This window comes from Trematomus bernacchii, unplaced genomic scaffold, assembly GCF_902827165.1.
Source record: "Trematomus bernacchii unplaced genomic scaffold, fTreBer1.1, whole genome shotgun sequence".
NCBI lineage: Eukaryota > Metazoa > Chordata > Actinopteri > Perciformes > Nototheniidae > Trematomus > Trematomus bernacchii.
In genome coordinates this window covers 13,178,701-13,300,599 of record NW_022987547.1, presented here as the reverse complement: position 1 = coordinate 13,300,599, position 121,899 = coordinate 13,178,701, and the positions used below count along the sequence as shown (strand labels likewise).

The 121,899-nt window shown below is 40.1% G+C and overlaps 5 protein-coding genes and 1 long non-coding RNA gene across 7 annotated transcripts in view; 2 read left to right on the top strand and 4 right to left on the bottom strand.

Annotated features, from left to right (window-relative positions):
* The first annotated feature begins 20,610 nt into the window (after positions 1-20,610).
* Positions 20,611-22,289, top strand: LOC117476647. Its single transcript, XR_004555278.1, has 2 exons — positions 20,611-21,301; positions 21,422-22,289. It is a non-coding gene; the product is annotated as an uncharacterized LOC117476647 (long non-coding RNA).
* Positions 22,290-23,965: 1,676 nt separating this feature from the next.
* erbin (erbb2 interacting protein) lies at positions 23,966-81,796 on the bottom strand. 2 transcript variants are annotated; one of them, XM_034123496.1, is made up of 27 exons: positions 81,166-81,796; positions 71,752-71,826; positions 50,524-50,718; positions 50,132-50,249; positions 48,447-48,525; positions 48,223-48,312; positions 47,215-47,271; positions 45,030-45,093; positions 44,582-44,656; positions 43,825-43,969; positions 42,933-43,005; positions 40,480-40,609; positions 40,217-40,332; positions 39,747-39,816; positions 37,845-37,944; positions 36,227-36,348; positions 34,777-34,950; positions 34,475-34,648; positions 33,371-33,488; positions 33,110-33,284; positions 30,039-31,542; positions 29,238-29,381; positions 27,858-27,911; positions 27,579-27,758; positions 27,049-27,141; positions 26,851-26,925; positions 23,966-26,741 (listed from the first exon to the last, which is right to left on the bottom strand). In XM_034123496.1, the coding sequence occupies exons 3-27, from the start codon at positions 50,707-50,709 to the stop codon at positions 26,634-26,636; spliced, it is 4,224 nt and encodes a 1,407-aa protein (XP_033979387.1). In that variant the 5' UTR covers positions 50,710-50,718; positions 71,752-71,826; positions 81,166-81,796; the 3' UTR covers positions 23,966-26,633. The 2 variants fall into 2 exon arrangements, with proteins under 2 accessions (XP_033979387.1, XP_033979388.1); XM_034123497.1 differs by lacking the exon at positions 29,238-29,381 and having other exon boundaries at positions 81,166-81,795.
* Positions 81,797-81,897: 101 nt separating this feature from the next.
* On the bottom strand, positions 81,898-89,338 carry nln (neurolysin (metallopeptidase M3 family)). Its single transcript, XM_034123498.1, has 13 exons — positions 89,154-89,338; positions 88,477-88,727; positions 87,762-87,910; positions 87,264-87,368; positions 86,699-86,801; positions 86,460-86,620; positions 85,564-85,699; positions 84,691-85,057; positions 84,104-84,305; positions 83,824-84,010; positions 83,602-83,730; positions 83,218-83,354; positions 81,898-83,142 (listed from the first exon to the last, which is right to left on the bottom strand). Exons 1-13 carry the CDS (start codon positions 89,192-89,194, stop codon positions 82,990-82,992), a joined length of 2,121 nt encoding a protein of 706 aa, XP_033979389.1. The 5' UTR covers positions 89,195-89,338; the 3' UTR covers positions 81,898-82,989.
* Positions 89,339-89,386: 48 nt separating this feature from the next.
* On the top strand, positions 89,387-95,623 carry sgtb (small glutamine-rich tetratricopeptide repeat (TPR)-containing, beta). Its single transcript, XM_034123499.1, has 12 exons — positions 89,387-89,438; positions 91,117-91,232; positions 91,570-91,673; positions 92,018-92,093; positions 92,500-92,599; positions 92,799-92,903; positions 93,006-93,144; positions 93,263-93,325; positions 93,735-93,772; positions 93,860-93,943; positions 94,651-94,771; positions 94,853-95,623. The coding sequence occupies exons 2-11, from the start codon at positions 91,133-91,135 to the stop codon at positions 94,760-94,762; spliced, it is 921 nt and encodes a 306-aa protein (XP_033979390.1). The 5' UTR covers positions 89,387-89,438; positions 91,117-91,132; the 3' UTR covers positions 94,763-94,771; positions 94,853-95,623.
* Positions 95,624-97,625: 2,002 nt separating this feature from the next.
* trappc13 (trafficking protein particle complex 13) lies at positions 97,626-106,956 on the bottom strand. The gene is made up of 13 exons (XM_034123487.1): positions 106,814-106,956; positions 106,178-106,246; positions 102,555-102,654; positions 102,378-102,462; positions 102,162-102,289; positions 101,994-102,066; positions 101,601-101,645; positions 101,157-101,174; positions 99,096-99,229; positions 98,804-99,002; positions 98,248-98,348; positions 98,022-98,169; positions 97,626-97,934 (listed from the first exon to the last, which is right to left on the bottom strand). Exons 1-13 carry the CDS (start codon positions 106,857-106,859, stop codon positions 97,827-97,829), a joined length of 1,254 nt encoding a protein of 417 aa, XP_033979378.1. The 5' UTR covers positions 106,860-106,956; the 3' UTR covers positions 97,626-97,826.
* Positions 106,957-116,193: 9,237 nt separating this feature from the next.
* Positions 116,194-121,899, bottom strand: part of tnfrsfa (tumor necrosis factor receptor superfamily, member a) — a 22,648-nt gene continuing 16,942 nt past the window's right edge. The window contains exons 5-10 of the mRNA XM_034123255.1: positions 121,675-121,808; positions 121,492-121,581; positions 121,357-121,403; positions 120,510-120,791; positions 119,110-119,146; positions 116,194-118,560 (exon numbers count right to left, since the gene is read on the bottom strand). Of these exons, the coding sequence (XP_033979146.1) occupies positions 118,259-118,560; positions 119,110-119,146; positions 120,510-120,791; positions 121,357-121,403; positions 121,492-121,581; positions 121,675-121,808 (892 nt within the window). The 3' untranslated portion in view covers positions 116,194-118,258. The remainder of the gene's footprint in view (positions 118,561-119,109; positions 119,147-120,509; positions 120,792-121,356; positions 121,404-121,491; positions 121,582-121,674; positions 121,809-121,899) is intronic.

The following is a 121,899-nucleotide window of genomic DNA, read 5'->3' as shown; positions in this document are numbered from 1 at the left end:
TAAAGGTGTGTTTTGCTCCGCTCACCGGTCCCTCACAGCGGGCAGAGCTGCAGGTGCTGATCTCTCTCTCGCGTCCGGTTATACTTCACTCGCGTTTATGTCCAAATCCATCAGATCTAGCTAGTTCTAGCTAATGATATGGCTGCTGCCCCTCCCTACACACAGATCACGCAGACTCAAACCTCGTCATCTTATGCCCAAATTCCAGCTGAGGGGGTCTTCTCTACAGCTGGCCTGAATGTGAATCGCCTCCGCACCCGCCTCTCCCCTGAGCATGTAGACATGCTCATATTCTTAAACAAGAATGAGTATTGAATAGCTGCATTCTGTGCATAGGCCCTGTTATAGGTTGTTGATCTCTGTTGTAATAGGGTTACGTTACCCTAACCCGTATGTTGTTCGTGTATGATCCTGAAAGCTGTAGGCCTATAGCTGTCAACTGTTCAAACTGTGATCACCAGTTCAATACATTTGACAAATTCGACTTGGTTTCTATACTTATTTGAACATGTATTTATTTATTTTTCAAAATTAAATTTTTCTTAGTAAATATTTTCCCACATTTTATTTTTTTTATAGGATATGTACATTTCGGTTAATCGGTTAACCGTTTCTTTGGGGGTCGAATATTCGAATATACATTTGCTTTCAAATTCCCATCCCTATTATGTCCACACATATGGAAAGAAGAAACAGATCTTCATATAACAAAGAAGTCATGCACTTATATGGCAAATCCTTCACAACCTTGAAAAAACATGAAAATAGTAATAAATTACATTTCTAAAAACACCAGTTTTTCATATAATGACCTGTGGTTTGCATATGTTGTTCATTAAGTTTCTTTCTAGACTTTTAACTATAAAGCAGTCTTGTTAAAGTCACAGGATAACACACATTATATTTTCTGCTTGCACACTTTGTCTTTCAGTCGGCTGTTTGTGCAGCCTGTATAAAAGCAACCCCAGGTACAAGAGAAAGTGTACACAACAGATGTACAGTTACTGCTTTAAAGTCACTGATGTTTGTTTGTTTGTAATTCACGTTTGCTTCTGTCTTGTTCTGCAGGCCATCAGCTCTTTGAACAAGTATCCATTGCCGCTTCAAAACGCCAAAGAGGCCAAAATCCTGCAGAGCTTTGGAGACGGCATCTGTAAAATACTGGATCAGAAACTGCAGCGATATCTCAGAGAGAACGGTGAGGAACAGAGGAGTGGGGGGGGTTCAGGATTACATTCATTCACTTACAATACAAGATCATTAAAGAAATACATTGATGCCTGCATTGTGAGAGGGGTGTAAATACAAGAGGGGGAAACTAGTGAAATTGGGAGCTATTTAAGAGTGGGAGTCTCAACAAATATGAAAAACATACATTAAAAAAACTACAAACAATACACCAAGAAAAGCCTGATGTAGAAAAATATAAGAACATATCAAAAAGCTAAAAGAGAATACATGGGTAGCTTTAAAAAAAAGTTATCTGCAGTACTAGGAGTTATACCCAAAGGCAAGGCTAGGAAACAAATACTCACTTACTTCAAGCTGCAATAAAATGTATCACACTTTTCCTGTAGGTCCAGACGCTCCGATCCACTCTCTCCCTGAAGGAGCGCCCCATGCTGGCCGACAGGACAACAACAGCCTGGATCCATCCAGAAAAGTGTGTGTGTGTGTGTGTGTGTGTGTGTGTGTGTGTGTGTGTGTGTGTGTGTGTGTGTGTGTGTGTTGGGCAAGTTACTTTTAAAAAGTAACTAGTTATAGTTACTGCTCTCAAAGAAGTAACTAGTTACTTTATTAGTTACTAAATTATAAAAGTAACTAGTAACAAGTTACTTTACTTTAAAAATAATAACAATACAAATACAAGTTTTTGTGTTGTTCTGTGGCACAGTAAGACTAGTTTTATAGCCCCATGTACATTAGTTAGGTGCTTCAGGAGATTGGCATTGCTGTTATTCGACGTGTACAATGCTTTCTGTCCTGCACACAGTTTACATTTGACCGTAATATTTTTTGCGTCCTTTATCCCCACAAATTGAAAATAGTGGTTATATATCCAAGTTGTAAATGCACTGCTGCTCTCGCTGATACTTGCATCTGCCATTGTGTGTGTGCTGGTGGTGGGCGTTGCCATGTATGTGTGTGTGTTAGCAAGTGTTTGTGTGTCTGTGTATTTTCCCCATAAGGCAAGACCCAACTCTGTTTCTGATTGGCTTACCCTGAAATGTTACCCCGCGTTAACCAATCATCACTCCTCTCTGGTCACTTTCACTTTTCCATGGTACTGTGAGAGGACATCGCCTGTAAGTTACATCCGCAGGGAGATTCGGTTCAGTAACGCAGTAACGCACCCATTTAAATCACAGTAACTATAACGGCGTTACTGAATGGGAATAGGTAACTAGTAACGTTATTAGTTACCGCAAAAGGTAGTTGCGTTACAGTAACGCGTTAGTTTGTAACGCGTTAGTCCCAACACTGGTGACTTGTCATTGAAAACCTCTTATTTGTGACTTCTTTTGTTTAACTTTCCTTGTAGAAGAATGCAGCCGGGGATCAAGGGAAAAACAAAGGAGGCGGAGGAGGGAGGAAGAAGAGGGAGTACATTCCCCAGAGACGGTCTGGAGGTTACGCTGTTCTGCTCACACTGTACAGAGTGTCTCAGGTACGCCTTCCTCCATCACATCTCCATAAAATACCTCCATGTTTTGCATCGTGGCTTCATGTGATGTCTCTCTCTCTCCAGATCCCAGGCAGCAAAGGCTACATGTTTAAGATGGAGCTCCAAGCAGAAGCTCAGCAACTCTGCGATAAGTCCTTCACTGTGGTAAGTGGAGTATTTGTTACAACACAACATAACAACGCTTCTGTTTTCTCATGTGTTGTTATAGCTAAAGACGGGCTAGCTGCCTTTAAACCCGCTTATTACACGGCTGATAACCAAATAAATTGAGGATTTGACACGACTAATGATTTTAAACATGATTTCATATATTTGAAAATGATCGTTTTGCTTTCGCTAAGATATAATCGTGTGTTTTATGGCGTAGCAACTTAACTTAAAATGACGACGGCACTAATCGAGATTTTCTGGTGCATAACTGTCAGTCTTTTACCTCCTTTATATACGTTTCTTTTGACCTTATTAAACACCAATATGTTGAAGTATTGGATTATTGCATGTGGGCTGTAACAGTTTAACACGGGAAGACGCTCTCAAATGACCACGAAGCATTATTATGACACAGAATAATGAACTCTTTAAAGCAGGGGTGTTAGAGCCACAATGAAGTCAAAGTTATTATTTAGATTCATAATTTGATAAATGAATTAATGATGGAAAATGATTTATATTGCCATGGTGAATATCTTTTGATGAAATGATTCATCATTTTAAATCGTAAATATGATCTGTTTCCTTGTACCTTCCGGTGTTTATTTAAAGGGGACCTATCATGCTAAATGCACTTTTGTACGTCTTTTATACATGAATATGTGTCCCCGGTGTTCCAGGGAACTCACCAAGTGTCAGAAAACACAACCCTCTCTATTTTCCTGCATACCCAAATCTCTAAAAAAGGGGCTGCAACGGATCTGATAAAAACTGATCCAGATTTGAACACTGTCCTGACGTCAGGACGGTGGCGCTACGGCTATTGGGCCAACTCCACCAATCAGGAGGAGACAGCCACGGCCATTGCCGTTCGAAAGCGCTGGAGACGCTGTAGTACATATGCCAGGCCAGTAGATGGTGCTGTTCTCACTGAATCTGCCCTAGAGCTAAAAAATGTCAAATTGAGCAAAATGAGGCATGGCTAAAATGCATGATCTGTTTGGTATTTTGAAAAAAAAAAAGTATAAATATGCCTTATATAGGTATGGTCCTACACTATATTATTCAAATATAGCATGATAGGTCCACTTTACGTGAGGCAATTGAAGACAGCCGCGGTGCTCTGAGACCTGATGAGACGGGGAGCGGAACAGTTTTTCGACCGCAAATTGTAAACCGAAATTAGTGTTGCAAATTGTACTGCAAAGTATAGTTTATATAAGAAAGTATATCGCCAAAATATTGATTTAGATTTGTTATTTTGAGACTATTTAAGTCAATACTTTTTTGTTAATAAATTACATTTTTTGACTGAAAACCTTCGGCTGCTTATTGCTTTGGATTGTGTGTCGTCAACCCCGCTCTATAGTGGCAAAAGGAAACCTTGGATGCCACTACAAGGGGTGTCAAATACAAAGTGGGCCAAAATTAAAAAATGGGTACTAGTCGAGGGCCGGACTGGTTCAATGTTTATTGCAAAACTTATTGAAATGAACTTATTGCACATATTAAACCTGGAACTAACAAAGCTTAAATTATTGCCTATAAAAACAACATTAAACATTAAATAATCAGTTGCATTCATTTCTTATGGCTCTATCTGCAGCTTTTCCGGAGTCATTTCTTATGATTACATTTTTCCACAGGCCAACAACAGCTTAAAAAAAACTATTTCCCTCAAAGAAAAAACAAACATGCCCTGTTGTCCAAGAAAAAAAGTGCAGAAGGAAACATCCATTGAAACTCAGTGTGCTGCTCTGTGATGCTATGCCAGATACTTGGCATCTCATCTTGGGTGCAAGTTCATCAATGTTTGGGCTCAGGCTCTGAGCTGAGGAAACCCTCAGGATTGAGTGAAGGCGTGCGTGCAATATACCGGCGGGCCAGATCTAATAGTAATTAGAAATTATCCTGCGGGCCGAAATTAAATCCACCACGGGCCTTGAGTTTGACACATGTGCTTTAATACCTAATATGAGTTGAATATGTGCAGTATGGTATTATATGCCAATACAAGATACACCAATAGACTTAAGTTATTACTTATTTTAGTTTTTATTGTTTTTCTCACCAAAAATCATTTGTAGAAGAAACTATCAGAAAAAAGTCAAGGAGTATGAAGATTATAAGGGTTAGGTTTAGGTTTAGAGTTAGGTTTAGGGTTAGGGTTAGGTTTTTGACATTTTTAAAGACAACATTTGACACTGCATGATTAAAGAGAAACAAACCAACATAGAAATTTAAATTAAATAAAAACATTTGTTTATTTATTTATGCTTTTGACGAATTAAGAAAATTGTACATCGCTATAAAACAAACGTAGCCCCCGGAGTTACCCCTGATGTCATGGTAACACATCTTACTAATGTTTTGTTTTTTTAATCGTACATTTTGGGAAAAACCCGGTGCTCCCGGAGAAAACCCGCAGATAAGTTAGTGGCTTTTATCTCCTGGCCTGCTGAGCTTGATTCTCCTGAACCGTTTTCATGTGTTCAAGGAAGTCATTGTCAACGGTGACGTTCTTCACATTCAAGCTGTTAATTCGGTCCTGATCGCCGTTTGGATTCTGAACCGCTGTGTTTTTGTCCCTCAGCGGCTTCACCTGGAAGGCTGATTCACTGACTTCCAGGTTGAGCAGTTGATGCTTAAAGTGTTTCTTACTATCAATCTCTTCGTTGGCATCATCCCGCTTCTTTTGCAGGAGGTCATTTTCCGCTTTCAAACCATCCAAGTGATCGAATGTCAGCAAATGAGAACGACCCTTCCTCAAAACACCAATCTCTAGGTTAAGATCCACGAGATCCTTCCCCATGGCGGCACTATCACACCTCAAGGTCTCGTTGGATGCCATCAAAGCCTGATACTTGATCATGAGATCATTTTCCTTGTGAACCTCATTGCTCACACCCTGGATCTTGTTCATTAAAGCCTCGTTCTTCCTCATAACGTCCTCTCTCTCAGCTTTCGCCTCCTTGTAAGAGTCCTCGAGCTTCATGAAAAGCAGATGCCTTTTCTTGAGCTGCAAAACTTCTTCTCGCAGGGAGACATGTTCGAGACTCATGGCGGCTTTTTCTGTCACCATTGCGTTGTAACTTTCCCTAATGGTGTCCTCATTCTGAAGTTCTTGACACAACTCGTGTTTCTTTTGTTGCAACAATTGATTTCGCTGGAGAATCAACTCTCTTTCTTCCTTCGCAATGTTGTATGACCCCTGAAGATCCTCTAAACCCAGAAGCCTCTTTGAAAGCTCAAAGATCTCTTCTTGCAAGTCTTCAGTTTGGCTCCTTTCCTCATATTTCAACTGGTTCATTTCGTCTATCTCAAACTGCACCGTGCTTTCATTTTCAAGCTCCCTGCAGAGATCCACTTCCTGCGGCAGAGCCTGGTTCTTCTGGAAAACCGTCTCTGTCTCTGCCTTAGACACTTGGAAACAATCCTGAAGTTGCTCTTTCCTTTGCTTGAGACACTCAAGTTCTTCCTCAAGGCCACCATTTACTCTGATGGTTTCCTCTGCGTCACTTCTCAATGCATCGAGCGTTTCCTCTGCAGCAGAATAGCTTTGGATCCATGAACGCACCTCTGTAATCAGTGCTTCGAGCTCTCTCTGTCCACATAGTGCAGCTTCATTCTCCTGAACCGTTTTCATGTGTTCAAGGAAGTCATTGTCAACGGTGACGTTCTTCACATTCAAGCTGTTAATTCGGTCCTGATCGCCGTTTGAATTCTGAACCGCTGTGTTTTTGTCCCTCAGCGGCTTCACCTGGAAGGCTGATTCACTGACTTCCAGGTTGAGCAGTTGATGCTTAAAGTGTTTCTTACTATCAATCTCTTCGTTGGCATCATCCCGATTCTTTTGCAGGAGGTCATTTTCCGCTTTCAAACCATCCAAGTGATCGAATGTCAGCAAATGAGAACGACCCTTCCTCAAAACACCAATCTCTAGGTTAAGATCCACGAGATCCTTCCCCATGGCGGCACTATCACACCTCAAGGTCTCGTTGGATGCCATCAAAGCCTGATACTTGATCATGAGATCATTTTCCTTGTGAACCTCATTGCTCACACCCTGGATCTTGTTCATTAAAGCCTCGTTCTTCATCATAACATCCTCTCTCTCAGCTTTCGCCTCCTTGTAAGAGTCCTCGAGCTTCATGAAAAGCAGATGCCTTTTCTTGAGCTGCAAAACTTCTTCTCGCAGGGAGACATGTTCGAGACTCATGGCGGCTTTTTCTGTCACCATTGCGTTGTAACTTTCCCTAATGGTGTCCTCATTCTGAAGTTCTTGACACAACTCGTGTTTCTTTTGTTGCAACAATTGATTTCGCTGGAGAATCAACTCTCTTTCTTCCTTCGCAATGTTGTATGACCCCTGAAGATCCTCTAAACCCAGAAGCCTCTTTGAAAGCTCAAAGATCTCTTCTTGCAAGTCTTCAGTTTGGCTCCTTTCCTCATATTTCAACTGGTTCATTTCGTCTATCTCAAACTGCACCGTGCTTTCATTTTCAAGCTCCCTGCAGTGATCCACTTCCTGCTGCAGAGCCTGGTTCTTCTGGAAAACCGTCTCTGTCTCTGCCTTAGACACTTGGAAACAATCCTGAAGTTGCTCTTTCCTTTGCTTGAGACACTCAAGTTCTTCCTCAAGGCCACCATTTACTCTGATGGTTTCCTCTGCGTCACTTCTCAATGCATCGAGCGTTTCCTCTGCAGCAGAATAGCTTTGGATCGATGAACGCACCTCTGTAATCTGTGCTTCGAGCTCTTTCTGTCCACATAGTGCAGCTTGATGCTTGGCTTTGATAGCATCGATGCAATCCAGCACATCTCGCTTGTCAAACATCTGTCCCTCGAGGGTCTGTCGTTCACGCTCCAATTCCTTGTTTGTCTGGATTAGTCCCTGGAACATCGCCTCTACGGTAACGTTATTTTCGATCTTCTCACTAAGAACCCTCCCTTCTTTTTCGAGGTAGGCACATTTGCGCCTCAAGACACGTTCCTCGGCCTTCAGAGCGTCAAACTGCTCCCCCAGCGCTGGAAAGCTGCTGAGCTGTCTTTGTATGGATTGCATTTCCACATGTACGGTCTTGAGATGTTCTTGAACTGCCCCAAGACTCCTTCTAACTCCAGCGTAGTCACCTCCCATTTCCACTTGTTCCTTATTGCAGGACATGTTTTTTTAAGATGATAATGATACACACACAGTAGCAACTGGTAATACCTAACTGTTTCTCACGGGGAAAAAACAGAATTTCATGGGGTGTTCTGCTAAGCCAAGATATGCTATGCCTTAAAACTCAAACTTGTCTCCTTGCAGGTTCAAATTTGGAACTATCGATGATGTCACAAAGCACATCACAGCATCATCATGACATCACTTGGAATTTCTGCACAATGCTCACATGTAGAGATGTGGCCATGGCAACAATGAAGATGCATTCTGGGTAACTTTGCCCAGGCATTCCATTTTTGAAAAACAACAACAAGATGGCTGACTCCTACTCTCTATTCTACTCAATATTAAGGGAGTTCTTTGTGGAAGATTATATAGTGAAAATGAACACACCGATGTTCTGAAACTAATATATAAAAAGGGACTTGTTTTGGGATGTCCTGTTAACAATAAACCATTATTATTACTCAAAATTTGTCGTCAAAAGCAGAGAAAATACTTCCTAATAATACTCTTTATTCAAAAAAAATTTGAGTCTGTAGGCATGAAATATTAATGTTTTTGGTACAAAATTAGCTTGAGCACAATTTTGTATTGGCCATTTATTGACTGATATGACGGCACAGGGTACCCTGATCAGAGCGTCCTGAATATTTGTATTTTAATTGAGTTAACTTTTATGTGTCTGTAGCCAGATCTGGGCAGTAAGTACACGGCCTGGTCTTCAGTGAGCACTCTGATCCAGAAGAACCTGGTGATGAAGACCCACAACCCTGCAAGGTACAGAGGACACACACACACACACACACACACACACACACACACACACACACACACACACACACACACACACACACACACACACACAACACACACACACACACACACACACACACACACACACACACACACACACACACACACACACACACACACACACACACACACACACACACACACACACACACACACACACACACACATCTCTAAAACCCAGGAATTGATAATTGACTTAAGACGTCACAAGGATGTTCCTAAGGAGTGAATCATACTCAATGACAAGGTTGAAATTGTCACATCATATAAATACTTGGGCACCATTTTCGACGACCACCGCACATTCGATGTGAATACTGAGTGTGTTGTGAAGCGGGGTCAATGCACCTTCTTCGCAAACTGAACTCTCTCTGTCAGGCCGGTCATTCTTTGTTTTTTTTACCAAAGCATTCATTGAGAGCCTTATTTGTTTTTCTTTTTTTCCATAGTGTAAGGAATAAAATCTATATTTATATGGCGTAACTTAAAATGAATACACTGTTCTTATTTTAAGCTGCTTTATTCTGAAAACCGGATGTTCACACACTCGACTTCCGGTTTTCGCGAGTAAATATCGTCAACTTCCGGTTAGCATTAGCATGTAGCTAATTTTGTGTTTCTGTGAATTTAAGGAGAAATGACACGTGGTGTTGCACACTAAACACACTGTCTTTAACCATCACTTATTGACGCTACAATACTATTATTAGGGAATGTTTAAATGACCAACATATTAGAAGATTGTAAAACTAACATCAGAAAACGACAGGACGTGCCTTGGACCCGCCCCCGTCAACGCTAAGCCAATAGGAGAAGCCTACAGATTATAAAATGAGAAGCCAGCTGGAAGCCGCTCTCTTTCCCAGCTGTCCATCAAGGATAACCAACCATTCTTGCAATTTCATTGTATCATCGTATCGTTGTTTTATTAAACGCTGTTAACTTGTAAATAAGCTTCCTGGAGTCCTTTCAGCTAATCCTGAGCTCAGAGCTCAAATACCCTACAATAGCCTTACACTGAAAGACAGGAACAGCCTGAACAACATTGTTAAAACCTGCTCTCAGGTCATCGGAGTGAAACAGAGAGACTTAAACTCCTTTTGCAACCAACAGATTATGCGGAAAGCAATTCAGAGTGTTTTGAAGTGGAAACGGGGGCTTCCCTTTCGTTTAAATGTAGTTCACTCTTCCTCCCTCTTCAGGTATTCTCTGACAGAAGAGGGTCTGGCTTTAGGGGAGCGCCTCAAGTCTTTAGAGGGAACTAAAGGTCCAGAAGGAGACAGAGAGGAGGCCAGGAGTGAAGGAAACAAGCAGGAGGAGGGAGAGGAGGGTGGCCCGGGGTTTGTGGACCTCACTGTTAGTGATGATGACGAAGAGGAGAAGGAAGAGGAGAGAATACAGTGAGTGTGCTTCAAAACTTCTGGGAAAAAAACGTATCATTATCTCAACATGTAACTATACTCTGAAATGCATTTAAGTCGCACCATTATTTTCCTTTTGTCATATGTTTGTGTTTGGACTGATAGACTAAGTGTTTAGAGACCATTTAAACATTCAAGATTCAAAATAACGTGGTCTTGGTTTTCACAATCTTAAGTCCCAGCCTCCTCCAACAATTTACGACATAAAAAGGAATAAATATAGTCCAAAAAGAAACAGAAACGTGCAAGTAAAATGCAAAAATAGGTCAACTATATACATAAATAAAAATACGGTGCTTTCTACTTTTATATACGACAATACGTGGACTTTACTTTGTGTGTTTTAGCTTGTAATGTTTCTGTAAAATACATGAACTCTCAACAATTGTAGATTTATTAGTAATATATATTTTAGACAGAAATATCTCCATTATGTTTTATGATTGCACTTGTATTGTTGAACTGTTTGTAAATACAATAAAAGGAATTGAACCGTCTTTTCCCAGACCTACAGAGAGGCCGATCTCCTCTGCCCAGCCGAGGGTTGTCGTTCCTGGGATGTTCTTTTCAGGAAAACCCCAAAATGTACCGTCAACGAGCAGAAACCCAAATTCATGGAGTCTCCTTCCCGGCTCCTACGAGATCATCATCCTCTGTGTGTGTGTGTGTGTGTGTGTGTGTGTGTGTGTGTGTGTGTGTGTGTGTGTGTGTGTGTGTGTGTGTGTGTGTGTGTGTGTGTGTGTGTGTGTGTGTGTGTGTGTGTGTGTGTGTGTGTGTGTGTGTGTGTGTGTGTGTGTGTGTGTGTGTGTGTGTGTGTGTGTGTGTGTGTGTGTGTGTGTGTGTGTGTGTGTGTGTGTGTGTGTGTGTGTGTGTGTGTGTGTGTGTGTGTGTGTGTGTGTGTGTGTGTGTGTGTGTGTGTGTGTGTGTGTGTGTGTGTGTGTGTGTGTGTGTGTGTGTGTGTTTCCTGAACTGTTGGTGTGTGTGTTTCCTGAACTGTTGGTGTGTTTGTGAAGCGGAAGCAGGATCTGGTCAAAGAGCTGCAGATGAACGGAGTGACGTTCGATGTGAGGAAGCTCAACGTGGGAGATTTCCTGTGGGTCGCTCGGGAAAAGGTCGCACCTATTCCAGGTAACACAACGTAAAAAACAAATCCACTTTTTCCTGTCTCTTCTACATCAACATGTGTCCCCTCTTCTTCACGTCTCTTCTACATCAACATGTGTCCCCTCTTCTTCATGTCTCTTCTACATCAACATGTGTCCCCTCTTCTTCACGTCTCTTCTACATCACCATGTGTCCCCTCTTCTTCACGTCTCTTCTACATCAACATGTGTCCCCTCTTCTTCACGTCTCTTCTACATCAACATGTGTCCCCTCTTCTTCACGTCTCTTCTACATCAACATGTGTCCCCTCTTCTTCACGTCTCTTCTACATCACCATGTGTCCCCTCTTCTTCACGTCTCTTCTACATCAACATGTGTCCCCTCTTCTTCACGTCTCTTCTACATCAACATGTGTCCCCTCTTCTTCACGTCTCTTCTACATCACCATGTGTCCCCTCTTCTTCATGTCTCTTCTACATCAACATGTGTCCCCTCTTCTTCATGTCTCTTCTACATCAACATGTGTCCCCTCTGTGTAAAGAGATTCTGAAAGTTTCAGGAACAAAGATTCTCTCTCTTTTTGTCCTGATCCATTTTTATAAAAACCTGTCTGAAAATGAGCTGATCAGATTTTGGCCACTTTATGATGTCATAACGATGTTTTGGCTTGTGTAACCATTAGCCAATCACCAACCAAGGTACCCCCCCCCCCCCCCCACCTTATCACCTGAATCTCCTCCTAGAGCACCATTGTGTTCTTTTTAACCAAATATCTCTCAGAGGGGCGTGGGGAGTGGCTCCTTATTTTCATCTAAAGTAACAGACAGAGAATCAGCACTTTTGAAACAGGGCTGAAACAGAGGGGATTATGGGATGCTGCAATGATCTGTTTGGTGTTTCAGCCAATCAATTTGTAAACATGTATTCATTGATTTTTTACATTTATCACATTACACAAACACAACCGAACATTAGACATATAGCAGATGACAAAATAATGCTAAAATAAAAAGTGTGCAGTTAGTAGAAATCAGTGTAAAGTACAGACCAAGAATATAATTACATTTGTTGACGTGGTCAAACCTCCTCTCAGGTACCAAAAAACGCTCCAAGGGGGCCTTCGTGTGGCACCTTAGCGCGCTGACAAGCCACGCACTCACCAGCCCAAGTCCTCACGTCCTTTTTCAGCCCCCGCCAGACGAACTTCGTGGCCACCATGCACACCGAAGGTTTCCCGCCGGGGTGTGACAAGCCGTGCACCGCCTCGAAAACGGAACGCCTCTAACTGGCGGGAACGACCGGACGCGGCAGGCCCGTGGAGACATCGCACAGGAGAGTAACGCCCGCGTCACCGAAAACCACGTCTTCCAGGCGCAGCCCCACGTCCTCACCTTTCAGGGCCTGGACGCTGGGGTCCGTGACCTGGTCCGCCGCCATGCGGGTATAGTCGAGGCCCAACTGGATGGCCCCGATGACGACTCTGGAGAGGCAATCTGCAACCAGGTTCGACTTGCCAGCCACGTGCTTAATGTCTGTGGTGAAGTCCGAGATGTAGGAAAGCTGCCTCTGTTGCCGAGCAGACCAAGGCTCCGCCACTTTAGACATGGCGAACGTGAGCGGCTTGTGGTCAACGAACGCCGTAAATTCACGGCCTTCCAGCAAAAAACGGAAGTGCCACACGGCCAGCCAGAGTCCAAGGAGCTCCCGGTCAAAAGCGCTGTACCTGCGTTCCCTGGGCATCAACTGACGGCTGAAAAAGGAGAGTGGCTGCCAAGCGCCTTCCACCCACTGCTCATGCACCGCACCGACGGCGTAGTCTGATGCGTCTGTGGTAATGGAGATGGGAGCCCGTGGATGACGGGTGTGCCAACAGGGCCGCCTGAGCCAGCGCGGTCTTGACCTCCTTAAAAGCCACCTCAGCTTCCGCCATCCAGTCGATCTCCTGGATGGGGCCCAGATGGCCTTACCCTTCAAAGCCTCATACAGCAGCCGCATAATGTGGGCGGTCCGGGCGATGAAACGGTGGTAGAAAGTCACCATCCCCAGGAACTCACGGAGCGACCGGGCCGTGTGCGGGCGAGGAAACGCCACAACAGCCTCAACCTTCGCCGGCAGGGGTGCAGCCCCGCCTTTGGTGACGCGGTGCCCGAGGAAGTCAATATCAAAAACCCCGAACAGGCACTTTGCAGGGTTGATTATCAGCCCGTGTTGGCTGAGCCTCGTGAAAAGGGCTCGGAGGTGGGTCAGGTGTTCCTCCACCGAAGTGCTGGCGATGAGTATGTCGTCCAGGTAGACGAACACAAACGGTAAGTCCCGCAGCACCGAATCCATCAGGCGCTGGAACATTTGAGTGGCATTCTTGAGCCCAAAAGGCATCCGCAGGAACTCGAACAACCCAAACGGCGTTATCACTGCCGTTTTGGGAATGTCCAGGGGATGCATGGGCACCTGGTGGTATCCACGCACCAGGTCCACCAGTAGAAAGACTTTTCAGTCTTGGAAATCTTGTGCTCACCCCAAAACGCAACCGTCTCGGTGATGGACGCTTTCAACGCCTTCTCCTGATGCGCTTCAACCGTCATTTCAGTCAAGGCGGTAGTGGAATAGGCCAACCCCCCACCATAGAACAGGGGCGTTCACACCAAGTTCTTTTCCCACAATAGTTCATGAGAACTCAGTTCATGAGAACTCTTTTAGTTCTGATAAACTAAAGCAGAGCGCGTTCACACCGCAATGAGTTCCTGGGGGTGGATTAGGCAAATGAAGCCGCTGACGTCACTTCTTCTTCTTCTGCTTTGGGTTTACTGGCAGGCCGCAAACCACTTCACGGCCTCCCAGCAGCTTCTACTGAAGCCTTCAGAGTAAATCGCCAGAACGCCGACACCTCCTCATCTCCACCGCTCCCATGTTTTCTTTTGTGTTGCCATAAGTTAGTCTCTCTGCGTTTCTGCGCTGGGCTAATGCTAATGCTAATAATGCTAATGCGAGGATAATAAAATGGCGGCTTCACAAAACTTTTTGGGAGTTTTACGGGGCGTGGTTTGCATTCCGCCCAGCCAATCAGACATAGGAACCTTTTTCTCCCACGAAAGTCCCTACTCTCTAGCAGGGACTGAAAAGGGGGTAAAAATTGTTCTGATGAACTAATTTAGTTCAGGGGGTTTTTTGGTGTGAACGCAAATATATCTGAGTTCTGATGAACTATTGTGGGAAAAGTACTCCGGTGTTAACGCGCCAAATAAGTAGGCTATAGGTCAAGGCTTTCATACTTAAATGTATTTTACGAGCCTTAATTGGCTGCATTCTACCTCTGTTTTGGCAGTAACAGGTTTCCTGTTTATTTTTTTATTTTCAATATTCCAATGTGTGTGTTAAATATAGTGGAGCTTCATTTGTTTTGTGAAGTATTTCCTACGAGGCCTTTTTTTGTATTTAGATTAGACCAGACTTTGTTTGGTAGCCTATGTTCTAGGCGTTGTTTGGCAAATAGCAGGGTCCGCCTGTATACGTTGCATTTAGTAGCAATCTTAAGCAATGTTTGGCCTACATGTTAATAGTGTTGGACTGAAAATGTCTGAGCCGTAAGCTATTCCTTGAGGCCTAATCCTTTTCGTATTTTTGATAAAGCTTCTTCTTTGTCCATTCAATACATTCAAACTTCTTGTGCTTGGAACTTGAATTAAATAAAAGAAACAAACAAAAAGAAAAATATATTGCACACCTTGTCATTTAATAATGTTATAGGTTTCATTATAGTGAGCTCTAGCTCTATTGTATTTAATATATATAGGCCTAGACTTATAAATATTTACAGTATCTCTACTATAATTGACCAGACTTTGATCCTTTGTCTGCTTTAAATAAGTTTATAAGTTGTTAGTAGCCTTAATGGCCTACACAGTTGTTACGCTATACCACATTGCCCTTCACTGGATGTATAATGAGCTGCACTAAACTACATTTTAGCATTTAAAATACCTAGCCATTCTTTTGCGGTTATTTTGGTGAAAGTAACTAAAAAGTAACTACAAAGTAATGTAACTCATTACATTTCAGAGACAGTAATATTGTAATGTAACTTATTACTTTAAAAAGACAGTAATAAGTATACGTAATATATTACATTTTGGAAGTAACTTGCCCAATACTGGTTAACTTAGTCTAAGTTATCTCAGTGGGTCTCAAACGGTTTGGTCACCATTTATGTAAACACATATTTCCATTTGAGCGGGGAGTGATTAGTAAAATATGCATGAATAAAACGAAAGAAAATGTTAACTAGGTGAAAAAAGGTAAGATAAACTTTTAAAGTCTTTGCTGGTGCCTCAAAGAGGAGCAGGGGGGAGAGGAGGAAGACAGGTGAGGCTGGTTCAGGAGCCCAGACACACTCGCAACTTTAAATGAACCGAAAATAAATAAACAAGTTTCAATGTTTTTTTAATATTGGATATGGTATGTTCTTGGTTATGGCCATGTTCTTATGATTTTATGATTATTTAAATGTATACAGTTCTGTTTCATATGGGTGTTTCCATAGATCTAGTCTCTTTATTTACCCCTCAAAGTGCACCAGATTGATGCATTTAACTTCAAAATTAAAAAAAATATCTTATCGGGGGGGCATGCCCCTGGACCCATCTAGAGGATATGAGGTCCACCCCCACTTAAAATATGTTGACATGGATAGGTTCCTAAATACATTTTACAAACATTTTTTTAAATAGTAACCCCTGTCCATATGTTTATTATTGGGTAGTACATTTAAACTATAGGGCTATCACTATAAATCAAGCAAAATGGCACAAAAAAAACTGGTAGTGGCCTGGCTGGGAGTATAATGTTTGAGTGCGTGCGTCCTGAAGTGTGGTTTATAGGTTTTTGACCTTGAAAGTTTGATCAACAATAACTGTCGATTTAAGAGGCACAGGATGATTGGCATAATACTATCATGTTTATTCTATTAACATTATATTTTTTAAATGTCAAAGTTATCATCAACGCCTGTATAACGAGACCTATTTCTCTACTTGTATCCTTGCATCAATCCTCAAACTAGGTAAATAAGTCTAGGTAGAACACATTTTTCGACAACTCCATGAGGATGAAAATGCTGTTTTTTTTAATTATTATTACAAAATAAAAGCTTGCCTTCTGCTGCTCAAATATCTTGCTTAAAAAGGTACACACCCTGTGGGTTTTTTACAATTTAATGAGAGTCAGGAAACATCCAAAAGGAAAAGAAAACACAGAAATGTTGCAGCAGTGAAGGTTGACAGTATGGGCAAATATTCATGATGCTGTCAGAAAGCTCAGGAAATCAGAAAAGCATGTGGACTAAACTCCTGCAGCTCTCTGGATCCCCACTGTCCATCACTGCACTCCGCATGACACGTCCCATCAGCTAAACGCAAAGCATGACAAGCAGCCATTCATGAATAACTTACTGCTGTTATATTCAAAGAAAATCAGTAATATCTTTAAAAACTACAAGTCCTTTTATATCAGCTGTGCACCGTTATGGTGTAAATATAACCTATCTACGAATTGGATCAAATATAAAAGTCAGCCGAATTAGTATTGATACTGCAAGGAGACGTATTGTGTGAAAAGAAATGTAAGATGTTGTTTAATTGCTGATATATTTATGATCCACGTCACGTTTTCAGTTTTGGCGGCAGTGCTTCCAGTTTGTCTAGAAGTCTTGTCATCAGGGCTCTATACATACAGAACTACGGCAGATATGTAATATTTAATGCAGCCGAACCGTGTATTACAATGCCGTTATGTGATGTATTTCAAAGAGAAAAGCAAGCACACTCGGAATAAAGTATTATTTTCTTTTTTTAAAAATGTTTTTCGGATTTCATATCGCATAAACACCATATCCCAACGTGCATTGCGGCTAAACACTCCAATCACCGAGTTTAAACCATAGACTGTGGGTGTTTCTCAATCACGAGTACGCTTGCTTGGTAGCACATGTCTGCCGAGCATCTTGCTTCAGAAGCGAGTCAAGAATACTTCCTGACATTCGGAAAACAAAGGGTGTTTCTCAATCGCGAGTACGCTTGCTTGGTAGCACATGTCTGCCGAGCATCTTGCTTCAGAAGCGAGTCAAGAATACTTCCTGGCATTCGGAAAACGAAGTGTGGAACACGCTAGCAAGTGTGCAGGTGTGCGTCATATGAGAGGCCCCGCCTTACATCTTCCTCCACAGATTTGGGGAAATTGGTCCGTGCGCAAAGCATTGTGGGGATTTTAAGACCGCGAAGTCTACTCATGTGCAGACTCGATATTTCTCCAAACGGAGTACGCCGGGCTCGGTAGATTTCCAAGTATACTGGAGATTGGAACAGTACTTCGGCGGCACTCGATGACGTAGTATGCTTGAAATAGTGGCTCTGCAGCAGCTTTACTCACGATTGAGAAACACCCAAAGAGTGGAACAGGCTAGCAAGTGTGCAGGTGTGCGTCATATGAGAGGCCCCGCCTCTACATCTTCCGCCACAGATTTGGGGAAATTGGTCCGTGCGCAAAGCATTGTGGGGATTTTAAGACCGCGGAGTCTACTCATGTGCAGCCTCGATATTTCTCCAAACGGAGTACGCCGGGCTCGGTAGATTTCCAAGTATGCTGGAGATTGGAACAGTACTTCGGCGGCACTCAATGATGCAGCATGCTTGAAATAGTGGCTCTGCAGCAGCTTTACTCGCGATTGAGAAACACCCCCAATATATGTAAGGGATAATGTGCAGCGACGCGGTCATTATACAACTGCATGCAGTTTGCTTTTCAGCCAAACTGTATACAGTTCAATCGACCGGACTTCTTTCTGCAGATTTGAGCGTCCTTAACAACGGTCATAAATCCTTGACAGCGGTCTGTCTGTTCTGGATTAACAACGTGTCACGTGTTCTGAATTGACCAATCAGAATCGAGTATTCAACTAAACCATGTAATAAGTAAGGGATAATGTGCAGCGACGCGGTCATTATGGGTAAAAGAACACCGACAGGCAGATCAGGAGCCCGACGCGAAGTGGAGGGATCTAGATCGGCATGAAGGTGTTCTTTTACCCATAATGACCAAGTCGCTGCACATTATCCCGCTTATTACATGGCCACATTCTCAACAAAGTAACGATATGACTCCCAATATTAATTGAAATGCTTTTATTGTTTTAGAAAATGTTTTTAATGATTAAAAACATAGTTGTAACTGATTTAAAATGACATTCATCCGCTACGAAAAATAGTCCGTTGTTGATGTTTGAACTAGGCTGTTGCAACGGCAGGAACTGCTTCGATAGCAACTAACTCTGTGCATGTTAGCATTTGAGCCTTAGCTGTAATTAACATTAACCTGAACGTTTCCATTAATAGTACAATGTGACATGGTGAATGGGAAATCTTTAGGGATATTGAGATCAACGTTTCTGTCCTCGATCCTCTCTCCTTGCGGGGGTTTCGCAGATGACACATCTGAAAACAATATTGCCACAGTTGTATCGCTACCGCTAATGTGTGTGTAAGGACAGACAACATGGAAAGGCACTGACCCGATGTGGTGCTCTTGTCTTGTCAGTTCAACTAAACCATGTAATAAAAAGGTTTAAACCATAGCTGAGGATCTTGGGTAATCAGTTCAGTGGCTGTGTATCTGTGTCAAGCCCCCAGGAAGTGCACCGGACTCAGATGAAAATATTCGTGCTGGCCAAACGGCGGTACTACACTTCCTTTTGGTTGCCAGGCCCGGAAACACTTTTTCCCATTGACTTACATGGGGAAAGAGTGGTCTGTAAATCGTTGGATAATTTTTTTTAAACTAAATAAACTACCCAGTATGAACACTTGTATAACCCTTATTAAAAACATTCGTTCCTCAAGTTGTAAAAATGTGCTAATAACGTTATTCTGTGAGTTATTTCCCTCTGCATTATGAACGCGCATCTAACCCACGGGACCACGCCGCCCGGCACGTTCATGTTACGTGTTCAGCACTACATGCGTTTATCTTTACCCATGGATGCACAATAAGAACGGACCCATATCGCCTTACTGCCAGCCCACGGAGCTGTAATAATGGATATATTGCACATGTTTGCTGTAATTCATCATTTGTAAAATATTATACTACATGGGCTGTATGATTAAATCTTGTACCGTAAATGTTGTATTAAATAAAGTTAATATTACCGACGTACACCCAACTATGCTTGGATATCACTAGATCCTGTTACAGCGTAATATAAAAGTACATAACGGTTGATGTGTAAATTAGCATAATTACTAGCTAACCGCTAGCTGCTAACTGCCGCCTCGTTAATATCAAATCTATCATAATAACAAACCATTACCATGCTGTCATGAACGTGCGGTGCTGTTACGTGTACGCAAATTGACGTGCTTGATGTGAACGAGCATTTTGGGGGGCATGGTTAAAGTTGCGCTCTCTCAAAAGTTGGGCCATTTTATCATCATGCGTGAATGAGCAACTCTCATAGGAATGAATGAGGCCCCGCCTCCCACGTGTTGCAGGCACGAAACACACTACCAATAGAAATACATTGCTTTTAAAATCGTTCTGTGTGACACGAAAAAAAGGGGAAAATCGTGTTGGTGAACACGAATCAATAGATTAAATGTCGTGACTATAATACGAAATGCCGTGAGACTGGGTTGCAATAATACACCGTTTAAGCCCGGATGCCCCCTCCCCCAGGGGCAGACATGCTAACGTTAATGCTACATTAGCATCGGCGATCTTTTCTACTTCATGCTATCTGCACAAATGGTTAACATTGAACATTAAAAAGATCAGGCAGTTCAGGGAGAATCGAAGGAAGGCAGGCAGGCAGGCAGCTTTGCATGACATTCTTCTGGACGTGTTTCATTGTGGTGATAGTGAGGGTGAGTCAATCCCTTTTTTGGCAAGACAGTAGTGACGGCCATCTTGGTGTTGGTGACGTGTGTTGTGCAAGACCAGAGATGTAGTTCATTGAGCGGTTTCACACAAAAAAAAGTGTTACTTCACAGTTTTACAGAATTATCTTTTAAATTGACAAACATTATATGTGTAATTCGTGGCACAATTCAAACGGGATCGAAAGATAATTTTTCTCTCGCCATTGACTTCAATACATTATTTTTCCGAAATAAGGTCCCATGGAGGTCCACACAGAACGATTTTAAAAGCAATGTAAATAATAACAAATTAGAAGGAAAAACAGATAAAAAAAATTACAGATTTCAGTATTCTGACACAGAACGATTTTAGAAGCAATGTATTTCTATTGGTAGTATGTTTCGTGCCTGCACCAAATAATAACAAATTAGAAGGAAAAAAAGATGACAAAAAATACAGATTTCCACTGACTATGGAGAAATATACCTCAAACAACCCCACTTCAAACAATCCTGTCCCTTTTAATTTGGCCAAAAAAGGTACAGTAACTATATACAATATATTTTATTTTTTAAATTCAATAATTCAGAGATAACTTGTGTTACTAACCATATTTGTCCTTACTTCACTCTTTTCTAACTCCACTAACTGAGCTGATGTTGTTCAGAGGACAAAAAAGACAAGTATGAGCTTCTGTCTGTAGAGAAAATCCTGGAATAGTCTATAGTATAAAAACACAGAAAGTATTATCATGTAACCTACCTACAAACTGTATGCAATATCTAATTGTTTATATAATATAACTTGTTCAGTAATTCACAGATAAACGCTGCTGTTCGATGTGGGCGAGAAGGTAGGATCTTCCTTCTGACGCGTGTCAGGTTCAAGTCTACAATGTCAAACTAGGAAACAAGTGTTATTGCATTGTTAATCTGTTTATTCAATCAGTATGCTCATCCATACTTTTTAAATAAATCAAATAAATGTTTTACTAACCTTACGTTTATCAGACTCCATCACCTGAGCCGCAGCTGTTCGCCACGGACAACAAACGTGAGTACGAGATTCTGACTCAAACTAAAAAGAAATCCACTGCATATACTTCTTCTGTTTCCTTCATGATATTATCACTAATTCAACTTTCTCTTTATAAATGTAATACTTGCTTTTCAGTTCAGAGAATGCTGCCACTCGCTGTGGACACCATGTAAGTAGTAGAAAAATAATGTTGTTGTGTGAACTGGTTCTCCATGTGATATCATTGATTCAAAATTGGAATATTATTTGTCTTACTCGCCATTTGATATCTTTCCTTCTCTTTTCTCCACCACCTGAGCTGCGATTCACTGTGGATAGAAACAGTAGAGTAGGATATAAAATAAGCAAATACAATATGTTTTATGTAAACTATCTGCATCCTGTAAGCTACACTCATCCATACACACATCGATATTCAGCCATTTTATTTTTACTAACCATTATGTATATTTCTCTCTGCTCTCCACCACCTGTTCCCTGCTGTTCACCGTGCACTTAAAGGTGAGCGTGAGCTTCAGACTGACATAAAGCACATGCAGGGTTACCTTGACGACTCAAGGGGATATGCTCCCAGCCGACCTTCAGGACAAGATGGAGATCAGACAGGGGTATCAATCAATGACATTTCCTGCAAGTCTTAATTTAGCTTTTTTTAACAATTCAAATTGTTGCTCATTGTATTGTACTCTTAACACGTCTTGTTCATTTCTCATCCAGAGACACAGTGTTCTGTCCAGGCTGACCTCTGCAAGAGAGCTGGAGAGATGATCCTCTGTGTTTCAGTCTATATAAGTACCGTAAGATTACAAAGAAAAGCATTAGACACTTAAAAAGTTAACATAACGCTGAAAAGGCAAACAATGTTTCTGGAAGTCTGGGTCTCCTGAGGGGGGATGCAGGCCAGATCAGAGCGCTCCACTGAGCACGCTGTGTCAGCATAATCTCTCACTGTCCCTGTTTTGTTGTTGACTTCAATAAAACACCCGGACCTGGTTTAAAGTCATCTTTCTGTTGTGAGATGTTTGTTTTTTAACTTCAGTGATGTTGGGATAATCTGAAGCATTTTAAAAAGTGTATTAACTGCAGGTGTCATACAATATAGTGGCTAAAATGCTGCTAAATCTGCTAAACACTGAGTCTTTGGAGTATTTGTAAAACCCAGAACAAATGTTTTTTAAAGCATATCCAGATTAAAGCTTTGACATACAGTATATCCTGAGAAACAGTCAAAGATCAGAGAGGTAAAATGATGAGAGAGAAGTCACACGGATACACACTATACTAAATTATCTCTACATTTTCCATCAACACAAATCTAAATCTACTATAAGAATCAATCAAGAGATGTAGAAATGTAGTTTACACATACCTACCAGTATAGTGAGGAAACGGCTCTGACAGGCTGTGGTATGTTGAGATATCACAGCAAAGGTTGTTGGCCTGACCCAAAGCTGTTCACAGTTTTGTGTAATATAACATTCATTAATTAATTATCCAGTACTTTTGGTTTAAACGAGAAACAAAAAGGATGCCTTCTGCACACATGCAATAAAGTGTATAGCCACCCGAGGATGTGAAGATGTTATGATCATTACAAAAAACATTGTAAGAATGAGAAATGTAGAAAATGCAGGGCTATTCTTGGATAACACAAGGCAGGAAACAGCTGAAAAACAAAGACAAAGTCTGACCACAGGGTGGCGCCAGAGGGACATGTGGTCACAAATTCATTTCAACAGTGTGTAGAGAAATACATTTCCTGCCTAAGGAGATCCATATTATGCCATCAGCATGCTGAGTGTTTGAAAGGGGTTCATCAGTGGAAGACTGACTAAACAAAGAAACAGGCAGGAAGACTGCAACACACACTTCCAATAACATCTGGACGTTTGTATTTTTAAAAATGAATCATGTTTGTAAAATGTTACCTTATTCGACACATCAGCAATCCTTACAGAGGTGGGAGAAGTACTCCGATCTTGTACTTAGGTAAAAGTAGAAGTACCAGAGTGTAGGAATACTTTGTTACAGTAAAAGTCCTGCAATCAAAATGTTACTCAACTAAAAGTACAAATGTATTCACATCAAAATATACTTAAAGTACCAAAAGTAAAAGTAGTCATTGTGCAGATTGGTCCATTTCAGAATAATATATATGATATGTTTTATAATGATTGATCATGAAAGTGTTCTCAAAGCTGGTAAAGGTGCAGCTAGTTTGAATGACTTTGTATACTGCAGGGTAGCTTGTGAATTTACTCCAGGTGGAACTAAAGTTAACACTTGATTATATTTCACATCATTAATCTAAATCTGTAAAGTAACTAAAGGTATTAAATACATGTAGTGGAGTCAAAGTACACCATTTGCCTCTGAATTGTAGTTGGGTAGAAATACAAAGTAACATAAGTATTTGAGTAAATCTACTTAGTTACTTCACTGAATCCTTCAGCTTTAGGTAAATGTTGCTGTCAACATTGACCTAAAGCTGAAGGATTCAGTGAAGTAACCAAGTAGCATATTGGAATTAAACTCGTTATATAGTGCTTTAGGTCCTAATTGAATCAGTGCACATCTCCTACAGTACATGATGCCTCACAGTCCCCCTGGTGTTTGCACTGTCCTTATGCAGTGTGGTATTCATTTACTGCAAAGGATGAAATGAAGACAGAAGAACCGTTGCTAAAGAGCATTCGTTTATTTTCCACAGGTTACTTCAGAAACAGGTAATTATGTACAAAATCTGGAATGTTGGATAAATGCATTTCAATCATCTCACTGTTTCCAGAGAAACCTTAGAAATACTAGCTATACATTAAAACCAGTGCCTCTGCATTGCAATTTATTGCTGGTTTTACAATCGCAAGTCACTAATGCCGTCATTAATTAATTTCTCAATTTTTTAAGATATTTACAATTTGATTAGTAAGGTCTAAAAACCAAAGAAGGCTGCTGAATAAATAAGAACGATACGGGAGCGTAAGAAACGAGCGACATGAATGAAGAAATGTTTTTATCTCCCTAGATTGTCTACCATGTCTCTATGTTTTTTTGCCATGAATATAAAGTGACCATTACCGCAGAAATCCCCTCAAAGTCAACAGAAATCACCAAGAAATTAATACAAATAATAAAAACAAATCATCTGTGTGAAATACTACGCTCTGTGAGACATTTAGGAAATCATTTCATTTTCATGTGGATAAAATGTACAAATTCTAGATTCAGTTAAAAAAAATTAAGGGTACAGCTTCACTTAGAACTACCTTTAAACATTTTGACTATTATATAAAAAGGTATATTTCATTTTGTGAACTACCAGTGTTTAAATTTGGTTCAACAGTGCCACAAGCATAAAATATAAATCTATTTAACTACACATGGGATCAGTAGAGGCCACAATCTACTGTAAACAAGTTATGGGAATGCCATGTGCATTAGGATAAAACATTACATATTGTACAAATAATTCAGTGGTCACAAATGTGTTGTTGGAATTGAAGGGGCCATTATTTAGTGACTTTTATCATTCCCATTTGTTGTGGAAACACGTCTCACTCGAGAGTTATTTACCAGTGAAAGAATATTAACGGAGATGTGCACAGAGAATATGAAGTGACATAATGCTGCTTTTACACATAACACATTTTCCTACATGTGACAAACATTAGGAATGATCTGAGATGCAGCTTTCACTCAATTCGATTTTTAAAGTGGATTATTTTTGCACAAATGAACGTGAGGAGCTATGGTAATCTAAGAGACAGTCAAACGCATTGGGCAAAGTGACACCATCTTTCACTTTTACACAACGCAGAGAAATCTTTTTTTAAGCACTGTTTATATTTCTTGTGCTATGTCATTAGAAAAAAAACATGTTTTCACAATATAAAAATTATGTAAAATCATTGGTGATTACTAAAGATTGTGTTTAAAAAAATGCTATCTCATGATCTTTTTGAAAATAAAGGCTTTAGTATTGCTTTGAAGCCATGATGCTGCAAATGCTGTGATTATGTGAGTATTGCTCGGGTTCTGGGGTCCTCCCCTGCTCAAACAGTTCCAGGTCTATGGCACTTGACAACTTGTTTCTCCCAGCTCTACTCTCTGTACAGCAAAGAAAACATATTGAGAAACGGTTCCGAAGTGATGAGTAAGAAGCGTGATTAAAACATCATTTCATAGACACAAAAGGCAAACTGTGGTCTTCTCCCATGTAGAAACTGACAGATGTTGAAACTCCGGCAAAATAAAACGTTCATCTCCCCAATGGCTGCCTGAAAGATGAAGCCCTTAGGAAATAAAAACACATGAGTGAAACGTTGACCTGTTCTTATTCAAATATCTTTCCAATATCCTGCACTCTCCCTGTCCACAAACTTGCTTTGGTTCACTAGCACAACCGCCACGTCTTTCTACGCTTAAAGGAAGAGTTCCAACATTTTGGGAAACACGTGCAGCTCTTTCTGGCGTACGGTCACTGCAAGTGCTTCAAACTTCTCTCAGAAAATGTCCCAAAATGTTGAACTTCAGCTTCAAACAAAAGCTTCTGACTATCTGAACAGATTAAGGCTGAGCTAACACCTCCCCTCTCCCATTTCCCCAATGTTTGAATTTCATTTTCCAGTCCTCTGAAATGATCGAATGCATTTCTTCAACACCCGAGAAGCTGTGATTCATTCATATTGCCAAGGATTGTCTTCCACACAGCGCAGGTAGTGGTGTGTTGGGATGGTGTGCAGAGCCGTGAGGATATTCCTGTGGAAGTGTCGCGTGTTCACAGGTTTATGGAAGCAGGGCTGGATCCTCTTCTCTTGGATCTTGCGAGAAGAGAAACGATATCTCTCCGAAAAACAAAATCAAATCACTTCCTCGATCTACATTCGTCTCCACAAGAAAAGCACGTAACATCGTCCTCCATAAAAGATCGCAGGGCAGACCAGATTTCAACATCTTAAATTAAAAGTAAAAAAAAAAAAAGGCGAGGGAGTGGTCAATTCATGTCAATCTGCAGAAATGAAACCTCATTCATGATCAAGGACTTGTGAGTTGTGGACAAAAAGAAGAACAACGAAAAGATGATCTGTACAGAGACCACAGTAATTATTTGCATCAGGTCACGTCTTCAGCTTCTTTTGTATAAAAATATATATACCACAGTGATGGCCTTTTGAGGACTCGTACTCGTTTCACTTTGATCCACTACATTCAGTGGTTTTCCCCGTAAATCAAGGCTCTGCTATAAATAGTCCCGACAGGTCAGTGTCCTCTGCGTACAAAAATATGAGAGTCAACATTAATGTCTCCGTTTGTCTCGTGTCCCTCAGCTTCAGAGGTCAGGTTCAGTCTATGCCTGCGCTTCTCTTACGATAATCATATCCACAGTGTTAGGAAAAGTCTTCAGGAGGGCCACTGCGTTCCCGTGATCGATATTCACAAAGCTGTAGCCGTTCGCCTGAAAGAGACAGCATTTTGGTTAACATGGAGAACATCTTGATAAAGCTTTAACTAATCGCCAAGAATGTAATGATATTTTTGTGATGTTTTGTCAGATGGCAAAATACCTGGAGGATTTTATCTCCAGGCTGAAGAATCTTAGATGCCGGCCCCTCAGGTTGAACCCTCGTCACAAATATACCCTTAAATCAGACCCACAAAGGATCATTGTTAATTATGCAAATCACACATCAGTTTCTTCTAAAATAACAAATCATTGAATAAATGGCATTCTTTGAGTATGGTATTATAACATTTTGACTTACATTGTCGTCTGGGCGAAAAGGATTTCCCCGACCTGCCACTCCTCCTGATATACTGAAACCAAGCTCTGGATTTTTCTCCACTTTCACACGAAACTGAAACCAACCCACATTAGTCATTTACTGTTAATTACACAATTGACCTACAGTATGCTTGAAAAACCACACAGGAGGTCTTTTTTAAATGACTTGACAGCTCTTTGTGAAACAAACTCTCGGAAATGAACATGAATATTTGATTCTTACTTACTTAAAACTCCCTTAAAATAATAGTTCAGCCTTTTAGCAAGAAAGTCAATATGCATTTCCTAAGTTCCTAAGAAGAAGTTGCATATCAGATCCACTAGAGTATTAATATTCTCTTCCAATGCTCTGCAAGAAAGTAATCAAACATCAGACTGCCTCAAACTGTGGAACTATTCTTTTAACCAAGCTTCAGCTCAGCCAATAAAGAAATCTAATAAAGAGTATCATAAAAATACAAAACACTTTTAACAGTTCAGTGTTTCAAGTAGTTCTACCCCATGCCTCACCTCTTGCTGCAGAGCGTCAGGCGGGATACGCGGCGGCCCCTGGGGCGGCCCCTGGGGAGGATGGGACACTTTGAGCATCAGGTAATCAATGAGCTGCTCTCTGGAGGGGTGACGGGCCATGGACCCCTGGCTCGCCTGAGGACGGACAGCGGGGCCCATCTGACCGTTCATCAAAGGCACCTAGGAAACAAAAACACATGAGGTTGGGATTGAGTTTTTAAATGAGCACATTTTACCACGTCTTGCTCTGCAGCCAAATGTCTGTGTGTGTGAACCTACTTTTCTGTGAGGGTCCATGGTGTAGCTCTGCTGTCCTTGGGGAAACACATCGTCCTGAAAGGGCAGACAGTGATGATTATTAACAGTGCCCAAACCCCACTGCACTGAAACTCATTTACAACAAGGATAACAGGCAGGACAGACGAGTACACACTGACACCAACACTTCTTATGTCTAGTGATGACATTAGGTCGTGAACGAAGGAGGTGAAAGGGACACAGCTAATTAACATTAGGAAAAATGAGATTAAATTGTGCACAGTCTGAGAAGCGTGTAATTCTAAATATTGGCTTACGGGGGAAAAGGAGAATCTTAAATGTTAAGTAAGGAGGGGGTTACACAATGCTCTTATCTTTAGATTGTGTCAGAGCCTCTTATTCTCCTCTACAGATTCTAATACCCACTTTCTAGTCACTCAAACACACACCTCTAACCACTTACCTTTTGCAAACACAGATTTCATCCCCACACACTATGTGAGAGGATGTGAAGTGAGTCTGAAGTGACATGGAGTTGAAGTGAAGATGAGGAATGAGCAGAATAGGGATATAAAGTGCAGTTAGAAGGAGAAGAAAATCACGGTTGTTTGAAGGATAACGCACACCATGATGATTATGATGTTAGAGCACCTGGCTGGCTTAAAAGGGGGTGTTTTGTACCATAAATAAAACAACATATCTCTTTATCAATTTAGACTCTAATTAAGGAAGAGCCTCTTTATAAATAAGATGCTAATGCTAAATTGCTAAAAAGCCTGCTTCAGTTTTGTTGCCAGGTACATTTAGAAACAAATACTGCTGTAAATGTGTCACTAGATTTACTCCAATGTTAACTCTTTGCAAAAACAAGAGACATACAAATCTTTCTAGATGACTTTAATGGATGTGGTCGACAACACATTTTGCCAAACAAAAGGAAAATATTTTAGATAATTACTTGAAAATCTTAAGCTCTGCAGCATCCTTCATCCATTCAGTGTGACTTCAGCAGATACATCTTTCTCTGATTCTATCATAAAGTATAGTTAAGCCTAGGAGTCAATTTGATGATGGTACAAAATATAAGTAGGCCCCTTTTAAACAAGTCAAACTGCACTACAGTAAAAGGAGACACACAACAAACCACCCATTTTACACTCAGAGGAGACAGTCACGTACTAGGAAGGGTCTGTGTTCATGAGAATCAGACGTTAGGAGAGACATTATACTTTCACTTAAAAAAAGGACAAGTGAAAGATTCTGAGGGTCAGTGATCACTTTTCAACACCCAGGAGAGAAGGAAACAGACATTACTCTTCTTCTAAAGGATGTGAAACTAGCAGGAAGCCCCGGCTGGTTACGAGCTGCAGGAAGGAGCTGACTTCAGGTCACAGTACTCACACAGAGGCCCAGCGCTCCGTAGGGCCCTCCGTCCCTGGCACTAAACACCAGAGACCCCTGGCTGGCATGCATATCCCTACAGCTGCCGTAGTGAGACCAGCTCAGCGGAGCGTTATTGGAATTATAGGAGCGAGACAGCGCGTTCTGAACAGAGGGACGACACGGGACAACCGGCAACACGGACATGTTAGCCGAGACCATGCATCCACCACACGAGTGATGACATAAAAGACACAACAAAAAGGTTTACAGCTTATGAAACACACACATGCAAGGAATCAGAAATATTGTGCACACGGCTGGGTTAGTAGGCTTTGGTAAACTCCAGACTCCATGTTAAAAGGTTCATCCCATTTAAATATCCACATATAGTTTTCGTTTCGTTTGCCCAGGTTTGAGACCCCAATAAAGGAATAGGTTCTGATAGCCAGTATATCTTGGATTTGTTTCAAGTTGGTATAATTCTCTTCTGCTCACCAACCCCTTATCAAATCTTTTATATCTCTTTTGCTTTTTTACTTTGAGATGCTTTCATTTCACCCCAAACCAACTACCTTTGAGCACCTGATAAAGCGCATGAAAATAAAATGGTTATGGTTATTATTATTATTTGGTTTCAAAACCAAATCCATGAAACGGTATCCTTGTTGGGCTTCCCCCTAAGGACAATTTTATTCGTGCTGTTGGAGTCATCATTGTAATCTACAGTCCATATGTTAACCTTTACAGAAACAAAACAACTATTCCCGTCTGAAATGTATTCACTGACATTTCACATACCACAGCAGTATTTTTTTTTACCTTTTCCATTTTCTTGTACTCGATGTGCCGCATCACCTGGTCTCTCCAGTCATTTGGCACCCTTCCCACCCCGACTCCCCCCGGCACCTGTGCTGGCCCGTCCAGCAGCGAGTGCTCTGACTTCACCCTGGCGGCGGGCCTCTTGCTGGGGCTGCTCTGCTGGTAGTTGAAGTCGCTGACGGACATGGTCCTCTCTGGAAGCTCGTGAGGCTGCGGCCGGGCGCAGGGAGGCCTGGAAGATCCCGGAGAGTCGATGCTGTAAGTGCGCGCTGAGAGGGGCCTCTGCATGGCTTGGCTCATCGCCAGCGGCCCCCTGGCGAGGGTGTGGATGTCCCGGTATGTCATATATTCCCCGTCAGGCACCTGTATGCGTCTGGGGTCGCCCATGGAGGCGGTGGAGGCGGTGCTGCTCTGCCTCTGCAGAGTGCTGCTTCTGCCCTGGCCTCCAGTAGAATAAGCCCACATGTCCCCGGAGGGTTTGGGAGCCCCCCTCTGCTGGGGCTGATGAGGGTAGGGAGGGGCTTGGTTACGGTTTGAGTAGTTGGTGTTGGCTAGTGAGTGTGGAGGAGGAGGGAGGTAGCCTTGCTGCTCAGGAGGTATGGGCGTCCTCGGGGCCCACAGACCCTCTTTAGGCAGGGCACTGCTTGAGTACTGGATGTTGTACTGAGGGGGGGGGAGGCCCATGGCCATGCTGGAAGACACGGGGTATCTGCTGGTGCTGGCAGGGGGCTTGGAGGAGGAAAGCAGGTCTGAGGAGGAGGCGGAGGAGCCGGGGTAGATCTGCAGAGTCTGGTCGTTGAGTAACTGACTGGCCGACTTGCTCCTGACGATGCTCTGGCCCTGAGGGGCCCCCGGTCCCGGGCCGGCCCCTGCCATCCTGGTCATGCCTGCTGTGTCATAGCACTCATCGCCCCCATCAAAGGAGAATAGCTTCAGTCCTCCTGATTCCATGTTGCTTACACTTTGACACTTCATCACCTGCGGGGGGTTGCACCTCTTCTCTGGAGACAGTTCCTCAGTGCTTCGAGAGAGAGACATGTCGCTGTTGGCGGTCGTTCCTGTCGAGGCCGAATGCACCGCAGACGTCTCCACTCTCATCGCTTCGCTTTTGTTCCCCAGACTGTTGATGCAGTCACTGACCTGCTGGTTTCCATTCAGGAAATGCTCCATGTTGTCATTGCTGAAGCCCTGCTTGCTGTCCTCTGGATTGACTGAACCATTCTTGGTTTGGTCCACATCGTCCAGCCGCACCATGTTGTCCGTTGGTAATTTGGACACGTTCATATTGATCTGGTCCCACTTGGTGTACGTTTCTCCCATGCCGTTGTTAATTCCCTTCTCGATGAAGGCCAGCCTGGCTTCCATGGACAGGTCATAGTCCCCCATTTTCTCTGGTGGGGTCTGTTGGATTTTCAGAAGGGCTTGAAGGGATGTTTCAGAGCCATTTCCATTATGGAGGAGAGGGGTGGTGTCTTTAGGCTGGTTCATGTTCTCATCATCATGCCTAAACCAAAGAAGTAGATACATCAGGTTATGTAATAACGTCATGAGGAATACTCTCGTCTGTACTGCTCTTCTGGGGTATCCCTTTCCTAAAGTGTGTTCTAAAGGTTTGTGTGCATGTAAATGGTAAATGGTCTGCAAAGGCTAAAATCCCACCAGAGGGAGTTTCCCGCCCCCCCCCCCTGCCTGAAACGCCTCCGTTGGACTCCTTTGTTTACTTCTGCGATACAGGGACATCACTACCCAACACTCTATTGGCTAGCTCTCCAACACATTGTACCTGATTGGCTAAGGGACGGGACATCTCTAAGCGGTTGACCAATCACAACAGAGCCGGCCAGCTAACCAATCAGAGCAGACTGGGCTCTGGTTTCAGACAGAGGGTGAAAAGAGGTGCTGCAGCACAGGCAGTATGAGACAAATAAAGAGCTTTTTGAACATTAAAGCATGGAGACATGTCCCAGTAGAGACACTACATACTGATATACACCTGAACATCAGCAGGAGAGGACTCTTTAAAGTAGAGACACTACATACTGATATACACCTGAACATCAGCAGGAGAGGACTCTTTAAAGTAGAGACACTACATATTGATATACACCTGAACATCAGCAGGAGAGGACTCTTTAAAGTAGAGACACTACATACTGATATACACCTGAACATCAGCAGGAGAGGACTCTTTAAAGTAGAGACACTACATACTGATATACACCTGAACATCAGCAGGAGAGGACTCTTTAAAGTATAGACACTACATACTGATATACACCTGAACATCAGCAGGAGAGGACTCTTTAAAGTAGAGACACTACATACTGATATACACCTGAACATCAGCAGGAGAGGACTCTTTAAAGTAGAGACACTACATACTGATATACACCTGAACATCAGCAGGAGAGGACTCTTTAAAGTAGAGACACTACATACTGATATACACCTGAACATGAGCAGGAGAGGACTCTTTAAAGTAGAGACACTATATACTGATATACACCTGAACATCAGCAGGAGAGGACTCTTTAAAGTAGAGACACTACATACTGATGTACACCTGAACATCAGCAGGAGAGGACTCTTTAAAGTAGAGACACTACATACTGATATACACCTGAACATCAGCAGGAGAGGACTCTTTAAAGTAGAGACACTACATACTGATATACACCTGAACATCAGCAGGAGAGGACTCTTTAAAGTAGAGACACTACATACTGATATACACCTGAACATCAGCAGGAGAGGACTCTTTAAAGTAGAGACACTACATACTGATATACACCTGAACATCAGCAGGAGAGGACTCTTTAAAGTAGAGACACTACATACTGATATACACCTGAACATCAGCAGGAGAGGACTCTTTAAAGTAGAGACACTACATACTGATATACACCTGAACATCAGCAGGAGAGAACTCTTTAAAGTAGAGACACAACATACTGATATACACCTGAACATCAGCAGGAGAGGACTCTTTAAAGTAGAGACACTTCATACTGATATACACCTGAACATCAGCAGGAGAGGACTCTTTAAAAGGTTTGTAGAATCATACAAACCTGCTTTTTGGCAGGAAGGGCATCTTTGCCTCTCTCTCGGGGGTGCACAGAGAGTTGTCCTGACTGCTGTCTGTGGTCAGAGACACTGAGTCCGACATGCGTGATGGAGATGAACAGTTGCTGTTGTTCTGGTTGCTGTTGGCAACTGTATCATCCAGCAAAGAGTCTGCGTCATCTGTTAATCAGAAATATTGCTGTTTGTATACTGTAAATGTAGTAACTGTCACTTTAAATACATATTTCAAATAAAAAAACACTTACCTTTTTTCTCCTTACTTAGAGTCACCACTTTAGGCTGGTTGATGGAGATCTCAATTAGAGGGGGTCTCATCTGAGCCACTTTCATCTCTGTCTCTTCATCAGAAAGCTCCTCAGAATCCTGAGTATAAAAACAATAATTTAAAAGTGTATAATGTGTAAGGTTTGGTACCGAATTCCAAAATTTAGATTCCTTCGGTATCGTTTAGAAATGTTAATTTCGGTTCTGCTTATTGATATGTAGGAAAATATAGGAAATGTATCTCGCTGCTTTCTGTACTGTTAGACGGGGGCGAGCGGGAAATGTAGCGAGCACAGTACCAGGGTTGGGAAGCAAAACTCGGTTCAGAGTAAGAACAAATAACAATTGTCTGGTACCGGGATAATAAGAGTTATGAGGACAGGAGGCCGAGCCCTTTTTCTCTTTCTACACACAGCTTCATCTTTATCAACCTATCTAATGGTCTTTCTCTCATACGTAATGAAGGTTATTAAGCATTTTAGCTCCTATGTTGTAATATTGACCGCCATTTCCTCTATGAAGTAAAGCAGCCTCCGTCTGTCTGTGTCCTCACATCCCCGAACTGTGAGACAGACTCGGAGAAGCAGAAGGAATCAGAATCAGATCAGAATATCTTTATTCGTCCCACATTGTTTATGCTGCATGGTATAGAAAGTACATTTTTGTAATGAAAATAGGATTTATAACTTTCCAAACAGTGAAGCAGTTGGGCAGCTGTAACATATGTATTGCAGTACATGTTGGACACTGACTGTGGTTGGACTCTGTGTCACACAGGCAGGTTGCAGTGTAACAGCAGAGGAGACTGGGGGAATTTTACATTTTCAAATTGCACCACTTAGAACTAACTTGTGAATGCAAAAACAATACAGAGATGATTTTAATATAATTGTAATCAATAACAGCAACTAAAGTATTAAGTCATTTGTAAATATGAATACAGATATGACTAAATGTTTTCATAAATATATTTTTCAAAATATATAAAAAAAAGCAGAACCTGAATCAAAAAATCCCAACGATACCCAACCCTAATAATATGCTTGTTGAATTTGAAATTGGGAGGATGAAACAGGTAAAAGTACCTCCAGTGTGTCCTCATGGTTCATCATAGAGCCCCCTGCAGTTTTGAGAGGGACTCTGTGAGAGCTGTAAGAGTCTGAAGTGTCTTTCCATTCTGTGGAAGAGGAGTTTTGGCCATATGTGATGGAGGGCTCAATGTCTGATACTGTGCCATTGGGATAGGGAGCTTCAATCACCTAAAAAGAAAACAAATGTATTACAAATATTCCTTCACCTGTGTATAGAATGATCATTTCTTAAAAGGGGAACTTAAAGGGGAACCAAGATTTATTTCCAAGTAAAATCACATTTGGCTGAAGCTGACCTTAACTCCCACGTCCTGCACTCCAATGTGGTTCCTCTCCACTGGTTTTGCATCCCTCCCCGACTCGTCACCTGACTCGTCCTCCTTCAGCCGGTGAGCCACAGACTGGGCTGTCTTCACCATGTTCTTCAGCTCCTCTGGGTACGGAGTGGGGTAGCGCTTCAGATTACCCTCCTGGAGGAGATCAAAAAAAAAAATCACTCAGTTGGAGTTTTGACAAAAGAAGTGAAAATGTCAGGGGGAATTACATTAGAAAGAGATGCATTCAATATCATATGGACACATTTCTCACTGATACAAAGACATTAATGTTGATTTAATTAAGAAGATGCATTTATTAAAATGTATTTTTAGTTTGAGCCATTGAACTCAACAGCAATTTCTTGAAATGCCAGATTTGACATGAAAATAGCAATATGAAATTGATGGTTGTTGCAAAATGATACTTGTGATGACAACAATGTCCTTATTGCTTGATTTTTCCTTTAACAAGGGTTAGGGATGAGTACCGAGCCCCGGTATTAAACGGGCCCCGGGGCTGAATTATTAAAGACCGTGGTACCGTTAAGCTCCGACGTTATCGGTCTTTTTTATCGGTACTGGAGACATCTAAAAAACATGTATTATGTATTATTGCTACACAAACATTATATTGCAGTTTTAGTGTCGCCAACTCCGTTTCCGTTTCAATAAGACTGCAAAATGCGTCTACGATTATTTTTAGTATTTTTGATCCTTTCAATCCAGACGAGAGATCTCTCTCCCCCGTCTGTGTGCGAGGGGGCGGGGCAGTTTACACACACGCGGCTGCTACATGCAGCAACACACACGGAGGAGATGGCGAGGAGAACTAAGCGTTCTAAGGTATGGTTAAACTTTACCCGTCTCCATGTGGACAATGCTCGTTACCAAAAGTGCAATAAGAGTTTAGCATGTAAGGGCGGTAACACGAGCAGTTTGTCTAAACATTTAGCAAAAGTGCACCACATCCAGGCGGAGAAATGCACCGACTGTCTTTCTAGTAGCTCTGTAGCCCCATCCACGAGTAACGTTTCCACGTCAGGTGTTATGTATGCTAGCAGCATCACACGGAGCTAACTCAATGATACAAACATGGGTTAATGATTAGAGGTAACCGAGTTATTTATTTTGTTAAAGTTTCAGCCTTTCTGTTTACAGTTCTGTCATCACATTATTTAATATGATTTGTTAAAACATTGTTGTTTCTTTTGATGTGAAATATTATGTATTTAATTTAAATAAAAAGCAATGTTAGTTTTGTTCACAACTTGTTTAGTTAGTTTACCTTATTTTTTCTTCAAAAGAACCGATAAGAGTACCGTTAAAAGACCGGATCGATAAGCGGTATCGATAAAAGTAGTAGTACTGTTAAAACCTTAACGATACCCATCCCTAACAAGGGTCATGAAAAAGTGTTTGAGACACCTACCCTTGGGGGTGTTTCTCTCTCATCCTTGTCTTCGTCACACTCGAAGGCCACTTGAGCTCGGTGCTTGCGTTGTTCCTCCCAGAGAGCTGGATTGAAGCTTTCAGAGTCAGAGCTGGGAATGTCTACAAATAAAAGAAGAAACAAGGAAGAGGAGGATAAGGTGTTAGTTTTTAATGTAATGTTTTGTATCATCATTTATACATGTCTGACTTTGACCACATGGTGGCGCAAAGACTGCATGAGGCAAAACATTAGAGAGCTGTGGAGAAACTTCAAATTCAGGAGTTAACCCTTTCAACTCAAACCATTCAATCATGAAGTATTGATACATGGAATTGTTGTTGTGTTAAACGGACAAAAAAGCTAAAAGATCAAAAGCACAACATTAAACATTATTGCCAAAATGAAATTATGAAAAATGTGTCACTCTTAAAGCAGACAAATGATTGTTAAACATTACTCTGCAAAAAATATGCCAACAATTTAATGAAAAATGTCACTAGAATGATGGGTCACTTCTTCACTGTCACGTTTGTAAGACTCCTGTGTGAAGGGAGAACACAGCACAGGATGTCTAAGAAAAGATATATATGTGATTGTGGTTATGATGATCTGTGAACTCTGCAGCAGAATCAATGTTGGTGATCTGCCCTCTCACGTGTCTCTAAGTCTTATCGCAAATTAAATAACAAATTTGTAATCTGACCAGAATCTCATCCATTTTTTTCATCCAAGAAAGAATTGATATCATACTATATGATTAAAACTGTCATTTAAGCTTTCAGGTGGAATAGATGGCACTATAAAAGTCCAAATCAAGAACTCTTGTTTCTGAAATTGTTGAGACTACACCAGAGTGTGAATGCACAGTGGATAATGTGAGTCACCTGGTGTGTGGCCGTCATATTGACAAGTTTTAAAACAATTATCGCAGTCAGGTCAAGACTTTTTCCAGCCTTTCAGGAAACACGAGGAAACAGATGAAAGCTCTTTTGGAAAATTCCCAGTTGATTAGCGTGGAAAATGGCGTGAAGCAGATGGCTCTGAGATATCAAACAGAGAACAGGACCTGCATGCAGTTACTTGAGCGGGGTATTTTCTGCTGGTGCACCACATCACTGACATTGTTTCAAAAATCCAGCAGCTGACTCACTGCCATTTTGTAGTTCAAGCGTATAGATCTTAAACCACTAATTACTCCAATGTTAAGACCAGCGGGGTCAGCGCAGGCTGTCCCGTGTCATCGGAAACCAAACCAAACTAACAGATGCTGTTTCTGCATTGACTGCAGCTTTAGTCTCGAGTAACAAGGTCCCTCATGAAATATGAAAACAAGAATCCTTGCCGGCCACTTATAAGATAGCTACGAGACAATTAGACTTACAAAACCACTTATTTTCCTGACTTTTCATTCTGGGTATAGACTATCAATTCCTACAAATTATCCTGAGAAAGTGCTCTTATTAGTCATACAAGAACAGTTCATTTGTGTAATTGCCTAGTAGTACTGAATACATCTTAAATATCTAGCTAAAAAGTGAAAAAAGGTCAAATATTTGCAGATTAAATTTCTCTTAAGTTTTTTCATGATTATTCTCTTTGAATGGACAGTACTCACATTCCTCCGTCCTGGTTTGCTGGGGGAACATGTAGTTGGTCAGCACAGTTTTGTGTGTCTCTGGATCCTCCTCTTTCTGGAGCGGGATCAGGGGCTTCGACTGTGGGAGACAAAAAGTAGGTTTGAGTGTGCTATCTGCTATCAACAGTGCTACACACAGAGTCCTGATGTCTCTCTGCGCCTCCCTTTGGCATTGGAAATGAACTTGGCTGTAACATTGGTACTTGATTAAACTCAAATTAGAGAACACATGGGGGGAAACACATCATAAGATGCACCAATTAGGAAATGAATATGGTTCAACTACTTTCCCACAGGTCTTTGCAGCAGAGTTCCTCCCTTTAATCTTCTCCAAACCACCCACTGTCCTTGCTTTGATTGAAATAATACTTAAACACCTCTGAGTGCCTCTTCCTGTCAACCATCCCTTGATAAAGCTGGCTTAAGCTCCATCAATGTCCCCTTGACCCAATCACCATCGCTGCACCTGCCCAAGAGAATCCCTGTATCTCAAAACTGCTGTGCTGGCTGAAAAATCTCTCCTTGATGTTATTTCTGCAAAACTGCACTCCTCAATAAGTAAGTAAATCTCATTTATAAACATGCAGTACCTTTATCGTGTCAGTGTTCTACAAGTCAATTAAGGAAAATTACATTTTTGATTTACAAACAAAACATGAAGAAACAACATTAAATGCATGTTTCCTCAGGGAAAAAGCTTAATCACCATTGGTCCACAGAGCTTTGGTCATATGACCTTGGAGTCCTGTCTCTATCTCTATGTGTGATCAATAAATCAGTCGGGTTGGTAAATCAGGTGTTATTGGATCATTACAGATATATATCAGGATTGGCATCTATTTCATTATACAGGGAATTGAGGTACAGATATGCTCAAGACTAGTTTATTATGCAATTTATTTATGAATAAATTACTGCCTTTAAAGTTCTCTATTGGCTGGTTTCTTGTTAAGAAATGTACAAGGGTCACAGTGTGATTGATTGTAGAGAGATGTGTAAATGATAAGAAAGTTCTCACAATGTTTTCTGCTTTTAAAAGGCCAAGGACAACTTTAAGACACATTCTTTTATTGACAATATGTTGAGTCAATTAAACAGACAATTAAATTGTCTAGTAGCGATGAAACAAAGGCTGAATTATTTATTAGAATGCGGTGAGTCAACAGACTATCATTTAGAAGTATGTAAAAGCTGGAGCAAGCAAACACAATGAATCAATATACTCCCGCAGCATCTTCTCCTACAGTACTTTTTGCCTTTGCATACATTAAAACGCCTCCGATAAGCTGGAAACGAGTCGTTCAAGAATTCCTTTCCCACACAAAGCTACACTGCTATGACAAAACGAGACAGTCCCTTCCTGACACACAAGCTGAGCGGACTCAAACATTTCCACCTCTGATAGGCTTATCTTGTGTCCTGTGCAGGGCCACATTATCCAAGGCAGACGTCCAAGCTTCAAGCAACACAACTTCTTCAGTGACCTTGATCGCTCTACATCTGCTTCACCTCCGGCTAGTTGCTGCTGCATTTTCTCACAAACGGTTTCCCTGTCATTCTAGTCTCAGTAACGACACTGTTTGACAGGCATGCCTAGATGACCATACTGTTGTCTTTCAACAGGTAATCATGTAAGCGTAACATCTTCTGACATTCATTAGGATCCCACCAGCACTTTAAAAATGTAGTATTTACGGTTTCTCTGTCTAACCTGCACTGCCATTTGGCCCGATCAAATGTCCTGGAAGTGGTGTACTGAATTTGCAATGTGTTTTCCTTGGCCTCATTGGATTCATTTACAGCTGAATAAGGTGGCGAGTAACCTACCACTACTGTATCAGCTTTATACTTGTGATTCATATTTAATTTATATAATATTACCTGGTTTTCAGACAGCCACATTGCAGTCATCTGGTTCAGTTTAGTGAAACTGTAGGGAAGATTCTTCAACCTGCAGAGGAACAGAAACCACACAGGTACTCAGTCGTCTTGCATCAACAACAATGCATGAGCAAAAGTTACAAATGACTGCCATATGAAGTGTGTGAGGTCATTTTAATGTGTGACGGCCCACTGTAAAGATAGGCTTAAGCCGATTTTTCGTGACAAATGTAATGTCAGTGCTTTGGGATTGTGGCCAAAGTTATTCAGTGTATTTGGCACAGAGCAGACTCAAGGCATGGAAAACCCCTGATTAAAACTATATTGAGGCCTTAGCTTCCTAACCATCCCAATTTCATTATGGCCAGAATAAAGATTATTTCATCATGGTGTGGTAATTATTATTATATGTTTCAGAAAGTGGGTGTGTAAGTGTGAGATCAAACTGAAGACTGTCAGTCAGGACTCACTTGTTGTTACTGAGATTGATGACCTTGAGCTTCTGCATGTCACCCATTTCCTCAGGCAAGGACTCCAGCTTGTTGGAATGTAGGAACAGCACAGTTGCATTCTTCCAGCTGCCCATCTGCGAGGGGAACAAACCGAGGATTCAGAGACGTTAGCCAACAAGGCTGGCTGTTACAGATGAGCAGACTGGCCTCTCACACCATTTAACACATCTCTATTCTCCACCAACACACACGTTCTTCTATACTGTAATGTGCATAATCACCTCGGGGGGGAGTAGGGTAAGGAAGTTGTGATCTGCAGCGAAGGTGCGGATGCTGACACATTGACCGATGGTAGAGGGCAACGCTTCGATCTCATTGAAGCTGCAGTCCAGCTCATCCAGAGAGTGCAGTCTGATGCAGAGGAGGGTAGTCAGACGTTAATCAATTGATGTCATTATTATATACAGCACTTTATTATGTTAAATCTTGGTTAAAGAACATAGATTTAGTAGTGTTCCTATAAATAATTGGAAGACTTGAAAGAGGCTTAAGATAAAAGATTAAAACTGAACCATTACAGGCAGATTGATCCTGACCTTAGGTCCTAGTCAGGGTTTCCGTTAGCCGGTAATTACCGGTTTTTAGCTGGTAACATTTATTAAAAACCGGTAAATTCAAAACCTGCCGGTCAAAATGTCCGGTAATAATTAGGGATGCTCCGATCGATCGGCTGCCGGTCATTATTGGCCGATATTCGCTCTTAATAGTTTGATCAGGAGAGCTGGATCTGATCGATATGGACATAAACGCGAGTGAAGTATAACCGGACGCGAGAGAGAGATCAGATCAGCTGCTCTGAGACACGCAGCTCTGCATAATCACCTGAAGCCCGGCCCTTTGTTTAGCGAGCTGCATGAGATACAGACGGGCTGTCAAGAGAGAGAGAGAGAGAGAGAGAGAGAGAGAGAGAGAGAGAGAGAGAGAGAGAGAGAGAGAGAGAGAGAGAGAGAGAGAGAGAGAGAGAGAGAGAGAGGAAAAGAGAGGATCCGTTTCTCCCGTGTTATTATTCAAAGTTAATGTGCATTTTTGAATAATGTACTTCATCTACTACAAGTAGTTTGTTTGAATGTAATAATAATGTTGTTTGTTGTTTGTGGAATCATTTATTGCAAAAAGAATCTGAAGTTTTCGATCTGTTACGATTATAAACTGAAGCAATATAAAAATGAGCCCCATTAACTGAGTTTTAAACATGAGCATATCCGGTCATAGTCCGGTAATTACCTGCTAACGGAAACTCTGCTACACAATTCATATTATTATTATTGAAACATGACCGGTAAGTTTCAAATTTGTCCGGTAAAATAAATTCTGTCCGGACATTTGACCGGCAAGGAAAAATCCTAGCGGAAACCCTGGTCCTAGTATGTGCCAACAATCCTGGATCCCAGAGTTCCCATAATGCAACTCAATTACATATTTTGAATAAACACTCCCTGCCTTTTAAACAAGGACATCTTTGAAACTCCACATCCCCAGTGTGTATTCACCACACCCATGCTAAGCTAACATAATAAAGCTTCCTCGGAAAGCTCCCTATAGAGCCCCAGTAGACATTATAAGACCACTTTCACAGGCTCATTACGTTTTATGACCAGTAAACTGAAATTCATGAGCAAACATCCGCAGAATGTCCCTTTAATTCTAATGCATCAAACTGTCAGTATAGATGTCATTACTGGGTAGCATGAGATTGTAAAATATTGCTTGATTGCCCTTCAAATATACTTTATACAAGATGGATGTATCTAACAGTGAAATAGATGTTTACAACAACACTGATGCATCTTAAAAGCTTAATGGGACTGAACCCATGTTGACACAGAAGAGCTGAGCAGCTGGGGCTTTCTGCTGAATGAAAAATGCAAATGCATCTGGGGATTCAGATGAATGCAAAAAAAGAGTCCGACTCGCAGGAGAGACACAGTGTATAAAACAATCCAACTCCAAAACACGGCATTCAACCCCTCCCTGTGGAGTATAAAACAGGGACAGACCACACTGTGCACAAACAGTGGAATGAATAAAAAACAGCTATGTATAACTGAAAAATTAATCAGCTTGCTTAAGATAAAATCCTTGCATGGGATTAAGCTAAACCATAGGCTTTGTCACATAATCTGTGTCAAATTACATGAGGAGAAATATTCTAACATATGGCATAATGGACAATGCTTGTTTGGAAACAATGGATGAAAAAAGGGACTGCATGAGTACTTGTCAGTCAATGTAGATGTATCTCTCTGGTGGATGGAGGAATGGACACAAAAAAATGGAGCCTAATCTTTGTGTTGGAACAAAAGGATTTGGATTATGTGGACCTGAGTCACTCTGCATCTGCTGCCTGCTGGGTTTACCTGTCTGCTGCACACAACATCAGCTGAGAACAGCTATGGCTGATTTAATCAGTATTGTGTTGGAGGGTCAATGAATTACTCCGTTTCCATAAATCCATACGGCAGACTCAATTATTGTCAATCATACTTCATAATCATGTCCGGTATCAAGTCATTCAATATGGTCAGCATTAGACCAAAACAAATAAAGCAGCAGAACACATTATGTTTAATGGGAATATCTGGTTTATCCAGACAGACGTTTTGTGCGATCAGCGGATGGCAGATGAAAACAGCCCATAATCTTCTGATATTAAAGCTATTGCTGTAATGCTCACCCTCCGACTGAGTCAGGCAGATACATCAGCTGGTTCTCATCCACTTTCAGTGCAGTCAGTTTCTTCAGTGAGCCTATTGTAGGAGGAAATGAGACAGAGAATTAGAGAGACGCATGCAGAAGCTCATGTCAGTTATTGATTATAGCTTGCTGTTGAAACCACATAGAGGAGGATCCATTACAGCGTGTAATTAGATTATTTCATACTGTCGTCAATACTATAATCCAGTGGTTCTCAACTGGTCAGGCCTCGGGACCCACTTTTGGGTCGCGACCCACCAGTTGAGAACCACTGCTATAATCAGTTAGTAGTAATGAACCCTGACTCTGTGCACCTGGACTTCGGATTTAATTAACTTGGTATTCAAATATGAATATTACTTTTTTCCCCAAGAGATGAAAGTAAGCAAGTCATTTCAAATATCCGCTTTGTTTCCTTTCAACACAAAAGTTGTATATACTCTTTCGCAGTGTCCATTCATCTATAAGGGATAACTAAAAATGAGAATAAAAAAAGACTCCATAGTACCAGAGGCCACCGTTTGAGTTATATTTGCATTACTTGTTTTTTTAAACATACTTTTGGCATCATTTTGTTTCTTTTTTTAAAACGTCACATTTTGTGTGACTATATTGTAACTGGGGAAATAGTAACTGCATCCTCTTCTGTGATAAAGTCCTAATGCATGACTTTTAAAAGTAGGTCCACTTTTAAAGTTATGAAAATGTATTTCAGCTAAGTCGTAAAAACACTGCAACATCATTTATGGTAACTAAATACAACACAGGAAGGGGTCCAAGAATGAAAAATATATTGGCAACAGCTACAAGAGTTGAGGTGTTTCATAATGGGTTCCCTTAAAATGAGTGGGTGTGTGTGCTGTTTTCTGTACCGATGGAGCCTGGCAGCTGTGTGAGGGCATTGTTTGAGAGCAGAAGGTCCTGCAGACTCTCACAGCCGCAGATCTGCTCGTCTACCATCTCCAGGTTGTTCTTTGACACATCCAGGTATACCAGCTGTTTGAGCATCCCTAGCATCTGGATTTAAAAAAAGGAGACAAACTATTAATGCAAATAATTGTCACCGATATGACATTATTCAAGAATTGGGCAAACAATTTGCTGTATTCAATTTTGGTTTATATTCCCTAAAGACGTCACTGCTTATAAAAGGCCAGACTGTGATTACAGATGATGTTGTTGAAATGCTGGCAGAATAAATAATGCTCTAATTATGACCCAGTTACCAACAAGCTGGTCATTTGGATGAAAAATGAATCTCATGTAACACAATTTGACTATAAAAAAACATCATTATAAATTAATGATGCTCCAGGGAAAATAATGACTTCACAGCTGCAGATGTTTGTTGTTATTATTGGGACATCTGCGAATCCAAAAGTCTTCATTGTCTTCTGTAAGATTTTCTGATAGTGTTCACCCAGCAAGAGAATCTTTTTAAACTGCGGCTCCTTCTCTGCTGGTTTTCAGAGGGCTCAAAGTCTGATGCAAACTGACTGGGGTTCATTTTGATGAAGATTTAGGCAGACACATAGATTGAAAAAAAAAAAAAAGAGGAATAATCTCAAGGTGACGTCTCGGGGCACAGCAGCCTCTGAAAGTGTGCATAGGATTGACTGTAAATTATACCCCAGGTAAAAATGTCAGTCTGTTCCCGTCTATCCACAGCTCCTTGATTCCAGTCAGCTGCTCCAACACCTCAGGCTGCAGATTTAAAGAGAAAAAGGGAGGTTAAGTGTTGGACACGTTTAATGGTGTGCTCATTACCAAGCTAAAAACAAACCCTGAGGCAAGTTATTCATTCCACAGTGACTATTATGTATTGATTAATTACTATCTTCAATTGAATACAAAGAAAGAATGATGGCCTGTGTGGGACATTTTAGCCTTTGCAGACCATTTGGTGCACAACAACCTATATAACACACTACAGGAGAGGGAAAACCCTGAAAAGCATAATATGACCACTTTATTAAATGAAGGAGAAGGAAAGGGAATGGATTATGTAAGGAGGAGATGTCAGCAGCAGTAAGGTAGAAACCCATGGGCATGGACAGGCAGACTGACAGATACTCACCACTTCAGTGAACTCATTACTCCCCAGGTCCAACCGCTCCAGCTGTGTGAGCTTCTGCATGCTCCTGTACACACAGGGACAGACAGGGAGAAAGATCTTAAAATCAATGGGAAAATCAGCCAGGATTATGAGCAATGCGCTTCAAAAAGGAAGCCAAAAGAAAAGGATTAATCTTTCATATTTCATGCTATGTTTTGGATAGCATACATGCTCTGCTCATGCTCCTTTCACTGAATAATTTTATGAGAGAATAAATACATTTTACAGCTCGGGCTTGACACAAAATATGCTTTAAATAATGGAAAATGTTACGTATGCTAGCCCTAAGCCTCGCTCCAGAGTTTTCTCTCCACATTCAGGTCACATTCACTCTCACATTCTCTGCTACACTGTAAACAACAGATACAAACCAGGACTACTTACAGTCGTTGCTTTATTTAGCCGATTACCAGTGACAGAAAACTTGGGGGTTAAATGCTGTTTTTTTCAAATTCCAAGCATAAATAGTGAATAAGAATAATTCTCCCATTTCTCAAATCTACTGACAAAATGGCTTTTAACCCCCAATAGCAACTGCAAATAGTAACTATCGCAGAGCATACATAACATACTTTAAATAGATGTCACAACAGTACATAACAAAGGTCAAATTCTTTCAAAGAAAGTACGAGTTCAAGATTTGCAAGAGTTGTTTCACTTTCTCTGAGCTAGTCATAAAACTTGAGTCAAGAGTTTAAATTGTGTAGTACTGTAATTCTGGCATGATCAATTATAGTGTAACACAAATCAAATTTAGGCAAGAGCAACAAAGACTTACGGAAAATCTGAAGTTCAACAAAATAATCCCCCCTACTAACAAAAGCGAAAGACCATGAAATGGAGATGTACCAAGTTGTGTTTGGGAACAGATATGATGATCCCTTCACAGCAGGGATTAACTGTGTTAAACACAAGTGAGATTGAGCAGAGGAATGGAAAGCAGAGGCCCACCAACACTACTGTGGAGTCTGTTTTTAGGCGTTTCTCATACGTACATACGGCACAAATTATAAATGTGATTTAAGCCGTTTGGTGATTTCTCTTTAACTACAATATGAAAACATTAATCATGTTGATGTTCTTGAGCATTAGCCAGCTTTTCCAATTTCTTACTTCAACGTTGGCAAGAACACCAGAGCCCTCCATGTGTTCTGAAAGGAGTAAGAATGAGCTGTGCTGGCTCATCTAAAGGGTGAGTTCACTAGCAATAAAAAAAACACACTTTGGCTGATGACCCCAAGTTGTGAGGAACACAGCCATCAGTCTTTACAATACAGAGGAGCGTATGGTTTATGCCTGAGCTTGGTGTGTGTGAGAGAAAAGAGGCTGCACTTTCTATGTGGAAGCCCTGAAAAGCCTTCTCCTGCCCCCCTTTTGTGCACGCACACATTGTTTACATCTCTGAAATGCTTGTGTGTTGCTCTGGCAACCTTCCCGACCATTAGTCCTTTTCTTTGTCAGGGCTCCAGCCTTTAACAGGTCTGGCCTCTGTCACATAAACACAGCGAGGAGAGAGGATCCGCTCTGAGCTGCAGCACTCTACACACTGGCTGGCCCGTCAGTCAGTGAAAAATAAGAAGGGGAAAGTCAGTGAGATAACAAAGGAAACTAAGCCAGGGGGGGGAAAGGAAAAAAAAGGCAAATGGGGAAAAATACAGTTCTGCTGAGAAAATGGGACGGACTTGAAATGGAATGATACGCCAAGTGAAGCATGAGAGGAGACAGAAAAAGAAAGTAACTTCCCCTACAATCACCTGGAGCTTTCGATATTCGTGGGACATTTACTCTCCCAGCGGCACTGTAACCTTCTCAAACGGTGAAATAACCCTCACAACTGTCTCGGTGGAGGATTATAAAACCTGCCCCAGCAAGCAGCCTAAAGGGGCGGTTATGCAACACCGTGGAATTGAATGCTTCAGTTAGAAGTATGGGGAGGGAATCTACTGTAAAATAAAAAGGAGAGGAAGGATGGAGGACACTGCAGAGACATTCCCAGGGTTGGAAGAAGAAGAAGAAGAAGAAAGCGAGGAATTCTTGCCACGCTTAACGAAACATACTTGACTCTTCGAGAGTCTCCTTTATTTCGTAAATAGAATGAACACTGTATATTTGGTGTTAGGAAAATGTGAAGTGCAAAACCACTTACTTTGGCAACATCTTTAACTGGTTCTCTCTCAGCTCCAGGATCTGTAGTTTAGTCAACCTGCAACCAAGTGAAAAATAAACATGTAACGTTAATTTCTACAACAACACTTAATATTTCAAAGACAATGTCTAACTTCTAATTTTCATACCTGTTTCACATGGAATTGTATCTTTTTTAAGTTTGCAAATATACTTTTGTCTATGGTTACAGCATGAGTAAGTTCCAACTCAGTCATGCTTAGTTAAAAAAGATTCTCCATAACCTACAGAAGCCACAATGTACTCCTATTAACCAGCCATAATGTGCATCTACATGACAAAGTGTTTTGTAATTATTTCAGAATTAAGCTTATCAAACAAAAAGCAAACATGTATTTAAGAGGAAAAGTGGAGGATAAGAGGATATAAGGCAAACAGAAAGCAACTCACACCCTATGTTTTGTGTAATCAGAACATTAATCCCTAATGTGTTAACTACAAACAGTAAGAGCAATACTGATGCTGCTGGTTTAATGAAACAAACTTTACGTAAAAAATGTACATGACGTGTACAAACCAGTAATATGTGTTTTATTTTGTTAAATCAAAAGGTGTTATTATTTGAAAGCCAAAAATCCTGTGAAACCCAAATGGTTGGTTATTTATACGTCCAGTAATAACTTAGCAACATTATCACTGATTTCTTGTTTCTGGTAATAATTTGATGAACCATTTCAATATTTACTTATAGCTCCATCTTTGGGCTCTACTCCTGAGGGATACTGCTCTTTAGCCGCTAAATGCTCCATTATGCTAGCCAGCTAGTTTCCATCAGTGTCTGCCGTTTGGTGAAAACACTAGGAAATACACAACGGAGAGCTAAACTATTCTTTGTAGGTTCAGTAATATTAGAGTCCCCTTTCACATCGTCTAATTATTTTTGGTCATTGTCATTGCACAAGATATAAACTTAATACCACAGTCATCAACCAGAGTTTTTCTTCTGATCTAATCTGGGGACCATACTGACCTGCCAAAGCTGGCGGGTAAGAACTCCAGGAAGGCATCATTCAGGTAGAGCTGCGTCAGACTCAGGAGCTGGGTGAACCCGTCTGGGAGCCTGACAACGCAATCAGGAAAAGGAATCACATCCCTCACACAAAGCTGCTGCAATGCCAGGATACCAAACATAGACTAACATACAACTAACATGTTAATTCAGCTTTAAAGACTGCAACATTTGGCAGTACTCACTTGGATATAGGGTTCACACTGGCTTCTACAATAGTTAGGACTTTACAATTTTTGATGTTTTCTGGAAACTCCTGGATACCTAGGGAGAAATGGTAAAGGTTTAAAGGTACACAATCCTTAATTAAACATCTGCATGTTGCATCTCAACCATTTCATTACCACTGAGACAAAACATATTACTCCTGTCAAAACGGAAAGGATGAGGGATATCGCCACACATGTTAAGTAAGAAAAGCTTTGGGAATGTTAAACACAGATACATTGTGAGTACAAGCAGGAAGGCTCTCTGTCTGAAATGTGAGCTTGAAGATACATTAAGAGTGGCTCTGCACCTTTCCTCTCTAAACAACCACGAGCGCTCAAGATGACAATATGAAAAATCAGAAAAGGAAGAAGGAGAAAGAAATCACTGAATTAGTCTGCAATTTCTCATGAAGCATCTACAATGTGAGAACTGAGGGAAAAGGGACGTGACCGGGACCAAGGGATTATTTCCATCCACTTTGTTTTGTGTCCTCAACACTTAGAGAGTGCTTTGTGAAGAAGGATAAGCTACTTTTAATGTCAACATGGCACATGCAGCTCTGGATCATGAAAACACCACCACATCCTTCAACATTTGTTTAATCTTGGTCGTCTCTGCACTCATTTATTTATGTAAGAACTACCTTTTGAACCTTTCTCTTTTCATGAAAGGGTTTCTGCTGAGCATGCTCACTAGTTTGCTGCTCTGCTGAGCTTCAAGGTTATATAGTGATGATCAACCCTTTTATGCATTTACCTGAAGTGTTAGATCTTTCTTTTAGCTTACAGAAATCAATGATTTGAGAATCACAAAGATAATGACAGACAGTTATGTTAATCTTGCTTTACTGACAATATGTTTGAAGCAAAACCTGTGTGAAATGTGCAACAGGATGTACCAAAGAAAAAAAGTGACATTTTAAAATAGCACAATCACCCGATTGATTCTACGTGCAGCTGGGCAGAACAGAGAACTGTCAAGCCTTCAGACACTTTGGTCTGCAGCTGTTTCTTTTTCTAAATGTCAGACTTGAACAACATTGACAGCGGAAAGATTTCATCAAACAAACAAAATAGAAAGTACTTCTAGTACAAAGCTCTCCCTTGGTGCGAATGTTTATCTTTAAAGAGGTGAAGTTGCACTCTGTCACTTCCCACACTATGAAACCACTGACAACACACTTAGAGCCGGTTCACACATAAACTGAGAATTATCTGCACAAGGTGCTATTCTCTAAGGAGCTTTATCTAGCTTTGCTTTTCTTCGTGCTACTACTCCCTACTGTACAGATAGTGAAAAGTATACAGCAGGTCTGGGCTTGCTTCCTTTAGCAATCACGTAAGGGGGTTTCAGTCACGCACTCTTGTGACGTAACATCTGGTAAATGCATGCTGTGGCATTTTACCTCTAATCTAAACATTTGATCAATGATGCAACTCATTCCTGGTAATGATCTCCTCTTTTCTTTCTTTCATTAATGGTTTAGGTTGCAGTTACCTTAACACTACAGCTGGGAAAGTTCCACATTTGAACTTCACAGGTCACTGAACCAGTGTGGTCACCTTCCAGCAACAGGATCTCTCGCCACATGACTTATTTAACCTGCCAGTCATAAACTTGGAATCTTAAAACAAAAAGTAACACATATCATTTTGCTTACTGTTTTTGCTGACATCAAGCTCCCGGAGATTGATGAGGTTTGCGATCGCTGCTGGCAACACTGTCAGGTCATTATCCGGCATGCTCAGTCGGTGCAGTATCTGGCAGTTAAACAGTTGCTGGTGGAGAAAGAGAAGAGATAACACAGTTTTCATCAAAACATACACTCTATTAGATGTTTATTTTTCATAAAAGTTCAAATGCGCCTTTCAAAGGCTCTTCTGTCTAAATGAATATGAATGACGTAGAGTGCGAACAAAGCAAGCTCCTCATAAGAGATAAACTCTTTATGCATGCAGCGAATCATTATTTAGTGGCCTCGTGAGTTATGCAGATGTTGAAGATGGCCTACATGGAGAAATATAAAGTTTCTATACATCAGTGTGTGCTTACTTTAGGCAGTTCCTCGATCTGGTTGGCATCGAGGTAGAGTTCCTGCAGGGTCTTCTCAAAGCTAAAGATCTCCTTAGGAACAGTCTCCAGGCTGCAGTGGGAGTAGTCAAGCGATGTTACCGCCTCCTCCTCACCCCGCAAGCAGCGGCATGGCACCAGACGAACAAACAGGCTCCGCTTCGACATCCTCAGGCACTGGACAGGGAAAACAGAGAGATATGTAAAGAGAGGAGAGGATTAGGAGGAATGGTAGGTCAGTGTTTCCCCTAGGTGTACTGCCTTGGCAGGGTGAATTCAAAAGAAAATTTGAATTTCTTGTTTTTATCGATAACGGCTTGAGGTTAAAAAATAATAATAAACAAATTTGAAACTGGGGGGGGGGCACAAACGGGCAGAGCCCCGCCCTTCAGAAACAGAGCGGAGGGAGAATGTGAATACGCAAAGCAGTGGACACTGAAACATGCACATACATTGGATAAATAACATAGGCGTTTAGTTTATTTAATAAAAGAGCACATGTTCAATGTGAAAAGTGACCGTAGATAGATTACTTCAGTTGCAATTTGGTGCTATATATATATATATATATTTGTTTTTTTAATTAAAAAAAAATTAAAAAACACCTTGAATTTCAGGCAGGGCGCAGCGCCCCGCCAAGACAATGGTAGGGGAAACACTGTAGGTATACGACTGATGCTACCTTCACACTTCAGCTTTAAGTGTCAAGGTTCAGATGTTTTCCCCCATCCCTTCTTTGCTATACAAATGTATGTTTCAGTGCTGTGTAAAAACATGCATGCACATGTTGATCTTTATATCTGATCTAAACCATGATCATGTGACTTAACTGTCAGAACACAATTCAAATGTTCTCTTTCCACAGAACAGATCGTTGTCAGTAGCCTGCTTCAGAAAACTCATGGGAAATATTAGCTCAAGCTATGATGGGAAAGAAAATGATGAGATCACAAGTGCCTCCAGTCAATCAACATACATGGGGATGTCATCGTTTATTGATAACAAACGCATGAGCCGGCCAAAACAGAATGTGGCGGCCTGAGTTAACAACACAAACAACACAAATACACAAAAGGGGTAAAAAATCTCCAGGCCTGCGACATCTTTGAAGTTATGTATTCTTGATTCAGTTTTACAACTGATCAGTAACCCATTATGAGAGAGCAAGGGGCAACATTAAGATGAAGAGCTAAAGCAGGGGTGTCAAACTCAATTTCATCGCGGGCCACATTATAATTATGGTTGCACTCAAATATATATAGAATATATATATATAAAATAATGTATTATTTTACAATATTTCCTCTGCATTGGATTATTATCGGATAGGGTAATAACTTAATAATTAACTACGTCTGAAAGAAGAAGTCTGGGGCAAATAATTGCAAGTAATTGCAAGTCTCTTCACTGCGCATCTCGCAAAATTAGATGCATTGTGGGACATGTAGTTGATGGGCAACGTGCTCCTGTAAAGCGGCACGTAACCTTATAATAAACGTACTATATTCTTTGCAAGCTCTTGTGGGGCCACATAAAATGAAGTGGCGGGCCGGATTTGGCCCCCGGGCCTTGAGTTTGACACCCCTGAGCTAAAGCAACACGTGGCCTGAAAAAGGGATCTGATCCAACAGCTGTGACATCATGGGAACACATCACTAAAACCTCCAGTCCTTCTTTGAAAAGGGACATTTCAGTATTTGTCAACTTTAGTTTGGGTCTCTTATTTTTGTCTATGACTATTAGCAGTGGCGGCGCCAGGGTATGGCTGGGGTAGGCTACAGCCATACCAAGAAATGGCTTAGCCCCACCTTAGCCCCACCATGAAAAATGACGTTAAAGTAAGCTAAATAAAGTCCGCCAACTCGCGGAGTAAATTGCACAGACAGCAGTTAGTAAGATTGATTTCAGTAGCCACTTGTCTGGAAATACCGAAGACTAGAAACGGTTTTGAAAACTTTTGTCACGTAGTGATCGTCTTCTCAATAAAAACATCTTTGATAATGTCTTCTGGCCAATCAGAATCACGATAACGGCGTGGTGTTGTTGCAGGAAGTCCCGACGGAGAATACTTTTGCTGTAGTACACCTCTATATACACATCGATACAACATTACGTGTTGATAGAAATCAACACGTAATGAAATAAGACCCCACGGTTTGATGATTGATAGGTGTGTGGGCTGTCTTTCATTTTGACACACAGAACAATGGGGGCTATCCACCCTTATCCACAATGTAAAGTAATTCACACAGCCTCTTCCCTCTTCTCTCTGTGAGGAGCAGCAGGTTCAGCTTTCAGAACAAAGTAACAAAAAACAAAAATGGCATTCATTTTTTTAAATATGTCGTGTAATAATAGATTTATTTATTTTTCTTCTCAAGAGAGTACCAGAATGTGTATTTTATGTTAGTATTTCAAAAAATATCCTGGGGGAGAAACCCCCAGACCCCCCTGCAGGAGTTGGGTTTTCAGCATGACAACTCTTTCACCTGTGAGGAAATTGCAGGATTGGCTCCAGGTCGCCCTTTTTATTTACTACAAGACAAATGTGCCTTTTTATTTCATACAGTTCAATTTGGATTGAGACAGGGAAATTCCGGTGTGAACTCGCCTATTGTATCATTTGAAATACGCTCTACCTACAACACTATCTGGTTTGTTTCAACATGAAAAGGGATTTCCTGGGAACTACTTTCTGTGTTTACTGTCAGTGTTTAAGTGGTGGGTTTCTAATCAAATCCAGTTTCCTGGAAAGCTGTAGGAGGCCTGTGCCCCTTGCCCTGATGAACTCTGTTTTGCCGAAAGCTGGGTCTTCCTAATCAATGGATGTGAGTATACTGTCATAATGGACAAAAATGTTTGAATAACTCTTAGTTTGACAAATACTGGAGTTAACCTTTAATACAACATTGCTGTTTTAAATAACAGCAGTGTTTCCCCTACCACTTAAAATGAAAGCGTTTAGTTTATTTAATAAAAGAGCACATGTGAAAAGTGACAGATATAGATTAGTTGCAATTTGGTGCTATATATATATATATATATATATAAAAAAAAATTATATATATTTTTTAAACACCTTGAATTTCGCGCGGATCCCCGCCAACGGAGCCCCGCGCGAAATTCAAGGTGTTTAAAAAATATATATAATTTTTTTTTTAATATATATACATATATATATATATATATATATATATAGCACCAAATTGCAACTAATCTATATCTGTGACTTTTCACATGTGCTCTTTTATTAAATAAACTAAACGCTTTCATTTTAAGTTGTGAGTTTAGTGTTTTTGACCCTAAGAAACACTGATGCATTAATCAATAACAATAATCCACAGCTCCTCTCTCTGCTCCAGAGGATTTGAAAAATATATATCCCAATGCCCCTCCCCGCTCAGGCAGCACCCCCCAAAGCAGTAAACCTAGGGGAAACACTGAACAGGTTCTACTGTCTCATTTCAGGGAACTGCTCCTATGAATGGATATCCACTACAGAATCAGGTCTAAAAGAGAGCACGTGTGAGCCATGTCTTTCCATCAGTTTCAGTGCATGTATAATAGCTTTTCAGTGCAGAGCCACTTCTGCAGAAGGACCTTTCAAAACCGCCATGGGAGGAATTGTGTTCACTGTTAAATATGTTCTCAAATTGTTCTTGCGATTAATATCTGATCACTGACAAAAAAACTCACCACAATTGATTGCAAATATAAAAATAACCGTCATATGAATAGCACCTCCTTTTTAAGGTATAGCTGAAAAGATAAGAAGCCTGACATGTGTTGTACATTTTCAGTTTCGCATTTCTGTTTTTCAAGTGGGAAAACACTTCAAATTTCCATAGTTATAAAGTATGAGAAGTGGTTCATATTTGTGAGTATGCCATTTCCTCATTTGGGTTGAAGCTGATGAGAAAACGTTGTACTTTAGTAGTTTTATCCAAAACAAATAAATACATATTTGTCAAAGCCAGAAAATCTTTTTAGCTTTCAATCTGTTGGGGGAGTTTAGGGGATGGTTGGGCAGCTGTTCTTGAACTTGTTATATGGATGTATGTATAAGTTTTATAGCTTGAGATAAACACTGACGTTTTTACTAGTACAGTTCCCTATGGAATGTGTTCTTGTCAACAGAGGCTTTGTTCCTTGGAGCATGTGGAGAATGTGACTCTGCCTCCCCCCGTCTTAATCTGAGTGCGGCTGCAGCACATAATCTCTGATTCCTCCAGTCCCAGAGTATCCTGACTGTCTGAGCTGCACAATTGTGATAGCCTTGACCTACACGGTTAGTGCAGAGTGTGTGTGGGTGGGTGTGACCACATGTTTATGTTAGAGGTTGCTACAAGGAACTATGCAAGTGCTTATTTTCTGAGAATGTTGGTTAACAGAATACAAACCTTTGTTTTGTCAACAGTTTTTGTGGGGCAGACATGTTTTTTTGTTTACACAGTTCAGTGTAGGTGTGATTTTTGGAGCAACTCAAAATATGATTTATCATCATTAGTCGTGTTACTAAAAAATGAAATAAAAAGTTCAAAAAATGTACACTCAATTTCACAATAATGGATCAGGGTTTCAAAAAGAAACATTCCAAAGTGGACTCAAAGACTTCCAACTCATAAAAAATGGGTGCATGTGTGCATACGCCCACACTCACATGAGGTATGCACAAGCTAGGAGGTTGTCAGCCTCCCACACACTTTTTGCTATAACAGCAGGCAGATCATGTATAAATACTCGGAGTAATCTGGTCTATCACCGGAGGGGATGACAGAGGGCTTGGCTCCATTCAACCCGAGTAACAAACACTGAACATATGGATGACGCATGCTATTCAGAGTTGGAGGACAGGGAGGCTTGGGAAGGAGAGGTGGGTTAACAGAGGAAGGGGGTAGGTGCAGGTTATTGTGAGGTATGCAAGAAAAAGCTATCAAGAAGAAAGAGCAGATAAAGTGTCAGGAGAACATTTGGGGGAGAGATTTATATGGTTTGAAAGATTAACAAAAAGTCGGCAAATCAAGAAGGATGAGTCTGGATCTGGTGAACAGTTTAAAGCTGGTACACGAATTTAATCTCACACTTTAAGGATGCATTCTAAATGACTTCTTATTTAACATCTTATAATAATAAATGACCACAAAATCCAAAGGTTGGACCACACTGATCAACATGGCAAGTGTGATAACAGGAAACTTGCATAATAATCCTGTAAATCAGGTTTGTTGCTCATTTGGATCTACAGTCATCCAAAATAAGCAAATATTACAGGAGGAAGTACAGCTGATTCAATTAGGTCAAGGATTTGTCATACAAGTCATACAAATCAAAAGACACATCAGGAAACATGACTCATTTTTTAAACCATGCATCACACTGTCATCTTAATTTGCATAATGCACAACACAATGTCATGTTTATCGACTGCTGCACACATTTATTTCCTAAACTTGTTTTTGACAGTATTGGTAACGGTTACTGTACGCTTTATTTGTGTCATGAAAATGTGTTTACCTTATTTTCCTTGTAAGGGAACGTTCTTTCAGAATAAACAAAGTTAAATGGGCTGGATAACTGTGGCACTGCGCGGCTGGCTTTCTGAAGCCCCCCGGGAGTAATCTGGAAGGCAGCACACTAATGAGACCCGCACTGCCTTCAGCACAGATAAGCTTATCCACTGACCTACATGTTATTGGAATGATGACTGCCTATATTCACCCAGCTTTAGTCCATCAAGAGCGTTTGACTTTTGAACTGAAAAGTTCAAGAAAAGCAAAAGATTTCCAGACATGTTAAGCTCTCGTTTCAGATTTTCTTTTTTAGCATCACATTTTCTTAAACCAGTGTGCTACTAACAGATCTGCCTGATAGCCGTGAAACGGTTAAGACACTAGCTGTATTTATCCAGAAATGTCTAAATGTGTGGGCATGTGTGAATGGTGGACATGTGACTTAGCGGCCTGGCAATGATCCGACTGCTTCCTCTGTGTTAGAGTGAATGAAACAGTCCAGAGGGCAGGACCAGCCTCAGATTCACATTTTATTCTCCCAGTCAGAGCCAGGAAACCATTTCCCTGTCACAACCTCTCTCCCTGTAACTCAAGTGCCTCTTGGGTCAGTGCTGTTGCTATAGAGACTACGGTCAAGGGTAAGATCAGCTCTCCGACCCTCAAAGTATTACACGAAACACACAGCTGAGCTCGCTCAACTGTACAGAAGAGCTGTACAAAGGGCTTTACAAAGGATAGTCTGTGGTCAAAGTGAGAGATTGGTTATTGAAAGTAAACTCTGAAAGAGAGGCGGATATCGAGATGTCTGTGAGCATGTGTGTGTGTGTGTGTGTGTGTGTGTGTGTGTGTGTGTGTATGTGTGTGTGTTTCCCAAAGGTCACTGAGTCCTTCCACAGCGGCCAACTAGCACTCAGTGGCCTACTTCTAGTCTATCCAGTAGACTGTGTTGGGAACAAATTACAAGTTTATATTTAGTGTGAGTTTAAAAAACACACCAATTATAATAGTTTTCTAGTCTACCTCATTGCGTTGCCCTTAACCAGCCAACGGAGCTTGGTGATAACCTGTAATAATAGAGAACGGGTCAAAAGGTGCCTAATGGCGTATGTTTTAAAAATAGGTCCAGTAGGTTTTGCTGTAATGTTGTTGTGTCTGTGTGGAGGTCCGTGTCCCAACATTGGTTTGTGTATGTTTAATGGGTTAAGCGGAAACGAAAGTGTAGTGTTTGACAGTAGCAAGCAGCATGTGTTATTTATAGCAAATAGTACTCGTCTGGTTGATATGGCAGAATGTGATTAGTACGGGCTAGCTCTCTTCTTATGAAAGGAGCTTTTGATCGAGATTGCAGAGGACTGTTACAGGATTGCTGGGCCACAGCTGAAATGTTGTATTAGAGATTATGGCAACAAAAACAATGTGGAGACGAATAACAAAAGCATGAGAGTCTGCAGAGCCTGTGGGATACACTTGAATTGCGTCTGTCTGTAAAGGAAGAGGAAAGAATAAGTGACTTCCTCAAAGCAGGGCGGATTGCCAGCAAGCTATAAGCTCTCTCACCCTTCCTATAATGCAGCTTTAACTCTTCTCAAATGGGATCATGTCCTTTATCATGGAGATCCTCTTTATTATTCACTGCCACATCACACACCACTGCAGAGAGGAAACTTAAATTGCTCGGTGCATCCAAGTAGGATTCACACTATAATACTTGTCTGGATTATTACATTATCAAATGTCAATTTACACAATCTTCAGGCATAGCGTATTTTAAAACAACTCAAGACACCACACTGCTGTGGAATGCAGCTTCAGGTTCGCAAACAAAACTCTTATCTTTATGAGGTTTCCATTTGGAGTAATCTGAGACTGCTCTGAGATTTGTTAAATTGTCAAACATATACTTAGTGCATGCCGAAACATTAAAGTGCAGAATGAATAGGCACGTAGCTGATTTGTACACAGGAGACATACAGGAGGTGTTGACTAACAGTTGCAGCCCTATATCCTACTGAGGGATGACAGATCCTAGTTGACAGGTTATGTAACGCATAGGAAAATATGACATCTTCAACTCCTATTTTCCCAATTGCAGTTGTGTAAACCATTATCTGTTGTTAGAGAAAAGGCGATTTTTATTTAAAGGGGACCTATCATGCAAAATGCACTTTTGTACGTCTTTTATACATGAATATGTGTCCCCGGTGTTCCAGGGAACTCACCAAGTGTCAGAAAACACAACCCTCTCTATTTTCCTCCATCCCCAAATCTCTAAAAAAGGGGCTGCAACGGATCTGATAAAAACTGATCCAGATTTGAACACTGTCCTGACGTCAGGACAGTGGCGCTACGGCTATTGGGCCAACTCCACCAATCAGGAGGAGACAGCCACGGCCATTGCCGTTCGAAAGCGCTGGAGACGCTGTAGTACATATGCCAGGCCTGTAGATGGTGCTGTTCTCACAGAATCAGCCCTTGCAAAAACAGAGCTAGAAATGGTCAAATTGAGCAAAATGAGGCATGGCTAAAATGCATGATCTGTTTGGTATTTTGAAAAAAAATGTATAAATATGCCTTATATAGGTATGGTCCTACACTATATTATTCAAATATAGCATGATAGGTCCACTTTAAAATAACATCGGTTTAATTTTAAAGTATAATTGACAAATATATATCGATGCAGTGGTGGTGAAAGTGTTCTCTAGTGAGGTCTTTCCGGTCACATTCCACTACAGCTGACACAGCTGGAGAACGGCTGCTTCTCAATAATGCAAAGGCATATTGAGTTAAAGGGACAGTACAGTTAAACAACCGACTAAGACACACAGATCCATATCTCAAACCTAGCTGTCTCAAGCATGGCTTGGACTCATGTCCATGCCTTCTTTCTTATTTTAGACTTGCACTTAACATGAGGGCCTTTCCATCAAAGTAGGGCTTGATGAGTAAACATAGGAGGCAATCCTTGTATATAAAAACCAAGCAGCGGGAAACGATGGCTGGAAGTAGAGCTGAAATAGAAGTACAACTGTGCTGTGTTGCCAGTATCTGTAGCAGGGGGTATGCAGCTTAGTGAAACCTGAAGTTCCAGTTTTGCTCTCCCTCCGGTTTTGGTTCTCACCAGCGTTCTTAGGTCTCAGTGGTCTTGCGTGACTCGAGGAAACAAAACCATGATTGTTTTCTTTGAATTTGTGGTGAAATGAGGGTAAGTAATCCGATCTGTGACAAAGACAAAGTGCTCTTTTACAGCATTTTCCCGATGTTCTACTCCGAGCAGCCCGGCACTGACAGACTGAACTCATCATAACAATGAGACGGGTATATATTTGAACATTTACATGTAACCTACGCACTTGCTTTATATCAGCATATGTTTTTGTAGGGCTTTACAATTCAGCACTTTTTTTATAACACATTATATGCAATAAATATGGGCATCATAAATATGTAGTAGAGAATCTGAAGTTCTTAAAAGGGAAATATGAACTTGTTTAACACATTTCCACAATACTCTATATTGAACATAAACACACTGTGTTTAACGATGCAGCCCTCCCACACACAGTGACGCACAGCTGCATGCCCCCTGCCCCGGCTAAGTCTGCTGGGCCGTTTGTTTGGAGCTACTGCTGCTTTGTGTTTGTCTCACAAATGTACAATCAATACTGCACATACCTTAGTTGTTTACATTCCAAATGTTGGCCTCATTCTCATCAAAAAATATTTCAAATAAAAACATTTTTCTGTGTAGCTTTTAGGCTTTACATGATATGCTATGTGTTGATTGTTTGATTCATTTATTCACTATGCTTTACCAGTGCACTACCTCCAACGTGTTTCTTTAATAAAAACCCTATTAGTACAACATTTATTTCTAGCTAGCAATTTATAATAAGTATACAAATATTATATGTACAGATGAATGCCTATGCTGTCCCATCGAATATAAGCTATGCTGAATGATGTATGAAAAGAGCCTGCTGGTCATTATAGAGGTTGGGAAAAAGGTTGCCTAAGCTTAGGCCTGTCGCGATAATCGATAAATTGACTTATCGTACGATAAATAAAAATGATAAATTGCCGTTTACATAAGGATGTGACCAGCATTTTAGCCAGGAGCGCTGTGGCTGCCGGCCACGCGCGCTGTGAGGGGCGGGGCTGACACACAGCCAGGTCAGGACACTCCGTGTGCACGTGCAGCAGCGTAGCAGCCAAATTAATAATATAGCGTTAGCGACAAGCAGGAGACAACGTGTGACTTACTCGCGGGGAATTTAAAGTTAAATGGAATTGGTTACAAAACCACTAAACTACACATCTCGATTCTCCGGTGTGGCAGTATTTTGGATTTAAGCCAAATCAACGAGGCGAACCTACGGACTTGAATGAGCCGGGCGGTGTGTCGCATTTGTTTAAAAAAAAGGTAGTGACAAAAGCAGGCAATACCACGCATTTTAAACTACACCTAAAACACAACCACCCCATTCCGTTTTCCCAGCTGGTAGCAAACACGGCAGCTGGAGATGGAGAGCCCCCACCTTCCCGACAGTTTACAATCAAAGATGCATTTGCCCGACAATGCAAACATGTTGGTGTTCCTTGCTCGAAAACTTTGAAAAACAGATTTGGATATGGCCTGTTGAGGCATCTGGGTCAGTTTGTATGGACAGTGGACTGTACACTTGACTGTTGTTTTAAGGAGTTTTTTTTGCTTGTGAGACAATGTGTGCTCATATTTATTTATTTATATATATTTATTTATTTATATTTTTATATATATATTGTTTTGGTTGTGTGTGATTTAATTAATTTATTATAATTTTATTTTTTTAAATGTATTATATATCATTTATATATTTTAACATTATTTCACATTTCATTTGCCATGTTGAATGTTCAATAAAAAGTTATGTTTGAAAGGATGTACTTGAATTATTATTATATATTATCATTAGGGATGTCCCGATCCGATCACGTGATCGGGGATCGGGAGAAAAAAATCGGGGATCGGATTTTTTTTTTTTTTTTTTTTATAAAATATTTTTATACATTTTATTTAATGTTACAAAACAAAAATGACCATGTTCACGTCTTAAAGTCATCCTGAGGCCTTAGTTTTGGGTTAAAATTACACAACATCATGTATGTGTTGCTTCTTTTGGGCTTGTTTTCATAGACCTGGTTGCTTATTTCTCTCAAATCTGGCAACAGAGTGGGCGCAGTGTCTAATAGTAGCAGTAAGCTAACAAGAGGCTACGTTCAGCTGGTGACTCGGGAGTCGGGACAGAGAAAATGTCAGGAGTTTGGAAGTATTATAAAATTGAAAGCGAAGGCAGTGTAACAGCCAGATGCAATGTTTACAAGGCGGAGGTTCCGCGTGGTGGAAAGAACAGAGCTACGTTCAACACGACCAATCTAATACAAACACCACCAACAACAACACGACGAGTACACAGCGGCCACTCAGGTAACGGCACTGAAACAACCGACACTTTCAGAGACTTTTAAAAGGAAAGAGAAACTACCCCAGAACAGTGAAAAGGCCAAAAAAATAACAGCCAAGATAGCTGAATTCATCGCGTTGGATGACCAGCCGTTATCTGTTACCTTTTTTTTCCTCTTAATGCATTGCATAAAGATCGGATCGGGAAAAATCGGTATCGGCAGATTGTCAAAATCAAATGATCGGAATCGGATCGGGAGCAAAAAAAGGTGATCGGGACATCCCTAATTATCATTATGTCAGTGGTCTAAAATGGTCTTACAACAGTGCCGACAATATTATCGTTTATCGCAATAATTTCCAGGAAACTGTATCATCCAACAAAATTAATTATCGTGACAGGCCTATCTATGTTAACATACTGATAATATTCTCACAAACTGAAACAGAGGTTGTACATATTCCAACCAACCTAAATTCTTACCAATTTAAGTTGTAATGTGATAGTCGTAATGGGATAAGTTGTATTCTCAATTTTACCGCTGCACACAGAGCCTGAATCACAATGCAAAGGATTGCAAATATTCAGAATCCAGGCGATTTCCCTAGAGATGACTACCATAATTACTCTAATGAATAATTCCCACGTTATGTCTTGGGACACGGATGGGCCTTGGGCAAATGGATGCAGTCTTGCTTCCACTTCATTTGTTCCTCACAAATCGGAGGTTATGTAGATGTCATGGGTCCCCCAGAGAAGGACAAACACGAGGCATAAGGTAATCCACATCCAAAGGTTATGTCCTCGCAAACGTGCCTATAAGCACTTCTTGACATGGTGACTTTCTGACCTTTCATGCAAGCTGTTAACAGTCTGTCCTGCAATTCACTTGAATTATAACAATTTCATTATGTGAAAAATATGAAGGGCAACAGTGGCATTTCTGCACTATTTAAAAAATATCAATGGGGATGTTGAACAACAAATGTATGCCTTCTGTTGCTGTTGGAGAACAGATATTCCATTTGCAGGTGAAATGCATCAAGTATCATCATTCAGAACTACAACCAAAGCCTTTTATGGACTACCTTGTCGTGTGTCTGAAAGCCACTTCCTGGCAACATACAGAGCGATGACAATTCTGCTGAGACGTGCAACAAGAGGGTATCCTGTCAATTCCTGTGAGACAGGCTCACCACAGCCACTACTGACGTCGACTCAATGTCACAGTCAGTTTGAAAGACAAAAGGTAGGCTATGCTAATTGGAGAAGAAATCATAGAAGGAAAGATGAAATAAAACACAGATTGACCTGCAGGTAATGAGCACAGTTCAAAAAAGAGTGAGGTTCCTGAGCCACAGTTGCTAAATGTATTTCAGGCTAGGCTAATTAAATCATCTCTCCTGATTATTCCATGTGAAACAGAGGAAACACTTGTAGTTAAAAAGCCTTGTTATTATAGTTTTCTTCTTTAAATGAGTGCAGCGCTGCCTTATCAAAGGAACTATGTTTTGTAAAGCTTATCATTTAGTCTCTTTCCCTCTCTCTACACGCATGACTTTTTTCTTCCACCCTTCTCTTACTATTTCTCTTTTCACTTGATGTCATCAGAATCAGAATCCCTTTATTAGTCCCACAGAGGGGAAATTTGCATCGTTACAGCAGGAAAGAGCCACACACAGCTTAATGTTACCTATGTTAAGAAAAAAGTACTAAGTTATGACATAATAAAAAATATAATATAAAAAAGAAAAGAAAAAGAAAAAGAAAAAATACTTTCCAAAATACAAATCCTGTAACAGTTCTATTTCTACAATGGTCCAAATGGCCCCAATAGTCCATTTTGGAAACTGCATGTGACAAGCAAAGAGCTGCAACAAAAAGAGCAGGTACACTGCCGACATGCTAGAATGGTTTGCATAACTGTTTGCATAAATGTTGCATCATCTATACTAGCCAACATTTGTTTTAAATAATTTAGCTGGTGCTTCTGAACTTTAGCAAATAAATGAGTGAATTTGTTAAATAACTAGCTTAAAGCAACCCTGTTTGAAGCAGCTTTAGATTTGAATGATAAAGCTTTCTGTAACACTATGTTAAAAACGTTCAGAATGGAAGCAGATTTTTGAAGAGCAGTTTCTTCCTCATTAAGACCTAACCAGGGCAGAGAAGGCGAGAATACGGCTAGTTATAAATAGTCTGCTCAAAGATCCCTTCTGCCAATAACTTCTTAATTAAATATGAGATGCAGTTGAATATGAGCCCATGAGATTCATTTCTGCAGAGGAGACACCAACAATGACATTAGCACTTATTACATGTATACAAACTACTCAAAAGAGGTATACAGTTACTAGCATTCTGTCACATGAAAATGGCTGCCCAAGCTATAAAACATATATAGCAACATAAACAAATTGCAGTACATTAACATTGGTGGGCTAATCTGACCCAATTAAACAGTTTCTGGTGCTCCTAAGCAGCCAATCATCTTAAAGCAGACAATAGGAATAATAGTATGACAGCTGCCAATATAATGCCTCAATGGAAAGCCTTCCTCTCACGACATAGTATTAAAGAACAATTATGATACAGCACATAAATAAAATATTTTTATTTTTTAAGAATTTTGCTCCCGTTCAGTATGTGACAGCAACAAGAAAGCCATATACTGTTTATAAATAGGTAGAATCTAATCCATTATACACCAAGATTACTACCCCCATGTGACACTTTGAATATGAAGAGATACTTTATTTACTGTACGAGTTTGATCCATGACATATGACAGAAGCAGCTGATAAGTGTTTACTGTAACCCAAGCATGCTGATATGAATTTGAAGCGAGTTGAAGTTCGACAGACCAATGTGGCTTGTCTGGTTTCCAATTCGCAGAGCTCAAGAGGACCTGGAGGGATATCTGCTCATGATCTAGGCTACACTCACAGATGGCCAAGAATGGATAGTAAATCAGCAAGTCAGGCATTAAAAGCAATAGCAATATATCGTTTATACAGCACAACAGTGAAGGTAAATATCTCATATTCGCTATGTGTGGTACTCAATTACACTAATGGCGCTTTTCCACTGCAGGGCCTCGCTCGGCTTAGTACGGTATTACTAGGCCTCGTTAAGCCTTGTTAGGCCAGGCTCACTTTATGCTGCGTTTCCATTAGAGTTTAGGAACTGGGGCAGTAACTATAGTAACGCAGTGTAGGCGGAGCCGTGACGTCATCTTCAATGCGAAACACAAAACCAACATCAGCCGTTAGCCGTTAGCACTCAGAGCTCACAGCTCCTCATATATGTTCAGAAACTAGACAAAAGTTAAACAAGTACAAACCACAGACTGCCTGTGTCATGGCGAATACAGTCGCTGCTTTATTTATGTCTGGAGGCCGTTGTTGTGAGTGTGGACGGTCGGAGCATATACTGCGTTAGCTTAGCGAAGCTCCATTCAGAAAATACGTATTTTAAAAGGTTTTTCGCCTGCCATCTTGTCTGCAGACTTGTCAACGCATTAATTCATGGTTTTTACTAACCGGTATCAGTATGTTGTTACTTCGGCATCATTTTTGAAACATGTATTACAATTAAATCACAGTAAAATATGTTCATTTTGTTGTAGTTGCCAGCGATTCTCTCACTAGTTTAGTATACTCAGCCCGGTTGTTGGTCCGGAAAGAACCTCGATTTTGGAGAGCCAGAAAAACTGTGAAAAAGTACCCGCTAGCCGGAACTACGCCTAGTGGAAACGCAACCAAAAACGGGCCGGGCGCGGCACGCTTAAACCGCGCTGTAGTGGAAATGCGCCATTAGTCAACTACAATGTACTGTATTAACTAACACTTCAGTATGTATGGGTATTGTTTTAGATACCAAAAGCAATTATTAAAAACCTCTCAGTTGTCGCTATATTTTAAAGATGATGCTTTCCTGGTTAAAAGGAGATCTGGGACTTTTTCAGATTCATTCGCTGTCTGTTTGAACATGTGAGTGAGGAAGACAGAGGGAGTGAGATGCAGTTTGCCAAGTCTCAATAACCAGGTCAGACACATTCAGGTCAGAGTCATGTATCCATGCAGACAACTGCCACATTTTCCTTGTTTGCCTGCTGGAGAATCTGGACCTGGATTACATTCCCCCAATGGCTTGTTAAAGTCATCAAGTGTGCTCATTAAAATGCTGTTTTAAGATAGTTAATGAAAAAGCACAAAGCAAGATGGGACAAAACATAACCTCTCTGAACTAGAGCGCAGATGAACTTTGATATCTAGAAGCAACTGTAATTGGTTTGTAAATTAGCCTTTAAAAACTGGGCTGAAAAAAATGAAGAGATTCATTTGGGGCAACCTTTGTTGCATGTCACCCCTCTCTCTCTCTTCAGAAAAGGCTATGTTTCAAAAGTGCCGATTCTCTGTCTGTTACTTTAGATCAGGGGTGGGGAACCTTTTTCCTCTCAAGGGCCATTTCAATTTTTTCAACATCCTCCGAGGGCCGTACAAATTATTGACCTCTGCTTAAAAAAAACAAAATCACAGCCCATTCATTTGGCCTTTCTTTCATGCTGTGCAAAGAAAAAGCAACCTCTCAATCCAGATATCTTACCATGACTCGCGCATTCACGTGCACGGTTGTGGCATGACCACCAAAACAGAAAGATATGGACACAAGATGTGTAAAAAAAAATTTTTTTCCTATCCATGTGAACATGATTTAAGTGGGGAGGGACCTAACCTCCTCTAGGGGGGTCCGGGGGCATGCTCACCGGGAAGATTTATTTTTAACTGTTGAAGTTAAAAGCATCAATCTGGTGCACTTTGAGAGCAACATTAGGAGATCTATGGATACATCTCTCAACACCCATATGAAACAGAACTGTTAACAGATTTATTTTTCTTTATGGATATTTTACAAATCACTCCCCTTTTAAACTGTATTCTTGTTTATTAATAACAACTTTATTTTACCGTCAGATAGTATTTTATACCCGTTTACTTTATTCTCTTATTTTTTTATAACTATAATGATCATATAAAGATGTGCCTTTACCTCACTGGTTGTAGAAAAGGCTTCTTATATTCGTTAGCATAGCTAGCTAACCAGATGCTAATAACAACAAAGTTATTGACTGTATGATCCAGTGGTTCTCAAACTTTTTTCAATAATGTACCCCTTTGAAAAAAAAAAATTCAGCCAAGTACCCCCTGATCAGCGCAATAACAATTTGTTAGGGACAAAATGCTTATATAAAGAGGTACAGTACAGCGCTGCACCAACAGTGTCTGATTTATTAAAACAACAACCTTGTAACTGAGAAACACTTAAATGCTACATTTCAAATGTTTACAATCCATCACTAAATTCATGGCAAACCAATTTTAACATCATGCAATAACACTAAGACGACATTAGTTGCATTGAACTGATCTTTTTAATAAGTTGTACTTAATTTAGTGAGAAACATGGGCTTGCGCTTCACTGAGGATCTTTGTCATTCTCGGTGACAGGGAGGCACCTGCAGTTATTACACTTTGCGTTTTGAAATATGTGTAACTCTGTTCATATAAAACCCACACTGCTCAAACTTCGTTACTTTTCCTAAAATGTGTATATTTATTTATTTTGGGGCGTGGGGAATGAAGAGAAAAAATATATATGAGCATTTTATGAGCATGGGATTTTGACCCCTCATATAAACATATGCATAATGCTGCGCAATACTTTGCGGCCACACGCCGTTGCCAAGCAAGGCTTATTGTTTAGGTCCTTTGATAAGCAGGCAGTCATATCATTAACTAGAACTAGCTAGATCTGATAGATTTGGACATAAACGCGAGTGAAGTATAACCGGACGCGAGAGAGAGATCAGAGATCAGATCAGCTGCTGCTGACGGAGACACGCAGCTCTTCCAGATCACAGCTCCCCCGCTGTGACGGACCGGTGAGCGGAGCAAAATACACTAAGAGTTAGACCTAACACACTTAGCTAGTTTATTTACTCTGGAACTAGCTAAACGAGTTATAAATATATTTATTCTTTACTGTCGGGTCACTTATTACAGGTTCAGCGAGCTGCACGAGACTGACGGGCTGTCAGGAGAGAGAGAGGAAAAGAGAGCACCCCGTTTATTTTTCCCATTTTATTATCCAGAATTACTGTAAACTTTTGAATAAAGTAGTTAATCTACTATTAGTAGTTTGTTTAAATGCATTACTTATGTTGTTTTTTTTCATTAACATAAATAAAATCTCACGTACCCCCTGCAATACTCCAACGTACCCCTAGGGGTCCTCGTACCCCCATTTGAGAACCACTGGTATGATCAGTATGACAGATCGCCACTGGGCTTTCAACTAAAGACACAGCCACGTAAAAACTGCGTCATGTGTGCGGCTCCTTATGGGTACTGCAATTTTTGGAAGTGCCGGAGCGACGTTCTGGTGCTCTCCGTCAGAACTGCACCCCTGTCAGACGAGACATATACCACGTGATGACGTTAGGCTTGTGTTGTGTTCAAGGACCCTGACCTTGGCCAGGAAAAACAGGCACTCTCTTGTTTAATTAGGGTTAGGGTCAATTTTGCGGTCTAGATTTCTTATTTTTTTTTCTTTTTTGCGTGTGTTTGTAAATGACCTCACCCCTGCTTTAGATGAAAATAATGAGCCACTCCCCACGCCCCTCTGAGAGATATTTGGTTAAAAAGAACACAATAGGCGCGTTCACACCAAGTACTTTGCCGTATTTAGTGTCGGCACTCTTCCTGAGGGAAGATTACGCAAATGAGCCGCTGACGTCACTTCGTCTTCTTCTGCTTTGGGTTTACTGGCAGGCCGCAAACAACTTCACGGCGTATACTGCCACCCGGAGTCCCCGGCCGGAAGTCCCCGGAGTTGGGGACTGGCTTCAGTAGAAGCTGCTGGGACTCCCAGCCTTCCGAGAAAATCGCCAGAACGCCGACACCTCCTCATCTCCACCGCTCCCATGTTTTATTTTGTGTTGCCATAAGTTAGTCTCTCTGCGTTTGTGCACTGGGCGAATGCTAATGCTAATGCCAGGATAATAAAATGGCAGCTCTACAAAACATTTCAGAGTTGTACGGGGTGTGGTTTGCAATTCGCCCAGCCAATCAGAACTGGGGCACTTTTTTCCCCCAGGAAAGTACCATCTCTCAGCAGGCACTAAAAATGGGGGTAAAAGTTCCCGAGATTAAGTGCTCTTTTTGGTGTGAACGCGACATAAGGGGTACCAACGGAACTAAACGCGAAAAGTACGGTGAAAAGTACTCCGGTGTGAACGCGGCTAAGGGTGCTCTAGGAGGAGATTCAGGTGATAAAGTGTGGGGCGGGGGGGGTTACCTTGGTTGGTGAAAAAATCGTTATGACATCATAAAGTGGCCAAAATCTGATCAGCTCATTTTCAGACAGGTTTTTATATAAATGGATCAGGACAAAAAGTGAGCGAATCTTTTTTCCTGAAACTTTCAGAATCTCTTTACACAGAGGGGTACATGTTTATGTATAAAAGACATGAAAAGGTGGACCTTTAAATATGCTATTGTTAACCCTAACCATATAGTATATACCAGGGCTTCTCAAACTCCGGATCCGGACCGAACTGCAAATCAATCACATTATATAAAAAAAAAAAATTATAAAAAAAAAATGTAAAAAAAAATCTGATTCTGATAAATGAATGTACATCATTATGTACGTGCGTCTTGTGTCTGACGCATAGTGAGAATGAACGTGCATATATATTTACTTGCGTGCGCGAGCGTGACACTCATTGCAGACCGCAAGTTAACCGCAAGTTTACCTTGACTTTCTATTGCTTCCAATGCCTTTTTTGCCGAGGTTCAAGGCATTGACTACAGACAAACAGCCAAGCCACCATACTGTATGTATGTATTGAATGTGTGAGTGTATAAAGCGGCGCCGTTTGCCGACAGGCAAGGCAGGCAAGTGCTTGGACCAGAAGGGGGCCCCCAAAGAAGGTAGATTAAGAAGATCCACAGCAACGACAACATGAAACACCCTTTCATTTACTGCAACGACATGTCGGGAAACCCCCTCAAGGGGGCCCCATGCATAGCGCGCCATAAGAAACTGCTTCTTAATTTCAGTTTCGTTTCAGGGGGGGGGGGTGACTTTACTGGCATTGATCCGGACCAGTGACCTTGTATAAAGTTCACAAGTGGACCTTTAATAAAAAAAGTTTGAGTACCCCTGGTATATATGATGTACAAATTACAACGCAACCATGCGACAATTCAAAATGGGTCGCTGCAGCTCCCTTTGACTTTACCACGATTTTGAGCTTATTGTGAAGCCGTCCAGCTCCAGCTTTATGCTTTTGGTTCACTCTCACTGCTCTCATAGTGTTGCCATTTATTACGTTTTCTGGAAGGTCTGACACTTAAACAGCAGACAGATTAATTTAGCCACTATCTGGTGAACATAATGGAGATTTCTTTACAGCTAAAGAGCCACATTTTTCCCTCTAGAATTGGTAGAGACCCAAAACAGAGCCAAAGCAGAACGAATGCGGGTCAGACAGGAAGTCAGAAACAGGACTTCAATTGAAAGATGATAATACTCTGACAGCTTTACGTGGACTCAACGTGTCCAAAAAGTTACATCACAATTCAAGCAAAAGTCAGACACAATTGTGCAATTTAAGTCTTGCAAAGCCAGACAAGGGGCTGCACCTCATTACCCAGAAAAAAGAATGAGGGGCTAATAATAGCAAAATTGTCTCAGAGCTAAAAGCTGTCAGTTGGAACTTCGTGCGTGGAATAATCAATTAGAAGTTCTGATAAGATATGAAATCCCATGCATAAGGATAATTCATGCTGACACCATTCAGAGCTGTTATACTGATGAATTCATTTCAAGAACTAGTACTCAGTATGAGGAACCAACTAATGAGAAATCTGTCTCAAGCACAAATGCAAGCGACCAAGCTTGATGCAACAGAAAGAGTTCACACAAAAATGTCCTTCCTCTGGGTGCACATTTTATAATCCGTGGCATATTTTAGAAAATACTTGAAGAAACACATTATTTAAAAGAAGGAACTGGACGTATCTCAACAAAACAAAAAAATGTAACAACAGTGCCAACTCTAAAAAAAATAAAGTCCTGCACACTTTAAGACTGGCCTTGGAAAAATGTAAATCACTAATAATTCAGCACGGTACAAATGACATTCTTCTATGAATGAAACATTAATACATTAATACTTTCAATGTCTAAATGGCTCTAGCGCAGTGTGGATGACAGGAGGATTTTCAATGAGACATGAGCTCATACCCTCTGTAAACTGGTGTCACATACAATCAAAGAAACTGGTTGATGTGCCCAACCCACGGGTAGAAAGCACTGGTCACTGCTGAATGTGTGAGAGAATGGTTGCCTGTATCAGACCTAAACTGAGACGTGTATTGATCACATTGCTTAAAAAGAGTGCTTTACGAACAGCAGCAGAATCATCATGAAGCAGTTTATACATTGATTTATGTCCATGTCATTTGGTTTTATTTATGGGAAAAATAAAGAAAAAGAAAGGAATGTGGAAATAGGAGGCTAGTATGTTGACACTGGCTAGATACGGGTATTACATGTAGATCGATGTAAACCCTGCAGTGGTGTGGGAATTATGCAAACAGAGTTACAGGAAAAACTAAGTAGTTAAACAAGTCAATGTGGAGTTAACTAAGCAAACACACCTTGAGCTGTGAAAGCCAAACCTGTCAGTAGAACCATAGACAATAAGTCAATAGAAGCACTTCCCAATCATAAGGTAGTCAGATCTTCACCGTCATCTGTTGTTCTGGAAGAATTTAGGTTGACATCTTCTTCAGTCAATTAAACAATATTTTGTGATGAGTAAATGAATCCATTTTGTATCAAATCCATCTTACTGGAATTCTTGAGTTATACCCACATACTAGATATTGTATTTTCAATAGAGCATATTCCAAAATAATTGTAACCTTTTAAAGAGGAAATAGGATGCTGATTTCAGCTAGTTTGGCAGGTGTATCATGTCACTAAGCCTCCAGGAGAACAGGGTTGGGCACTCTTGTTGTTTCTTGTTTGAGATGAACCAATGTTTGAGAAAAAAATATATTGCTTCCCTGAGATACACAATGTTCTTGTAGACGCATTTGCTTCAAGAGACAAAAATGTAAATGAAAAAAGGACAAAGAACCGTGCTGAAAATAGAAAAAAAACTTGACATGAATACATACCTTGTCATTTAGGACTCAAGCGCCTGGATCCCAGTGGATAGGAGAGGATAGATCCAACAGCAATAATGTTCTTGCCTGATGGAAAATGGACAAAGACAAAACATAAGCACCAACCAGTCGAAAAAGTACAAATTCAATCTAAATGTAATAATGGGAATAGTTTAAGTGTATGCTCCATGGTGCATGTAAATTAGCACTGAGATTTAGGTCAAAATAACTCTTTCTCTCATCATGGTAAATGATGCTGTTCGGGGTTAGCTTTGAACCTGTGGAAGCTAATGTTCAACAAAATAATTTGATTCGTCAGCAAATACTTATTTTAACTACATAAAGCTGTTAAATGGGGGTGGAATTGATTAGGGTTTAGGTTATATTAAGCGCCTCATGTGCCAAGTTATTCCTGTCTGAGGACAGAACCATAGAAACGAAAAATACATTTATTTTCTATCATGAAGAACCCAGTCACTGTCATACAGGTGGTAAATTAACAATTTGACAAAAATGTAGGTGTATTTGTTTTGCTACTGAAGACTACACTGTTTCAGCATTGGTGCAACATACATTGTAATGCACATGGAAATCTTCTAAATCTGTCGAGTTGAAGGTAATTCAGCTCGTCTAAAATACAAAAACCTGAACAAAACTCAGTTTTGAAATGCGCATTAATCTTGCCTCTCGGGTCAGAGTACAACACAACAGAGTATTGTGCATGCATGTCTGCAAAAGTATTAGCATTTGCCAGCTGATCTGAGACTAACTGAGCCAGCTAAAAGATAGGATCATCCATCGACTATATTCAGAGGACAATAGAGCTATAGAGCAGGAAAAGGGGAGGGATAAAAACAGGCAAAAAAATAGGGGAGGAGAGTGACCAAGAGAGAAAGAGCATTTTTGACTTATTCAACGGGTCTCCCAATCAGCTGCATTGGACTGCACTGACACCCATTAGTTTCTGCTCCACTTCCTCTTGGGCGCTTTTATCCTCATCTCATCTATTTGGGATACTGGATCTTGCCAAACAAAAGTCCCCTCCGTCACATACTGGAATAGGGCATGAGAAGCGTCAATTCTCAAATTGGGGGTGTTGGCACAGTGGGGGAGGGGGGCATGCAGCTACACTGACAGCTTCATCTCCTTTGCAGCTACTTGCTTTTCATTCAGATCTCAGCCTCAGTGGCCTGCAGAGAAACTGTGAAACCACAGGAGATGTGTTAAAGGAAATTACCTGCCCCTTGCTGAAATGAGATCTATCAACAAGGAAGTCACTTTGTATTGTGCACCATAAGATTTAAGTGCTTCTGTATCAGTAATTGTTTGCTCACAAAACAATACATTTTCATCTAAAAAGCTAGTAGCTGATTTGTATTCTGTATATTACTGCAAAAGTGGTTACAGTATCTCTCTGAAGCAAATTGTTTGCTATTTTACTTTGAAATGGCTAATTTTGATAAGAACATATTAGTGGAGCTTAAAGGACACTTTTAGACCACCGAAACCTTGACACCTCTGAACGTTTATAGATATGCATCAGGACTCGAAATACCAATTAGAGTTGTGCTCACAACTGTTCAGGGCTGCAAACTCTCATGCATTGAATCTGACACTCCAGAATGACTGACTTGGTTGTTTTTTTAAAGGGAAAATCATCCCAAAATAAATTAAAACACAAAGAAAAGGCCATCATGCTCAAACTTATGCTTAAGGAGAAATTCGACCGAATGGTGCAGGTGAGAACCTTATAGAAATACTGATATAATAACCTAATAGTATAATAACATATTTAACTGGCCTTTCTCATCAAAATCATGCTTATTTTGGTTCTTTATAAAGTCAATCAAAGAAATGAAGGCACGGAACAGAGCCGTTTGTTTGTTTTGTTTGCTATGGTAATAATGTTATTATTTTCTATGAATAGGCTAATTGAGTATAAATCATACCAGTTTCTCTATTCCTTGTCCTGGCCATGCTGTTCCTCTGCTCTACTAATAAGACTTTGCAGAACACCGTACACTAAAATCTAATTTGGCTTGTTCTTAGACTGCAGTTATATATGACGCTGTGAGCAAACACAAACACTGGTACTCTCTGCAGTTTAAAGGTGTGTTCGTCCAATCAACTCTGAAAGGAGATACACGCAGATCAAGGGTTGGAACGGATAAGACTCACAGGTTCTTTAGTACAAGTGGTAAACTGACGTTAACAACAAAGCTAAACACAAGAGGTTTACTAAAACTGTAATTGCTCACATTGCAGGCTGGCGATAGTGTATTAGGGTCAGTTAACAAGGTGCTGACCATAGATTACGTAGTCTTTTCAGCACGTTTAAATCCCAGCACACTGCAGCAACTTGAAGCCAAATATGGAGCTTCTTTATGGGCTTAAATACACCACTTTGCCTTTGCACACAAGCCAGATTTAATATCATTTGAATTATACTGGCAGCCTTCACCAACTGTGAGCTGTTCACAATTTGCACTAAAATGCTGCTTGGGCGATCCTTTCACAAATTAACAGCTCTAAAAAAAAAGTGATTACACCCAAAACCCAATGACTCCAGCAACTATTAGAGGTCGAGTCCACTAATGTGTTCACTTCTTACATCATTGACCGCACTGGAGGGCCATTTACTTGTATGCAGATGTAATTGTCATTTTATTTCTTGTACAGTTGCAGATTATGTAAGACAACCACACCACAATAATAACATGAAGGATCCTTACATGAATAATAAACAAGACCAATTAGAAAATCTGTGTCCATGTTAGTCTGGTAGACAGAAAAGAGGACGGCCTTTTTTTTTTTTTTTTTTTTTTAAATTGTATTTATTTAGGACTGAGTGTGGTCAATGGAAATGAAATAGTTTGATATGCTACTATGCAGACTGAACAGGAGAACATATCTGATCAAGAGCACTTAAGATATGTGTGGAATGCATGAGGCACTGAAAGCTGATTTGACCTGCGATCGCTCCCAACTGACTGTAAAGCAGACCCAAAATAGTCCAATTTGTGGATAAAGGGCTAAGTCTGTTTAGAGAGATGCTGTGTCTTCTGATGACAGGACCATTCGGAAATCAACCTGGGATACCTGTCTTATAACAAGTTATCATCACAATTCAAGCCGTGAAGCCGTCAACCACATACAACATGCAAATCCAGATTAAATAAGGATAATTAAGGATATAATCAACGTGTTGATGTTCTTTAGGAACTAATCTAACAGATGCGTCATATCAGTCTGAGTTCAAGTTTCTTTATTTGCTGCATTTTCTTCTGCAGTGAATCTGGCAGAATCTGAATATGAATGAGCTGAGCCCAATCATTGTCCCAAACCGTATTAAACATTCTTAGTGCTTTTCATTTGAACGTTTAATACAAACAGTTCAGTGTTGATATCATATAACTGAACTATTAAAATACAATATAATAGAAGCTTGATTTAGTAGCCAGATTAAATATTCTTCAGCATAACTTTTGCATGTCTTGTTTAAAGGCTGAATATGATGTGCTGATGTGTTACCGTTGTGCTGAGGTATTTTGCCTGAAGCAGTACAGTGTGTAGCCTGGAGTGAATGCATTTCCCCAGCCTACAGCACATAACATCAGTTAGGCTGTAGTACAGTATGGAGGCAGCTTCTAGCAGAAATATTACAACTAGGGCTGTCCCGAATACCATTTTTCGGGCTCCGGATATTCGGTAGTAATCAGCAGCGAATATTCGGCCCGCGCGGGGGGGGTGCGTAGTAATCAGCAGCGAACCGCTTCAACACGTGTATTTCAGTTTATTCACGGCATTCATTTTGTTATTCTACAATATTGTTGTTTTATAGTTATTTGTTAATGTAAATAACCCAATTTGTGTTCTTTGAAATTGAAAAGGATATTGCATTGTGTTTGTTACTTTCGTTGCAGTTGTATATGTCTTAAGTGTAATTTGGCTTGGCTTCCTATTTTGTATGGACATGCTTTTATTTTGAAGGAGAGTTAGTGCTGTTGACAGGAAGTTGTTGTTGCTATGGAAACAACGTGACAGAGATTAACGGAGAAAAAGTCATATCTACATATAAAGACGGAGAAAGTAAACAATAAAGTTTATGGTTAAGTGTTAGCACCCCCCGAAGAGGCACAAGCTCTTACGTTGATATTGGAGTTTTCAAAAAATTCAACAACAAAAAAACGAATATCCGAATAACAAAATTGAAACCCGAATAGTACTCCAACGAACGAATATTCGGATATTCGGGTACAGCCCTAGACTAGTTACAACATACCATTTCTTGCAGGATTTACTTCTAAGAATTGTCTTTCCTCTTTGGTAACCATAACTCTTTCAACATGCTTCCATTACATACATTCTTCTACGTAATGTGTGTTTTTGTACCAACAATTTATATAAATGTTCGGTGTTTTATGTAGAGGAGATTGGAGCTGTTCCCAGAATGCTCCTTTGCGGTAGACAAAAACTGAAGAACGATTTGGCTATATGAACATATCTGCTGATAAACAGACTGAATGCAGCAGAGACAGATGTTCTCCTAACTGGGTCACAGAAGCAGGCAAATCATTAGGGAGAAACTGGATGCACAGCTGTATGATCAAAATGATACAACAGCATTTCAAGTATAATGCAAATGTACATTTTCCCACCAATACTGTCTTAAAATACAAACTCACAAAACTTGTAGTGGATATGTTGTATGAAAGGCATTCGTTGCACTTAACAGGCTCGTATTGATGCATACAATTGTGTAGATAATGTACAGTATACCTGCTATTCATTAAGCCAGCTTTAATAGCCAGTGGGCAACAGACCAAGAAAAGACAAATCAATAAACATGGGAATATATCTTTGACTGATTTGTGGAAAACAAAAGAGGTAGTAAAATGTTGCTGTGGACACAACAATGTCACACAGGACAAGTGTTGACAGAATTAATATAAATCAATTTTAAAAAGGGGAGGAGGATTTGGAGAAACTTTAGAATGAAAATGGTGAACGAAAAGCATATCTTAACGATTAGTCCGAACAAGTCTCTTGAAGAGCAAACCCATTTAGTAAAGAGAGGTGTGCCAGTGCTTTTTATACAGCCTAAGGTCAGTGGATCTGCAAGGTTGCTATACATTATAAATATCAACTCAAGACATCCCTAATCTGAATATAGACTTCCCCAGATCAAGATTAGATTTAGTTACCATGTTGATCTACAGCAGGGGTGGGGAACCAGTCCCCGGCCGGAAGTCCCCGGAGTTGGGGACTGGCTTCAGTAGAAGCTGCTGGGAGTCCCAGCAGCTTCTACTGAAGCCTTCAGAGTAAATCGCCAGAACGCCGACACCTCCTCATCTCCACCGCTCCCATGTTTTCTTTTGAGTTGCCATAAATTAGTCTTTCTGCGTTTCTGCGCTGGGCTAATGCTAATAATGCTAATGCGAGGATAATAAAATGGCGGCTTCACACAACTTTTTGGGAGTTTTACGGGGCGTGGTTTGCATTCCGCCCAGCCAATCAGACATAGGAACCTTTTTCTCCCACGAAAGTACCTGCTCTCTAGCAGGGACAGAAAAGGGGGTAAAAAAAGGTTCTGATGCGCTAATTTTAGTTCCAGCTCTTTTTGGTGTGAACGCGACATTTCGGAACTATAATCGGAACTAAAGTGGGAAAAGTACTGCGGTGTGAACGCGCCTTTTAGCTTCTGCACTAAGGTGATAACATTTAAATGGATGTTGATATCCCTGAGTAGTTAGAAATTACAAGAAAAAAAGTTGGTAATGATTAGAAAAGAATTTGGTTAGACCTCCAATTGCCATAATCAGTCACATACAAATGGGGATTAGATAAAATGATATTTGAGGCTAATATTATCATGGTCCAATTGGACTACTTTTTCATACTGTTTCCAGTAGAGCACACATGTCACCAATTTCTGACGCATTGCTCCCCACATGTTGATGAGGATGTATTTCTAGTGATGCGTGTTCATATAGAACAAAACACACCAACACATTTTAGTATCAAACAATGAATAGTGTTTGGGTTAGGGACAGTTTCATCCCACAGGCCATAAGACTATTAAACACCTGAACTTTTGAAACAACATCCATAATATTAATCTGGCTGCAACTTAGAAATTATTTATCCAATATATCATATTCCATTCACTTGTATATAGACTCTTATTGCACTATTTTTATTTTTTTATTTACTTGCACTATTTTTTCAGTTTTTCTGTGTTATTGTGTTGTTCTGTTGGAGGAGCATGTGACCTAAGATTTTCATCGTCCTAACTACACTGTAGCTATGTACGTATGACTAATAAAAGCCTTGAACCTTGATCCTCGATAATGGCAAGGGGAGAGTTTTAGGTGTTGACACCTTTATCTTTTAAACTGTCGATTACTCTGAAGATTATTTTCATTTGGGGTATGAAATGCCAATCAGAATGGTTTATAGCACAAGGTCTTCAAACTACTTGTCTTAGCCATCCAACAGTCCAAATCTGAAAGATATTGAATTTACTATAAAACAGGAAAGGTGTGACAATTATTTATTATTTGACTCTCATTCTACATCTATCTGCACTGAATCAGCTATAAGGATAGGAGGGCAATCTTATAGTCATCAAAGATATAGCCTAAATAATTTCCGAATTTGGAAATGTCGTTAATTGTGTCACAAGCACAGATATTTTCTCCAAGGCTTTATACCATTATCGGCAACTAGTTAACTGTGTCAGAAGAGAATTCAATCAATAACCACAAATGTATTTGGTACACGACAACAGCTTCATTGTTGACACATTGCTTGAGCATATTTCTCTTTCCCTTTCACCACAAAAGCAGAAATGCCAAAAGAATCAATTCAAGGCTAGTCTTGCTGTAGTTGGGGAAAGCAATTTGCACTCATATGGTCACACAAGCTGTAAAACATTTTTTTCTTTTTTAAACTTCCCCATCTGATAAAAAGAGTCATTAGTCAAACACACCTGAAGATGAAACGATACTCCCACAATACCTCTGCTCACAGCCCTGTGTTCAGGCATGAATAATACAATTTTGGTTCAACAGCCATTCTCTCCTTAACTGATATGCCATTGGTTCACAGTTCAGGATGATCGTTCACTGTTTCCCTTTTCAACAGGAATTACATCAACTTTAGGAAGTAAAAACATCCATTTGTTAGGTATTACCCTATATTGCCATCCAGGCTGAGTTTTGAACTATTGAACCTAATATTTTAAGGGCAGCAAATTATTTTAACCTGGGTGACCTAGGCTTAATCATTCAAAAGATGTATTTGTCCAAGTCACAGAGATATGGAAAAAAATCACAATGGAAGCTTTATTGACTTTGGATTAACCATTATGAAACCAGGGTAACATTTTTCGTGTGTAATGAAGATAAGGAAACATGACTCTGGTGCTTTTGTCGAAGGCTTTTGTAAAGTTTTTGCTTTCTTTCCGTCAACAAGTGGCAAAACAAACTGTTTGGCAAGTACTAGAAAAACACTATTCTGCTACTAGGGTGAGAAAAGAACAGTGCAATAGAGGGCCTTTGTTAGAGCGAACCTTATCTTCCATTCTAGATAAGGTCTGTTGTAAATGATCATACAAGGAACTTCCATTGAGGTGCTGTCCACCAACACCTCAATGGAAACATGCCACTGCAGTCTTTATGTGATTTGTGCAGTGTATATCGTGAAGATCAGTCTTGCATATAATTAGATGAATGATCACAAATTGAAATAGGGGAAAGGTGGGCAGCATATTATCCAGTTTATAGACAGTACCACAAACTATGGAGACATTTAAATGTTATACTTTACATATTATTGATCAATATTATCATAAATAACAGGATAATCATCAGTCAATGTTATCATGAAGAGCTGGATAATCATCTACTAACAGCTGGCCACCAGCTCTCAGTTTATAGGCCTACAACCATGACAACTGTCAGCTGATAGTCTAGTCTCAGCAAGGATGGCCTTTGAAGGATGACCAGAGTGTATCTGTTTTCCTCCATGACAATGCCAGTCATCAAATTCAAGGTTTGAGATTTAAGGAAGCCTTCTCTGTATTTCAACAAGCAGGCTGGAGGAATGATGTATAAATAACTGGTTTATCTTAACATGCTATATTCTCTGTTTGGCAAACATAAAACAGCCCGTCTGTCACTTTCAAGTATTAGTTGATATAGGTTTAGTTTTGGTGTATAGCCTGCACACATGTCATGCTGTCAATAGTGTGTTAAAACCACACCACAAAGCATTCACAGATGTCATTCAAATAAATGCACCAACGGGTTTCTTTCATTTTCACCAGAACGTTTTGTGCTTTATGGTTTTCAGAGATTTGGTGTAATTTCCAAAACAACAGTTAATTCAAAGCAACAAAAGTCAACGGTGATGCATGGACCTGCTTAAATTCCTAAAAAACAAACATGGAGATTAGCACCGCATCCATCTCAAATCTTAACGGGATTAAATGACATAGGAGTTAAATGGGGATAGTAATCTGATTAGTGAAGTGGTGAGAAAATGAAAACGCCGAGATGTTGGGTGTAGATCTCACTAATCCCTCGTCCGTCGAAGGGCTGAAGGTGCTCCGCAACAAAAGATGTGACTGCTGCTGTTGTTGCAGTGCAGCTGTTACGTTAGTGATATTGAGGAAGGCATTAAAATATACTCATATTGTTGACTAATACTTTAAATGGTACCAGACTGCGCTATATTAGATGTAGGCACTGAGTGGATAAGGAGGCAGTCATTGCAAACAGGCAGACATGTGACGTTACAGCTGTTAACCCAAAATACAGACAGCTGCTTACATTGCTAGTGACTACCTATTATAAACAAACAGAAACATGATTATGATGATTGTATAACTGATACGTTTTAAAATATGTTTTTTTGGATTTAAGTGTTTTTGTATACTTTTAATGTTACTGAATGAATGGGGGTTTGAATACATTACATTCTAAATGTAAACATGACACAACATTTAACTTCCTCCAAACAAATAAAAATAAATAAATACAAAATATACAAAAAATATATATATGAAACACACAAAAAAATACATTAATTGAAGAACAACAAGGTTGATGAAAAAATTGCCTCCCAACCATACTTTGAAAACAGACACAAACACACACACCAGCTTAAACTAAATGTTTCCCGAGATGTTTGTATTCCGGGTAATTTTGTGGCTCTGCATATTTACAGAGCTTCGTAAATTGTGCTTTGGTTGAATTGTTTTTTCGAATTTACTGAATTAATAACATAAGACTCAAGTCGGACAGCGCCAGAATGGGACCTCAACGACGCTGCGCTACGCAGCTAGCCGTAATGCTAGCTGCCCCCCCCCCCCACACACACACACACACAAACACAGAAGCAGTAACAAACAAAGACTCTTACCTGAATTGCTTTCGAGTCAGCGTCTCATTCAACGATATCAGGGTTATGAGCAGGTTGTTAGTATCCAAAGAAAACGTGTCGAGAAGCGGGCATCAGCTAGCTTTGCTTGAGGTTAGTTCAATAGGGGTGTGCTAGTTAGCAGTTAGCTAATGCTGCCCCATTAAAGAGCAACTCGAAGCTGGCCCAGTTCGCACATTCTCCTCAGCAGAGCCGTCCTCAAGTTGTTTTACGTTGTCGTCCCCCACACGTAAAAGTATTCAGCTCACATAAAGACAACTAACCGAACGGGATGAAATTTGAAAAAAATTGTCCTTAATTTGTAAGACTTAATGACACAAGAGCATTCAAAAAAATCCAAAATGTCCACGACATTCAGCAAGGAAATACAAAAGGCAAAAATGCGAGGCAAAGCGAAACCTTTTCATGTAAAGTACGCCGCTCCCAGATGTTTTCACTCATAATTTCGTTTCCTTTTTGCTATGAAAGAGTCGAGTGAAGCTACATTGAGGCTGTTAAGAGCAAACATGGAGCGGTGGGTTTCTTCTCTGCGACCTCTGTGCCTACATGTAGGAGGAGGCTGTCCACCAGAAGTCTCCTTCCAGCTGCACCGAGCCCCGCGGTGATGCTTTCACTATCTCTCCCAGACACTTTTAATGAATCCCCGTATCACCCATCTATTTGCTCGACAACATTTCTGATTAGGTTAAGGAAGGTAATCACACAGACTAGAAGCAATGGAAAATAAGACATTTTATTAAACAAACCTACAACCATAAAGGTGTTTGCACTATTAACAACAGTCTCACCCCTCATGACAGTCAAATGTACATTATTTAATTAAAAAAAAAATGTATTTATCAACAGAGAAAGTGTTATCCCAACGATTAAATGTATCTTTCTTTACTATTTCGAAGTAAAATTCCAGTTTATGCTATCTTGTGGCGCCCCCTGGTGTTTATATCTCCATTAATGCAGGAGCATTTTAAATAATGCAAACCTTTTTGTGATTATGAACACATTTTCTTAATCAGTTTCTTTAAATATTTCCTACAAGAGCCTACTCCCCTTTAAAGGAGGGAACTTAATGCAACATATGTATTTACACTAAGGTTTTGTAAGCAATGTTGCCCTAGTACGTGCAGTTTTGAGATCCTAGAATGCATATATAAGAATCTCTGAAAGTTAACCATAGTATCCTATCACGGCCTGTCTGAATCTGTATGCTTATTATAATACATATTTCAGTCTAACATAATAAAATGAATGGAAATTTGACAGGACAACTAATTCAAAGATGCAATAACAATTGTGTTCTGCATATCCACCTACATAAGCTATTGGTAGTCTATAAATTAAAAAAATCATTATCAATTAAAAAAAAAAAAAAAAAATGTATTTTACAATGGTAACATGCAGCTGTGCACACAAAACTACGCCTTTTTCACAGAAGAAATGTTCACATGTCACAGTAGAAAACAGATGGTGTTAATAATTAAATGAATGCTGACTTATTCACATTTAGCTGCTTGTTTTCATAGTCATAGGGTCTAGGTTTGTGCATGGTGTCTTTTGCTTTGGCTTACTAGGACACTTAAATATAACAAAATCATTGTAAATGTAATTATTAACACTTACACAATTGTACATGCAATCATGAGGATCCTACATGATTTACAGTTTATTTGAAAAAATGCCAGCAGGTAGAAATGATCCAGTCTTCAATACACTTCAAGAAAAGTCATTTTTTTAAGGTGGATCTTCATACAAAAAGTACAAAAATATTAAATGGTTTGACAAAAAAACAGTTCTACAGTATATATCAAATTACAAAGTCTGTGTTTTCTGTGACTTAATCAGTCCTTTGCTCTGAAAGAAGGCGTCCTGGCAGGGGTCACGGCCGAGGAAGGTTTTCAGCATGTCCATGCCATCCTCAGATCCACCAGCTTCCAGGATCACCCTTCTGTACTCTTTTCCAACCTAATAAATATATTTTAAAGTGAGATGTGTGCTTACAAGAAAATGTATATGATATATTGTAATAATCACACCTACCTTTGGATTCATAATGCCTTCCTTTTTAAAACGGCTAAAATAAATGTCCATGGAGTAAACTTCACTCCACAGATAGCTGTAGTACTGTCCATCATATCCTCCAACCAAGTGGCTGAAACTGGCAATCATATTGGTACCTGCAGAGAACAGAGCTTTGTTATTACATACAATACAGCTGACATTCACAGACTAAATTAAACACAAAGAGCTTTTCTGTCAATTTTAAATGTAACAATGCAAGTATTTATTTATCCTTATAAGAGACAATTGATAAATAAATGCTCTCAATCACTGAGAAAAATGTTAATGCATATATTTCTCTAAATATATGCTTAATAGAAAAAATGGCCTTGCAAATCTACTGTTGCTAAAGTAACTACTGACCTGGTGTAGCAGGAACACCCAGGATGTCCTCGCAGTGCTTTGCAAACACCTCAGCTGTATCAGCATCTGGACAGCTGTGTAGAGACTGATCAACTTTACCAAGGACTACCTGGCGCAGGTTCATCAGTCCTGAAGAGGATAGAAAAGTCAGAGACCCTTGATTTCTCTATAAATGTTCTACACATTTAATCTTTGAATTAACAGAAAACTCCAGTTTCTCACCAGTATTGGCGACTCTAGATGCAATCAGTTTGTCGAGCAGATTGTCTGGGATTGGGCTGCCGTCCTTGTAGTGGCGGGACATTCTCCTCAGAGGCTCCTTCTCCCAAACCCAGTTCTCAAGCATCTGCGACGGCACCTCCACAAAGTCTGTCTCCACCAGGGTTCCACTGAATTCTGAAAAAGTGGCCTGTAACAAACACAGGACAATCTCCATCACTCTAATTCATATACAATACTATATTAAACTCACACAAAGCTGCTGATATTCAAAGTGACCTACCTTAGAACAGATCTCATGCATAACATGACCGAATTCGTGGAAATAAGTCTCCACCTCATGGTGTTGGAGGAGGGAGGGCCAACCTTTTCTGGGCTTGGTAAAATTAGCCACCATGGCCGCCACTGGAAGCCTGCGTTTTCCATCAGGTCCCCTGCAGCCGGGCTGCAGTCCAAAGCACGCTGCATGGCCAAACTTCCCCTCCCTGGTGGAAGATGAAGTTACACAGTCAGACAGCAGGCTCAATCAGAGCATTAATACTAATGACATTACAAAGATTAAGGGCTATTGTCACAGATAGCCTTAATATTTTTTTATGATTGTGAATGAACTGATTAGAGCTATACGATAGGTTGATCAACAGCAAATGGATCAGCAATTATTTTCCGAATTAAATTAATCCTTTTTCAAGCACAAATGCCCCAGTTAGGGCTTCTGAAAATATGCAGTTTACATATAATTGGAATGTTCACAATTGTATGACATTATATAGATGATAAAAATCAATCAAAGAATCAAAGATATATCAGGACATTAATCGCTAATGCAAACACTTGTTAGCTGCAGTCCTACAGTGACACTTTCTTTACCTCGGATGCAAGTCCATGTAGAACTGGCCGATCTCCTCTCCAGTTTCAGTGTCCCGGGCAGAATAAAGCTTGACATTTTCATGCCACACATTAGCGTGTTCCACCTGTGTGAATGTAAGACCCAGCAGCTCCTGGTAGATACCAAACAGTCCCTCTGTCACCACGTCAAGAGGGAAATACTCAATGAGTTTGTCTTTGTTCACAGCAAACTTGCACTGCTCCACTTGATTCATGTAGTAGGGTAGGTCCCAGGCATTGATCTGTCCATCATACTGGAAGCCCTTCATCAAGCACTCACGCTTCTTCAGTGCAAGAATATATTTCCTCTCTTTGATTCCGATGGGCTTTAGTGTTTCATAGAAGGTATCTTTAGAGTTAGAACAAAAACAAGATAAATAAATGTTCCAAAAAGTTTCAAATCATTTCATTATTGTTTTTTTCTATATGTCTAATTGTAAAGCACAAAGTCTCAGTCCTTTCTCAGATCTGGGATCTTGTTTGTATCTAAAACAATTAAAACTACTATTAATTACTACTTTTTAAAAAGATCATCAATTATCTCTCGTTTATATGGATTTGTAATACAATAACAAGCCACTGACAACACTCAGTCAGCCATTTTTCACTTGAGATATATGACGCTGATCATGAAGGCTACATGACACTACATAGGAGAGGCATGAAGTGCAACATTTACAACGTTACACTCAACAGGCATGAGGTGTAGGGTTTCTGTCTAACAGTTGAACCCACCCATCTGTCCAATGAAGTTTATCTTTCTGATGCAAGGCTGTTAAAAGATGGTCTCGTCTTAAATTACATGTCTTTTATGTGTGCGTGTGCCTGAGTGGTGCAATGTCAAAGCTGTCATACCTAAGAAGTCAGACACATTGCCTGCATTCTTGGCCATGTTAATCTCCAGCACATAGTTCGCATAGCTAGTGTAACCAAGTAAGTCTGCAACCTTTGCCTTCAGCTGTATCAATTGTTCCAGGATTGCTGTGTTAACCTGAAATAAAAGAAAGTGGAAGAAAGAGATATGCAGATCAAATAATGGTTAAAATTTAAAAAATATCTATTTTAGTCCTGGTTGATTTGGCGACACGTGTGGTAACAGCAGGTGCAGCAACAATATACAGAAGAGCAGCTGGAGTATCTGTTTACAGTGCAGCATAACAAACTCATATTGTTTTAATAAAGAAATCACTCAATTGCTGGCACTCTTCCTTGAGAGTTACAGCAAGGGTCTGATTTCAGGCTGCATAAGTAGCTTTCCACACTGCAGCGTCATGTGTGCAACCTTTCACCTGCAACTGTGAAGGAAACAGGTCACTGAGAATGCTTGTTATTGTTTTACATTGTGTTTCACCACTTAAATACTTTTAATTGGCAAGCAGCAGCGGGAAATAACTGGTTTACATTAGCAGTCATTTAATACAGCTACGGCTCCTGGAGAGTGAACAGTAAACAGTACGGCAGATATAAATGAGATGGAATAACTAACGGATATACTAGTGCATGCATGACCTCCTCTGATATCCTTGTGTGTATGTCTGTAATTACTATTTGGGCAAGGCAAAATATATATAAGTTTTGTATAAGAGAGAGTTTAGAGAGGTTATATTTGAAACTTTTAGCATAGTACTTGCTAGTGACACCACTATTTCTGCATGTGAACAGTATATGGATGAACTGAAGCTGAAACAGACAGTTCTTACTGGGTTCAGGGAGGTGTAGGAAGCACAGATTTGTTATCGGACTTCACTCACGTCTTTACACCTGCTGTGAAAAGCTGTTTCCATCTTCCTCCTGGTCTCAGGGTTATGACACCTCTTCATCAGCGGGAAGTAATGGGGATATTCAAGTGTCACTTTATACCGCCCGTTTGCTGTCTTGTCCAGTCCATTGAGGAAGCTGTCAGCAAGCCCACCTTAACAGAAAGTTAACAACATCAATTTTAATAAAATCCGGCAGTCTCCCAGGCTTACTGTATTGTGTATAGGCTTACCGAGTTCATTCTCAGAAAAAACAAGAAACGTATTGTCCTCATTCAGATTCTGGTTGAACTCTATGGAGAGTTCACATATAAGCTTGGATTTTCTTTTTATTTCCTTTAGAAAGAAAAGGAGTCATCAGGAATTATGTTTTTATATATTGTTTTCAAGTATGTGACATGATAGTTGAAGAATTATAAGATTGAAGAAATATGTATTATAATAAGCATACAGATTCAGACAGGCCGTGAAATATAAATATTACATTACATTTCATTTAGCTGACGCTTTTATCCAAAGCGACTTACAATTACCAATTACAGGGACATTCTCCCTGGAGTAACTGAGGGCTAAGTGCCTTACTCAAGGGCACACTAGTGGTGGTGTTCCTGGCGGGATTTGAACTCACAACCTTCTGATCTTCAGCCCACCTCACTATCCATTAGACCACCACTATCCCATCAGCCAAACATTCAAACCTAAACTTACCAAATTGCTTTCATTATACAAACTCTTCAATGCAATTTATATGGTCAAAATTAAAGTAGCTTTACTAATTAAGTCACTTATTCTTCTTACCTCTTGCATATCTTTAGACAAGTGCAGTCCTTTCCGCTTGCCCAATGTAACAAGTCTGTCTAAGAACCTCTTCTCTTCAGGTGAAAGGTTATCTTGGAGCTTGTTCTGTGAAAAAATATTCACAAAAACACACATCTTATTTACTCACTTGTAATTATGCTGCAAGTGAGCAAGCCACTCATTCACAGAAAGACATATGGCGTGGGCTTCCACGGAAAAGATCAGATTCAATTACTTTCCCATGGTAAAAGAGAATCAGTGGTGGAGTCAAATAAGGTTACTGTACTTCAGGCCTTGCCAATTTGTCATTGGCATAGCTACTTGGATAAATGCACCAACCCCTCAACAAGCTTCAAAATCCATGTATTTTACCGTTAACAATACTTTAACACGATTATCGAGTTGACTGGGTGTTTTATTAGAGGGACATTTTTATACTAACCTAACTCCCCTCATGTCGTGATGTGGATGTTCAAGTGGATGTGATATGAGGCGTACCTGCAGCGCTGTGATTCGCTGGAAAACATCTTCCCTCATACTAATCTCCACGTCAAACTCAGACAGTTTCTTGTCGGCCTCTGTGCTCGCTGCCCGAACCTCTTTAGAAGGACAGACGTACTGGGGGAAATCAAGCACATGGAGCGATGCTAAGGGAACAGAACAGACAAAAAGACAGCATTAACATTGTGCCAGATAGGAAAATGCATGAAGTAACCCATTCTGTTTGTAAAATGTAATCTTCTTAAATGTTTTATGTGAGGGACTGCGGATGGAAATGAGCTCAAAGCTAAATCTGGCACTGTTACGCTTGACACATTTTAATGTTTTAAGTGTTCATTACTGGGCATTGTCCCTGCCAAATAAACAATTAAAAATAAAAAAAAATAAAAAATGTTATTACATATATTTTTTTGTCAAAAGATCCCATTAAAAGCTGAAAATCGAAACTATTTTCAGCTGGGGATTAATACAAATGTTGTGCTATAGTTAATACGTAGATGTACAGTATATGGGACTGAACGTATACTTTAGTTCATGGTAATAATGCAAAGTGTCACGTCGTTTAACAATGAGGCCCATTTATGTGTTTTATATAGCTTTTGGACAACAATGGAGCATATTGGCACAGAGGCTCTGGCTCCAAATGTCACGCGGTTCTTATCAACAAGAAACATGTACATTATCACCAGAAGATTTATACCTCAACACTTACATGCATAATCCAGCTTGGCATGAGCCAAGGCTTTCAGGGTGTTTTCAACTGAAACATGTTCTATCTTTAGAGACCCGATGTCATCATAGACAGCTTTTACTCTGTTTATCAAGCTGTCTGTAGAGGTCCGGATATCATCCGGGGTCAGGTCCCATCTCAAAGCGTGTCTCTTATTTCCTGCCAGGGAGCAGTCTCTGGCAGATATCACAGATCCATTCTGGATGGTGGTTCTCAGCAGAGGATTAGAGACGCTGTAAAACATTAGACATCTCAGGTTACTACGACTTTTAATCAGAATTACAGTTCAGATTTAATTTAACAGGTGGCACAAGGCCGCTGTAAGCAGTTCATTATTCAAGGTCACACTTGAAACGTGCTCTGCATTTTTTCCATGCTAAGAGGGGGCCTTTTCCCACTCAGGGTAGAGTTTCATAGCATGACAGCGGAAGCCTTTCAAAACAAGATCATAAATAGTAAGGCAGCTGTGACAAACCTCTGCCAAGACTTATAAACATTTCAGCGCTTTCCTTTAAAGAGCAGGAGTGAATGGAGCATTATTTTATCATCCTTTTTACTATGATTAACAGGTGGTAAATGAAATAACAGCAAACTAGTAAGTTAATGAAGCAAATCACACTGGTGTTAAATGAACAGTCTTAACATATCCAGAATCATACCTGTACAGCGCGCGGCACACTATAACTCTTAACGCACACATGCCAGCGGTTCATGCGTTCTCCGTGCAAACAAAAAGCCCCTTTCTGTTCCTCTTACTGTGGCTCAGTCCAAACCATTCTGTGCAGGGACAGAGAGAGCAGCAGCAGCAGCAGCAGGCACCCTCTCCTCTGAAATGTGGAAAAGGCTCCTTATTTCCGCTTTTAAGGCGCAGGCGCAGAAGATGCGATCAAATCCGACACAGGTCCTCATGACGCGGCGGCACAGACAGCTGGATAAGAGCTCAGGTAGGTGGGCGGGGGGTTCCGAGTGGCATCCTTTGACACAATGTTATTTATAAATGTGATTTATAGTGCTACTTAGGTGATTTGAGGTCCTTTCCTCCCTCTCCTCCTGCATGTTTTGCTGCCCTGACAGCAGGTTGTGATTGTTTCAGCCTCACAATCTGCACAGTGGCGATCAGCGGATTTTATCCTGAAGACAGGCTTTATGACAAACAGCTGCATGTGCCAGTGGTTGTGTTTTCTCGAATGCATTGGATTTAGGCTATTCAATAATAATGCTTGCATAATGAATCAAAACACACATCGTCTCCTATGATGGTATTACACCACAACCTCCGCATCACTGCATGTCCGTGTGTCAGTCTATGGTGTCAACCGTTCTTATTATACATCCATGGTGTCAACACACTGAGGAGGAGTGGCTGAGCCCGACTATGAGCCTAGCAACGCATGGCATAAGTGTGATGGAGATATGACTATGAGGCAGTGTTTGTTTGTTTGTTTGTTTGTTTGTTTGTTTGTGTCTGCGATGTATTTTCCTCATAGAGTCTGTTTACATTTTGGTTGCTGAGCCAATCTCTGTGGAACTGCTTCGGTCAGACAGATGAAAAACGGCCATCTTTTTAATGGAGCAATTTTTTTTTTGTTGGTGTATAGTATACAATAATAATTTAGCTCTCATCCACCTCTGAGTTGTCTTGCAAACAAGAACCATGCACCGACAGCATAATTTCTTATTTTGCCGGAGTTAATAGAATAATAACTAAATCAACCTGTTAGCAGGACCCCGGGGCAACATTCTGCTATTGAGCCTATATTGTGGTCATTTCATTTTAGTGAGCAGTGGGTGTAAACACAGAGCTCCTTGCGTCCCCTGCAGGGTTCACATTAATCCATGTGTTATGCAAACTTCTTAACCACTGCAATTTATTAATAACCAACAATCATTTGAGTTGTAGTGAATCTTGAAGATTCTTTTGAGGCCTATGTTAAGGACTATAACAACATAACCCAACACTGTTTAAGAGTTGGTTCGGATTTGACATAATTCAACAAACCATACAAAACCCATAGGCCTATTTCACCACCACATACCTAACATATATCAGGATTGTGCAGGGTCTTTGACTATGAAATAATGTACCTTGATCAATAATGGAAACCTGTGACTTAGAAAAGGGATCATTTCCGATCCAAAGATCAGGATCATTCAGATAGAAATGTGAATCTGTTTATCAAACTAGTAGTAAGATGCAAAAAGGGTATGGAACATGAGTTTGAAATAATTTATCATGACATTTATTTGTTGCTGGGTTAGGGTGAGGGTTGAGGCTAGGGTTTGGGTTAGGGTTAGTGAATATTAAGAATCTCAATAGAGATATTGAAGACATGTATTAACTTAAACCCACCAATATCTAGCAGGTGCTTATTGACAAATCGACCTAGTATCGATTTTGTATCTGACTGTGAGGTAACTTTAGAGATAACTTCTGTTGACCCTGGATGTTTGCATCTGGCCAACAGTTTAACCTTAAGTTTATCTTGCATTATTTATCATGTGACAACTTGTAGTTATTCATTATCTTACCATGTGTTTATAAAGGGCCAACCTATGAATAAATATAGTCATTCTTTTGTGGCTGTCTTTTCTGTTCCATCCCAAACAACTTCCTGTGTGCAGCAGTTTCCAGATAAAAATGGCAGTGGAGAAGCGTCTGGCATTCTCTATTGTGCAGTTCCTACGAGATCAAACACATCAGGGCGCTTTGAATTCTGATGAGCAGGAGAGCCTCGAAGGTATAGGCCAACTCGCTGTGCATCTACACTTCACAAATATAGGACAACATGCTTCTGTCTTGTTCATTTCAGCAGATTAATGCTTTCATCTCACTATCCTTATAAAGCGAGAATAAAAGATAAAGAATCACACTAGACTGGGAATTAGGGCATGGTGTTCAGTACTTGTGGTGGTGTGTTTCATATGAACAGATAGAAACATGTCTCACTCTGAATGAGCAGCCAAGCTCTGACTCACCATCTCACCAGAAAAATACTGTGAAGACCAATTGTTTGGCTGGCAACTTAAAATCTCACAAATGTTATTTATCTGGTCAACATCTTTCTGTGAATGCAGTTGCCATACAGTGTTTGGAGACGACCTTTAAGATCGGCTCCAGTGACTCCCACCTCGCTGTGCCACAGCCTCTGACAGACATATTCCTCAACTCCCTGCTTAAGGTGGGTGATGCACCATCCATGCTTTAACATATGAAGGAGGTACGATATTTCATCATTATGTATGGCACATACAAACTCAAAGTCAACACTATAAGCCTTTCTTATGGCAGACATATATTGTCAATATAACTGTTACTACATCTTTATTTAAGGAGTGCCTGTGCATGCTGGCTCACTGCCATTAGGTAATGGCCAGCATATAGAAATCCAATCCAATACAATGAGTTACACCTGCTTTCCCTCCTGTTAAGGTCAAAATCTCCATTATAATAAATGTATTTTTGTTTACAATTCAGTCACTGTTCACTTAGAAGTAATGACTCTTTTATTTGACATTTACTTAGAATGACAATATTACCATACCAGAGACCTCCCCATCTCCAGAAGACATTGAAAGAGCGGAGCAACTTAAAAATGAAGGTAAAGTCAAACGTTAATTGTTACTATAACTCAACTAAAACTTAGCATTCCTCTGTAGCCTTCCTGGTAGCACCATAAAGTGCTTGTGCTCTGTTAAACACAAATCATACAGAAGAGGTTACTAGGTAACTAGAACATAAATATAGAGACAGTATGCCTATAAATGAAATTCTGATGATATCCATGACAACATTGAGACCTTTACCATGAATATATCTTAATGTTGATATCACGTTCATCCCAATATGAATTATTATTTGTACATCAATTGTTGATACATTTGCATCATTTATTTAAAAAAGCCATGACAAAAAGTAAAACTATGATGCATCTATTATAACTTTGGCAAAAAATGCTAAACAACATATTTTTTTCCAACCCTAACCCCTACCCATTTTATTTTCAGGGAACAATCACATGAAAGAAGAGAACTACAGATGTGCAGTGGAGTGCTACACAAAGTCCATTGACCTGGACCTGAGAAACGCTGTGTACTACTGCAACAGGTCTTTACAACTGCAAGCAACAGGATTTACTGTCAATGTTCTCCACCTAACTTGTACTGGTTTACATATTATATACTACAGCACACAAGCACATTTGAACAGGAGAACTAAATTGTTGATTAAATCCCTTCCTTGTGTTATGTATGTATAACACACAGTTATAAAGTTAAGCATGGGGTCTGAATGTAACCCTCTGCAGGGCGGCGGCTCACAGTAAACTGGGAAACTACACAGAGGCAACTGGTGACTGCGAGAGAGCCATTGGGATTGATCCTACCTACAGCAAAGCGTACGGGAGGATGGGGTGAGTTTCATGTTAGGCGTTTTTAAAACAAGGATTTTTCTGTCTCAATGATATTTCAAGGTCTGAGAAAATGCGGTCTGTGTCTTTATTTTGTGGCTGCAGTCTGGCTCTGACAGCCATGAACAAGTATCCAGAGGCAATCTCCTTCTTCAAGAAAGCTTTGGTATTAGATCCAGATAATGATACCTATAAATCCAACCTGAAGATAGCGGAGCAGAAGCAGAAAGAAGCAAGCAGCCCAGTGAGTAAAAGCAAGCTGTCTTTACCTCATTTTATTATGTAACATTAGTTATATCCCATCAAAGCTCACATACATATCCGAGCCATGTTTATTTTGACCTTTTGAATGTGTGCCACAGATAGCTGCTGGATTGGGTTTCGACATGGCTAGTTTAATCAACAACCCTGCCTTCATCAGCATGGTGAGTCTGAATGTATGCACTGCACATAAAGCCTGAGAGGTTAGCGCTGTTTAGCAAACATTTGTCCTGGAGACAGGTGTTGTCTGCTTGTTTTGTCTCTGTGAAGGTTAGACCAGATTCTTTTATCCTAATTAGCCCCATGAGTGACAGTTAGCCCATTAATCAACCAGATTATTGTGGAGGGGAAAGCACAGTGCCTGGGTTTCTGACAGTGCGGACTCGTTAAACGATGACACAAGGGAACGTCTGCCAGGACAAGAACGCTTCTTCAAGCATACCAGAGTTTACTGCAGCAACAATGACAACATACATCTAAATCATCTGTCCGTATACAGCTGGACCGCACGAGATAATCAGAAATGAATCGTCCTTTTAATACATCTATGAAAAACTTGATTTCTGTCCACAGGCTGCAAGCGTGATGCAGAACCAACAAGTGCAACAGCTGTGAGTGTCAGAATGAATTGTTGCCTTCAGAGTAAAGTGCAGAAGAAGCATGATTTGACTCCCTGTCTCTGTGTCTCTGGGGGTCAGTATGTCAGGAATGATGTCTAATGCAGTCGGGGGTCCTGCAGCAGGAGTCGGGGGACTGTCGGACATCTCCAGTTTGATTGAAGCGTAAGTACATAGAAATAGATGAAAATACTTTTGCTTGTTTATTATTAACTGTCGAGAGTTTTGAATGAGTTCAACATATTTAAATATAAGACATTAAAGTAGTTATTCAAAATGTTACAGTCTGTACGACAAATATAAAACCACAGGAATCCATTTGAATGGTTCCAGTCTAGTCTAACTATCTACTGGCAACATGTTTACATTTGTGGTACAATCCTGAGAGTGATATAGATCTTCTCATCTAACTCTTGACAATAAAACATTTTTGAACATTTCTGAAACAATGTCATATGAATATCTGATTCCAACGGGGCATGCTGCCCACTGACGCTCAAAGCCAGTTTGTGGTGTACTTTTCTGCAGCATCAAGTGAAATTTGATGCAGGAGCAATGCACCTCAACAAGCATTTTTCAAAACTACCTTATACACGTTGGTGGAGGCTAAAACAGAATGTAATAACTCCCTAAATTGAGGTGACATTTTCAGACCACAAACCCCTTAGATATTGAGAAGCAGTGGCTCTGTTTATAGTACTTTTTCCCACGTAGCCCAGCGTCAGAATACTTTTACTTATGTCAACAAGGTGAGGAAATAAGGCTTCTATCAAAAAGGAATTTCTTCTACTGCATATTAAAAACTAAGATATTTCTCATCTTGCTTTTTGTAAGCTATTGTTTTAAACACAGTTCTCTGGTTGGTCTGTCAGGGGTCAACAGTTTGCGCAGCAGATCCAGCAGCAGAACCCCGAGCTGATCGAGCAGCTGAGGAACCACATCCGGAGCCGCTCGTTCAGCGGCAGCGCGGAGGAGCACTCCTGATCTGATAAGGTCTTTATACTTTTAAACCAAATCTTAGCTGCCCGTATATAAATATATATATCATTAACATGTATTCTTTTTATATTCCAGTCTCACATTTTTTTTCCAAGGAAGGGCAACCATATGGCGCGATTACAATCTCTACACCCATTTCTTGAAATCAAATCCCCGGCACAGCTGGAACGAAGAGACAAGGATCGGGTTGAAGGCACTTTACTGTGAATAAAAACTCTGAGGCGGAGAGAGGTGAAGACCTAGAGACTGGACCATCAAATTAAGCATCCTACACATGAAGGGCAAAACACATTTGAAAGACTTAATCATAAAAAGAGCCAAGAAGCTTGCTTTTACATCCTGCTGAAATTGTGTTTTATATGTGCTGAAAATACTGCCCGCTTCATGTTATGAGTTAGGGATCATTCTGTTTATTCATGATACTTAGAGAGTAGGGAGGACTGCAGGAAACATTCAGCGTTTGTTCATAGAAAAACACACCAGGTTTATATTGCATCCAGTTCAATATTATTTTTGTAGACAGCATAGGCTCTACTTGTGTATTGAAAACACGTTGGACTCACATCACTGCTTTTCAACGAGTACTACTTAACTGTTGATTAAGACAACAATGTAATTGTATAGCAGTGTTTGCAGCCTGCATTATGTTGTTATTGCACTTTAGCAAAGAATAAATATACCCCCTTTAAGCATATTTAATTGTTCATTAACTAGAGTACTAAGATTGATCATTTTGCATGCTCTTAAATCTGGTATTTGAGATCAGATGCTTTATGGAAACAAATAGGTATGCTAGGGCAGCACAATGTTTTGTCCAAAACATGTGAATAAATGTCTTGAAATTCAGCAACGTGTCACACTCGTGCTTTTTTGTGATTGTTATACACTCACCGGCCTCTTTATTAGGTAGGCTACACCTTGCCAGTACCGGCTTCAGAACTGCTTTGATTCTTCGTGGCATAGAACAAGGTGCTGGAAACATTCCTCAGAGACTTTGGTCCATATTGAGATGATAGCATCACCCAGTTGCTGCAGATTTGTTGGCTGCACATCCATGATGCAAATCTCCCATTCCACCACATCCCAAAGGTGCTCTGTAGGATTTAGATCTGCAGACTGTGGAGGCCATTAGAGTACGGTGAACTCATTGTCCTGTTCAAGAAACCAGTTGGAGATGATTTGAGCTTTGTGACATGGCGTGTTATCCTGCTGGAAGTAGCATCAGAAGATGTGTACAATGTGGTCATAAAGGGATGGACATGGTCAGCAACAATACTCAGGTAGGCTGTGGTGCTAAGGGGCCCAAAGCATGGCAAGAAAATATCCCCCACACCATTACATCTCCACCCCCAGCCTGAACCGTTGATACAAGGCAGGATGGATCCATGCTCTCATGTTGTTGGGCCAAAACCCTGCTGTCCGAATGTCGCAGCACAAATCGAGACTCATCAGGCGGGAATTTTTTTTCCAATCTTCTTTAGTCCAGTTTGGTGAGCCTGTGTGAATATTAACCTCAGTTTCCTGTTCTTAGCTGACAGGATTTCTCCCATAGAACTGCCGCTCACTGGATGTTTTCTCTTTTTTCAGACCATTCTCTGTAAACCCTAGAGAACCGGCAGTGGCTCAGTCAGTAGGGGCTTGGACTGTGAGACGTAGGGTCGCCGGTTCAAGTCCCAGACCTAAATATGGAGTGTGGACTTCTACTTGGAGAGGTCCCAGTTCACCTCCTGCCCTGCCGTGGTGCCCTTGAGCAAGGCACCGGACATCCCCCTTCCCCACTCACTCCCATTGCTCCCCGGGCACTGTACAATAGCTGCCCACTGCTCCTAGTACTAGACTCCTGGTACTAGGATGGGTTAAAAGCAGAGAACACATTTCACTGTGTGCTGTGTGCTCTGCATGTGTGCCCATTAAAGAGGGTTTCATCCCTCTCTATTCTAGAAGGTTGTGTGTGAAAATCCTAGATCAGCAGTTTCTGAAATATTCAGACCAGCCCATCTGGCACTGACAACCATGCCATGTTCAAAGTCACTTAAATCACCTTTCTTCCCCGTTCTGATGCTCTGTCTGAACTTCACCAGGTCGTCTTCACCATCTCTCCATGCCTAAATGTAGGCTATTGAGTTGCTGCCATGTGATTGGCTGATGAGATATTTCCATTAACTAGCAGTTGAATAGGTGTACCTAATAAAGTGGCCAGCGAGTGTATTATTACTTGTGTTAAATCTTTACATAGCGGGTTATTACGGTGGCCGACAGGGGCGAAGTTTACAACGGCCCAAAACACTTCCATTAGCAGAACGCTTTCCAGCACAATGCTAATATAAAAACACACATTTGCCAAACCAAATGCAGATGAAGAAACATCTCCACCAACTTGACAACACATTGCAGCATTTAGAAAACAATCACCAACATTCGCACCATTTACAAAAAGCGTTGCATAAACAAAGCATTGCAAATACAAAACGCTGCAAGAAGATAAAAAAACCACGGAAACGGAGAAACTAAAAAGTGATGCACACAGCTGGGACCGCAGCACGTGTTGACAGTCACTGCGCATGTTTCGTCAAGTTGCGTTCCTCATTCGTTTCTTGGCCCTTGCAGTGCGTTTGTATCGGCCGTAGTAAATGCATTAAAAAATATACCTGACCTCCAGAGAATCCTACCACCAACAAGTTTTTTGTAAAATGTCTTAAAAGTAATATCTTGGTCAATTTACTTAATGTCTTTGTCACCTTAGTATGTGTGGCAAATATGTGGTTTGAAATGTCCAAAAATCCCTATAACACACATTTTTAAGAAAATATGCTCAGTGCAGTCAACAAAGGTTCCATAGAAAGCCATAGGAAATCAAAGATCAGAGATTTTATTAACATTTATGCACATCATTAATTTCAAAGAAAGTGATTTATATTATACACAATTCATTTTAAAATACAGTAATATCCCATCAGGTTGCATAAAGAGTGAAATGTGAGCTTCATGTGCAGAATCCCAAGGTTGGTCCATTCATATCTAAAATGCAAAAAAAGCCAAATAAAATGTTCTAGCACTCATTGTTCGTGTATGGGCAGACCACACACACTTGTGCAATGTCATCGTATTCGTAGGTCCTCTTCAGAAATGTGTCTGTAAGTCTCAATCCGGAAATGCTCTGAAACAAAAGACGTAAAGATTATAAGAACAGCAAGAACAGCACGAGGATATGAAGCAACACTTTTCCTAAAGGTTTGGATCGTACCTGCAGACCCTGGACGGAGGAGAGGAGGATGAGGGGCAGAGAGAGGAAGGCTCCAGGACTGAGCTTCCCCAGCTGTCGCCCTGACACCCCGCACCAGTGGATCGACCGGGTGTTCATCATCTCCAGCTCCAGGTCCATCGTTCTTTCACTGCAACATGAGAATGCTGTTGGGTCATGTCTTGTTTTCTCAATTATTGTTTCATATGTTGGGCCGGGGGATTTTTACCTGCAGTTGGTGATTTTACAGATAATGTCAAAAGGTTCTTCAAGGTTGACGGTGTCAGGAATCATCTCTAAAGACAGTCTGATGTCTCCATACCCTGGAGCCTGGAGAACACAGATAGAAGCATTACAGAAATAAAGATAATACAAATTAAAAGATATTACAATAAATCATTCCTTTCTCCTGTGTTGATGACCTAATAAAGATGACCAACGTTTTTTCCCCAGGATAATCTTTCAATGCTTCTTAAATAAAAAATTCATTTGCGAAAAAAATTGTTTTGTTGTTGTAATACTCAATTCAGCCACAAGAGGCTGGCGGTTACCCCACTACTCCATGTTCTACAAAGTATCAAACACATTCATGTTTTCACTTGAAACATGATCTTTATGAAAATGATTGAAATGTAAGTAACTAAGAAAGATTTGAACCCTAACCTACTAAAATAACCCAGAAGAGGTTCTTTTTTAAATCAGACTTAAAGAATGGATGCCATATTTTTTCACTGGATGTTCTGAATGTTGGTAATAGTGGACATTAAATAAAAGAATCCTAATACCATTCTTTGCAGCTGACTGGTCTGTAGCCTCCCTCTCTCCCCGAGGTTGGTCTTCCACACGATGTCCAGCTTCCCGATCACCGTCACTCCCTTGATGACTCCAGCTTTCTCTGCATACTCCGGCTTTGGTTTCAGGCAGTACAGGTACTGCCGCGTGTCCATGGGCTGCAGGTAAGACATTTTCCCAAATGTGGACTCTCTGGAAGTTAAAAGATGGGGTTGAGATTTGAGTGTAAAAAGCTGATGTGGTATACCTTAACAAGAAGGAATATACATGTAAAGCTGATTTTACCCTTCATCCCCCCCTGCCACCGTGTTGAGCTCGGTGACGTTGTACATCATGGAGGGCTCCAGGGAGACCTTCTCCATGAACATGGGAGAGGTGGTGATGTTCTGGATCTGAGCCTCCAGGAACACTTCATCTGTCTGCAGCGGAGAAGCTTCCAGTCACTTACTCATATGTGTTGCTCACCATCAAGCACAAAAACGTTTTCTCCAAGGTGAACTGAGCAACATGTACACTATTATTGGGTATTAAAAGGGTTTGTGGAAATCCTACTGTGCTAAAGGACAGGTCCACGTCTGTTCATGTCTCATTCACACACCCATATGTTCATTTCAACAGTTGTCCTTTTCCTCCTGTACATAATGATATAAATAAAACGATGCCTTCGTAGTCTATATAGTTATACAAAACTGTATCTCCCCTCTGGGATTAATACAAGTTGATCTTAAAACAAGTGTGCAAAGTTATTCATATAATATGACATTTGCTCTTGTTTTACTATCCCTCTGTTGCAGCTTGGCAGGAATAATAAGGGTAAAGATGTTAACTATACTATGACTATACTAAAATACCCACATGATTGAACTCAGATGACTGAAGCCTGATATCAGTGTCAAAGTGACAAAAAAGGAATGGTTTTAGTCCATTGGAATTAAAAAAAGAGTATGAACAGGAGGAATGACTATATACTTTAACTCTTTGAATGTACACATGAGCATGTGAGCAATGTTTTAAGACAACATGTGAACATATCCTTTGAACTACTTTAAGTGTTGTGAGAGTCATAATTAATCACATTTATTTTGACCGAACTAACATTAAACATATAAACATTAATAACATACATGTAATTGTATGATGTTTGCTCAGTGTACCTTTGAGGACATTGTTAGTGCAGTGCTGAGCAGCGTGAGTACAGTAGGGGTTGCACAACCAGAGTTTCACCAATCCACAGGTCATAAAGAGGTCTCTCAAACATCAACTACTTTCATGTTTTTAACTAATAATCAGATTATTCGAGGAATAAACAACTGTTATGCTCTTTAGTCACATTTGTTGTGGAAAAGTTTAATGAATGACCAATTAAAAAATATGATAAATATATACCTAAATTAAAGTAAATGTCCCTTTTATCTAATTTCAATATGAAAATGCATTTCATATTATTTAAAAAAAAGAAAAGAAAGGTAAGATACTTACCTAAAATGATATGACCTGAACTGTTTAAAGTACATCTAAGATAATTGGCTCTGGTGTTTGAACAGGATTGTGGGCAACTAGTTGATGCTTTGGAAAAGTATCACTCAGTGGTCCAAACAACGCTCACATTTTGAGTGCAACCTCTACTATACAGTAAGATACAATGAGAGGGAAGCAGAGATTAGTTCATGGCTTTGCAATCCATAACATAGGAAATGAATCATAGCCTGTTCTGAGTGAGGTTAATGTTAAACCACAGAGCGTAGCCTCTGCTCCATGCACAGCCATTCCAAAACAAACCTGAAACCTCACGATCTATTACAAATAATCAGATGTACTTGCTTCATTAACTCAAAAATTGTAAAAGAAAAGAAAGAAGGACATTTTGTAATCCCTGACTGTAACAACTCAATCGGCCTGTTGCTTTACACCTTTAACCCAGCAATACAACAATTAATATCAAGATTCAAAGAATTTCGACACCCTCATTACCGTCTGCGATGTTATCTTGATAAATAGAAAATAAGAACAATCATCATCATCATTTCCCCAATGATTATACACTGTGTAATCAGAGCAATCCCCGCCCACCACAATTGAACACCACAAACTTCAATTCAAAGTCCAAGCCCTGTGTAGGATGAGTTTGCAAGAAAGCATAAGCTACCAAAGAAAGGGCAAAAGAACAAGAATGGAAAGTTCATGTCAAGGTTTAATGTGTCTACAATCTAGAAGGGCTTTTATCATTTTTAGATGACTTTCCATTCTTCCACTTTGCACCTTTCTATTGGCTGCAGAAAGTGTGCTGCACCAAAAGAGGTTTAGAGAAAGCTAATGTTCAGCGATGAGAACAGAGGGAACATTTACCACAGAACTGAGGTCACTCTAATGGAGAAAATAAAATACAAGACATAAGAAACAAATGAAGTTACATGCCAAAGATGATGACAATGAATAATAGCACACCGCTAATATAAAAAGCTACTGTATGAGAATGAGAAAAATGAAAATGCTTGTTGTCTCTGTGAGGAAAACGCTTGATCTCCAGCTCTTCAAACATTACACAATTATCTTTTTTACATTTCTGGAGGTACAAGGGTTTTCCAGGAGACATTCTTATACTAGATGCCTCCATTAGCATATAGCAATGATCCTTGCTAAAAATGAAATATGATATGAAGCATGTTGTATTTGCGACAGCTGTCATACAGCACAGTTCTTCTATTTGTAGAATGGTAACAGATATACTCAGCGTGTTGACAGGAGCTCTACATGTTATGCTGTGCTGGTATTTGAAAGCGGCTAACTTACCTCTGCATTGTAGAACTTTGTCTTCACATCCAGCGGCTTCAAAACCTGATTGAGAATAGATTGCAAACTGAATGCTGTCGTTTTCTCACACTGTAACTCCATTCGGCAGAACAATAATCAATATCTGTGGGAAAAGGACTAATCAGACTGGAAATATAACGCTAAAGAAGGGAAGAAGTTTGAACTCTGACACTGGAAATATGTCTTAAGGAAGGGAATGGCGTTTGGAGAGTTACTTCACAAACTGAGAGACTGCAGGACACTAAATCCACAGTGAGGATGGTAATTGCATTCGCCCTGTTGTTGGCCTGTGACATTTCTCAGGTCTCCTCCAAGCTTACACAGAGTTTTCCAAAGGCTGTCAGCTAATGAGAGCGCTCAAATATAACTCACCTGGAATTTGAAGAACTTCCGAAAATAGAGCTTTTCCCCGTACTGAGTGGTGTAGCTGACGGCGCAAACTAAGCTGGGAATAGGAAGAGAGGAAAGAAACGCTTAGAAGAGAGAGACCTATGTTAGATGATTGAAGGTGCAAAGGAGGGTACATACTGAAAAACTCACATATGAGTTCCAATTTCTTTAACTTCATGGTGGATAACATCATCTATGCAGGATTCAGGTTGGAGTTCTGCCACGGCAGAGTTTGAGGCGGAGAGGTTGAGCCTCTGTGAGCTGGTCTGTAGATCAGCCTGCAGGAGGGGACATCACAGGTGGGTCAAACAGGAGGAGTGTCAGGTGGAATAAAAAAAACGTGTTGGAGATCTACTTTTACAGTACCTTCACAAGAATGTCCTTCACTACTTGGATGCTGTCATTGTGCACACTTATGTAACTGGAGAAGGTCTCACCCAGGAAAATATTTCTGTGTAATGCAGAGAGGTGGAAAGGTCAGATCTTTTAACTTCAAAACAAAAGTTAAACAGGAAGTGTTGACAGTTGATCAGCATTTATTACCCAAAGTTCTGCGGTAATGTGAGCATCTCTCCCAGCATTAAAGCCTCCGCTCCTTTGATGGTGGACGGGTCCTCCCTCATGAGCTGATCAAACAGATCCCCTACGGAGGGAAGAACACACAGTGTGTATATAGCCTCTGTTGATGAATATCGCTAAACATCATTATCCCTGGGCCAGAGAGAAGCAATTTAGCCAACAAACAAATAGGACTAGGAATTTGGTCAAAATGCAATATGGACAATTGCAATATCTCAATCACAGTAAGCACAGTATTATTTAAAGGGTAAACGTGTGTTTAAATATCTGATGGAAGTATTGTAGCGCTGCAGAGAGGTCCCGACCTACAAACAACTTAATAAACACCCTTTCTACAAAAGACAAACAATGATGATGATGATGATGATGAATGATACTGTGAAGAAACATTTCAAAAATAATGACTCGCTCTAATATCACAGAACAAACCACAATTGTAATATAAGTCCAAAAAGTTATTTCTTTTTTATTAGGCCGGTGAAAAAAACGTGTGCACACTTATTAGAAGGATAGATGGATAGAGATAGGTAGGTACGTTATTGATCCCAAATTGGCAAATGACTTTGTTGCAGCAGCAATGTATTCAGGCGTTAAAATGTTAAAATCTTTAAAGGTGGACTTAAACCACAAATGATACTCAAAATAAAATGTTCTTGATCATTTAGATTTCCACAATATGACAGTAGCAGAAAACATATACATATGGTAATATATGTTTTTTACAGTTGTGTAAGTAGCAGTTGTGCCTAAATGATAGCAATTACTTATAAATCGCACCAGATGATTTTTTAAAGATTTTAAATTGAGTTTGATTCAAGGGACAAGTCATACCTAGTGTAACGTCCGAGGTGTTAAGGCTTCAAGAATACTTCTGTGTAACAAAAACTCAGGAACTTAGTACTTTTTGGAGCGTCACAGATAGCGCCTCCGTTTATTTATCGTCGAGTCACACCACACTCTTCTCTACCACTCCAGGACAGACTGTGCATGCTCACAACACATGACCTCTCAACCCAATGCTTACATGCGTCCCTCCTTACTGAAAGAAATGTCCCCATTTCTACACACATGGTGAGAACACAACAAAACATAAAAAAAACAATACAACCACGAAAACCCCCCAAAACATAACAAAACTACACAATACCCTGCAGAATAATACATTCTCGACCCTCTGCTTCGCGTCGGGCCGAACCACGCCCCTTAGCTGTGATATAATGAGCATATACCACGGCCTGTCGTGAGCTATTGCTTAAATATTCTGTCATACTTCAGAATCAGATCAGAATCAGAAACGGGTTTATTGCCAGGTAGGTTCACACGTACGAGGAATTTGACTTGATGTCATGGTGCATGAATGTGACCTAAAGATATGTGAAGTTGGTCACAATATTACACACACCTGTACTGGATGCAACATCCACATATTTATGTTATTTGTGTATTCATATGCAAGTGGTTGCAAATGTATCAATAAAATAAACTTGAATGTGTTTCAATGAGCTGCCAAAATCACAGTGCGTCCAAACCTGTCTGTTTGTGGACTGTGTACAAAGATAAGATGTAGACACAGCTCTGACACAGTAAGGTTTTTTAAGGGATATATTATACAGTATATATGTTCTTATAAAGGTTTGAGTATTCTGTGCACGGCAGGGAGGATCACAGAGAGAAACACAGCACCTCTGAAGATCAGGTTTCAAACAGTCTGAGCCTGAAGGGGTGATATTTGGTTCAAATGTCACATAGATCTTACGCTGTTCAAACTGACTCATTAACATGACTACTACAACAACTCAAGGTTCAAGGTTCAAGGTTCAAGGTTCTTTATTGTCAAACTGACATAGCTACAGAGTAATTATGTAGTTGAACATCTTATGTCACAGGCTTCTCCAACAATGCAACATAATAACATAATAACAATACAGATAGCAAGAGCAATACAAAAAGAAAAATAGTTATAAAATAAAGTGATGATGTGGAATAGTGCAGTACGAGTCTATATACAAGTTATTGGAATGATATATATATATTAGGTATTAGATACATAATACTGAGTAGCAGATGAATGTTTGAAGTTGTTTCAACAGTTCAATTGTTTAACAGTCTCACTGCCCGCGGGAAGCTAATACTAACTAATACTATTTCTACTATTGCTTCAAAAATAAGAGCATCAGAACGAGTCTGCAGATAGTGCAGGAGGTAAAGGTGCTGCATGATAGCAAAGAGTCAAATAGATTGATGTTCCTAATGTCATATTCAACTAATTTATCTTGGTGAACTTGTGACCTAAGATGAGTCATCACTTAATTTCTACTCTTGTATAAATAGCGACCCCCTTAGAAGGGTCATAATCATGATTTATGCTGTGTCATGACTTCAGTTACCAGCTAAAACATTTCTCCTTGCTGTAATGAATCAGAGTGGAAATAAGCAGTGACGCTCTCAGGATGCCTGCCATCTAAATTTGGGAGAAAGTTCTGAGAGTGTAAATCTATAATAGTGATGGTTTCCATGATAGAGAGGAGGTCGTGTGGCTCGGGTCAGTTTGGCGACACGTGAAGCAACACACACGCCGAAGTGATCCCGACCTCCTGCTGGATCCACTCCTCATAGCCTACGTGTACTATACGTACAAATAGTCATCCTGATAGTCAATAGCACAGTTGTATTATGTTTTGTCTATTCTGTACTCAAGTCCAGAGAGAGGTTTTTTCTATTTGTTCCTTGTCTTTGCTTAAGGACACTGAAATATCAACCACAACAAAGGAAAAGTAGGAAATTCACTGTAATATAAAAATCAATAGATCAACAGTGATCCTCATCCAAGGAAGCGATAAAAACCCCTTAGTTAATGCAGGTATCATACCTCCTGTTGCCTTTAAATCAGGGGTGTCGAACTCAAGGCCCAGGGGCCAATTCCGGCCCGTGACTTCATTTTCTGTGGCCCCACAAGAGCTTGCAAAGAATATAATATGTTTATTATACGGTTACAGGCCGATTTACAGAAGCACGTTGCCCATAAACTACATGTCCCACAATGCATCTCAAATTTTACATTTTTCTCAGAATTTGCCTTTTTTTCCTTCAAAATATGCCTTTTTTCTTAGTAGCTGCCTTTTTCTTAGAATTTGCCTTTTTTTCAAAATGTTACTTTTTTTTCAAAATGTCACTTCCTTTTTTTTCCAGAATTTGGCTTTTCTTTTTAAATCATTTTGTGACATTCTTACTGAAGAGACTTGCAATTATTTGCCCTAGACTTCTGCTTTCAGACGTAGTTAATTATGAAGTTATTACCCTATCCGAAAATAATCCAGTGCAGAGGCAATAATGTAATATAATACGTTATTTTATAAATATTAAATATTTATATATGTATTTTTATATAGTCTTAAAGTTACAACCGGCCCTTTGAATGCAACCATAATGTTAATGTGGCCCGCGATGAAATTGAGTTTGACACCCCTGCTTTAAATGGTGGTACCACACAAATAAGCCTGTTATAATTTGCCCTCTTCTGCTATAGATCTGTTAAATGGAGAATTAAATTAGAATTATTGTGTGTCTCTGAAGCTACTCAGGCTTACCTGGCAGGTCTCGATCTTCACATGTCACGGGCAGGTTTGTGAAGAGTGTTGGTTTTGTTAATCGCATCACTGTAAAGTAAAGGGACATCGGTTAGTGATTAGACATATTTCGCTCTTATTTGAAAGTAATCTCTACCACTCAGATGAACATATCCTGGTGAAAGTACTAATCGTAGGGTAATAATAGGCAATTGTTCTATTATAATACTGTCTTTGGCTGTAAAGCATAGAATAACAATTGTTGCACAATTTAGCTTGGACATGGTTTGTTTTCTAGGGAATTCACTCATTCATCAGATAACATTATTGCACTTAGCTAAATTAGCTAACAAAAACGTCATAGCTGGTAATATGGCATAACTCTTGCTCTAATACATTGCTACAGAGTGTATTTCAATCTCAGCAATGAGGTCCAATAGCAACAAACACTTCACTAGTTAAACATACACCTGTCATTGACTACATGGATTGCATGCTATCTGTAAAAGTGTTACTGTATCAGCTAGCGCTATTAGCAGCTGATAGCAACAACAAATGAAAACCAGGCATTGAACTGGGATATTTATGTCCGCTTTTTACCTATAAAACAACGTCTAGACTCTTTATCTTTAGGATGTTGTAAGAAGCTTAAAATACCTTTTAAGGCGAGGAGGTGTTCCTGTTTCGCTTGACTTACATCCATTTTGACAGAGTGAATTGTCTTTTCGGGAAGAAGTTAGCTCCTATGCTAGCTGGTGAACTTTGACCTTACAGGAAGCGGCTTTCCTTGCTCGTCTTTTAGTTTGGGAGAACCTCGAGATGAAATGCTGCCTCTAGCAGTCAGGGACGGTAACTACAACAACATATACTTTTTAATAATTATACTATTATAAAATATATAATGAAATAAATATAATCGTTTTAATTACATTTCGTATTTAAATGTTATTTTCATTTTATTGATATGATGTGTTCCAAGGAATGCTATTTGATAGTATATTTTCCATAATGCAACCTTTGGCATGAAAAAAGTAGACACTGTATTATCCATTCTTTCACATTATTATTTTCTATTGATATTTCTCTACATCTCTCTCATTTTACACATGCTGTATCACATTAGGCAAGTGCACACAGTTTATTTATAAATTACAACATATAAATTGAGCTTGGCAGCAGCAATGTAAACAGCATGGACTTAATTGCTTTTGTTCGCCTTTTTTCTCATCACTCAAAATGTAAGTAATAAGTATATTTACACAGAGAAGTGACAACAGTGATGAGCTCAGAGTTTAGGATATGACAGCATGTCAAACTGAAAAAAGTGCTGCTAAATGTAAAAAATGCAACTGTCATTTTTACTGGCTTTGTGTCTCGATGTGAAGTTAGGTTCTTTTGTTGGTTCCTTTTGGGACTCTTTGTTGCCTGTGTTTTGTTTTTATGTTAACCTTAACTTCTGGCTCATGTTTTTATTGTCTTATTGTATCTTATTTTTTTACTTTTTCATTATGAAGCACTGTGAACTTTATTTCTGTGAAAAGTGCTATAATAAATAAACGTATTGTACTTTATTCTGCTGCTCTCCACTGACCTCTAGTGGTAAGATCCTGTATTACACCAGTCTTTAACAACAACTTTAACAAGTGACTTATATTATTTATACCGAAAAAATCCAATCCCTACAAAATCACACTGATAAGACTATTTAATGATTAAACTATATACTTATTATTTATTTTATAACATATACATAAGTTACATCAGATACAATAAAAGTGCAGAAAGCTCTGTCTTGGGTTGATTATATATCTTATCAACCCAATACTATTCATTTAAAAAGATTTGGTTTGATTTAACACCCTATGTAACTAAAAAATGATTCACAATTGAAGTGTAATCATTAGCTACCAACATGCTGGATCACATGCATTGTTTTTTAAGGTGTCATCAATGACTTTCTTTTTTTTCAACACAACCATGTGGAAGATAGAGAACTCTAAGCATGTCATCTAATTTAGCAGCCCTTCAGTCTGAATAAAGCCTCCACTGTTCAGCAACTATCGGCAGATCTGGACTCAAGCAGATGATCAGAGGGGGCCGGTCACGCAAGGAGAGTGACACTCACTGAATGTTTAACCTCATTTTACTCTGAAATGATACATGGAAAAGCAGGAGGACTGTGAAGCTGAGCAGACATTTTGTTGGAGGCATCAAGAATATAATTCCATAAATCATTCAGGTGTTTATTGTTTATTTTAATTATCAAATGAATTCAGACCTACTTATGACAAATGCATTATTCTTCTTAAGCAGAGAATAATAAACGCATGAACAAAGTGTGAATCTACACATCATAAACCAGCACAGTAACTGGAGCACTCAGCACCATGTTGTGTATGATTTTTTTGCCACAGATATTCATATCATTTTCATCCTCCACGAAGGCAGAGAGGAAGTTGTCAGATTCCCAGGGCACTTCCTCTGTCCGAGAGGCCAGGACCCGGGTGCAGACCACGTTTTTCCTGAAGAGGAACCTTTTGTCTTTAGGAAGCCCCGCAGAATCAGAGGTGATGAAGGCGTCCATCTCACAGAGCTCCTTTGTGATGAACAGTCGGATGTTTCTACCGCTGAGGTTGCTCATCTTGCATGGAGAGTTGATAAGATTTCCCATTTTGTTCTGTGTGATGTGACTGATGTGATTGGTCAGGGCTGCACGTCTGGCTTGAAGCTGTAATGTCAACATATCACTAATATTGTTCATAGGCATGATTCAAACAAGAGGACATATAACATGTGTTATAATTCAAAAGGATATCCCAGCCCAGATTATACACTTTTTCTGAAAAGTAGTTAAATACTGGTATCACTTAATTATCACTATCTTTTTTTGGATTACTTAAATATTATTATGAGCATGTGACATTTTATTATTTTACAACCACCCTCTCCAGCATTCGATACATTTATACTGTGTTATATTGTGTTTTGTAGGTACAACACAATTATCTGTTTTACAAATTATACAAGAACAGCATTCTTCCTGTGTTTTGATGGAAAAGAAGCATGACAATTCCTTGGTTTTGTTCACGTTTGATGCATAAAAAAACATATATATATATATACTGAAAATCAATGAAAATGAAAAGACATTGGCTACAATGTTGCCATTTAAAAAAAAAGTTAATGAATCTTTTAGTTTAGTTTGAGTCATTCAAACTGACATGCCAAGACATTATATCTTCTGCTTTTCTCTACATGTGCATACAAAAAACACACTCACTGAAAGAAATGTAACACAGATCAAATGACGAATGATAATAAACCTATTATTTGAGTATGTCTAGCTTCTATAAAACACAAGGACATCTTACCTGCTGCTGAAGGCACTGCTCTGTGACCGTCCTCCTGACCTGAGCACAGTGTGTCTTATGATAAAGTCTGATAATATGCAAACCACTGTTAGCACAGCGAGTGTGAGGCAATATATTATATGCACCTGCTTCAAAGAGCAGGGCCACTTTAGTGTCTTTTACACCTACTGTAGCATCTCCTTTGTTTGCAACCCACACTTAATATTACAATTCAACATCCTTAATCAAAGAAGGGTTATTGGTTTGTGGGTATTTCCCCCTCAGTTTTTAGGATCAACTGTATTTCCAGTAACCTGTCCTGAAGGCGATTAAAGGACATGGCTGGTGTTATGTTAGTCCCTCTTTTAACACTTTCTGACTTTCTTGCCCTTTCTTGGGCATTCAACCCCAAGCCCATTCTGCCTACAGAAGACCAACATCTCTCAAACAAGGCAACAAATACATAGTTTCAATAAAACAAATTGTTTTCTTAAACAACTGGGCATTTGACCTTTAAGCAAGCATAACTCTAGCAGGAGTAGTGCATTTGTTGGGGACTATTTTTTGTTGCGGATTAATACACAATTTGTGTTTTAGTGAGATTTTCTGACAGCTGGACAGTGTGTGTGGGATCATTTAGAGTTGAGATCAAATGAGTATATCGTTTTTGGACAAGAATTGTCAAATACAGGTATAAGATACATTGGGGGTGCCAACCAACCAGTTACATTTGTATAAGAAGTGAAGAAGCTTCAGCACTCAATAAGAACAAAGGTAAGCTTTCCAAAAGCTTTTCCTTCTTTGTAATTGAGGTACATGTTTAGATAGAGCAGAGCTGTAACTTGCTCGATTGTTTGCATATTCAAAGTAAGATGAGGGAGCTGCAGTAAAGATAAGAGTGTTACTGTTGGGTTCATGCTGCCTTCCAGCACTCTTCCTCAGCACAATGAGGCCGTGGCTGCTGCTGGTGTCCCTGCTTGTCTCTGACCTGAGTCCCCTTGGAGACGGGGACTGGATCATGAATCACTACAGTGGGAGTTTATGCAGTAAACTGCTTCAGAAGACTCCCCTGGGACCTGAGATACTCCAGACTCAAACTGAACATGGATGTACACACAGCAACTGTGTGTATGTTGCTGTGCAGCACAAACAGAGGAGCCCCCCCTCTAAACGGGCACACACCGTCCATGCTGATCATGGAGGACGTTTGTCACATAAGGAATTTAAAGGAACAATCCATATCATTCATATTCCAGCACTGGTAGGCTTATTTCTATCATAATTCATGCGAATCACAAGAAAATACATAGCTACATCTGTACTTACTAAAATAATGACTTTTCCCCTTTGTTACTTCCCCTGTGAATATACTGAATTGTGATCACATCTTCGTGAGCATTTTTGTAATTTATTTGTTCTGCTGCTCCTTGGTGTGCAGGAATCATCAACATAACAGTTAAGTCTGCCCAAAATGATTCTGCCTAAAAGTATGAAGCTGATAACACAGACAATAATAAGCAGGTTTATCTTTCCACTAATTTGACACTCTTGATAATAAGAATATTTCATATATGTTTTGCAGCTGTTAAGATTATTTATGAGAGGGCAAAAATAACTAATGTGTTTGGCTTGGAAAAAAAACCTTTACTGTAAAACTCCCTTCTTAGGCTTTAGGGCAGAAAAGACCTTGAAGACTTGGACACTTTAGAAATCTACACAAAGATGACTTAGAATGAAAAGTAGACTATACATCTCATGGTTAAAAAGGCATAGAGGTACTGAAAGTGTAAATGCAACAGTTAAGATGAATAACTCCCTCAGCGATTTCCTACTTACTATTAAACCCAGATATCAGATATGTGTGGGCCCAGTGTGCAGAGGGAAGCACCGCCATTACAGAACAAGCTGAGGGACACACTAAAGCACCACAAAAGTACCATTAAAAGCTTTTAAAAAGACTCAGCCATGCAGCTAGCAGAGTCAATATCACCATACGGTGCATTTGAGACTTTCCCATTTCCAAAAACAAAAGCTGATATTTTCATATGTTATGCTGTTAGAAATGGATGTTGGTCAAGCTCCCACACTTTTTATAAATTAATTGCAGGCAGACAAAGTACATGCAAACAGCTAAATGTATCCACCCTGTAATGGACACATTCAAAGTAGAGTAAATACATTGTAATTACATAGTGATTATAAAATGTACATTTTCAGAAAGCTAGACTCCCTTTCTTAACAATATATTTCAGTTAATGGAAAAAGTATTTGGATAATAATGAAATTATGGCAAACTATTTGTACCATGTCCACCCTGTCATGGAAGGCTTGCTGACAGGGTGGACATTTGTGGCTAATATTAGCATTTAATGAGCACATGGTGGACCTTCAGTTAGCAACATGATTCAGTTAGCAAGGTGACTGTGTACTGTTTAATAAATATATTTCGAATTTCTGAAAGGTTTTTATATTAATTGACATTTCACTATGACAGAGTGGACAACATCCAACTACACACATAATATGATTACAATTACGAAATATAAGTTTAAAAACTTACTTTGCAACTAGCCAAAGTCTCAGCCTCCATTGAGGAAAGACAAAATGGTGGTAGTAATGTCACTGAAAACATCAGAGGGTTTTTTATAGGGGCAGTTACCCCTTAATGACAGGGTGGACAGCAATGTCAGGGACACATGCAAAATGTTCAATATTATTATGAAAATAGAATATACATGATCAAAATGACTCGTTTTATCAAATAACTCGCTGTGGACAATACAACCATATAATTATTTAAAAAATGTAGTATAATTTAATCACTTATTACACACACTGTAGTTAGCAGAGCAGTGTGTGGGACATGCCAAAATCACGTAGGCCTACATCCAATGAAAAAATACGGTATACAATGAAGGAAATACATTTCAAGAGATTTATCATTGTACTGATATGTGTGTTAATGTTTGGCCTTTTATAATAAGACCTCAGAGTTTCATTATTCTGCTACATTTTCATGATAACTGAGTGATTCTGATGGGGACACCAAAGTTACTTTATAGTGATATTGACTCAGCAGCTCTTTGAGGCATTGTGCTGAGCTAAATGCTAACTTCAACACCTGCTAACATGCTATTGGTCAGAAAAATGTACCTGATGATAGCGCCAGATTAAAAGTCCCTCAAAAAGTGGTTGAGCTATTTCAGTATGGAAAAACGATGGATGACATTTCCATCCTCAGAGCCATGCTGCTAGCTGAAATGTTCACATGGAGGAATCAGTGTACTTTGGTTGTTTTCATCATGGTTCCTTCATTTGTCTGGTGTCAGTTTTGTAACCAACTCTTTATTTCTCACATGTTTCAGGTTGTTTTTCGCCTTCATGGAAAGGGAAAAAGTGTTCCTGCATTCCAGTTGAGGTCAGATACCCCACCAGCGCTGAATGTTATTAGTGAAAGCAGTCATATTGCCATGGACATAATAAAAGATCCCCCTGATTCAGAGTCTGCACGGACACTGCCTCCTCCCACAGATGCCTCAGGCTGCAATTTTCAAGCTTTCTTACTGGAGAAATCCAAGAGCTGGGCACCCACCACCATTGTTCAAGGGCAGAAAATGCTGACAAAGAGATACTGTGCTGCTGCAACTGTGATTATCTCCTGCGGGTTTAAAGAGGGTGAAATAAGATCAACAGTGAACATCAAGAAAATGTCCAAAGAACAGTTTGCACAACTAGAAATAAGACGAAAGGAGAGCACACAGCGAGGGATGGACATTAAAGTTCTCAGGAAGCATGGTGGACAAGTCAGTCAACATGAAGTCTTTCAAGCTGCTACTTTGCAATCTTCAAAGAAAGCCTCAGTTATATCGCAGTTAGAGATAAAGAGAAATTCAGACAGAATGATAAAGACAATTGAACCTTTCAACTTGCAAAAAAGTGCTGAGAAGCAACACCCTTTGAAAACGGCATCTAGTGGATGTGATGGTGATTGGTTTTATGTTGAGAGGCAACTACTGTTGGTATCCAAGGAGAAGAAACAATCCACAAATAAACCACGGAGCCAGATAAAGGCTGGTGATAATGAAGAGGATTTCAATGGGAAGATAAAAACAAAACAAGCAGACTTTCAACACCCAGACGGAGAAAGGGAAACAGAACCAGACATCCTGTTATCTGCACATAAATCCGATAATAATAATGATGTTGATCACAAACAAATGCTTGCAGAGGCGGAAGTCCTAATTGTGTTACTTCTTCCAGACACAGAGAGAAAGACACAAACAGAGCCATCATCGGGAAAAAAAAGTATTCTGAACACTGGGTGGAAAACAGTACAAATAAAGGATCTGGATGACCCCCCGCCCGCGACTGAAGTTATAAAGGAGAACTTTATGATTGAACCAGAGTGCTTGAAAGGAAGCCTGTTTTCATTAGAAATGTATGAGTTTGATAGAACAGAGAGAATAGATTTAAAACCAGCAGAAAGTACAGCTACAGTGTCTGTATATACTGAGAAACAGACCAAAGACACAGAAGGGAAAATAGGACACACAGAGACACCTCATGAAAATATGGGCATAAATCATACTAAACAATCAGAAGAACCAGTCATACCTTCACCTCCCTCACGCAAAATGACAGAAAGAGTAACTGCAGTAACAGAGCATATGGAGACAGTTACAGCCAACACAGAGATAAAACAGACAACATCAAGTACAGAAGTCTTCAATCAAGGCAGCACACAGAAATCAGACATACTGCCAAGCTCAGAGACCCGGAGGACAACAACGAGTCCAGAAACCCACACTCAGCCCAGATTTATCAAATGTATGACAAGGAATATGCAAGTAACATCTGTAAAGTCCTTCTCAGGCCTCAGAATGAGAGAGGACATCCTAGCAGACATCAACAAACTCCATGACAGCTCAGGGGCTGAAGCAACTACAAACAGGCCAGAACCTGAAGATGTCCAAAATGATCCAAAAGTGGACTCATTTGGGAAACCTTTACAAACAATCCACAAACAACCTACAGACACAATTCCAAAAGTAAGTGAAGTTGCATTAGTAGATTTCTATAAAGGAAAACTGTATTGAGTGAGAATTGATAGCAGTCTCAAAGCTGTCCTCCTGTTGTGAAGCTACAGCTAGCTTAGCACAAACAGTGGAACTAGCCGGAAACAGCTAGCCTAGCTCAATCCAAAACCTTTTTGCTAAGCTAAGCTAATCGTCTGCCATCTGGAGCCTAACATTTAAAGGACAGACATACAAGGGGCATTCATCTATTCCTTTAACCCTTGGCCACAAAGCAAATAATCTTATTTCTCAATATGTTGAACTTTAAAAAGAGATAGTGTTACAATAGTAACATAGGAATAAATTACACCCAACTATGCATAATACAATAGGAAGGGGAATGCTGCAAGGATAATCACATTTTCTGAGGGAAATAGGCATAATATTGGATATACTTTTTAAAACCCATTTGTATGTTAGAGAGCAAAATAGGTGCATTGATTATAATCTACCACTTAAAAAAAATAAAAGTTATAATTCTTATTTACTATAAAAAAAAAGACTTTTGATAAAAATAATGTGCCATAATCATGTTTTACTTTTTTGGTCACATTTCTCTGCATGCACTGATGCAAAGTTTTCCTCCACAGACTACAGATGTGCCGTCGTGCAGAGGTTTAATACAACGCACTGAAGCTGGGAGAAAACACTGCGAGCAAAGATCCATTAGAAGGGGATGGAAAATTCCTTCCTCAGAGGAACCCATGGCTGCATTTAGGCATGCAGGACTGCAGGAGAAAGACCCTACATCGATCAGAGACCACAGAGACACTCTTCTTAATGATGACGAATATGATCATTTCTATTATTTTGATGGAGTACTGAGAAGAGTTCCAAATGATTACAAAAGACAAAGACGGAGGAAAATGAGCTCTGATAACACGGAGAGTAATGATTTGACAGTGAGAAACAAAGGACTCACTCGTGAGAATCTCATCAGTTATGTCAAACGCCTTGCTTTGAGGAATAAGGCCAGTCACATCAAATGATCAGACACTGAATATGATAGGGGTAGTGGTGGTCTAATGGATAGTGAGGTGGGCTGAAGATCGGAAGGTTGTGAGTTCAAATCCCGCCAGGGACACCACCACTAGTGTGCCCTTGAGTAAGGCACTTAGCCCTTAGTTACTCCAGGGAGAATGTCCCTGTAATTGTAAGTCGCTTTGGATAAAAGCGTCAGCTAAATGCAATGTAATATAATATCACGTGCAGAGGAGATAAAATACACTAGAGGAGGACAAATACACTGAAATGCAGGATACAGAAATACAGCACTAACAAAGCTGATATCTGAAAAGGAATGACTGGGTGAAAATCCGGCTACACTTTGATATTATCGTTAATTACACACATACACAGTCCGACTCTCTAAGAAATGTTTTTGTATATTGATAATTTGTTTTGCCAAATAAGCTTTGCTTCCTTCTGTAACTGCACCTAATGTAAAACATAATTTCAGGGTTGCACAGGCTTACATTCATACAGAAAACACACTTTTGGCCAGGTCAGCTGGATACATTTATATATTTCTCTGTTGCTAATAGGGTTACGCAATTGATCTTGTGTGACAAACATGAACACAGAAGTAATTTCAAACAGTTCAGAGACACTCATCTGTACAAAACATTTATTTGAAATTGACATAAAAACAGCTTTGATGTATTTGCATAATTTATATCTGAAATTCATGACAAGCAAACAATAACTAAGGGAGAAATCTTAATGGCAACGTTGGACAGAATGTTTTTACACAAGTCAAAGGAAGTTAATTGAACAGCTTAGGACTTAGCAATGGAATATGTTAAATTCAAATCACAGAAATTATTTCAAAGAAAGAAAGACATGAAGTGCCACAGAGAGAACAGAAGACGCACTGAAGCCTATCCACTGCTACGCTCCTTCAGGAAGGCTGAGAGGAATTTGAAAAGAGAACTGTGGGAGAAGTCAGAGGGTGTGTACTGTAGGATCCCTAGAAATTGATGCTGGCTGTATTTTCATTGTCTGTCAATAGATGGCAGTGCCAGCACTGTAGCATCATTCTTCAGAAATAATATATAACTCTGTAACTTTTTCCTTTATACATGAGAGACTGCAGAAAACCGGGCAAAATCTACTTTAAAATGTCACCATTTCAACAGCCAACTACTCTGCTGGTGTTCTATATTCATTTTGGTTTGTTAATGAAGCTGAATATATACACATATACACTTTGTGAGGCTTCAATGCTCTCTGGGCATTTGTATGTACAAGTGACAGAATAAGGAAAATGCATTTGAGCTTTTTAAATCCAGAGGAACTTTCCTTCATTTAGTGTGACTCTAACCAAGACTAAACCACCATGTGTCACCGCAGACATTTACAGAGGGACTATTTGTTCAGCCGGATTACGACTCAACAGGTCAATCATCGTATTCAAAGATAGCAACTCAACTCTAATTTGAAATGACACGTTGTGCATTAAGCATCATGAAAGCTTCCACACTGCTGAACGTGGTGTCTTGTGAAGAAATGCACATGTAACATTGACAGTGTGCACCAGAGTATTTACCCTGAACACGGTAAAGCAGAAACACACTTTAACTAAACAAAACAAGTTTAAAACACAACTTGAACATGTTTGATGTCAGTCATTTTACCCTGAAGTTAAAACATTATCACAACACGGACGCAGTGCATGCTCCAAGGTTGTTTGTTTTTTACAATGGTATAAATAATGAAATGTAATTATTATTCATAAGAATAAATATGTCAATAAATAAAATGACCTTTGAAGTTCTCCAAGTTACATGGAGACATTATGGAAACACTAAACTAAACTATTGAAAGCTGTTCAGACGGAAACAGCTTGTGAAATGTCTTCTACGATGTCGTGTGTGTGCTAACACGGAACATATAAAAGATCTCACGGTAAAGATTGAAAACATTTCTCCAACGTGACTCGGTTGTCTAAAATCTATGAAACCACTTCGCTCTTTTAACAGAATGAAATCTTGATAACTAAATACATTTAGATTATCGGATGGCACTGAAGAGGTAAAAGGTATGATTAGTAAGGCTGCAAATTGACCATCATAACAACAGTTTCCTAACTCAGGAAAATGATCATGATCTGGTAACATCTAACCCTAAATCTATAAAACTAAAGCATGATGGTAGTTTTAAATCCTACATGTGCCAGAGGTCAGTGCATCAGAGAGGCACAGTATTAGCGACATAGCTAATGCCACTGCTACAAACCAGTGTATATCCTTGTCTCCAGGTGATCTGAGAGACACACGCCCAGAAACGTATGAGCGTTCAGTTTTTTTACGCATGTTGCTTCATTAGAGCCTAAAACATGCAGCCAATTTCTGCCTGTGGAAGCTGACACCTTCATGTTAGTCTGCTCTTTTGTTTAATTTGACCACAACACATATTCTTCATTTTTCGTTATCACACCTCCGCATTTGGCAAGTAGTCAACATCTTCAGAGCTCTGATAAATACGGCCCGACCTTCCCCGTTTTGTGTTTTTCTTTTTAAAAACTACTGGCTTCTGAATACATGGCCGGTCAGCCACAAAGAGGTAAGCCTGTTCGTGAGACACAATGTCCAGTGACAAGGTCTATGTGCTTTTTTAGTTTTTCTTGGATTAAGTACTTTGTGTTTACTTCATCTGCAGAGCCCGGCCCCTCAGGCTCAGGGGGTATCTGCGTGTCTGTAGTAGCCCCTCCTCAGGGCGGCGGAGGCGATGCTCTCAGCGGAGCGCCGCTGGTCCATGCTCAGCAGAGCCTCCAGCAGGTCGTTGATGTCCGCCTTTAGTCCCTGCCTCTGCATCCAGTTCTTCAGCAGTTCATACACTTTGTCCACGGGGGCTCCGTTCTCCGAAATCCGAATGTGGTTGTCGCTGACTCCGATCATTCTGAAGAACTTGTTATGAATCCGCACATCCAGGTACTCGTCGAACAAATCAAAGCTCTTCTTCAGGGATTTCTCCGACCCTATAGATAACAGATCGTGAGGCAGGATGTTAGCTGCTTACACAGAAACTCTTGAAATGTTTACATTGTATTTTCTACTTGTTTGAGTTCTCTTACAATAGACGTATACATCATTGTTGACACTAACTCACACAGCAATTTCTACAATGACACAGTGTTAACATTGTTCCTATACGAGAACAATCAGGACGTTTGAGTTCATTTTCCTTAGGGGGATGCATACATGAAGTGTTTAATGGAGGATCAAACACATCTGTTCAGCTATGTCCTTCTTTAATTCAGCATGAGAAGAAGGAACAGCAGAAGAGGGACGGCATGTTCCAACCCTCGGAAGGCTCGGATGCGGCCTGACTGTCATGAGATTATTAATCTATCCAGCAGAAAAAATGTGGGATCTTGAAGAGATCCTGTTTATTTCACTTCCTTCAGGAATGACAAGAAGTGTAAAATAAACGGTGCAGCTGAGTACAGCTGCCTCTTAAGTTGAGTTGTACCAACATGTTTAGAGGGGAAATCTCTCTTTCCTATTATAAGAATCTTATCTCTTACCTAATAGTGGCACCAAGCGTTGTTGCAGAGGATCATCCTAAAAAATAAAACACAAAAATCAGAACCAGAAGAACCAGGGACTCATCAACAATCTGGAACCCTTTCATCCCACCGGGGAAATGTACAGATAAAGAGAACAATAAAACAGTAAGAAATAAATAGGCAACCACATGTTAAACAACCAAAAGTCAAATAAGTATACACTCAACATAGAAAATAGATAAGCAGCAGTAATATAAAAAACTAAGCAGAAGATAAACATTTATGAATTACAATTTAGAATTAAACACAAATTATTTGAGATTGGTCTAATGACTTAAAGACGCCTCCATTGGACTCCTTTGTTTACTTCCGGAACATAGTGACATCACTACATAACACTTGTGCTTCTATTGGCTAGCGCTCCAACACATTACACCTGATAGGCTAAGGGCCGGGACATCTCTTAGCGGCCGGTCAACTAACCAATCAGAGCAGACTGGGCTCTGGTTTCAGACAGAGGGTGAAAAGAGGTGCTGCAGCACAGGCAGTATGAGAAGAATAAAGAGCTTTGTGAACATTAAAGCATGGAGACATGTCCCAGTAGAGACACTACATACTGATATACACCTGAACATCAGCAGGAGAGGACTCTTTAAAGTAGATACACTACATACTGATATACACCTGAACATCAGCAGGAGAGGACTCTTTAAAGTAGAGACACTACATACTGATATACACCTGAACATCAGCAGGAGAGGACTCTTTAAAGTAGAGACACTACATACTGATATACACCTGAACATCAGCAGGAGAGGACTCTTTAAAGTAGAGACACTACATACTGATATACACCTGAACATCAGCAGGAGAGGACTCTTTAAAGTAGAGACACGACATACTGATATACACCTGAACATCAGCAGGAGAGGACTCTTTAAAGTAGAGACACTACATACTGATATACACCTGAACATCAGCAGGAGAGGACTCTTTAAAGTAGAGACACTACATACTGATATACACCTGAACATCAGCAGGAGAGGACTCTTTAAAGTAGAGACACTACATAGTGATATACACCTGATCATCAGCAGGAGAGGACTCTTTAAAGTAGAGACACTACATACTGATATAGACCTGAACATCAGCAGGAGAGGACTCTTTAAAGTAGAGACACTACATACTGATATACACCTGAACATCAGCAGGAGAGGACTCTTTAAAGTAGAGACACTACATACTGATATACACCTGAACATCAGCAGGAGAGGACTCTTTAAAGTAGAGACACTACATACTGATATACACCTGAACATCAGCAGGAGAGGACTCTTTAAAGTAGAGACACTACATACTGATATGATCCTGAAGATGAGCACAATATGTCCTCTTTAACATTTATTTTTCGCCCTCACCATGTCTGCAGGGGGCGTCCTGATGGCAGTGGGGGTCTGGTGGGGGGTGTTCCCAGAGGAGGCTGCTGTGGGCATGGCTGACAGGCTGGTCTGAGAGGAGCTGGTGGTGTTTGGTAAACTGTCTCCCAGCCCCCGATCCTCATCCTCCAGGGGAGGGGAGGCTTTGGTCATCCCGGCCTGGGTCTCCTGCAGCAGGGGCCGCGACTCGGGGCGGGGCTCCTCCCCCTCCAGACCGGCGTTCTGATCGTTCTGTCTCTCCTCCGCCGTGGCTCCACTCTCGTCCTGCACAGGGAAAAGATGACACATTGTATCACAAATAACTTCAGATAGACCTTTATTGGTTTCTGTGGGGAAATGCAGGCGCCATGGCAGCAACAGAATAAAGAAGCATTATTGGAATGAAAAAAAGGGTAAACATGTAAGTAAAAGTGTGAATACAAATAACAATAAGATACAGTAAACTAATTAGTAGCGAATTTGCATATACACAGATCAGGATCAGAATACCTTTGAACTTCCCACAGTGGGGACATTTTGATTGTTACAACAAAAAGAGCCACAGATAGCTTAATATGATTAAGAAGCATGCTTCAAATATGAAAGATAAAAGATATATAATAAGTCATAAAACACGAGTAAAGATAAGTATGAATGAATATGAAAAAATGAATACACGTATGCAGTATATCTATGTGCAGGTGTAAGTCTTATGAACATACAGTGCCTTTATTGTGATCCGTAATATACATGATCTATCTTTATTGGAACAGCTTACACACAGAAGAGACGCATTTAAAAAAGGTTGACATTATAAGAGGAAACAAACCAGAGCCAAAGAATAACTTACAATAGGAATCTTCACTATTTCACTGGAATCACAGTGGCTCTTTAAACCTGTTTAAAGAGGACACACAGCATTAGTACTTCTTCAATAAGCAAACAGGTGACAGCAAAGGTCACAGCACACAATGTCTAAACTCACATGGTGTTTCACAGGAACGCCTCTTGAGCCACCACACAGCCAGTGCCATAATGATGAAGAGGATGGCCAGGGAAATGCACACAGGAGTAACTGGAGAACAAAACAGAAATGAATAAGTGAAGATGAAGAATTAGGTTTAAAAGACCAGGTTAGGCTTAAGGCTTAACATGAAAATAGTCATACCAATGTCTGCTGAAGAAGCGGGTGTTGGTGAAGGGGGGGCTGGAGTTTTTTCAGTAGGGGACGGATCCCGTTTTCGGCACTCTGTGTTAGAAAACGGGGTGCACTTCTTCACCTCCTCCTCCCCAGGTTTACACCTGTAAATGAGTAAAAAGACGTATTGGCAGTTGTGGTAAAACATTAAAAAAACATGACCTTTTAAGCTTGGATTTGTATTTGATTGCAAGA

Coding starts and splice junctions, on each gene's coding strand:
- trappc13 (XM_034123487.1), bottom strand. CDS start 106,859: ATGGATGTAAGTCAAGCGAAACAGGAACACCTCCTCGCCTTAAAAG. Junction 102,463..102,554: donor ACATTACCGCAGAACTTTGG/GTAATAAATGCT, acceptor TGCATTACACAG/AAATATTTTCCTGGGTGAGA. Junction 97,935..98,021: donor CCTCCGTCCAGGGTCTGCAG/GTACGATCCAAA, acceptor CTTTTGTTTCAG/AGCATTTCCGGATTGAGACT.
- erbin (XM_034123496.1), bottom strand. CDS start 50,709: ATGTCGAAGCGGAGCCTGTTTGTTCGTCTGGTGCCATGCCGCTGCTTG. Junction 33,489..34,474: donor ACCATGAGGACACACTGGAG/GTACTTTTACCT, acceptor TTTTATACTCAG/GATTCTGAGGAGCTTTCTGA. Junction 26,742..26,850: donor CTGGAGATAAAATCCTCCAG/GTATTTTGCCAT, acceptor TGTCTCTTTCAG/GCGAACGGCTACAGCTTTGT.
- nln (XM_034123498.1), bottom strand. CDS start 89,194: ATGTGTGCGTTAAGAGTTATAGTGTGCCGCGCGCTGTACAG. Junction 85,700..86,459: donor TTCACAGCAGGTGTAAAGAC/GTGAGTGAAGTC, acceptor CTTTTATTTCAG/GTTAACACAGCAATCCTGGA. Junction 83,143..83,217: donor AAGGCATTATGAATCCAAAG/GTAGGTGTGATT, acceptor TATATTTATTAG/GTTGGAAAAGAGTACAGAAG.
- sgtb (XM_034123499.1), top strand. CDS start 91,133: ATGGCAGTGGAGAAGCGTCTGGCATTCTCTATTGTGCAGTTCCTACGA. Junction 93,145..93,262: donor AGAAAGAAGCAAGCAGCCCA/GTGAGTAAAAGC, acceptor TGTGTGCCACAG/ATAGCTGCTGGATTGGGTTT. Junction 93,944..94,650: donor ATCTCCAGTTTGATTGAAGC/GTAAGTACATAG, acceptor TTGGTCTGTCAG/GGGTCAACAGTTTGCGCAGC.